The 123,446-nt window shown below is 40.4% G+C and overlaps 8 protein-coding genes and 2 long non-coding RNA genes across 17 annotated transcripts; 5 read left to right on the top strand and 5 right to left on the bottom strand.

Moving 5' to 3' along the window:
- Positions 1–13,365: 13,365 nt before the first annotated feature.
- On the bottom strand, positions 13,366–23,720 carry scn3b (sodium channel, voltage-gated, type III, beta). Of its 2 annotated transcripts, XM_068710879.1 has the most exons (6): positions 23,014–23,720; positions 20,797–20,975; positions 20,453–20,681; positions 16,947–17,085; positions 14,776–14,859; positions 13,366–14,273 (listed from the first exon to the last, which is right to left on the bottom strand). In XM_068710879.1, exons 1-5 carry the CDS (start codon positions 23,066–23,068, stop codon positions 14,796–14,798), a joined length of 666 nt encoding a protein of 221 aa, XP_068566980.1. In that variant the 5' UTR covers positions 23,069–23,720; the 3' UTR covers positions 13,366–14,273; positions 14,776–14,795. The 2 variants fall into 2 exon arrangements, with proteins under 2 accessions (XP_068566980.1, XP_068566988.1); XM_068710887.1 differs by lacking the exon at positions 14,776–14,859.
- Positions 23,721–27,051: 3,331 nt separating this feature from the next.
- On the bottom strand, positions 27,052–41,869 carry LOC137891330 (uncharacterized). The gene is made up of 34 exons (XM_068735930.1): positions 41,851–41,869; positions 41,637–41,801; positions 41,314–41,465; positions 40,971–41,139; positions 40,655–40,763; positions 40,173–40,309; positions 39,897–40,022; positions 39,167–39,346; positions 38,340–38,564; positions 38,070–38,196; positions 37,690–37,889; positions 37,379–37,591; positions 37,087–37,232; positions 36,367–36,494; positions 36,045–36,189; positions 35,323–35,455; positions 35,034–35,189; positions 34,793–34,919; positions 34,475–34,686; positions 34,198–34,360; positions 33,921–34,009; positions 32,140–32,300; positions 31,896–32,010; positions 31,302–31,498; positions 31,180–31,213; positions 30,953–31,099; positions 30,783–30,877; positions 30,554–30,638; positions 30,290–30,387; positions 30,106–30,212; positions 29,936–30,015; positions 29,229–29,257; positions 29,000–29,131; positions 27,052–28,583 (listed from the first exon to the last, which is right to left on the bottom strand). The coding sequence occupies exons 1-34, from the start codon at positions 41,867–41,869 to the stop codon at positions 28,203–28,205; spliced, it is 4,782 nt and encodes a 1,593-aa protein (XP_068592031.1). The 3' UTR covers positions 27,052–28,202.
- An 86-nt stretch (positions 41,870–41,955) lies between these two features.
- Positions 41,956–44,094, bottom strand: LOC137872577 (uncharacterized). The gene is made up of 3 exons (XR_011102882.1): positions 43,898–44,094; positions 42,208–42,428; positions 41,956–42,068 (listed from the first exon to the last, which is right to left on the bottom strand). It is a non-coding gene; the product is annotated as an uncharacterized lncRNA (long non-coding RNA).
- Positions 44,095–44,865: 771 nt separating this feature from the next.
- On the bottom strand, positions 44,866–47,842 carry LOC137891250 (scavenger receptor class F member 1-like). Its single transcript, XM_068735811.1, has 7 exons — positions 47,770–47,842; positions 47,015–47,194; positions 46,699–46,920; positions 46,137–46,316; positions 45,815–46,006; positions 45,157–45,300; positions 44,866–45,017 (listed from the first exon to the last, which is right to left on the bottom strand). Exons 2-7 carry the CDS (start codon positions 47,154–47,156, stop codon positions 44,866–44,868), a joined length of 1,032 nt encoding a protein of 343 aa, XP_068591912.1. The 5' UTR covers positions 47,157–47,194; positions 47,770–47,842.
- An 11,613-nt stretch (positions 47,843–59,455) lies between these two features.
- Positions 59,456–60,344, bottom strand: LOC137872581 (uncharacterized). The gene is made up of 3 exons (XR_011102883.1): positions 60,258–60,344; positions 59,809–60,027; positions 59,456–59,603 (listed from the first exon to the last, which is right to left on the bottom strand). It is a non-coding gene; the product is annotated as an uncharacterized lncRNA (long non-coding RNA).
- A 17,991-nt stretch (positions 60,345–78,335) lies between these two features.
- LOC137878687 (uncharacterized) lies at positions 78,336–82,133 on the top strand. The gene is made up of 10 exons (XM_068719107.1): positions 78,336–78,439; positions 78,600–78,911; positions 79,035–79,085; positions 79,219–79,254; positions 80,265–80,381; positions 80,480–80,504; positions 80,617–80,657; positions 80,742–80,786; positions 80,874–80,986; positions 81,809–82,133. Exons 1-10 carry the CDS (start codon positions 78,346–78,348, stop codon positions 81,938–81,940), a joined length of 966 nt encoding a protein of 321 aa, XP_068575208.1. The 5' UTR covers positions 78,336–78,345; the 3' UTR covers positions 81,941–82,133.
- Positions 82,134–82,206: 73 nt separating this feature from the next.
- LOC137872541 (protein starmaker-like) lies at positions 82,207–85,120 on the top strand. Of its 2 annotated transcripts, XM_068710799.1 has the most exons (5): positions 82,207–82,286; positions 82,505–82,680; positions 82,768–82,844; positions 82,956–82,999; positions 83,256–85,120. In XM_068710799.1, exons 2-5 carry the CDS (start codon positions 82,527–82,529, stop codon positions 85,015–85,017), a joined length of 2,037 nt encoding a protein of 678 aa, XP_068566900.1. In that variant the 5' UTR covers positions 82,207–82,286; positions 82,505–82,526; the 3' UTR covers positions 85,018–85,120. The 2 variants fall into 2 exon arrangements, with proteins under 2 accessions (XP_068566900.1, XP_068566909.1); XM_068710808.1 differs by lacking the exon at positions 82,207–82,286 and having other exon boundaries at positions 82,448–82,680.
- A 1,901-nt stretch (positions 85,121–87,021) lies between these two features.
- LOC137872553 (neurogranin-like) lies at positions 87,022–91,385 on the top strand. 4 transcript variants are annotated; one of them, XM_068710831.1, is made up of 4 exons: positions 87,256–87,590; positions 88,603–88,804; positions 90,290–90,388; positions 90,561–91,385. In XM_068710831.1, exons 1-3 carry the CDS (start codon positions 87,564–87,566, stop codon positions 90,343–90,345), a joined length of 285 nt encoding a protein of 94 aa, XP_068566932.1. In that variant the 5' UTR covers positions 87,256–87,563; the 3' UTR covers positions 90,346–90,388; positions 90,561–91,385. The 4 variants fall into 4 exon arrangements, with proteins under 4 accessions (XP_068566939.1, XP_068566948.1, XP_068566932.1 ...); XM_068710838.1 differs by lacking the exon at positions 87,256–87,590 and adding an exon at positions 87,022–87,230 and having other exon boundaries at positions 90,290–91,385; XM_068710847.1 differs by lacking the exon at positions 87,256–87,590 and adding an exon at positions 87,028–87,230 and having other exon boundaries at positions 88,603–88,758; positions 90,290–91,263.
- A 2,960-nt stretch (positions 91,386–94,345) lies between these two features.
- Positions 94,346–101,175, top strand: hepacama (hepatic and glial cell adhesion molecule a). Its single transcript, XM_068710786.1, has 7 exons — positions 94,346–94,577; positions 96,865–97,212; positions 97,439–97,720; positions 99,168–99,258; positions 99,521–99,588; positions 99,761–99,831; positions 100,264–101,175. The coding sequence occupies exons 1-7, from the start codon at positions 94,481–94,483 to the stop codon at positions 100,630–100,632; spliced, it is 1,326 nt and encodes a 441-aa protein (XP_068566887.1). The 5' UTR covers positions 94,346–94,480; the 3' UTR covers positions 100,633–101,175.
- A 3,814-nt stretch (positions 101,176–104,989) lies between these two features.
- On the top strand, positions 104,990–116,360 carry pde9ac (phosphodiesterase 9ac). Of its 3 annotated transcripts, none has more exons than XM_068710773.1 (20): positions 104,990–105,020; positions 105,470–105,603; positions 107,185–107,255; positions 107,843–107,920; positions 108,186–108,229; positions 108,391–108,445; positions 108,709–108,779; positions 108,908–108,995; positions 109,085–109,163; positions 109,273–109,347; positions 109,436–109,522; positions 109,755–109,859; positions 110,013–110,095; positions 110,376–110,532; positions 110,645–110,758; positions 111,012–111,116; positions 111,244–111,372; positions 111,459–111,554; positions 112,452–112,528; positions 114,490–116,360. In XM_068710773.1, exons 2-19 carry the CDS (start codon positions 105,535–105,537, stop codon positions 112,494–112,496), a joined length of 1,551 nt encoding a protein of 516 aa, XP_068566874.1. In that variant the 5' UTR covers positions 104,990–105,020; positions 105,470–105,534; the 3' UTR covers positions 112,497–112,528; positions 114,490–116,360. The 3 variants fall into 3 exon arrangements, with proteins under 3 accessions (XP_068566874.1, XP_068566859.1, XP_068566868.1); XM_068710758.1 differs by having other exon boundaries at positions 112,446–112,528; XM_068710767.1 differs by lacking the exon at positions 112,452–112,528.
- Positions 116,361–123,446: the final 7,086 nt, after the last annotated feature.

Raw genomic sequence — 123,446 nt, 5'->3', positions numbered from 1 at the left:
TCTCCATGCTAATGCCCAGATTGACTCATTATTTTCAAACTCTGCCTGAAAGACCCAGATTTTCTTTTAAGGCTGCAGCGGCTGAGGGAATTACGCCAGTAAGGCTTTTGCAACAGTCTACACAGTATGATGCATTTTAACATACAGTCTTGACAACAATGATTAAACCACAAAGCCTCAAACTAAAAAGCTTGTTACTTTTATTGTATTTGCTTGCATGGCTGTGGCCATGCTTATTGGTATTAGTTTTGCAAATTTTTTCAGCACATCATGTTAGTTAATCCTGTTCAATTTGACGAAGCTTAATTCATGCTAGTAAAAAAAATATATATATACTTTTTTTCTGCGATTCAACAAAAGTTAAGTGAGTCGGCTCCTGCACTTGGCATCACTTGATGAAGAGGGCAAAGTTTGGATTAAGAAGTTTCTAGTATTTAGGAAAAGTTGGTCCATTAAGGAAAGGAAGAAATAAACAAACAGCAAAGGAATGAAAGAAGATATGAAAGAAAAGACGAGTGGATGGACAAGAGGCTGATGGGGCAGAAAGACTGGAGGGCGAACAGACAAATAGAAAACCTTGGGTAATGAAGGCAGCAGGAGTTGAAGTGCCCTGAGTAGCATGAGGATGAGGATCTTTATTTTAAAGAAGCCAACTCTCGACTATAATTGGGAGCTAGTGAGTGCTGAGAAGTAAGTCTGTGATGTGATCATTAGCCGAAGTGTGGAGGTTTCCTCTGAGTAAGAGAGAGGAGAGAGGAGGAGAAAGGACAATGAGCAGAGATGGCGAGACAAGTACGGCCAAGAGGGAGACTTTTTTAGACCAACTTAAAGGTACCAAAAGTGCAACAATACTTGATGCAGAGGTGGAGGAAGAAGGAAGATAATGGTCAGACTTGACAGAGATGGGAACTACCCAAGAATAATCAGATTCATCTAGGATCTTACTGACACTCCATACAGTAAGCTGTGAGGAGTAAAGGTTGAGTACAACAATTTATCTGTGTCGGAAAGAGCTGTGGGGAGCATCTGGTGCTCCTTGCGCTGGATTGTACGGCAACATGAGAAATGAGGCATTCTGTGCTCTGCTGCTATACCTGGCCTCAGCTTGGTGAGGGCAGTGGCTGGATATAGTTTGAGAGATGGATGTCTGAGTGCAGATCAAAGGGATGTGCTTTCACAGTGCCAACTTAATTTGTTGGATGAGTGGTACTTGCTTTAACCGCACCACAAAAGACCAAAACCACTGCCAATTGCATTAAATGTCTCATTATACTGCTTGTTGCATTACTTCTGTGGAATTGACATGCAGCACGGCACATTCTGGCACATTCTATTACCGTCTGAAAACGTGCGTATAACAGGTTTGCCTCTGGTCCTGACAGCACAGTGATAAGCCTGGTAGTGGATACTGAGAAAGGCTATTGTACACTGAGACCACTTGATCTGCTGGGAGTTTCTACTGTTCTAACCACTAATACGTTCAGTATCAAGGTAGCTGTTGATGGATAGTTAATACAACCAAATGTGGACTGGCTGCTTGTAAAACCAATAATTTTATTTAATGCAATCTATCTCACATATGCAGATCTTTTGCCCTTTATTGCTTGGCAGAGTCGCAGACTGTCAGATCTTCCATCTGACCACATGGCCTTCTCTAATTAGCTAAGAGTGGATCCACCGCTTCTGCTAAATATTTTATTTGCAAGTAAAGGTCACAGCAGAGCTCCTTATAGTATGTTATTTGACAAAATGTTTTAATTTATGCCTGCAATTAACAAAGCCAGGCACTGTGACCAAAACAGGCCTCACTCACTTCAATCAAGGAAAAAGCAGAGAAAGGTCTAGGAGCACAGACCTCTATGAACTTGTCAGCAAACAACAAGCACATGAGAGATGGAGAAGTGAACCATGTCTAAAACACGATCCCCTTGACACATGTCACACCAACATCACAGGAAGTGTAACTTAAGCATGCAGTGGCCGTGTCAAAGGCCACGCATTGATTTTCATGACTATGAGTAATGGCTGCAAATGCTGGTTTAGACTGCTTAAGTTACAATGTGGCTCTCTTCAGCCTCGCTCCTTCCATGTCAGGATTGGGACTGTGCTTATTCACCACCTCCCAGCAGCAAGAATTCACTGTGCAAACATTCTCCTCATCTGCATTTTTCGGGTTATTCATCACCCCAAAACTTTGATAAGCTGTGATCTGTATTTACATAAGGAGTCTGGACCAGGCAAGAGGTCTCCTTGCCCAGGGTGTGTTGGTGTTCCCGAGTGCTGTCTCCTCTGACTCTCCACATGCATCCTCGGGCAACCTATGTACTGCTTGTATTTGTCCATGGAGCCTGTCATCTTCAAAACTGTCATGCCGTCTCTCCCTGTCTCACTCTCCATCTCTTTCTTTTCTTTCTTCTGATCTCTCTTTCTCCCCTCTCACTTCATCATGTGGGACCTCCACTGTCACTCTTATCTTTGAGCAGAAAGTTGTCTTTTTGTGTCTTGTCTTTATCTCTCTCCATCCTCCTTATCCTCTTCTTCCTTCCATCTCTATATCTCTGCGCTATATCTTTATATTAACTGTATTACAGTATGTCTTCTCACATATGAGGATATTCTGTCAAAAGTTTAACGTTGCACTGAAGTCAACGTTTGTACAATTGCATTTAACCACCACGGCTCTGCTGCTGCCATATGAATGATGCGAGGCAGGAGAGAATTGGGAAAGGATGCAGAAAGTGGAGTCAAAGAGACAGGAGGAGAAGAGAAGGGTGAGATAAGAAGATGGGATGGGCAAGGGGCCAAGGGAGGAATGGAAAAGAGACATGTATGGAGGCTGGAGGATGCCATGAATAATATGAAATGACACCACAAAGGAAAGATCTGAAGTACCCTGCTGTCTCAAGAGCTACAGGGAATATGTTGAGAAAAAAATGCTTTGCTTTGACTCAGGCATTTTTTCAGATGTAATTAAGTACCATGACTTTTTTTTTTACCACAAGCGTTGCATCTCTAAGGAATTACCATTGCTTATGTGTGTAAACAATTTTATGTTTTGAATTTTTGCAGGAAGTTCAATGATCATTTGCAGAAACCAGTGCCTTTAAAATATTTAGTAATGCAGTCTTTAAAGGGAGATGTACAGTACAGAGCACTAGCAGCCTCACAGGTCTGCAGGGCACAGCGGGATGTGGAGCGTTTGTGGCATCGCCTCCTCTCTCTGTCCCTCTTTGATAGTGCCATTTGATTGGCATGTGTGTGCATGTGTGTTTGTTGCTGTGTTCACATATTTACGAGTGTGTTCTGTATGTGTGTGTACACTGGTCTGCATCTGCTGGAATGACTGGCGACAGAAGTCCTCTGCATTTAATGTGTTATTGACTGTCACTCAGTGGGACCTTCACAACCATCACAATCAATTACTGTAATGTCTTATCATATATAACAAGTTGGCAGGAGAGTCTATGTGTGTTGATTTCAAGGGTAACATGGATACGAGCAGAGTAATCCACTCACACGAGAAATACGAGAAACCTCAAGGTGGAATAAATAAACACTGCTAAAGAAATAACCGCTGTACAATCATTTTATCAAGTACAGCAGCTAACCTGAGTAAGAGAAAGAATCAGTTTGGACATCTAGTATTTTATATACAAAACATGTGTTATCAGATGGGACAGACACAGAGACAAATAAAGAAGTGACAGTGGCTTTTTTCCCATACAGAATAAAAGCTTTAAGGACATTGAATCAGGAGAATATATAGGTATCTACCTTCCATAATGACTGCTCATTAGTATATCCTACTCTCCTTATGACAAAACTCTAATTACAGCACACCACAAGTTCTCCAGCTGTGTTGAGTTCATATGTTGCTGAGGTACTGGTTATGTCACGAATTCCCCTTCATATTAGTTTGTTTTCATCCTGTCTGCTTGTTTAATTAACTCTCCTGTCATTTCAGATCCTACCATTCACACCCAATCACCTCTCATTCCCCTCACCTGGTCCTCCACACCCCATCTCACCTGCAGCCCATTCCCTCACTATTTAGGTCCCCTCACTTGCACTTGTTCCCTGCCAGATTGTCTTGTGTGCTATTGCCAAGCTGTCCAGCGTACCTTAGATATAGTTCCTGATCAGTCTGTTCCGACCCTGTCTGCCTGTTATTCGACCTTGGATTTTGCCTGCCCCTTATTGGATTTGTTTGTCTGTTTTGACGGACCTCCCGGTTTTGACCCTGCCTGAACTAAGTAAAGAACTTTACTTGTATTTTGTCTCCGAGTTGTGCTTTTGGGTTCTAGTACCTGTCATCCTTACAGGTTAAGTTTAAAGTTATGCTCAATTAGATTGGATGTTATCATGCTAGTGATATGGCTTTCTCTCTTTCTATATCCCACTGCAAAGTTATTTAAAAAAATCTGTGTGAGTGGGAATGATTATAAATGACTTCGGGGAAGTTTCAATAATGAGCTGTAATGCTTGTTCTTTTCTTCAAAGTAAATTTTTTGACATGGGCTGCTTTCTTGAAAATAAGACCTAGATAATGGCCGGTTTAAAATTAAATGGTCAGCTACTGAATTGCTGTATTTTCTCAACAACATGAAGTTGATTAGACTACTTTGCTTTAAGTTGGATAGTAACTTTATATAAACAGAAAAGAAAATACTGTTATGCTGGGATCAGACATTGAGCATCAGGTCATAGTGGAAGAAAACTGTCTTTTGCTGCTGACATCCATGTGACAACCAGCTCTTGCAGATTCATTCTCCCCAACGTCAGGAGGATGCAGGATTCCCATTCCCCCCAACAACAAGCGGCCTAGACTACAGCAACTTCCTCCTGGCTAGTATGGAAGACAACTTCTGCCGCTTATCTAGAATGCAGCAGTCCTACTGGTATTAAACCTGACCAAGTCTGATTCAAATCCACACTGGTACTTGCCTACCGTACTGTGAATGACTCAAGCCCATCCTACATTCAGTACATGGTCAAACCATGCAACACACTACACTCTGCTACTGCCAATCGGCTCTCTCATGATAGCAACCCACAGTAGAACAAAGCACAGCTGTACCATATTTGGCTGCGTCAGAGAAAAGTTTATCAATCTAAGAAAGACGTGGTCTATCACGAACACAAATGATGGTCTACATCGGGCTGTGAGACAAGTCCGCTGATCGCAGATTTTAAGCTTCAGCAAGCAAAGAGGTTACGTCAAAAGACTGCCAGTAGTTTAGGACCAAATTCCCAGAATGTGACTGCTGCTACAATCATTTTTTTTTTTAATAAGATGTGAAATGACCCAAAATGGGTTGTCAGTGAAATTTTGCTGTTGTTTTTTGGCACGACTGCAGGCCAGTTGTTGAATTGCTCCACCTGTGCAGCTGAAGATACTGTAGATGGAAAATGCTTTGCTCATGGGCACCTTTGTTACTTGGCAACAGGAGAATGATTTGCATCACCTTATCACCTCCCCACTGATTCCCCTCAAGCATCAATGATTTTGAACCCATCCACAGCTCCTCGGCTGCTCAGTTTTGTTCTCCAGCATTAAGGCTACCAACAACCCCCACTGTCGGTTCTGCAAAGCTGTTAGCAATCAAGCAGGTCTATTAAGAAGACTGTCGACCAGCCTTGTGCTTTCTCACCACTCTTTACCTGCGTTGTCTCCAGCCTATGTCCTTGTAGAATTTCTGGCATTTGTTAATGTCAAGCTTTCCAAAATTTCCAAGTAAACCTCTTCTTTTTTTCAATTCAGGATTATTTGCCCAAACTGTGAGAAGATAAATATACCTGTAAACAGTTTGTTTTCCATGCTGATAGTTAAACACCATATAAAAAATAAATGGTTCAGCAAATGTGAAAACGTGTCATTGAAAAATAGATGTCAGCACTCACAGTGAGAGGTTCTGAGAGGGTGAAAGCTTTGTGTGTGGTTTGAAAAGAGCAGCCACACCAGTTCATTTAGAGTTTTTTTTCTTTTCTGAATCATGAATATAAAGAGGCCTAAAATGCAAAGAGACCAATTGATAATTTACTCTGAAATCGTGGCTGGTAATATATGAGCACACAGAAACAGACACAGTATTAGTGGAACGTAACCCTGTGTTGTCTAATACTGCTGATGAACAAGAAATCACTGGCATACCATTGTGTTGTTGCCATAGAGTTTGTTTTCTGAAAGGCATTCAGTTCAGTACAGTGACACACATATCTGCTTCTTAATTTTTGCTTTGACATTTTTGTTAATCCTCTGGCTTCCCCAGTGAGGAGATAAAGGTACACAGTGCAAGTCATTACAGCATGTGACTGAGGGAGACTAATATATTCAATATGCCATATACAACAAGATTGAAACAAGGAAAGCTCTCGCATAACTCTTTTTTTCCCCCCAGGAAATTAATTTACTACTGGAAAAATATGTGTGTGAGTGCATACATGTTTCTATCACCCTCAATTAAGGCAGCCTTTTACAAGGAAACCATTTTATTTGAAGAAAAATACCTCATACCATAAGGAGACCTTTAGGAAATGAATTGCTCTTTTAGAATAAAAACAAAACCTCTCATGAAAAATCTCTCATGTGTTCATTTTTATATTGATTGAACTCAGAGTCGAGGTTGAATTCCCTGAATCACCTAACCGTACATAATAATAGCCAATACAGGTAAAATTCTTTATTTGTCAAAATAGACCCAAAACTGTTGCTGCAATGTGTCTCATTAATCCTAATTATGTTTGCTTTCATGTCATCAATTAAAATTGTCAGTCTTAGTGTAAAATTCATACTTCCAACTTTCTGAGCAATTGCTGAGAAGCAATTTGTTTAATATTATCGAAAAGCCTTGCCTCATTCAAGGTCTATTCTAGTATTCAATCACACCTTTTCTTTGCTGTTTTCCACGGTTGCACAACACGTAACTCGATCCAATTCAACCTAGATCAAATTCACTTGGTTAAGTGATTTTTATGGTGCAGTGCAGGTCAAATTCACTAGGGGAAGTACATTTGATCCACACTGCTGGGAGGTGCAACAGGAAAGTGCTGTTAGGGAAAATGTAGTGTGTTAGGAGGAGAGACAATGTTATGATGCTGTCTGTTGACTTTTTCTCTCACTTCTTTTTGTCTTTTATATTGAATCCAACACCAAAATATCCTGTGCTGCACCATGCAGCCCCAGTTGCTGCCAAGTGATTTCTTTTGTATTGAATGTTTTCTCAATACAAAGAGATGGCGATGGACCTTTGGGTCAACATGTAACCTGCATCTCAGTAACAGTTTCTCCTGTTTCCAAGCCAAGAGTCGAGGCAGATAAGGTCAGCTGTTCTCACTGGTAGTCGACTGCTCCGAAGCTGTGAGAGGAAGTCTCCAGTAACGGGCTATGCTGTGTGGTTTTGCTATTGATCCCATGTTGCTGCTCCAAATTATTTGTTAATACTCAGACAATGCTTAAATTCATTTCTGCCAGATTGAAGGCTTAATCAGAGTACAAAGACAATTTTGTGAATTATGTAAATAGTAATTTACACAGGAAATAATCTGCCATTTTAAAGAGGTTATAACTGTGTATAAAACATATGTCCTGTGCACACTGTATTAATTGATCCCAGAGGATTTGAGGAAATTAGCTTTGACTTGAGTATCTTCACAGACTTGGGATTTATTGTTGAAATAAGGGTCTCCCACCTTGCATGAGGTAGCAGCAGAGAAGAGCAGCTGTTATATGTCACTGCCCATCTATAAATTTGTCCTCCACAGATTGAACCTGCTGGCGTGAGGGTTGATTGAGAAGTTTAATTAATTGAGTTTTGATCCCCATCAATAGCGAAATAAGACTCTGGCCGTGAGACACAAGTTATCACTCCTAATGATTGCCCTTAATTGAGGAATGCATTTGAGCATATTTGGGTGTGCATTTATAACCATGTTTCTGGAGGAAACATTGCATTTATCAGACATTGTGGGGCTCTCTAACTAGTGTCAAGAAGCACATCAGCCAACTGCTGCCTTTGCTGTTGCACAAAAGAAATAAAGCACCAAGCGTGTCACATGTGGCAGTGTTTTAAAAGCTTTCCTCCCCCCATTATCAACTTTTGACTACACAGCACAATTAGAAATCTTCAGCAATCAGCTGGGCTAATTTCCCTCTCCTACACATTAGTTCAGGGAGGTTTGGCAATGTTTCACTGTCAGTGCCTCTTCGCCCTGGAAACCATGTTGCAGTTAATATAGCAACAGGCAAAACAAATGTAATCAAATGGACCGACCAGTTATTAATTGATTACTGGAGAACACCCCCCCCCCATCTCAGGCACAGTTACTGTTAAATTCAGCAAGCCTGCGTTGTAATGTTCTGCTTTGTGTCATTTTGTGTGGAGCGCCTCAGGTGTGGCTGAACACACAGCCGTGATTTAGCACTTCTCTGGCAGCCAGGTGTTCATTTCACTAACAATAGAGCTGCAACGTCATTGTGCAATGGCCCAGCTCCATCCTCTCATCACAAATTGGAAAACAGGGCCCAGTCACTGCCTCGCTTCAGCGTCCGACTTGTAAATGGTCTTTTTATTTAAGGACTCCTCTTTGTCTTGCTAATCAAAGATGCCTCTTGTTTGAAATGCGGGTGAATGATGGGGGATGGGATGATGGATAGGAGAGATGGATGGGAGAGAGGATAGGTGAAGGTATACAGAGAAAGGGTTCCTGTTTAATTCATGGATTTGGTTTTGATAGGGGTTTTAAACAGCTGGGGTTTTGGATATTATCGCTCTTTTTTTTGCAGTATCAACGCAGAGACAACAACAAAGACACTGCAAAGGCTTGAGTTCAGTGATTTATTTGGGAATACACACAGGGATAAAGGAAACATCCCATATCAGCTGCCACATTTGACTAAAGCTATAGAGAAAATCAGCACGCACCTGCATTCTCATAATGCACACAGTAGGCGGACAGAAGTATGATCCACTGTGGCTGACAGCAACAGTCTTCCATATGGTTTGTTGTTGATTCTACTTTTACAGTTCTGCTACATCTGTTACTACATCTAAATTTGCATTGGATTTAAAGAAAAATCGTATTCATAAAACAAGCTTTGTGGCTATTAGAAAAAAGAAATACCAGATTAGAAAAGGCATGGCATGTTTGAGGAAATTTCTGTACAGCTATCACCCATCTCAGTGGAACGGCAAGAAGACTTAAGTGAGACATGTACACAATAAAAATGTGAGGAAACTTAGATACAGGAGGTGAGGAAACGGAAATACCCAACAGACCAATTCTGTTTGATGGATTACGTGACAGTGAATGAATAATCCTTATATATATACGCTTCTCATTGAGGAGTCAGGAGATGCGCTCTATTTGTCAAACACATCTACCTCTTTGCTCTCCTTTACACCAATGACACCACAGGGGGATCACAACAACTCTGTAACAGGAAGGTTGTTATCCTTATACAGACACTCAGGAATAATTCACTAGTCTGTAAATTGTCCCAGGCCAGATTATGCTAAATTTAAGTGGAAAGGTTCTCCAGGGATACTTCAAAGTTGTTCAGGTGCAATTTAACGGCTGACAAAGACACTATAAACACTTGAGTGATGTGTTGTGCCAGCGGGTTTCTGTTTCTATAATAAGCATTGACTTTGAAGAATGTATGAGTCAGAGGGTAAAGGTAAATCTCTAATCAAATATTGACCAAATAATAGAGGGATGTTGCCAATTAAAATCACAGTTGGGCATTCGTAGAACTGCGCTGACCTGCGCTGACAGTGCATCTTTTTTTCAAAAGCAATTGTGATCAGGTGATTTTGTTTTCATTCTGTAGTTCAACATTTGGTGTAAAATATAATACAATACCATCTGAATCTTTCCTGCACGTTAAATAAATAGTTTGATATTTTGGGAAATACACTTATAAGAATTATTTAAAGATTAATTCCAATTTTATGTTTGTTTAATAAGGCTACAGCCAGTGTCCAGTTAGCTTAGCTTAGCATAAAGACTGCAGGGGAAACAGCTTGCCTGGCTCTGGCTAACAAAATCTCTCTACCAGCACTACTGGTTCACTAATTAACACATTATATCTCGTTTTTTGGTAAGTGGATTTTGTCTTCTTCAGACTGCGCCAGGCCCCTGTTTCCTGCTGTTATGCTAAGCTAAGCTAACTGCCTCCTGGCTCTAGCTTGATAACTACCAGACAGAGAGCCAATGAGAGTGGTATCTGTTTTCATCTTACTGTAGGCAAGAATGCAGGAAGGTCTATTTCCCAAAATGTAAAACTATTTCTTTAAAATTGATGTTGAACATTAGGTTACATTTCATGTTTGTTTTTTTAGATGAAAAAATCTATTTACACTGTAAATGAATGCCAACTCAACTACTGATGTTAAATGTGGTGTATCTGTATTTATCCCTAATCAGCATATGACAACACTGTGCAATGATCTGTTACATTTCTAAATTGGCTTACCTTTTAAATAAGCTGTATTGTTTCACATCACATTTGTTTTCAAAGGGTGAGTCTAATTACTGATTCATTATCAACCCAGCCTGATCAGAAGAAAAGGGTCTGACATTAACTCTCTCTTTGGTCTGACTCTGTGTATTCCAGTTTAATTTATGTCTAATAAAATACAGATTGTTTGCAATCCAAAATATCTCTCCTCTCCCCTTGGCTGGAAGTTCATAATCAAGGTCATAAATTCATTCCAGAAATGAATTAGAACGGCCCTGCCCTGTAATTCTTAGAAAAAGGGTTCCAAATGGGTTCTTCCTAGAGGGCTGAGGTTCTACCCAAAATGATTTGCTTCTGACTTTGACTTCTGACTAGGTGTTAAAGGGGGGCACTAATTATCCAGTTTTTGATAGAACTTCTAAGGGTGCTAACAAGAACCCCCTGGGTGGGTTCTTTTTAGCACCCTTAGAAGATGGAAAAGTTCTGGATAGAACCTCCAGAGAAGGTTCTTGATGCCATAGAAGGATTCTCTGTAAAACCTCTCATATGGGGGTTTTGGGTGGAACCTTCCACATATGGTTCTAGATAGAACCCTCTGAATGGGTTCCAGGTGGAACTTTTACAAAGGGTTTCACCCAGAACCAAAAGGGGTTCTATGAAGACAAGCCAAAGAACTCTATGGTTCTGGTTACCACCTTTATTTCTAAGGGTGTAGAAATATGAAATGTGGAGATTTTGAATTACCAGTGGGCTGCCCATGCTTGTCTCAGACAAGCTTCCTTGGAAGGAATGATTCAATTTCTGTACCTATATTGTACACATATTTGAAATGTGCGTATTGGTCTTGGGCAAACCAAAAGAAATGTAAATCGTTAAACAGAAGAATTACTGTGGAAACACCTTCTAAGCTCCAACTTGGTCTGGTACAATGCTCTGAAAATCTCTTTAGAGACTGGAGCCACACAGAGGGTGAACCAATCAGGAGGAGAGTTGAGGAAGGCAGCGGAGAGGTGGAAAATGTGAGAAAAGCAAGTGTCTTGGTTAACAGGTCACATGCTATGATTAGACAATGGAAAACCAAAGCACATGCACTCACTTTGTATTTGTATCAATGTGTTTCCATAAATCATAACTCTTTCATGTTTAAACAGAACTCAGCTCTAGCAAAGTGACTATTGATCAACAACAATCGATGGCCTAAATTTCTGGATGACTGCAATCTCTGATGTCTGGCAGCATACAGCATGCTGAATAATCACCACCACAGTCAAGCATCTCTGATCAACCCATCCAAACAGATATATATCCGAATGTATTGTAAAATATCAGCATAATCAGCAACTTTCAAGGCAGAAATCCCTTTCCTCATCAAACAATTTAGTAACAACATGTTTTTTTTTGTGTGTGTGTGTGTGTGTGTGGGAGAGACTTGCTTGACAGACACCTTGACATTCTTGAATTGTCTTTGATTTCATGTCAACGTTTGATGACATAATGTGCTTTACACTAGGGGGAGACAAAGACCCTTCATAAATGGATAAGCATTGTGCACTGCAGATTACATGAATGATGCTTTCAGGTAATATTTTATGATGGCAGAATGAAAAATTGCTGCAACTCTTGTCAGGCACAAAGTGGTGGCTATGCTTTAAATACATCTACTACAGGCTTGCATATTTTTAAAAAAGTGTTGTGTGTGCAGACTGCTTTGTCAGTGGTGACATAGTATTGTGTGACTAGTTATTTCCATTCATGAGCAAAGCAAATTAGCTCCAAATTAAGAGTGTTTGTTGTCACAGTTGGTGTTGTGTGTTACCAGAGCACAAAGGACAGTTGGGGCCTTGTGGTTTAAATTTAACGTATATTCATAGAATGTAGGCCATATTATTGGGTTGTATCCTCCGGGAGGCACATTGTAACAATAGATAAGGAAGGAGGAGAGACACAGAGAGGCAGAGAGAGAGAAAGGAGGGTTACAGAATTGCACTTTCACAATGCATCTCAAAGCCATTAAACCATATTGTTGCAGAGTTTATGGGATGTGTTGTACAATCAATAACCAATCTATGTGAACTTGATGGATGGATAAAGGTTGGACTTGTTACATTACCTATTTCCCATTCAAACAAAATACATCTGACCTTGGTAGGTTTATGGGGGCATTTCTCCTATCAAGCCTCTATTAGCAAAGCATGCTGTTTGACTGGTGGCTTCTTTATGTATTTTATGCATAGTAAGTAATAAACCACTCTGCACTTTTGTATGGCTGTGCATAAATGAATGTGACTACCGCATGGTAATATCTTTGTCAGGCAATCTACCTCTCTATAGGCATGCCTGATGTTGCTATAACAACAGCTGCTGCTATATCTGTCTCTGCTGTGGGTCACGGCTAGTTAAAAGTGCAATGTACATCACATCTCTCTGACAGTGCCAGTCTCATCCCCTATCTCTCTCTTCTTGTCTTCCCCTTTTGCTGTCTTTCTCTGTCTTCCACAACCTTTTTGATCCTGCTTAGCTGGACCAGCTCTGCTTCCATTGAATAAAACTCTGTCCTACACAGTACTGTATCTCAGCTCTGTTAGACTGACATTGAAATTAACTTGAGTTAACTTCAAGTAGAAACAGATCAAAATACTTTTTTTGTTAGCTGTTTTTCTGCACTGTTAACGGGAGCTGGAAACACCAGAGGTCTTTATTGTGGTTGATTTCAAGCACACGTTATTCCTTTCAACAGCACCACAGTCACAGATAATAAGAAGAACATAAGACAGGTGGTGCTAAAAGTCAATACTGTATTTTCCTCTCAACATCCAAGTGGACTCTATCGCTGTGCAATTTCAATGGCATCTGCATAATTAAACAGAAGTAAGAACTTTTCAGTAAAAAAGCTTCAACACAGACTGTAGAATGCATTGCGTTTAATAGTTCAAAAGGAGCTCACTCACACATATATCCGTAATAGGCAAAAAACAGTGTGGTATGATTGGATCAAATAATATATCAATTTTTACATAGCTGCACACATTTAATCTCAATAACAATGCTGTTATAGAACACCAGCAACAGTTTAACAATACATTTCAGAGTTACTGGTCGAGTAAGGCTTAACCTACTGGATGTGCTTTGACGTCAGTTCTAAGCACAGATTAAAGATTTATACCTAATGACGTCTAGATGAATATAGATCAACTCATACAGAGTGACCTAATACAGTATAAATGTCTCTATATTTCCATTACATTGTGGTTTCACTGATGCACACAGCAAAACAGGGAGAAATACACATCCATACAGTATAAAAGCTGCAATCCATTTTCCTTAAAAAGACATTGGCCAGAACAAATAAAACTGTGACCCAAAATTCAAGCATCGTCTATAAAATTGTAATAAAACAAAATGAACTAAACAAGAACAACAGAGTCAGTATTCAAGTTGTATATAACAGCCAGGAGGACAGTTTCTTTTATTGGATCATTCCTCTCGTTTATAGTTTATGAATCACACAGGCACCACTAACTACTAAAAAAATATTCAGTCGCTCTATACTCTGGCAGGTCCGAGTGAAGCATGGCTGATAATAAGTACAGGACACTTACGTGTTTGTTCTTTAACCTGCTGTATTTAAGAATACACTTCATTTCAGATGCCTGAAGGTAAAGAAAAATGTGAGGAAAGGAGGAGAAAACTGAGCAATTTGTTTGTTGATACACAGGGAAGGTTGGTTGGCCGGATTCCCATGGCTGTCTGGGAGTAATGATACCTTCATAGTGGCATTTACTGTCATCGAAGTTCCATCGTGTTTGGTTAATATCTAAAAAGAGCAGAGAACATGTTCAATCTTACTCAACATGGAATAATTGATGTGCTAAATAACCAGTGGCATATTGCAAACTGCAAAATTAAACGATATACAAAGTCAACATAATCTAATACAAATTTGTCCTTAAGGATTATTATAACTCAGGAGCCCTACTTCATATACATGCAAATTAAATACAATTTAGATTGATATAATTTATTAACTTTATATGCAGTTCAGTGCCTGAGGGGACTGTTTGAATTACATGTACTCAAAATTGTCATGTTTTATATTGAACTACTGTACACTGAATGGAGAGAACGAATGGGGGACTAGTGATCAGGTGACATTTCCAAAAATGGCAAAGGGAATGAGCAAGAGGAGACACAAATGGTGCTGAAGCAACAGGCCTCCACAAGCTGCACATGAGTTATGAATCTACAAGAGTGAGTTGAAAGAGAGAGGGATGATTTCACTGATCTGGATCAGGTTGAGAGCATCACATGTAAAATACCGTGTCACTGTTAACAGCTTTTATTCGGTAACAGGAGCGGCTGGGTTGTCTTTCTGCTCAGAAGGAATGGCTAGGTAGTTTGTCCTGCAGGCAGATTGGTATAAAAACAGAGGAGTGTCTAAGACCTGATGGTAGGACAATTTCTATCACCATATACCACAAAATAGTGCTGGTTAAGGTTTCACGCTGTTCCCTTATGGAACTGTGGGGCCTTCTGTACATTCATATCTGTCCCTTATTCATGATGTCACGGCAATGTACACCCCCACAAGAAATCGTTTTCAAAAGATAAAACCTATCACTGCAATGTGGGCAGCAGGGAGCTATCATCAGAAAGAAACGATGGCCTCATACAGTATTTAACAGCAATTTTTCATATTGTTAAAAACCACAATACCTCGACCAAATATGCGCTCAATTTAATAGAACTGCACAGAAAGTGTGTAGATGAAGTAAAATTCATAATAGTGAAAAGACTTTTATGACTGTCAGCATATTTAAAACGGAGCCTCATTTTGTATATGTTGTTTTTTTACAGATTATCACTTTTGCTGCTGTGTTCCATCTTTCCCTTCAGTGACATGACTAATATGATCTGAGCCTCTAATGCATCACAAAATGTAACCTCAAAATGTTCTGGTAGACTACATATCCATTAAGCCCGAGTAGCTAAGAAGTCCACCACGAAACAGCCTCTTTGAGTGGGTGTAGTTTCTTACTGTCAGACATGTTGCCATACGGGTCAATAACCGCCACAACCCATTAACTCTTTCAGCTGCAGGAAATGATTAAGCAAAGTTACGCAAATTCCATCACTTGATGCTTTAAATTAATGCACTCATGATCTGAACATTGACCAATAAACTTTACTGAAATGCTGAGGGCTAATTTCTACTTAAAATATAACATAAGTCGACAGCCCCTTCACGGTTTAAATTTGCCACTAAATGTTGCATCTATCAGCACCTAACCTTTCATGTCCTTTATTTACCAATTTATAGCGTACCTAATGGATTTCATGTCACTTTACTTTAATTTCCAAATAAAACAAAATGCTTGCTGAGTTCTAGAGCTGGTTCACTTCATTGGGGCTGCAAAAACGATTAGTTTTGATTCATTGATTTGATCATTTTCTTGATTGATTGTTTTGTCTATAAAATGTCAGAAAATATTGAAAAATGCACATATCTTAGAGCCCAAGGTGACATATTTATCACATTTTATTTTGGCTGATCAACAACTTGAAAATATTTATGTAACTATCATAGTTGTACATTGCATTTTTGTCGATTTGTTTGGTGATGCTTTATTTTACAGGTCTGCAATTTACAGTTTCCTAATTATTTCCAAAAACTTCACTATATAGAGGTCTTTATTTTCTCTATTTTTAGTACCAGTGTTCGAATAAAGTGTTACTTTATAAAGTTTCTCTATTAAGTTGTGTTGTGTTGTGTCCAACCCCTGTGTATCTACTTGTCTGGGCTCTATGCATCAGATTTGAAATCAGGATTAATCGCTCGCAAAACCACAATAACTGGATAAGCACATGTTCTCTGATTGTTCTGTTCGGGTCATAAATTGCCTGTTCAGAAGTTGTCAACCTGGATTGAGTGGCCTCGTCAACACCATGACAACCCGGAGGGAGCTGAGTATACAGGCACATTTGAGTCTTTGTCAGTGCTGACAAGGTGCTGCAGAAAATGGGTTTCTGATGGAGCTGCAAATCCACCAGTGATGTAAAAAGGCTGTTTAGAAAAAAGAGCAGTCAGCAGCGCTTCGAATTATTCAGGCCTGTCAGGTACTCTAAGTGAAAAGACAAATTACTGTTGCAGGAGGTTATAAACTGATGCAGTGTAGACTCAATTAACTCTCGGTCTGTTTGTCTGTCTGACTCTTTCCCTTCGCCTCTTTCCGGCAATCTTTGCCCCCAAAATCTCTCTTTCAGACCTATTTTTACATTTCTACTTATTATTATGTAATAACCAGACACCCAGGAATACACAGGTAACATTTGTTTGGCACACACCATCTTGGTGACTCATAATATGAACCCACTGCATTGCTGTTGCACTTTGGAAATAGGTTTGTGTTCCAATTACCTGGTTTCCTTCGTACCCAGACTCACACTTATCTGTGTTTGCATCTAACTCATGTGTCTGTGTGAGACTCACGCTGTGTCCTGTGCCTGCTCATCTGACTTGGAAATCTTCCTGTAGCAGTAGACCATCTCTACTAGCAGCCAGAAGGTCAAGCACACCAGCAGCACATACATCATGATCTCAGAGTAGAGCGCTGCAGTCTCTCCAGTGGCTGTGGAGTAAAAACAATAGCAAGGAACATGTATTATTCAGTATGCATCCTTCCTATGAATGTCTCTGTGTTGAATATAGCAGGGGAGACTTTCTGTATTCACTATATTTAAGAAAGTGTTAAGCTTGTTCATGTATGTGCAACACTGCTGACCCACAATCAACTCTGTCATTATAGAGACGGCAATATTTTTTATGGTAAAAGTTGAGCCCGACTCAATAGGTGCAATAGTTATTACAATGCATCTGAACTTTAAGCAAATCCAGGTCAAGTGTTCCAGTGTGCGTCCTGTTCGAAGACTTTAAAAATGATGCACAAACTATGTTGCATACAGAACATTATGGCCATACCTGTAGTAAAATGAAAATAGAGCCTAGGGAGTTAAAGGTGGCTTGTGGAGTTTTCTTGTTAACAAACAAAAGTTGTGTTTGCATTCAGTGGTTCCTACCAGAATATGTATATATATGGATATATATATATATATAAATTGTGCATTGTTTACATCCAACCTTGTCTTATTTGCTTCTTTTGTTGCTGTATAGCTACATTGGTTTGTACGACTGTCTGTTAGTAGTGTGAAACAAATGGCAGTGTGCATGTGCGTCCTTATATGATTGCATGGTACAAACAAAACAGGGACCTAAAAACAATGCTCCATACGTCTGCTAGTAGTCAAGAACTCCACAGGGTACCTTTTAAATATGAAATATGATAACTATGCAAAGTCACAGTGGTACTCAGGGCATTACACACCTCATATTTTAGGTCATGTATACAAATGTAAGACCTATTAAATTATAACTCATTAAGTAATATCTTTACATTTAGATTGGTTTGCATTCTTTCAAATTTGTCTTGGAATGATACTCTGATGCTCTTATGAACATTGAAACAGGGCTTTCAGTGTAAGTGATGGTAGACAAAATTGGCAATCCCTGTTTTTACTGAAGTTAATATGAGGCTTCAGCAGTCTGAATTCATCATATTAAGCAGGTATCTGCCAAAGTTACATCGGTTTTAGTACAGAATTTCCTCTTTGTGTTTCCACAGAGCTGTTTCCACAAGGCTGAATAAGGCTAAATTTAGACTGTGGATTGTCTCCATCATTTACATTGGATCTGCATTAGAAAGGTTTTTTTGATGACTGGAATGAACAGGAGGAGTGATTCCAGCAAGCAAAAACTATTTCAAATGTGCACCTAACTTGGAAAAAAATCTTGGAATCTATCCTTTAATATAATTCATTTCAGGATCGTTATGAGCCATTGTGAACCACTGTGACTGTGAGTGTGTACCAAATTCCAGCCTGCTGACCAGACAGTTAACAGCTTTCACTGATTTGATTCTGCAGTCTCTGCACATAGAGGCTATTAGTGTAATATAATCCCTTAGATGGGAAAGCACAGATATGTTTGCCGTAAACTAATCCATTCTGCTACTATGGACATCATTACAGTAACATGATTCCCTAGCTGTAAAGTACAGTATACACTGGCTGGTGGCTTTTATGAAATTTGGTCCCACATGTATGAGATGTGAAGGAGAGGCTTGTGAATATGTATAAAAGATCTGTGGTATATTTTAGATAGTTGCACTTCGGAGGAAAATCACAACCAATTTTCACTCTTCTTTTTCCAGATAAAAACCAAACACTGGAATACAGCTTGCCTGGCCTATATTTAAATGCCTCTGATAGTGAACTATATACCACATGCAAGCAGTTTTATATAATGTAAAGTTAAAGACCTTTTAAAAAAGTAGTTCCAAATATACATGTTGTATTGTATATTTGATCAAAGTGGAAAATGAAACATTCAGCAAGCCAAGCATTCGGGAAGCAGAATACATTACCACTTATCATAGATAGCAAAGTAGTTGGTTTGAATTAACCCCTTCAATGACAACAGAAGAAAGCTTTGATGAACAATAAAGGCAGACAAAACAAGACACACAGTTAATCCTTCTCAGTACAGTGGCAACAAAGGGGAGAGAAGGAAAGTGGTGCTGTTAGTGCCCTCACACTGACGCATCACTTAGTGAAAACACTGAAAGTGAAAGTTGGAAATATATAATAAAATGCAAGACCCACTTAAAGCAGTCGGATAAACACTTTATGCAACATCGAAGGAGGGGCATGTGCAGCACAAAGAGAACACTCAGTACTCAGAAGTCAACATGGCACAGATTTGTATTTGTACCAGGAGGGATTGTTAATTAACACGCGTGAACTGAACCTCTCCAACATATTCTGTGTGCAGCTGTATCCTCCTCATCCTCCTATCATGGTAGCATTAGAATGTGCAATACTGCTGGGAAATGGTTATGTTGTCCTGCATCTGAAAAGCCAGCTCTTTTGATTAAATGTATCTCACTCCTGAGAACATTGGTTAGCATAAATCCATTCTTCTGACATTAAAAATTATGCAGAAAAAAATATTGTACACATATCAATTAGATATTAAAGATATTTAGCTGTACAGCCACTCCTGTGGAGTACACCAATACTGGCTTTTGGAGAGCTTTTAAAGGCTAAATATGAATAATACATTTATTCAGGGCTGTAAGTGTTTCCTGCATTTTTTATTTTAAAATGTTGAAATGAAACACATTTGTATTGCAATGGATAAAATAGATTGGGGTAAAAAGCTTAAAGCTTCTACAAGTAACTTTCATTTTGGGTTGATATCCGCGGTACCTGTGGACAGAAGCAGAAATGTTTCCCAGCACCAGATTCCCTTAGAAAACTCTTACTGTCTGCTCCGCTAAATCCTGGTCCTGGTTCTCCTGTGCTTCCCTTTCCTCTCACGGGCCCAGCAATACGGCCTAAACCTCCAGATCTGTCCACGGTGGTCTGTCTACTGCCGGAGGACCCACTGGAGTCTGAGCTTAAGGACTTTCTGGTGAGCCTGCATGATATCATCTGATTTTGTGCGTAATCCGACCCAATGTCACCGATAACAAGCATTACCAATAACTGTATAGAAATAGCCAATCTTCTCGGTGGTGCTCTCATTAACTTATGTAGGTCACACAGAGACAACAGATTGAGACTGTTTCATAACCATTTAAAAGTGCCTAACAGTAATGCTAAGTGTCAGATCTGAGTTGTAGATCTCTTGGGACCGATGTCTATTTTTGGTAACCTCACAGGGGCATGCCAATGACCGAAAAACATTTAAGGGCAAACACAAATCTGAATAACCTCATGTGTAGCTCTGGAATAGCCCTGCAAAACTGATTTGTCTCCACACAGAATCATAGCTGGACTTAACACTGAGCTGTAGCAACCAAGCATTTTGCTAAGCCTGAGCACAGAACAGGAACAGGGTAGAACAACATGGAAAAAGAGGGTAACTATTAGCCGCACCTTTTGCTTTCACCTTCAACTTGATTTCCTTGGTGAGGGAGACTGAGGGTTTGAAGTAGTCAAACGTAAACTGCCGATGGACGTTGCACACATAAATGCCACTGTCATTATAGGTGACGTTGATGATTCGAATGGAAACATCTTGCAAGTCCTGGCTCCCATTCCAGGCCAGACGGCCCTTAAATGGTCCGTCCAATTCAACTGGTCTGTCAACTTCATACTTGTATATCTAAGAGAGAGGAAAGACAAGCAGGCATGCATAAAATATATATCGGCTACCAAACATACTAGTATGAACACATACAACGTGTTATATTATACACAATAATATAGCAGGGACCTACAGGAGTTTCGTCAGATGGGATATCCTTTTCTTCGTATGGCATGTAGTACCATTTCACATGTGTCGTTGATTTGATCTCATCCCTCTTCATACAAGCAATGCAGGTCAACTTCATGGATTTCCCCAGGACTGCATCCGTCTCCGACGGGATATCGACACATACTGGCCGGCTCAGGTGGACTGGAGGAGCATGGAAATGTCAATAACGTAGCCTGATGAAAGCTCAAACATGTTAAAAGTCCTGCTCCACAGTTTTGCTTATTGTTACTTCGTGTTTGACTTTCACAGCGCAGAATGATCTATGTGCAGAGTTTGACACTAGTGTCAAACTCTGCACATAGATCATTCTAGTGACTAGAGGCTAATTTCACTTTCATCTGCTGAAAGTGTATCTGTGCTAATCTTAAATGTGAGTTTAAGATGTATAGGTACAAGGTGATTACTACTAGTTTAGAAGCCAATCCTGGTCCAGTATACAACTAGTATGCCAAAATATGCAAGTGTGATGTGGAAACTTGAAACCTTCAGTGCACAAAGACTGAGATTATTTTTTTATTAAACTAGTAGAAATCATGTAAAAACTTTTGAAGTCAGTAAAATTGCCACTAACCATCCATGTCTGTCACTTCATAATTTAGAAATTTGTGTGAAATTGTCATAATTAGAATATCAATTCTTGCGTTATGGCAATAAAAATGTGTTTTTGAGGTCACAGTGACGAATTCTAATCTTTGAGTCGAATCCAATGTTTGTGCCAAATTTGAAGAAATTCCCTCCGGGTGTTCCTGAGATATCGTGTTAACGAGAATGGACCAGACGGCCATACGTATGTTGCCGGTCTGTAGGCATAAAAACACTATTCTGCATATTCCAGATTTTGGATATTTGAGTGAGGGGTAACTAATACATTTAGTATTTATTTATTTAATTCATTTTTTTTGTGGAAAAACGATATAGAACACTAATTATTATTCAAAGAAGTGTATTTTTAGAGGTCTAAAAACATGTTTGGAGGGAAGCTTTAACTGTTAGATTTAGTTAATCAGTAATTGCATATAAACAATGTACTACAGTAGTCTTTTAGAGAGCTTTTCAATACTTACTGAACCAAACAGGTTGCCTCAAAATGGGCCCATTGTAAAAGCAAGAGCATTTCAAAATAAATGTGCTTAAAGGTGGAGCTATAAGTCATCTTCTACTAATTCTTTGGGAGGATACATTTTTTTTGGTGTAGGCCTGAAGACATTTTTAAACTTAAATTGATGACCGTGTGAATACAACTATATGCACACTACTGTGACAGCCATAGTTTTTAACTGTACATGTAGTAAAAAAAAATACGCATGGCCCAGTGTTTCTTATTGAGGTCATCGGCTCCTGCACTCTGCGCTTACATAGAGCCAGACACAAAACTCAGCAAGCGTTAAAACGACACAAATTCAATTATACAGCTCCGTGAGCACTATAGAAAGACTTGAGTCACAATACTGATAGTAAATCCAAGATCATTCAGGCCAGTAAACACTAATAACGGCCTCTGCCCATTAGTATTAGCTGGCAGAAGGAGGAATAAATGGAGGGAGGGAGTGTTGGATGCAGGGTTTGTGGGTAGTGTAGGAGGACAGCAAAGCATTGTGTAAATGCATTGCAAGAGATGGACTAATTAGAGGAAGGCAGGAAGTGGATGATAACGTGGAGGGAAAGAATTAAAGGGATTATGCACATTTCTTGTGAAGTGAAGTGAGGCAGTATTCTCAGTGAGCTCGCCACATGGATGTCTGTGTGTGTGCTGCTGTGTTGGGTCCAGTGCTCTTATATAACCCCAAGTCCCCCAGGGCAGACAGTGACAACATCAATTCCATCTCATCTTTTTTTTTTTGCTCAGGGCTCATACAAACACATGGAAATAGGACAGAGAAACAGGGAGACTGATAGGGAGTAAAAAAAATAAATAAAAAAAAAACGGGAAATAGTTTAAGCAGGGTGTCCTCTGTTGAATGGATCGATTTATTTCACTTAAATGCTAACAACACTGAGCGGTGTTGCACTCTGCAGGGGTCAGTGAGGCTGCTCTGAAAGTGAGTTTTGAGTTCACAGACAGTTTAGTTCACAAGTCATTAATAAAGCCAGTGATTACTTATCTATGTAACCAACAATCGGTTGCAATAAGACATGCAACATTCACAATCAAAAAAGATACATGTACAGTTATACTTACCAACAAAAATCAAAAGTACCAAAGTTTGCAGATGAACTCTGGTTTGAGTTACCATATTAAGACAATGTCCCCTCCAGCTGTTGCTTTTGGGAGAAACCCTTAAGTTGTCTTCACACAAGGCCAGGAGTAAGATAACAGGAGTTGAAATGACTTCAGGACCACGGACAGCGCCTCTCCTCGGCAGATGAGTGCGCAGGTAACTTCCTTCTTCACGACTGAAAATCCAGACCAAGCTGTCGACTTAAACGACAGATTTCAAACGACAAAAAGGGCATAAAAGAGTTGCAGAAACGAGGCTGTGGAATATCTACGTGCTCATTTAAATTCGAGTCTTCCAATAGCCCCTTGTTTAGCCATTCAACAACTTCATTATTCGCTCCAGTCGGTCAAAATAAACAAGCCCATGAAGAGCGATACAACAGTCCTTCTGCGGCTTTCATTCAGTCCAGATCCATCGAGAAAAATAGAAGAAGAAAAAAGAGAACTAGCGAAGAGGAAGAACCTGTGGATTCTCGAAAGCCGATTTAGTACTGTTGCGAGATCTAGAGTCTTGTTTACACAAACAGCAAAATAAATGAAAGCAGATATCTTATTTCACTCCTCAAAGAATAACTCCATTGATTGTTCGAAATATTTCCCCCCCATTAAGGATGACTGATGACATTTCCAAGCCGTGGATCACTGCCTTTGTTTTTTTTCCAGCAGTCACTTAGCGCTGGCAGAGCAGAGGCTTCGATACGCATGCGTGAGTCACTCCCTCTTACACTACAACGTGCACGTCCATATTATTGTAATTTGCGTCGACCTAACCAACTGATCATGCATGCCTGTTTGCATTTGCTTTTCTTTTGACTGAAGAAACAAAACCCAGCATATAATGTCTAGCATATATTTATGTATATTGTATATAATGTCATTATACATACATACATACATACATACATATATATATATATACATACATACATACATATATACATATATACATATATATATATATATATATATATATATATATATATATATATATATATATATATATATATAGATCAAAAGGTTCTCAGTGATACATAATAGTGTAGCCTCAGCTCTACAATGTGGCTTAAGGTTTACAAAGCTTGCATACTGTGCAAAATCTGATGCATCTTATGTATCCACACATAAAGGCATAACATCGCAAAATCCTTGCAATGATTCCTACCCTGATTTTGTGTTTTGAAATCATATGAATGCCAAGCACATACATACTGATCTATATCTGTGGCTCACTGCCGCCATGAAGCTGATAAAATACTGTGCAAGACACAATCCACTAATCAAATGGTATTCTATCCTCTGGAGTTTAGCCTTAAAGGGGCATGACCTTTTCTGTAGTATTCTGTCTATATTTGGATACAAACCCATGACTGCTATCCAGCAACAAATGCTTTTCATTTTCTTTAATAATTAAAGGGATAAACAAAGATGAATACAAAGGGTAAAGAATAAGTATTTTAATAAATTCTGTTACATTGAGTCACTGACTCAGGTAACAACACATTAAACCCGTATTGCTGTACATCACGCCAACACAACCTGCACCAGAAGAGGAGTGAAGTGTCTGCTGAACAGAATAATTATATCACATGTTTGTATCTCTCACTGAAAACTAAAGTGATTTGACTCCCTTGTAAAATTTGAATGATGTGATGAGGATGCAATAAAATTGCCATCAAACTGAATCCACAGGGTACATCTTGCTCCTTTTGTCTTTCTCTGTTACCTGCACTACATCCAATATAAATATCAATATTGATTTCCTGACTATTTCTTGTGGAAAATCTATATTGGTCTATTACCGACTCTAATATAAATGTGAAAAGAAGGGCCGTTTTTTGTTTTTTTACAAAGAAAACCTCTTTCTGTACATATTACTGATTATACGATAACATATTTCAGTTTAATGTGTGTTTTTTTCTCCCACAGGAACGAGGATACAGTATCCTCAGGCCTGAAGGAGAAACGGTAATCTCACTGTAGCATCACAGTATTTAATCTCGCTGCCATTGTATCTGGAGTAATGACAGGATTACTTAGAATAGCAATAAAGGATTTGAGAATATCAGCATTATCTGAAAAAAACAACATTTGTTTTGAACTTTTTTGTATCTATCTGTAAACATTAAGATGAGTTTGAGGAAAAGCTGTGTTAGAGCTGTAAGAGTGAATCAATAGGTTCTTGCAGTAATGCTTAGTTGTTGGAGCAGGTTTTAATGTAAAAAGAACGGCACAGAGGCAGCTGAGTGCACTCTTGTGTTGCTGTCAGCATCAGCAGTAGGCCAGCACTCTGAGAAGCAGACTAAATATGGCAGGCTTGGATGAACCACATCCTGCAGATAAGGAAACCATAGCAACAGTAATGCAGTACCATGGTGACTACAGGAGACCTGGTTAATGACAGACCACAGACTTAGGAAGACAACAGGAAGCCTCCAACGCAGCTCTCTCTTTTGTTTTTTCTTTTTTTTACAGGCATCCAGTAGGTTTTGATCAGATCGTGTGCTTTCACTGTTAAAGTGATTTTCTGTGTTCAGGTCTAAGGGCTTTCACAGCAGCTGATGAATACTGCACTTTTGAGTATTTTAGGATAAATGTATCCCAACTCCAAAACTGGAGAGCAACAGGACAGCATTAACAAGCAGTTTAAATAAGGGAGTGATTTGTTTAGGTGACTGGGTATAAATAAGTGTGTTAGAGAGAGTACGCGTTTGCTCATGTATGTTCTGTATACACATGTGTATCTACTTGTGTATCTACTGGAGAGAGCAGATTTCTAGGGATTTGGAAGGATTTCAAGATTATAACATGATTACAGCAGACAGCCATGGATGAAACATGTTGGAAACTAAGATGTAAATCTCATGCGCAGCTTGCTAGAAAATGAATGCTGGAATGTGGTTCAGTGTACTCATCTCTCTAAACATCCATCATATTCAGTTTAGATCCATCTGTATCTGGATGCACACATTCAAAACATATCACAAGAAGTCTGCTACTGTTCAGACATAATTCATTTAAAAACAAAATGCTTATCTTAAATGCGAAACAGAAGCATGCAAGCATAGTCTTTATTTTGATTCTTGATTCACTCTTTCTTAAGACTTTATCATTTTAGCCTTTTATTATTTCTGAACAATAGCAGACTCCATGTAATTTAAACATATTTATACACATATAGTCACACACAAAAGACAGTTTTCCTAAAAATAACCCTTGTGTTGATTCAAACAACGAGAGCAAAGATAATGCTGTACCACTGATGTACACACACAAGGCTCCAGAGCAGCATTATATGATGCCATGTCCCCCCATGAGGCCAGATCACTGCCACATAGCAGCTAATCTAATTGATAAGGCATATAATCTCAGGAAGTCACTGAACCACACCCCTCATACGCACACACACACACACACACACACACACACACACACACACACACACACACACACACACACATCTACAGGGCAATGCCAGATTCAACCCGGGGGACTTGGCACAGAGCTCTAAGCTAACACTGATAGTAAGTGAAGACTTGTTCCATCTGACCTTCTGATTTGGCTCACAGCCCCCTGTAGGAATACTCACTTTCTATTTAAAGAACCAGAACCCTGTGCGTCACGCAAACCATCGAACCCCAGGAAGGCAGCAGTCGTGCAGCATAGACCTCTCTAACAAGATTTCAAGTTTAGCAGGTACTTTTAATTTCACTTAGTGAACCTGTTGGTCCTAGAGAAAGCTCACCGCAATGAATAGGGCTTCGAGAAGACAATATTAAATACTCATGAAGACATACTGTAGGTTGTCACCTCTACAAGAGGAAGAAGTGGTTGTGAGAAGGAAGCAAGACAGAAGCACAAATGTCACTTTGTGTTCATTCAGCTGAAGATTATTGTCTTCATTAGAATATGGTGATGAACAGAGCCTGTCTCCAAGGCCAGTATTAACTCCTGCCTGAGAAACAATTTGGTAATTGTGTCACACCGCTGCTTGTGGCCAGAAATTATTTTTATTCAGGATCATAGATCATTAAAAAGGACAAACCGGCATAAACACAGAGGCTACTCAGATCGTTCCTCAACAAACAAGAAATAATATTATACTGTACATAGATAATAAAGCTATTTTAGGCTGTATATTAAAAAGCACAAAGACAATAAAACAATGACAACCACATTAAAAAAATACACATTTCTCAGCATTGATCTACATTCAGATCAAGTTTCTGATCAGTAAGCCCCCACTGGAGGGGCGGACTGGGGGAAAAAAGTGGCCCGGGAGTAACTGTCAGACCGGCCCACTCAATACATGGCACGTTGCCCACTCAATGCATCGCACGTATCGACCAGTCAGTGGCCTACTTGGAAAAATACCCATACACATTATTTTGGATGATTACAAAGAAATTACATCATATATGTCTTTTTTTTATAACATTTGAATCCACCAATTTGCCTGGATGGACACATGGAATAAAATTATACTGGCTATTGTAACACTCCAAGGTAGGTATAGTTTGCTAGATGAATATGCTTAACTCTGGGCTAATATCAGATGGTTATACGTATAACTACAGAGCCTTAAGGAATGAATGTCAGCAGAGAAAGACCACACAACAAAGAAACTGGAATCAGAGGGTAGAATTAGTATGAACTATATTGAAGAAATGAACAGAACAGAACATACGATGGGGTGTGAACATCAGTGGTATCAGTAGTGTTGCATGCTGGGTGTTCTTCTTCTTCTTGAGCTTTTCAGCTCCACCTTTAAAGGATTTACGTTTTGGGGCCGGTGCCATGCTGCCGGCTCGCACTCCAAAACGGCTTTGTCTGCGAGCAAGTGACACAAGTGTTGAGTAGGCTAGAGTGATTCACATTTAATAATACAGTGAATATCTCTTTAGGTATTAGAGTAAATTTAACGTGTTCTGTGAAGCATAGAATATAGATGGGCCGGCGATGTCAGAGGGAGGGCTGGTTGGTGATGGACGTAGGCCGGTATTGGACCAGTCCAACCCTGTCGGCCTACCCTGCCCACGTGTTATCGATATCTTTATGTCCAGTTGTATTGTCTTTTGTGATCTGAATGTTTAGCTCCTGCTTTCCTGAGGCATTAAGACACAGTGGATCTTGGCTCTCCAGCATCTGGTAGTCTAGTTGTTGCTCTGGACAGTGTCACTCATCTGCTGGTCAGAAATATGACTCTTCAGTTTAGAGTTACCAAGACCTCTGCTCTCTACTCTTTGGTGGCTGTGACTCTTGCCAGATGGAATGATGTCCTGCCGCTGGCTGCCAGCCGGACTCCAGTCATCTATGCCAGGATAATGCTCCCTCTGCTCCTGCTGAGTGGTGCTGCTGTCTGTTTGTGTACTGCTTCTTGTTCCATCTTTTGACTTGCTGTCATGCTGCTGGCACTTTCTGATCTGGCCTAATGTCATTTGGAGCTCATTGAGGCGCTGTGATACATAGCATCTCTTCAGTTCCAGCAGGATTGTTCCATTACGACTCAGACTTGGCATGCTTGGTGTTGCCCTCTACATAAGAATATTGGAAAGTATTGTAGATGATGTGTGGTAAAATATATGAATGAATTCATGCATGTCTTAAGCAATGACGCAAATATGCAAATGAAGGCACACATTATATTCATGCATACTGATTCACACATTTGTCTCTTCAGTCAGGACTGAAAAGGAGCAAATGAACATCCGCATAATGCTTGAATGACTGAATCAACTCAACGTATCAATGTAATATAATTTATACAGTATGTATGAAATGCTAATGAGTAATAAGAAAGGTTGAAATCAATATCTCAGTATGTTGACATTTTTAGGAAATATAATACTAAGAGAGCATTTCTAAGATCTTCAAAACACAATTAAATTACAAAGAAGATTCATTTTGGGGATTATGTAATAATATATGAAATAATATTCCAGATAATTACCTCAGAATGGTTGCCAGCACTGTTTTCTCTCTCCTTTAGCCATGTGCTCATTTGAGCTCTCTTTTGTAGCTGCACGCTCAGCTGCAAGAAAGACTCATTCATGTGGTCAATTTCTTCCTCTATGCAGGACATCTGTAATTAAGGATATGGTGAAGTAGCGTGTGCTGCATGGAGGGCAGTGACTATTCTCTTTAATTAAGATAATTTATGATTTATAACTGTTTGATACCTGCATTGGTGTCCCTTTTGGTGGAAAACCTGCAGAAATTAAACAAGACTTTTGATTCTTCAAAAGAAATCATTTTGGGTAAATGTCTCAATGAAAACTGAATTGATCGAAAAGACACAACGATTGAAACAACTATTAAAATAAGATTATTGTGTATCTAGCAGAAGCTCAACAACCTAAAGCTTTTAGTAGCTTCAGAACTTCAGTTCTCATTGGCATGCTGTCATTCAAGTCATGAAGTGTGTGTACGATAGAACATTGGATCATTCGTCAGGAACAAAAGCTCTTTCAGTTGAAAATTGACTTCACTGCTTTTGACTCCTGGACTGTATAGTTTAATGATATTTAGATCTTATGACTGGGAAGAATTGGAAAAGTGTCTGACTTCAATGTGAAATGACTATCCAATCTATATTTATTAGTTTATATGGGTGCATTATATGAAATATGGGAAATTCATGCATTGCGCTAAAATGCCTGCCATTATGGATCAATGGCTCCAGGGCAGAAAACTGTAGTTTGAAAGCACACACTGCTCCTTTAAAAATGGTTACGGTTCAGTCAAGGACTCTTTTATTATAATATGTGGTGTTTTACAATATTTTGTCCATCCCGATAATAGTTCTGGTCAAAGTAATTGTTGTCATTGATTTTGAATAGTGTATAACCTAACTTTCTATCTTACTAAAAATCAACAATTGTCTTACCTGCGTTTGTGTCCTCAGTTGTACTCTGTTTGAGGTTTGTGATGAGCTGCTCTAATTTGAAACATTTGTATTTCTGAAGTCTAAATTGGAAGATAGAAAAGTATTTAATTGCATGATTATGGTTAAAGGGCATACTATTCTCTGCTGCATGTTTTATCCGTTTCACCAACCTGCTAGCTAACAGGTGCTCGGTGAACTGCGCTTCAGTGGGAACTCTAATGTTGAAAAATTCCTCAACTAATGCACCATGCTGCCCCTCTGAAGCATTGAAATTTGACTGTAAAAAGAAAGCATAAATTGTTATCTGCCCTACCCGTGCAATAGGAGGATGATGAAGCTTAAATAGCCCCTCACCTCTGCTGTGTTCCATTTGAAAGAAAGGTTGAACAGCTGAAGGCTTAAAGCTGAAATGGCCTCATGAAGAGCTTGCACGAAGCTCTGAGGTTTGGATCCTGGATATAAACAAGAAAAACAAATATCATATTGTTTCCAAAGAGGATTACTATGTGCTTTTAAAGATGATTGTCAGAGCTATTGTACTGTACTACATGAATGTTGCCAAACAATGGCACAAGACTGTGTCTCAGGACTCTCTTCTATAACTGTCTGTCTGATTACCTGATGCTATGTAGGCCATGGACTGCAGAATAGTAGCGATGAAATGTCCCACGTGATGAAGCTTTGCCTCTGACAGATAAAGGATCTGATTGGTTGCATCAAAATAAAAGTCCCTTGAGCAATGTGCCAGCAGAGCCTCATTAGAGGAAGATGAAGAAACAGGTATTGACTTGGCCATTAGTAGAAGCACAGAGGGGAACAGGGGGCAGTTTGAAAGCAACTGCATCACCTGGCAACCAAATAGGAAAACGGCCGAATGTTGAGGTGAGAGGTTGTCAAGGGCAGTCGGGATAAGTTGTCCATTATGGACAGAATGCTCTGCAGCTGCAAGAACAGAAAGAAAGGCTTCATATTTACCATAATTAGTTTTTACATTCATTATGTGTCTAGTTTCTGTACCATTGTGGAGCGGCTGATCAGACTCAGCTGTGGTAAGGTTCTGTAAAGACTGTTGGATCTCCTGCAGGGTCTTGAACAGAGGAGATATACCGACCAGCCTGGACAAGTCATTGTCACTGAGATAGGGAGCTGTGCTCTGTAGATGGACTGGGGAAAACAGAATCAACTCACTGGGTTGACATAACATCCTGATACTCAACCAACATTTGTATAGATTTGTTCCCTACCTGGCTCTGCTTTGGTCATGTTCACTGATGAAAACTGTGGACATAATTTGAAAGACAGAATTATTCTCTTCTTAATTATCCCAAGATATGCATGCTACAGACAACAAATGATAGTACAGTACCTGTGTATAACACATGTTGTTGTCACCGGATTGTGTGTATCCAGCTTGTGGTTCACATTCCCTGGCATCATGAGGACCAGTATGACAGTATGGGGGACCAGTCAAATTCTGGTTCTTCCAAGCTTCTCCAGTCAGCCTGCATAAGAGAGCTTCCACAGACCGGATTACTGCTCCCAGTAATGTTATAGAGGTCTCAGCTGGGTTGATGAGGTTGTTCCAGTCCCACGCAGGAAAACATTTAGAGAGAAACATTTAACATAGGATGTGACATAGTTTCAGTCTATCAAATCACAATAATGGTTAATTTTAAGGTTGATATGAGTCTTTAGGGCCATTAAATACAAAGAAAGTACTTGCATACTTGTGAGTTTTCCTACATTATGTCACAAAATGTGACAATACTGTTAAAGGAATAGTCGGATATATTGGGAAATGCCTATTCACTTTATTTGCCAGTAGCAAATTAGCCTAGCTTAGCATAAAGGCTTTTTTTTTTTTCTTCAATAAAATAATTTTGTCTGCCCATTGACCATGACTTTGAAAGGATCATAATCTCTAATAAAATCCAATATCACCATAGTCATTCAGTTTTACCTTGTGTATCTCTCTCTTCTGCGCTGCTGTTAGATGGTTTATCGCTCGTTGCATTATGGACTAGCAGCTCCTTAAGAAGGCTCAGTTTTTTATGATCCATATTGTCAAAGACATTCTGAAAGAAACATTTAAATGTTAAAGTTTTCATGTGGCACTTAAGAAGACCTGAATATTACAAAACTTATGCTCAATTCTTTCTTGAAATAATAATTTTATGTCTTCATCTCACTATAATAAAACTCACCTTGAGTGTTTCAGTCTGTTGACAAATGTTTCTATAAAACTCCTGTGTGTCTTTGCGGTGTCGGGCCAGTTGTGAGGCTATGTGCAGGTTCTGATCCTCTAGTTTGTCAAACAGAGTCTTGACATTTAATTCCTCCAAATCACAGCGCCCTGGCCCACTTCCTAAATGGGTGCAGTAAATGTCAATAATATGTAAATTAGAAATGTGCTGGGGGAAATGTCTCATCATGCCATCCTAAAGAAATGAGAAGATACACGCCTGATGAATGGCTGCACCTTGAAATCAAAAGCTTGATTGACTAGGCTCCATAACAATTCAGTATCTTTAGTTTTTTAGACAGTCTGGATGGAGCATGCAATGGATAATAAGTACTTGAATTAAAATTGCAGAGGCTAACTAGAGAGCCAGAGATAACAGCAAATAACAAGTAATTAGAGTGTGGTATTGGCCATTATTTTCTTCATCATCAATCAAATGGGGAATAGGCCGTTAACTGCTACCTGGTCATGCGGGTTGGTTTCATAATGACTAGGCCAATGGACTTTAAAGGCCCTATCAAGCTGCATGAATAATGTAATGTGCACCAGGTGAGAAACATTGAAGCCATTTCTACCTTTAAGTGATTCGAAACATTATCAAAGAATGGAGAAAAAAAACTGTGGCAATAACACAAATAATATATTTATTGAGGTTATTGGTGGAAAAACGGATGGGTTAATTCCATATACTGTTTATTGTTTTTGTATGTATGGCTATGTCTAGTTGTCGGTCGTTCAGTGGGTACACCACTTTGGTCAAGACTGAAATATCTTGACATTTATTAGACGGGTTGCCATGACAATTGGTACGGACATTCATGGTTCTCACAAGATGAATCTGACTTGACTTTTCATGTCATTAACAGATCAAGATTTAAATGTGTCCAGTGTGAATAACCTGTGAAATGATGGACATTCCCATTAGCCTCAGCTTTACCTTGAGTTTAGTGCTATGGCAAATGACTACATGCTAACACACTGAACTGGTGAACATGATAAACATTGTACCTGCTTAACTTCAGCGTGTTAGTGTTGTCATTGTCAGCATGTTAAGCTCAAACACGGCTGCATCTAAGTACAGCCACACGACTGTAGACTCCTAAGTCGTGTGATATGTAATTGTAGACATTCCAGCTGACATTGGGCGAAGGCAGGTTACACCCTGGACAGGTCACCAGACCATCGCATAGCTGACGTATAGAGACAGACAAACATTAACGCTCACATCTACACCTACGGGTAACTTAGAGACATCAATTAACCTAAGCCGCATGTCTTTGGACTGTGGGAGGAAGCCAGAGAACCTGGAGAGAACCCACGCTGCCACTGGGAAGACATGCAAACTCCACACATAAGGCCCGTCTAGCTCGGGAATCAAATCCCTTCACTCGGTGAAAAGGGTTCCTTTAGGGCCTTCTCCCAAACATGAAAACTGTTCCACTTTATTTTGCACTACTCCTGCTTATCAACCTGGATTCTTTAACATCCCTTTTTAATGTTTTCCGGTGTCAGACCCCCTCATATGCCCTTTATATGGGGTGGTGGCACAACAATATCTACATTTGTGCAGTCTTTATGTTTGTAATGTTCACACTTTGTATTGCAACTGCTGCACAGCAATTTCCCTTATCTTATCACCTGACAAACTCATTGTGCATTCCACCAGAACATCGTTATTTTCAGACATTACTACTACAACTTTTTTTAAAGAGACTTGATCGACAGCACAAACAGTGAGCTTACCTCCTCTTGAAACAGCGTGCTCCTCAGCTTCCGCTCCCTCTCCGACACCCCTACTGCCTAGGAAGCCACCTAGGCTTGGGACAGCGATGCTGAAACACAAATATAAAGCCACACATTTATAAGTCTTATGTGATCTTACATAGTTTATACATAGTAGAGAGGTTGACTAGGACAATAAGAAGGAGGGTGCCTTCCAGCATGTTTCATCAAGGGTACATACATAGTATGTGCTGCTAGGATAAAGCAAACCATCAGTTCTGATGTCAAGCCAACTTACCTGTCTTCACTGCAAACACAACCCACTGGACAGAAGGGCTCCCCGAGGCTGCGCCACTTTGGCTTAGTCCTCCGCTGGGAGACAAGTTTTGTTTTGCCGGGTCGCAGAACTAACACTGTGGTGGTCAAAACCACAACTACAACCAGCAGCAGACTCAGGATCCCTGAACACAGTTAGCATTGTGTCATGATGAACTAGCAAGCAAACTCGTAACAGCCATGCATCTGCATGATATAATGTTGAGTAGACATTAATAGTGAACAGTGAGGATACACACCTGCTATCACTCCCCAGTCAGGAAGAAGATTGAGTCTGTGCTGCTTGACTATCCCGTACTTCACCAGCTGTGCCGGGGTCATGGGCTGGAAGACGGAGGCCCGAGGGTCACACTCTGTCCCCTCCTCACTGACCACCACCACCATACTCCACTCTGGGACAGCACTGTCAACAAACACATACTTCCCAGTTTCTGAAAACACATGGGCAAACCTGGGAAAAAGGAGAGGAACATTGAGAAGTTTGTGGTATAGCAGGGATGTAGTCAAAAAATTAATCAACACTTGAGGCTCTACCTGCAGTATAGACTCAACACTACCTTGTAGAGTTTAAGTTTGTCTGCTTCATGAGTATCTGCAGTTGTCTGAAGGCACCAAAGTCCCAGCTGGGGTTACTGTTAAACAGATGGTCTTTCTGATACACTGGGAAGTGGCTGAGATGGCGGGCTTACAGATATAAAGAAAGTTAGAGCAAGTTGAATGTGTTTAAAACACAAAGAAATCGCACTGTCAATCGTGACAAAAAAACAACAACATGAAAGTAAACCAAATCTGTGGTACCGGTGTGGTTGATGGTGAGATGGAAAATTAGCATGTCACCCGAGGACAGACAGACGATGGGGTTGGGGATACGAGGAAGGACAGTTATGTCAGAAGCATCAGCATCTTCCGTGTCTCTCCTCTTTCTGGGTCTTGTGTTTAGGAGTTCTATTGGTTCTGAGTAGAAGGAAATAGGTGCTCAGGGTTTAGACAGCATTCTCCTTTAAAATGATACAAGATACAGAAATGAAATGGCTTGATTAAAGATAGAAAATAAAATGTAGCAATAGGACTAGTTAAGTCTAGTCACCTGACAGAAACTGATTGATGAGCTCTTTCTGTGTGGGAATCCAACCAAACACCCCTTCAGTGTCAAACTGGATCAAATGGATTTTACCAATACTGATTGCGTGGATATCTGGTCCTAAAACATTCGTTACAGTCTGGAAGTAAACAGAAACAAGCTCAATAAGAACTGCTATTGTAGTATTATACAACAGCATAATACATACATTTAAGAAATAAAAAGACAAAATATTGATAACTAATTTTGAGAGGCCATCTTTCTCATTAAACTGACAACCCAACCATTTGCATATGGACAGCTATTTTATTAAACTGCTAAGAACATTTTTATACATTGTCCTTCATGGAGAGAGGAGCTCATTATGTATTATTAACCACTTCTCCTTCGCAGTACTGCAATGATATCGTCAAATGTGCAGCTGCAATATTTTTCCAGGTGTTCTGCCGAGACCCTGATAAATGTCACGCCAAGCGTCCCGCCAACTAACTGATCTCGCTAGACCCTACAATCTGAAAAGAGTCTTGGCTGCATCAGTACAATACTAATATGAGACTTGTGCTTTTTTCATTTTTATCTGGAGCTAGCAGCTTCCGAAAATCTTTCCTCACATCCGTCCACACATTTAATGTAATTCATAAATAAGTATTAGATAAATAAGAAATCCATTATCTTGTAAGGTATGGCCAATCATCAGTTTGTCAATGGCCCCATTATTGCTCCCTCACCCTGGCCCACACCATCTTGTCTCTTTCTTTGAGGCTGAGCAGCAGGTGCCCATCTGGTGAGAACTGTGCAGAGAGCTGAGGTAGTCTGGAAAGGCAGGAAGTGTTGCAAAGCTCTTCAGCAGACACATATCGCTCACACTGGCAGCTAGGGCATCAGCATCAGGCAGATAAGACAAGAGACATAAAGACAGACAGCATTACATTCTGAATGATTCATTTTCTCAAGCTTTAGTAGATTTTACATTGTAATTCTTAATAGTAATTGACCTTGCAAGGTATTTTAAAGGACCAAGTTGAATTGAAAAGTACAAATTAGATTCACATGCCCATCGCCACATCCAGGGTTCCTCCATGTTGTCCACAGGTGATATTACAGTAGTGGAGGGAAGGTGACACACACTCTCTGGATGCTGCCAGACGTACCTGACCTGAGGAACACCGTCTGTTCACCTGAAACACACACACACACACACACACACACACACACACACACACACACACACACACACACACACACACACACACACACACACACACACACACACACAGACAGACCTTTCTGGTCACAACATCATTCTTAATTGAAAAACAGTACAAGAGTGTTGTATTGATTTTCAAATCATCTGCAAAAACAAATTATAAAGTAAAATCATCGCAAAACATCGAGCCACTGTTTTCCACAGGTTGATCATCTTTTTTGTGTTGGTCAACACTTGAGGGTGTATCAGTTGTTCATATGTTTCTGGGACATTTCAACATCAGACGTTCAATCAATCTACATTTTCGATTGCATTTCTGTGAAACCTTTTTAAGAAGATTTTGGATGGAAGTGAATATATTTGGTTGAAAAGAAAGATGGGAAACATTGAGGTCATTTTATATAAGACACAAATGTCTGATGGATAAGGTGAAGCAATATTCAACATGTTTCTTGTTGTCAGCAGATCCCATGATAGGACCAAATCTATTCATTGTTACTTAACCCTGTATCCAAAGCCTTATATATCAATAAAGAAATTGATAGCAACTATATCCCACTGACCTCAGGCTGGCAATCCAATTCACTGTCAGAGGTAGAACTTTTGAAATCCAGTTCATTGTAGAAGATGAAACCAGTTCTGCACAAACATGAACCATCCGAGTGCTGAAATGCTCGATTCTTACCAATACAGGTACAAGAAGAAGAACCTGAGGAAACAGGTGTGACGTGAAATATTTTCCTGTACAAATGAACAACACTTTTGAAACTATAATTTAACTTAATACATATATTTATTCAGATAAAAGTATTTAATGTGATCTGAGTTATCTAGAAACATCTGATTGGATCGAACCAGCTGTTGAGGTGGTGGAGCTGCCACAGGGAAAGCAGGCCTTCTGAGCAATCAGGTGGTTGAAGGTGCCAGCTGGACATGGGTGACAGTCACTCATTGTCTCTGCATGAGTAAGGTTACCAAAGAAGCCAGGGGGGCAAGGTATTGGTTGGGTGGATCCCATTGGACAGAGATACCCACGAGGGCAAGGATTACTTTTGTAGTGGTCTGTACCTGTTGAATTAAGAACATGCACACATAATTTGGAGTAAGGCAAGAAATAAATATTGTACATTGCAATATGGAATGATTTGTGGTGGTGAGCAGAGAACCTGGGGAGCAAAAGTATCCTGGTGGACATGGAAGGCATTGTGGGAAGGAGGAGAGGTACGGACGATAGGTGCCCCCCTCACACACACGACAACAGCTGTTTTTGGGACCTCTCAGGTCGCTAGTGTTGACAGGCATAAAGCCCCCTTTGCAGGACTTCATGGCAGAGCTGTTGGCTGGGCAGTAGTAGGGAAAAGGACAGCTGTAGGGCATGGTAACAGGGTTATTTATAAAGCTTTAACCCACAACATGTAGAATCAGTCCAAATCTATTAGGCTTTCGTTATTTCAACTGTTAAAGCCTCTTGTTTCCATGTCAGTCTCACAAACTTGTGTTTTGAGCAAGGTTTCTATTCAGGATATTGGATCTTCCATGCACTCACATTTGCTTGGGGATATTGTAGGTATGAGATCCCTCAGGACAAAAATACCCTTCAGGACAGACTGGAGGCTCAGCAGTCTGTGGTCCACAGTACGAGCCAGCTCTGCACAGCTTCTCTGAGACTGCACCTGTATTATGAGCAAAAACTCATTACTGCAGAACCTCATTACTGTCTTTAGGGAGAAAGGCATTTATTAAAATAAAAGACTCAAAGTTATCACATGACTCTAATATACCATGCTAACATTATAAACTGTATTGATGAACCTACCCATGGGACATTGATAAGAGGCCCTGCAGGGGATCCCCTCCACATTGGGCTTCCCTGTAGCTCTAGGATCTGGGCAGAAGGTTCCCCCTGCACATGGTTCACACTGGCTGGGTGCAGCAGCTCCAGGATGGGGCCTCTTGGTGCCTGCGGGGCAGAGGATGGGGGGTCCAGACCCGCTGCACCAGAAACCAGGTGGGCAGGGACTGCTGGAGTAGTCTGTAAGCCCTGGAAAACAACAGGTTTCTGAAAAACCTATCAATCACTTCACACACGATAACCAAAATCAAAATACATTTGCTGCATCATTGTCCACACACATTGAGCGGGACGTTAGATGAAAAACACTTTGAAGAACCAGTCAAGTTATTTACTACTTAGAATGTAAGCAGCCTTTATTTAAGCATACAACGAACCAGAGTGAGAAGAGAGATGGAGGCCATCTGCTGGGAATCAACCACTACTGCAGATAAAGCAACGATGTGATTTCTATATTAAATAATCGCAAGCATTTTTTAGGGAAATTAAGAGTTTTTTTATTTGTGAATCCACCACTCAATCATCATTATAGCCTCAGGTATCCCAAGTTTCAAATTCACTGTTTTTAATCACATTATACCTCCTTCACTTTCATCTGAGGCACAGACTCAGGCACTTACACACTGAACTTAATGCAACCTAGAAACGTAATTTTCTTTGATCTGTCCTACAAATGTAAATTCAAACCCGCAAGAAAGAGAGGACTATTAAGGTGTATTTTACACTTCATTATACAGTAGGCACAGGATGTGGTGGAATGGTTGAGGTCACTTTAATGCAGTGTGTCACACCTGTTCTGTTACAGTGTGAACCAGCAGGGCAGGGCAGGCAGTCACCCTTGCTGCCTGCTCCAGGGAAAGCTCGGTAGGTGTACAGCGGACATGGCCTGGGTCCTGTCCCTCCATTAAAGTCACTGCCAGGCAGACCATCACAGTAATGAGCAGCAGGACACAGATGAAGGACCGGGTCTCCTGCACAAAATCAAATTCAAAAGTTTTAGGAAAGAATAGAAAAGGTTTCAGAAATGTTTTCATGGTGAGATTGTTTTGTGCCATATTTGTTATCCTCTTGCATATCATTTGAGGAATCGTTGTAAATACTTAATGATCACTCAAGCACTTGGCCCAGCTTGATTTCGACCCCGTTAACCCCCTTTTGCATTCTCAGCCTGTGTTTTTTATCCTGCTGGTATCTACTTATACTCAGTTTACACATGAGCTCCACAATGACTGCAATTAACTACCTGATGGGACAGCGAGCAAGTAGTATTCTGCTTCCCAAGCATCAGGGTTGAAATCTGCTTTTTCATACTGTCAAAGTTCCCAAACTATAGAATGTTCTCCCTGCTTTGATTTTCTGAATCAGTGTCCCAAACTCAGCCATTCATTTTCATCACTTTTCAAAACAAAAGTGTCTTACTAAATTAAACTAAATGATCCTGTATTTTTGACCTGAAAACCGGATAACAGTAGCTACAAAAATAATTCCAACTACTCAAACATGAAGAGCACCAGCTCATACCAGGTTTACACCAATGCTGAGGTGGGCAGAGTAAGCAGTCACGTAGGCTGGCACCTCCTGGGGAGCTTCTGACAGTGTTTGCAGGACATAACTCAGCTTCCTCAGTGCCCTCAGGACAGTAGAAACCTGGAATAAAAAATGCTTACATGCAATAACAATTTATCTAAGATTTAAGTATGGAAATCTGCATATACAAATATTAAAATCAATTATTGGTAGTGTAGTAGTGTTTAAGTTTAGTTTTAGTTTTTTTAATAACGAATTGATGTATTATACCTGGTGGACATGGTCCAGCACACTGCATGCCCCACTGGCACTGGGTCAGATTTGGCATTGGTCCCTGAGGGGTGAAATCTGCACTCCCAGAAACACAAAGATAGCCCGCCGCACACACACCCTGGATCCTACCAGCCCTGAAGAAAACATACACACAAGAACATACTTCAATAGATAAAATTGCATTGATTCTAAAACTTCACCTCCCATATCTACATTCATTATAGTAATGCATATTAGAGTGCTAATTTGGCTGTTCAGTGAACCGTGACTCATGAATATACTTCTGCATTCTTCTAATTATGAGCATAATCAGAGCACAGATGACATTTTGCCTTTGAGCATGTGTCCGTGTGTGTGTATCTACAGGATGTGAATGTGCATATTTGTGTGTCTGTCTGTGTACTTGTACCTGTATGTGAATGTGAGACATTTGGGAGCTTGTGCATGCATACACTGGGGATGTGATGCATCCAGAGTACCTGCAGAATTTCCCTGGAGGGCAGGGTAAACACTCTCTCTCTTCTTGTAGTCCTCCCTGGTTTGAATGAGTGTATGTCCCATTAGGGCAGGGCTGAGGCACCATTGTGCCTAAAAAAAAAAGATGAAGTAGAGCGGAGACTGTGATGTGTTACAAATTAACTACTACAAAGGAACATAAGATATTTTTTTACAGTAATAGTCTGAAAGTCTGAAATGCTTTTTTAAAAAAAAACATGTTCTTTGGGATGGTTCATTAGAATTTACCTAAATTAAATTACCGTTTGCCATCACCTGTATTCAAAACTTTTAGAGTACCTGCAGGGCAAAATGAGTGTGGTGGGCAAGGCCATGGCTCTCCCACTATGGCCTCCTCACAGTAGAACCCAGATCGGCATGGGATGCAGCTGTCTGAGCCAGGATTTGGCTGGTACTCTCCTGTGGGACAAGGCAAGGGCAGAGCAGAGCCTTCTGGACAGTAATGGCCCTAGAAGAGAAAGGAAATGACAAAGGGATTCAATACAACGGGACACTAATAATAATCCACATGGCACAAGCTTCTCTCGGAGAGATACTGTTAGGAAAATAATAGGAACAATGGAGAAGGGAATTCAATGAACGAGGGTGAAAAATAATGAAATGGTACATGAATAACCTTTACCTTGGGACACAGGAAGGCATATGGAGTGGTTGAAGAGTAGTCAAAAGGGCAGTAGAAACCAGCTGCACAGGGGCCACTGGGGTTGGCAAGACCCTCAGTGGAGCAGTAGTGACCAGCAGGACAGGCAGAGCAGCTCTCTATGGACACCCCTCCTACAGTATGAAAAAAGATAACAGTGTGGGTACACAGTGATGCAGATCAGACAAGCAGATAACAAGAGATCCCAGTAGGACCTATTTCAGAAAAGAGATGAAATGGATATCACATTATTCAATTCATCAGAAAAAATACCATTTCATGATGAGTTGAAACAGTAGGTGTACTTATGGTATTGCGAATACTGCCAAGAGGGCATGGAATTGGGGAGAGGCACCCTGCTCGACAGTAGTGGCCCACGGGACAAGGGCCATTCCCGGTGGAGTTGTCAGAGCTCTGCGGTGTTGGCTCTGTGGCTCCACTTTGACAGAAATAACCCTGAAAACAAGACCCTGGACAAAAATACAATTTATTTGTTTCTTTGTTACTAAACAGTTTAACCAGTATAGGGTGTGTGCATTTTACTATAAGGCTAAATTAATATGTCTCCAAATATCTTTGTGTCTGGTCACCTTGTGGTGTTGAGGCTCCGTACGAGTCGCAGTACACTCCAGAGGGACAAGGTGTGCAGACAGAGAGAGAAAAGGCTCCTGTCAGGTTGCTGAAAGTCCCCAAAGGACAGAGCTGAGGCAGGGCTGTCCCAGCAGGACAGAAATGACCTAGGAAGAGAACACTTATTAAATATTGGTGGATCATTATTGCAGAATTAGAAATCCGCCCACTGAACAGTATTGCTGCTGTATGTAAAAAGGATAAGTGATCTGATTTATACTGTAGATATATTTTCACCCTCCTCACCAGGTGGACAGACAGAGGGCTCTTGAGTGGCTAATGAGAAACACATGGACCCTTTGGGGCATATTGTGCAGTGAGCTGCTCCAGGGGCAGGACTGTAAGTGCCAGGCTCACAGGGCACCTCACTTGCTGAGCCAAGAGGACAGCTATGGCCAGCGGGGCAGAGGTAGCCATGGGAGCCGTCGGATGGTGTGGGACTAGAGCTGCCACCCAGGCACACATACCTGCAGGCATAAACAGGGAAAACAAACCTCATATCATAAATATTGCTCAAAGCTGCTATTAGTGAAGTTGATTTGTCCGTGAGGAAATGGAATTTAATCTTAAATGGGCAGCATTCCTGTTTGCAGAATAAGTGACATTTTTTAAATCACTTATATCTTTTCCAAAAAAGCCTTGAATTATTTCAGCACATGTTGATTTGCCTGATTTTATTTGCCTAAAGTCATGAAATGTGTAATCCTCATTCATTCACGTAAAAAATGTTTTAACTTTGTTTTTACAAGCGGTTTATAAATAGTTTAGTATTACTATATTATTATAATCGCATTTAGACAACCTGATTGTATACATTGACATTCATTCAGGAGAGTTCACTTCATTAAAAAATTGCCACTTAGACTAATCAGTTAGTAATGAATATTCACAAAAATGCAAGTACTGACAATTTAAACAGTTTGAAATACACCATACAGTATTTAATGCTAATGCAGTTACCATTACCACAATATAATATTATTAAGTTCATCATAATATCATCAGCTGCTGCTGTAAGTATTCCTTTTATATGTCAGTGATTAATGTCAGATACAGAAAAACAAATGTGCCAAAATGTCTTCGAATTGCACAGAATTTAAATTCTGCTTCTCCCAAGTCAAATCTTTTTGTGTACAGCTAATAAATGGAATAGAAATAAACAGCAACAAACACACTGAAGTGCTACAGGTGCCATAAAGTGTGTTTTATCTCTGAGTATTTATTTTGCTCAGAGATTCAGATTGCAAAGTGTTTCAAGTGTGGTTCTTATCCTGCTGAAGACACCTGCTCCCTTTCCTACTGTGACTCAAAAGACTCTCATGTGAAAGCCATCTGCTGTTCTGATTTTTTAGTTCATGTGTATACTGTGGCTGCGTGGGTTCTCTCCGGTTTCTCCGGCTTCGTCCCACAGTCCAAAGACATGCAGATTAGGTTAATTGATGACTCTAAATTGCCCGTAGGTGTGAATGTGAGCGTGAATATGCCAGCCCTGCAATAGTCTGGCAACTTATCCAGGGTGAACCCTGCCTTTGCCCAATGTTAGCTGGCATCTGCTTCAGCCCCCACCCCCCCATGACCCTGAACAACATAAACGGATAAAGATAATGGATGGATGGATGTGTATACTGGCTCAAAATTGATTGTTGAACAACGGATATTTTGCAGGCATATTGGAGTGATCCATTGAATCCATGTTTAAATTCTACACATAAATCCAATACATTAGGGAAAACTGAAAGCAGGTGAGAAAGACTGGGATATTTATATATCAAAACAATTTCTTGACCACTTTTTCTTCAGGTCAGATGAAACAGTCGGGTGAACAACATGAATGATACCCATTATGAAAAATGACACAAAACTGTGTGTGTGTATCCACAGTGTTTGAGAGTAGCGAGATTTGAGACAAAAAAAGCAGAAGAGTAGAAGTGTTTACCCAGCATGACATGGGAGAGCATCTGAGAGCTCTGCTATTGCAGGCCTGTCACAAAACAATCCAGGGGGGCAGGGTGGGCATCCATCAACTCCCCTCTGTCCATGTGAGATGGAAAAAGAGCCTGTGGGGCAGGGGAGTGGATAGCCAGTGCCAGAGGGGCAATAGTGACCAGGAGGACAAAGGTGGCCTCTGGTAGAATTCCCCTGAGAAAACATAGAAGTTTTATAACAACAATAACGTTTGTATTTTTCCTAATTTCCTAAGAGGAAATGATGCAACCAAAATGAGTGTAAAGAATGCATTGCTTGCAGGCATCTTAAAGTCTACTAATGCCCTGAGGACTGAATGTTTTTTACACCCAGCAATATAAAAATGCTTTAAGGAATGCAAAACACGATAGTCTCAGAGCCTTGCGGGGAGTTGGACCAAAAATGTGATGCGGATGGGTCGTGTTATCTATATATCAAAACAATTAATCCCATTAGAGTATGAATGTGCTCAGTAATATGGCAATATTCATTTGATTCATACATTTGATTATGCAATATGTCTTGTGTAACATTTTTGCCCTATGGGGGATATTTAAAAATGCTTATGGAGTGAATAAAATGGGGAGCAGAAATGTGTTCAGTAAAATTCCTGGTAAGCTCAAAGTTAAATTTGAATATTTTTTGTGTGCCAGTGGGAATTCAGGCTTGATGGTAGTGCTAAAGGAAAAGCGATTCATCATCGGCACCATCAATAACCATCGCCAATTAAATGTAAATGTGGTCATTTTTTGACATTTCTTGCTAATGGTGCCGTTAGAAAAGAAATAACGGGTATAAAATGAGTAAAACATGGAGAACAGGGATCATTAATGTGCACAGGCAATCTTCTAATCAGATCCTACTTTCTTTAAAGAATTATTAGATGAAAGGTTATGGGGTCACCGATATCATTAGGAATCTTTATTTGAGAACAAGGACCTAACCAACATCACCAGGTTGCAGAACAACAGAGAACAAGAACAACACCTGATACTCCGTAGAGTTAGGGCTGGTTGATCCAGCAGGACAGTAGTATCCTGCCTCACAGAGTCCTGTTACCTGTGACAGACCAGGTTGAGAGCAGAACATTCCTGCAGGAAACACCAAGCAGAATAAAGTAATTGCCATAAAGATTTCAAACAAAGTGACTTGACTGTGCAAAAGTCTTATTTTTTTAAATTAAGGTTTATGTTATGATGATGTAGAACAAAACACTAATCCTTTCCACACCGGCAGGACAGGGCAGGCAGGCATCAGGATTGGATGCTCCGAGTCGGTTCTGCACAGTGCCAGGAAGGCAAGGAAACTCCCGTCCTAGAGTCAGTCCTGGAGGACAGTAGTATCCAACGGGACACAGGGCAGGCTGCATAGTACCTTTAACAAAGCCGCAACAAGAATAATAAATAAACACAGATGATATCAAATGAGACCAATTAAATGAACAGGATTCCACATCTTAGGATTGTCTGTCGTCTTTGACTTTGAAAAGATCCAGCTACATAATTAAAGAAATGCACACTCTGACACTCTTCCTATTTTACCTCAAGATGTTTTGGATTTGATTTAATTAGTTATACCACATGCTTCCCAGAATGACTTTGGACAATCCCCACAGAATGGGTGTGAATTTGTTGCCTTTAATTAAAAAGTGAACATATGGGCTTGTAAATGTTCTGCACCTAACTAGCCAATGATTTCTGTCCTTTTGACAAGGTGTGATCATTGCCCTTATAAAAAATGTCCTGTGGCTGTACTGCATGCTAATCTATTGTGACTACTGCTGGAAAAATGAATTACAATCACTATCTCTAAGGTGTTGAATATTGAATGTAGAAAAGAGGCTCTTGCTTTTGCAGAAGATATCTCTACGACAATCCATGTTTCCTACCTTGACAGTAGTACCCAGGTGTACAGGTGGTGCAGTTGTCTTGATGTGTGCTGCCTGTTTCAGAGCTAAATGTTCCTGCAGGACAAGGCATGGGGACTAGTGCTCCTTTGGGACAGAAGAAACCAGCTGGGCACAGAGCCGTATCTGCTCTGCTAGAGCCCCAGTCGCAATAAAACCCTGCCCAGCATTCCCCTGGAGCATAAAAGGGGAAACAACACACTCAAATGGAGGATATTATCTTTAAAATGTATCAACTCAAAAGGAATTGCATGAAACATGGGAAACCTAAACATTCATTTTGGGTGTATTTCATTTGATCTACCTGCTCTTAGTCCCTGTTGGCAGAAATTCCCAGGTGGACAGGGAGATCCAGTTCTGTTGTCAGTCGGGTTCGGCACTGTGGCACCCATCAGACAAAGAAACCCAGCAGTACACGGCCCTGAAGGCTCAACCAAACCATCAGACCCACAAAACTGACCCGCTGGACATACTAGGCATTCACCTGTCAACACAGATTGACAGCTTTGACTTTAGTCCAAACAGAAAAAACAGCTACCAGCCAGGTGCATCAATCATATCTCTGACATGGTTGCACACTGTTAGAGTTGTCAATGTGTTGAAGTAAACTAGATCATAGAAAGATCATTTCAAGAAAAGAAAAAATGTTTTGCGAGTCTTGAAACAGTTTTATTTTTTTGTGGAATGTTCAAATTACCCTGTCTGAATTTTTTTTTTCTCTAGTCTAAAGGAAAGTCAGATTTAACTGAAGCCCTTGAGAGTTACACCACAAAACATCTGCCTTAACATGTTATCTACTCTCCAAATCAGTCAAATCAATATAATTGCACTTGTTCTCCTCTTTCACAAAGGTTCTGGGTTTTTACCTGTGGTGGTGAGACCGTGGCTGGGGCTGTAGGTGCCTCTGGGGCAGGGAAGAGGTTGCCTGTCTGGACTCTCCCTGGGACAGACGTAGCCAGCTGGGCAGGGCAGAGGGCTGGAGACTCCAGTGGAGCTCCCCCTGGTGGGGCTGGTACTTGGGTACTGGCAGTGGAACCCAGGAGGGCAGGGATTACACTCTGTTTGGCCCGATAAATCCTGGAACCAGCCTGGCAAAGACATTGAAACAGTGAGTCATTTATACAGTACAAATACAAGTCAGGTTTGCAGAGTTACATTCATACAGTATAACTTATTGTTTACCAAGAGGGCATGTCTTGCAGTAATCTTTGCTTTTCCCTCCGGTCTCATTTCGGTAAAAGCCAGCTGGACAGGGTGTGGGTACACTGCTGCCCTCGGCACAGTAGTGGCCTGGTGGACAAATACTTCCAGATTCACTTGACATTGGGGTAGCAGTCTGGGATCCCTCTAGACAGTAGAAACCTGGGAGGAAACACTTCAATAAAATGTTTGAAAAGCTATGCTTTTATATCAAGTAGGATTGTGTATCACACAAACACAAATTTTCAGTGTTATATGTGACCTGGCAGGCAGGGCCCAGAGACTGCAGAGAGGCCGGCCTCTGAACAGTAGAAGCCAGGACTGCAGCTAAGACACTGAGACTCATCCACAAGCCTGCTCTGCTTACTGTCAAAAGATGCATACCAACTATAAACCACAGAAGTAATCAAGTGATTTCATGTCATTTGGATAATAATTGCTCATTCTTACATCACAGAAGGCATTCCATGTTACTACCTTATTCTCCTGTTTCATCAGACTTTTATATTTTGTACTGGCAAAGCAATAGGTTAAACATGGATCGTCATCAATGTCTGTGTATTGTATTACATCTTAAATATCACCACTAGACACATAGAGAACAATGTTTAGTCAATATGTACTGTGTTACTGTAGTTTGGAATTAAAATTAAAATTCTGTCTTATAAATATTAAGGTTCATGTAATTAGAGATATAAAGGAGATTAGTAAGTATAGAGATATTGCAGGATATGCACCTGAATGTTCCTTTTGAGCATGGTTTTGGTACAGAAGTCCCCACAGAGCAGAAGAAGCCTGGAGGGCATGGGAATCCAGTCAGATTATCTATTGGTGAAGGTTCAGAGGCTCCGCCAACACAAACAAACCCTGCAGCACATGGCCCACTGGGGAAAGTCCTCCCTTTAAACAAATATCATTCAAGCATGGTTTTAATCGCCCCAATAACAGAGCAGCAATTTACCTCTAATTGTTTCTGGAATACTTCACTAAAGCAAGATATATGAGAAATACATAACCAATCAGAGAAGTGGATGCATTGTACCTGTTCCTTTGCAGTACATCCCAGGGTCACACAGTGAGCACTGCCATTCCTCCACCAGTCCTGACATGTTTCCATAAGTTCCTGCTGGACAGGGTTGTTGATTCGCTGATCCACTGGGACAATAAAATCCTCTCTCACATGGAAGTGGATGGGTCACTCCTGAGGTATAGATACGGTACAGAATGAAAAAATATTTTCTCTGATCTGTCAATTACGTATATGTTTCCAGTCATTAAACAATTTGTCCACTCAGCAGCTTTACCTTGATCTCTACAATAGAAACCAGTAGGGCATGTCTCACAGCTGCCCTGGCCTCGTCTTAGCTGGTAGCTGCCTGGAAGGCAGGCTGTCTGTCTGACACTTCCCTGGAGGAACCATTTAATTGATTTTATTAGACTTAATATCTGGATAATAACATACATCATCAGGCATAACCATGGTGCAACAATAACAGTGGATACGGAGACAGACTCAACACAGGAAGAAGACAGGAAAAACAGGAAGAAAACATCAATTGAGGAATGGAAGGAAGACTCGTATAGAGACATCCCATACAATATTCAGTAATGATGACAGAAAATAGCTTAAAGACTAATACTGGATGGCTGACCTTCTCACAATAATGTCCCACTGAGCAGACATGTTGCTGTGGTCTTTCAGAGCTCTGTCCCTCAGGACAGTGGTAGCCTTCTGCACACTGGCCACTTGGCTCAGCTATTCCTCTCTCGTGGCAGTAGTGACCTGGAGGACACTGTTGGCAAGCCTCCATTGTAAACCCACCAAGGGTACCTGATGGATAGCACACAATATCCATATCAACTGGAAATGAATTCATAAATTGATATACTTTTACAAGTCTTGAATTGGTTGGTGCTTTATCTAACACAGTGTACACAGTGTTTGTTGACTTGCAAACAAACTAACATAACCATTAAAATAGATGTTAATTTAATGCAAAGTACATACATATTCCCTCATCAGATTCTAATTCATAACCACACAAAGGAGCTACAGAACATTTTAATAGGATTCTTGTTGTTTGCCGCGAGACAGGAGTACAATTACACAATTAAACCACTTTGTGATTGAATTTATTCATAGGCACCCAAGGGAAAGAAAAAAAGGCTTCAATGGAAGTTTTCACATTCCTCTGCATCACTGAACTACAAAGATAGACATTGGTTCAAGTAAGGATATTAGCGGGAAAAACTGACATTGTGTATAACAAGGAGGATTAGGTATTATATTGTGTCTCATTACTCATTCATCACTAATTCATAACCACACCAGATTTACTGCCCCTCAGATGTACCAGTCAAGTTGCCAATTCATGTCTTTCCAAAATCTCTTCACTTCATCATTTTATCCTATTAGACACTTGTGTGAAAATGTCATAATTAGCAGATGGATTCTTGAGTTATGAACAATAATGGGTTTTCTAAAGTCATGGAGACCTTGACCTTTGAACCACCAAATTCTGAACAGTTCCAGGTAAGAAATTCCATCCAGGCGTTCCTGAGATGTCGCGTTCTCGAGAATGAGACGGAGAGACCGACTGACAACCCGAAAACATAAAGCCTTTAGCTACAGTTGTTGCCAGCGCAGAGGCATAAAAGAGCATTTAAATTTATGAGATTAATAGATCTCTATTAATCTAACACTTGCAGCTTTATTACAATAAAAGCAACATCTCACTTTTTATGGTTCCAACAGGACAGGACAGAGGAAGAGGAGTTCCAGCAGGGCAGTAGTGTCCTGTGGGGCAAGGGGTGGCATGGGGGTTTAATGAGCCTTTGGGGCAGTGATATCCTGCAGCACAATGCCCTGCAGGGGCATCTTGACCAGTCTGGTTACAGAAAGAGCCAGCTTCACAGGGCTGAGGGTAGGAAGAGCCCATAGGACAATAGAAACCTGTAAAATAGCCACAAAAAGTGTCAATGAAATAAATGAATTTCAGCAAGTCCAATCAGGAGGATTACTGCGATGAGATGGAGTATATTCTCAAACTTTGAACTTTTCATTTCCACACTCTTTTCTGCTTCTTCTACCATTAGCCCACAAACTCATAAGTAAGTATACTTTCCAGAAAGAATTTAAATCTGTTCCTTGCTGGTCTGACATCAGTTATTATTTCACAGCCACTGTTTTATGCACACCATCGCTCAACCATCTGCAGCTCCACAAGAGGGAAGTCCAGGTCTTCATTTAGGAAATGTGAACCATCAAGATTAGATCAGCATTTATCTTGTGCTGCCTTCAAGAGTTACTCTATCATGAAGATAATTTCATGATGGGGTGTGACTGATAAAGCCATTTCTGTAATTTTTGACTTATACATAATAAAACTAACCATGAAAGAAAATAGTAGACATTCATTCTTCAAACTACCTTGTCTGGATTTAACATTTCAGTCATCATTTGAATGTTGAAATAAAACCAAGATGAAGTGCTATCAAAGCTGGAATATGCCGCACAGATCAGATGAAATAAATCACGTGTCATGTTATGAGCAAGAAAAATAACATGTGTGCCTGAGGGAATGAAACAAGTATCAAATCAAGCTCACACGTTCACTGTCAGGATATACCCACCCTTAGGGCATATATCTCCTCTGTAGGTGGAGCAGCTATAATGTGGACTCTTGAGGCATGGCGGTGAGTGAGTCACAGAGTCTGCCTGTGGCGCCGTTACCACTTCGATCCAGCTAGCGTCTCTCCCTATAATAGAACGTTGCAGATAAAGCATGAAAGATGTTGAAATTAATATCTTTGTCTTGCAGAGAGGAAACCAAAGAGGAGCCACTTTTCGCTTTCTAAATGCTGATTTAACAGCTTAGACTGTCAAGGGAACAACATCTCTTTACAATGTAACACTGTAAGGCAATGATTAATTGTAGAATACTTGAGGGGAAGGTCAAGCTGAAAGGTGTTGCTTTATGGTACATTTATCACAGCCTTTGCTCTCTAGTTGAATAGTTTGAAGAAATTGATGTACTGCCCTTTCAAAGGAAGCATTTATTGTGTTATTGCAAACTGAAGAAACACATATTTTACCAGAATTACTGGAGTTATTAAAGCAGGGCAGATTGTGAATCCAGAGGGCAGCGTCTGTCTTTGTGGTATAAACCTCCAGTATTTCACAAAGACAGCTGAACAAAGAAGCTCGAGGTGTGGGGCTATCTGCACCTCCAGAACAGAAGAAACCTGCAGAGCAGAGACCTAACAAAAGGAGGCATTAGGAAACAAGCATGCAATGATTAGCTATTGTTGATGTGCGATTCAGGGGTCTAGAACCTGAACCAGTACTTAGTTGTGGTGTACAGCTGAATCATGAAATCTTATAGATTTTACACAATTGGCCCTTTATACTCATTGAGCTATGATAAGAAGGACTGTCCTTGACTTATCTACTTAACATGGTAAAATCCCCCCACCTGTAGGCTGTGAGCCTCCAGGACTGAGGCAGTATGTCCCCGGTGGGCAACGGTGGCAGTGAGAGCGTGCAGTAGCTCCAGGCTCTGGGAGGAAGCTCCCAACAGGACAGGGTTTGGGTGACCCACTACCCTGAGGACAAAAGTGTCCTATGGGACAAACATCTCCATAAGGTTTGGAGACAGGGGAGGGCTCAGTGGATCCCAGGGAACAAAAATGTCCTGTGGTAGACAATCCAGTTAGACATCTTACTGACAACACTGCAACATTCAAGGGAAACGGTGGCTTTATATATCGCAGATATGCAGGAGAGGAAAGACACTCTTATAGCTCTATTCTCTGACACCATTCCCCATGGTGATGCTGGACTGTCAGACCTGGGCTGCAGGGTCCAGACGGCTCTGTCAGAGCACTGCGGTTACAGAAGTAGCCAGCGGGGCAGGGGGAGCAGTCAGTCAGGGACGTCCTGCCAGCTGATGGACTGACACTGCCCATCGGACACGGCGACGGCATGGATGAACCCTCAGTACAGTAGAAACCTGGCCAAGGTGGTGCATGTCATTTTAAACTTCAGTTCACCCTTTGTTTCTTTGTGTACAGTTTATACATATGAGTGCACGTGTGAGTTCTTTAATCACCTGGTGGGCAGGTGTTACAAGTGGACTGTCCAGAAGAAGATTGAAAAGTCCCAAGGTTACAGATGGCCGGCTCAGCACTACCAAGTGGGCACGCATGGCCAGACGGGCACTGACATCCTACAACACAATCAGATAAAGAAAAGTTCAAACTGTCATCTGGACCCTCCTTGTTTACAATAAAAACAGGAGAATATAGAATATTGTACTAATGTGATACATCCTTTTAAATACACGTATGTGGCAAAAATCTACAGAAGAAAGCGTGGCTGCTGTATTTCACCAAGCTCAATGTGGTACCATGGAAACAAGGCAATGAAGAAGAGAGCCACTCTGAGCAGTGTTCATATTATATGAAACTCCTGTGGTAGGCAAAAAGAAGAGAAAGCAGGCCCAGCAGCAGGTGCCCTGACTCTGACATCAACAAGTTGGATACTCTTTGTAGGTTCTGGACCACTTCATGCTCAAATTAGCAAAACGTTTTCTCAATGAAAGGCAAAAAAAGGGGTCGAGGATGCGTTTCAGAGAATCTCCAGGTATGCATGTAATAAGAGAGGAGGAGGAGGAAAGCACTTTTGTGGTTTAAAATCACCTCCATGGCACATTTAGAGTAGGATTTGTAAGTAATTGTTGAGTTCTGCTACACATCCACAGAATCAGTTACTACATGGAATATACTTTAAAGTAATGTATTACAGCTATAATCACTGCTACAACGGTGGTTTTTATCGGCTTGCATTCCAGTAGTTAAACTGCTAAATTATCAAATATGTCAAAGAAAACTTTCTTGTAAGTTATATTTCAAATTTACTGCATCAACAAAAATGAAAAGTAGTGACAAGACAAATGCCATATGGAACTTGTTGATACTTTGATTCACTTTACTTCAAACAAATTGTGTGTATAGTACTTTGTGCATCCCCTTTAAGTGAGAATATACCATTGTAATGTTCAGAAATTTCTCAAACAGAGGGGAAGAAGGCCATAGAGGAGAAGAAGCAGATTTACACCTTCTGACATTCCTCAAACCCCCCTCACAGACACTCAATATACATTCAATGACCACACTCCACTTCCTAAGTAAACACACTGTGACATATAATATCCAGCACTAGAAATGCTGTAAAACTTAAAATTCCTCACACCATTCAAACGTAAAGTTGCACAAAGGCACTACCTTTTACAGTGTAAAGTAACCTGACCTGACCCCTGATGATGTGTACTGTACCTGGCTGATGTCCAGACACTGATCCTGGTGGACAGAACCACCCCGGGGGACAGAGGAGGTCGGCAGAGCTCTGAGCCCAGGAGGGGCAGTAAGAACCCGGGTAACAAGCTTCACAGTCAGCCTCAGACTCAGCCGCAGACCTCCCCAAGAAAGTGCCTATGTGGAGGAAATAAATTGTAATGTAACTAAAGTAAGTACTGTACTTAATTTTCCCTTTCTTTTTCTCTCTGTCAGACAAACGCACTCATACGCAGATATAAAATAAATAGCATGGTATAATAGTGCCATGTCTACACACCATGGCTCAATACTTTTGGTTGGTTAAGTAGCTAATCGACCATTATGACAGTTTTATTGGGCTCCCATTAGGTTTTACAACCACCTCTAAGGTTCTGTATACATTAAGGCATTATATTTTACGTTTGGGGGCTTTATGGAACTGTGCACTGCCTTTGGAGGCAGTGTAATAAAACCAAGAGGTCAGAGACATGGCTAATTGACAGGATATTTAAATATACCTCTTTTTAGTAACATTCACAATGCATGTTAAAATAAATAATTTCCACTTGTTTCAGAGCTCTATCTGGAAATGTTGGATTTCTACCTGGAGGACAGGGGCTTGGCTTTGCACTCCCTTTATGACAGTAGTGGCCTGCAGGACACACACCACCACTGAACCGACCTGGGGATGAATCGCCAGAAAGTGGGGATGGCGATGTGGTATCTCCTGTAACTGAGACAATAGACCTTTATTGGATGTCATTACTCATTAGGTTAATGAGTTAAATAAAAGGCCAAAGACATTTTCTGCAATCCCAGGGACGCAGTGGAGACTGGTAAATGTTCTGCGGAGACCTCTTCGGCCTTGTGGAGTCACAGGTCATGAAAATGTTAAATTAAAAAAATAGAAGTGCATTGAAAGAAAACTGCACAGCAGAGTATTTTTTCAAGGTTGTGTCAATGTTTTTATATTACAAATACCATTTCTAAAACTAGAAAGGTGAACTCAGTAGAGAGCATATCTCTGCCAGCTGTGTCTGTAACAATCACTGCTGTATTGTGTGAATGAATAAACAAAACCCACAATTAGCTAACCCCCACATCTAGACACCAAAGGGCTGTAAAACACACTTCGGCTTGAAGTCGTCGTTTAAGACACATCATACAATTGAACCAAAAACAGAATTGAACTCACCAAACTGTCTGGCCTGAGTGGCGGCGATGTACTAAGCAGTGTGTGTACTAGTTATTCCTTTAGCAGTTTGCCAAACACAGCATCCAAAAACATCAAAAGTAAGCGCCCTCAGCTGTGTTATGACGAGCAGCAGTGAGTCTTCAGGAAGTCAATGGCAGTATAAAAGAGCCAATAAAAGGCGTTTTGAGAAAGTGTGAATCAAAGCAATCCATGAGAGCATGCAGACATAACAGTAGCCACCCAAAATATTAAGCAGTTTGATGCAGCAGATTGGGAGATTAGCCGTGTACAGACACAGAGGCACATTCACGGACGCATGCACACATGTGAGCGATTGCACGATCCTTCTGACAGATATAACAACTAGTTGTCCATGTTGTCATGGATTTATTAACACTTTATAAAGGGCAAGAAGAATCAGCCTGTTACCTGTGGTGTTACCCCAAGGTGTGGCTGTTCTGGATCCCTCTATGCAGTAGAAGCCTGGGTTGCAGGGCCCAGATGGGGAGGACAGGCCAGCCTCAGAGCAATAATGGCCAGGCAAACAGGACTGGCATACCTCTATAGAAACTGCCCCTGGAACAACAAAAATAAACCTCATATGGTTGATCTGAATAATACAAAAATTACATGAATAAGGGTCAGATGAAATAATTCCACTTCACCTGTTTTCAGTAACTCTTTCTGATTAAGGAAGGAGGGAATTATTTCATTGATTACAAAGATTCACAACAACAGTGCCTATAATCTCCTTTAAGTCAGCCCATTATGTTCAAATGTCACCAAAGTGTTTCTGTGTAAATTATTCAGTGTTATTGGTCACCGTCTATGGAGCTGAAGGTGCCTGCAGGGCAAGGAACCATATAGCTGTTACCCTGGGGGCAATAGGACCCTGCAGAGCAACGGCCTCCTGTTGGGCCCTCCTCTGGCTGGGCAGAAACCGAACCATGGATACAGAGGTAACTAGGGGCAGCAAGATGATGAATACAGAGATGATGGGGAGGGGTATGTGGGACGTGGGAAGTGATAGAGGAGAAAGACAGAGGGAGACAGTGCTTAGGGGAGGTTTAATGGGCGCAAGGGCGACAGAATTAAACAGAAACAGGATGTTATATCTTTCATATCATATACTGTATTTATATATGTGAACATGGTGAGGTATAGGTTGAGTTTGCCTGTGTTTACCCAGGAGAGCAGACCCCAGTGGGAGCAATGAGTCCAGAGGAACTGCAATATCTCCCTGGAGGGCAGAGCTCACAGCCCGACTGATTGGACAACCCCATCTGCCTGCTGAAGGTACCAGCTGGGCATGGGAATGCTACACCAGACTGCGTTCCTGTAGATAAATAGTGTATAACATCTACAGATGGTCCAGGGCTAAACATCACAGAACAATTTGTGAAAGCCGTCCTTATCTTGATTATTCTCTATAACGGTCATTTGCATAATTAGAAAGCCATTTACTGATACAGCCACTTAATCAGGAGTACACACAAAACGAGCCATATTCAACAATCTATTGCATGCAAAAAAACTAATTTCTAGTTTATTCATCAATCTTACTGAGCCTGAAACCTCACTTGTACGTGTCCCATATATATTTATAACATTGTCTGATAGCGTTGTACATTTGTCACAGATGTGTTAGAACAGCTGCATTATTGTATCCTACCTTGTGGGCAATAGTGTCCTTTAGGACACAGCGTGGGAGTGAAAGTACCAGACACATGCCCAGTGTCAGCATCCACTGAGCCAGCACAGTAAAATCCGGCTGGACATTTAACACACTCTGCCTGTAGTGGGGTACATCATGCACATCATTTTCTAAATACAAAATTACAACTACAGATGTTCATAAATATCAACAGAGATGAGCACTTTCTACGCTTATGTTGGAGACAATAATAGCTAAACTATTAATTGTGTACAGTTCACACAGGTGTTGAAGATGCATTCAGGAGAGCCCCAGAACATTCCCCAGAATGTGCAAATAACAAAGCCTCACAATTCGTTAAAAATCCATTTTTTTATAGGCCATATACAATTAGTCAATAGCAACATTTTTTTATTCAATTTTAGAATAAAACATGTTTTTCGATCCAGTATAGCTATATAGTAAGTGCACCTTGCCTTTGGGACAGTAGATCTGAATATTAGCAGATTGTTCATCCGCATCTTCCTCACCTGACCGTGTAAATCCTGGAAGGTCCCTGGCAAGCAGGGTACCGGTCTATCAGATCCAGGTGGACACATGTTTCCAGCTGGGCAAGGAGTAGAGGCCTGCTGGCTGCTGTTTTCTCTGCCTGGACAGTAAGAGCCAGCTGGACAGACATGAGAAGGGAAAGAGAGCCCTCTGGTGACACACATGAAACCTGCAAAAAAACCCAAAGGAACACTGTTAAGCAGCCACACACATCGTGTAAATGGTTTATCCCTTCATCAATCAAGTTATGTAATGGAAGCTTTATCTTCTGGCATACAAAAGACACATAATTAAACACTAGAATATGCTAAATAAATTTGCTCCAACCTGGAGGACAAGGCAGACAGTCGGAGAGAAAACTGTTTCTGGTTTTGTTGCTGTAATGTCCTATGGGACAGGGCAATGGTGCTGAGGAGCCCTGGGGACAGTAATGACCTTCCGGACATCTGTCACCTGTCGTCCCTTCATCCTCTGGTGTGGGTGACCAGGCCCCAGAGAGACAGTAGTACCCTGCATCACACTGGCCTGATGCAACACTCTTCCCAGGGGACAAACAGAAGTAGCCTGGTTTGAACGGGGGAAAAAAGATATTAAATGGAATGGAAAATTAATCTGAATTACTACAAAATGTAGAACAGGCACTTCATACTGTAATAAGTTTCATTATTTTGATGCATTTGGTTACAGCTTTTTTCATAGCTGTTTTTTTAAGTATACTTTTTTTGTTAATAGAGTGTTTATTTACCATTTACCGACAAGATCGTCCTAAACTCTAAGTCAACTACTTAACCTCAAGGAAACTTATAATCATTAGCATTAAATGGTGTGTGACCTGGAGGGCAGGGCAAGCAGTCCTGGGGTTGTGCCATCCGAGTGTGGGGGTTGATGGATCCAGCTGGACACGGGTACTGGTGTTTGGACCAGGTTCTGGACGGGCAGTAATGACCTACTGGACACTCATAAGTCCTCGACAGAGAGCCATTACGGCTGCCAGGACAATAAAAACTATACAGACAAAACAAGAATGGAATAACTTTGTTCTTGGCTGCTGATTGTGGCGATGAGGCATCAATATACTTGTGCCTGTGCAAATATATATGTATGCAAAGCGAGGGGGGAAATAATTGATGCATGTGAAAATCAAAAAACATGTACTGTATGTGTGGATACAGTTCTTTCATAATCCAGCATGTTTATATGTGCAGTTGTCTATATGCAGAGTGACTGTGTGTGGCTGATAAGAAAGTTTACCCCTGGGGACAGGCACTGCAGCTGGCTCTACCGTCTTCTGTACTGATGGTTCCCAAGGGGCAGTGCTGAGGAGCCGCAGAGCCCACAGAACAGTAATAACCTGGTTGTGTGAAGGCAAGAGTCATGAAAGAGAAGCACATCCAGACACACACACACACAAAAACACTAAATTCACCGGGGACAGGGTTTGATTTCCAGTGTCAATAAAGCAGCTTCTTCATGTTTAAACCTATTAACTTGAAAGACGGTTTTGTTTACCTGTTCACTAAGCTGGCTCTGGGCTTATGCAAATGTTCAACATAATTGTGGGCTTCACGATTCAACATTTTCTTTTGTATTCCATACAATGCCATGCAAAGTATAGTTTTTGCTGCCATTTCCTGTCCAAACAACAGCAATCTGGTTACATTATCCTCATGTTTTTTTGTTGTTGTTTCTTTCTATTGATTCTCTTCATGCACATTTTTCTCAATTTCTTTTAATTTAAAATCTAGACAGATGTCTTCATTTAGAGGATTCTAAATACCTTTTGGGCATGGTCCTCCCTGCCTATCACTCAAAGGAGGGTCAGGGCGATCTGCCCCCTCCAGACAGAAGAAACCCTCCCAGCATTTTCCTGAAGGCACTGAGAGACCCGCAGCATTGCAATAGTAGCCGGGGAGACATGGCTGGCAATCCTCCTGACAAGGGAAAAGAGAGAGACAAAGAGAGAGGGAGGAAGAGGGAGAGAGAAAGAGAGAGAGAGAGGCTGTGAGAAAATTAAAAAGAGAGAGTGCCTCATTGCAATATTAATTTGATGTCACAATGAAAGACAAAGAAAACATTGTAAGTTACAGTATACACCGTATAGGTCTGGTGTTCTGAAGCAGGACTTTGGACAAAAAACTTGTTTTCAAAGTACAGTGTCATAAACATCCGACAGTAATAGTAAATAATAAAATACAGATAAGAAATGAAGCAAATAGGACAGGACAGTACATCAATTAATTATAAATAAATAAATACATTATTCTAATGTTTTTTATAAACTCAGCTCATTATGTTTTGTTGTTTTCATTTTGAAATAAGCCTGTATTTCCCAATACCATTTTCTGAATGAGCATTTTATTTCATAATGTTGCTTTTCATCAAGTCTTTGTCTGTCAATCAAGACAAACAGGGCAGAGCAAGTTATTCCACTGGCTATTGCTTCTATCTAAATTAACATTTGCCACGATTGTCTGTATTCATATTCATATGATTACAATGTGTAATGATTATGATTGTGATTATCATGTCTTATAAATTGTGAAACATCTTAAATTATGCAGAGAAAATATGTTTTTGTTGAATATTTGATTCATCCTTCTTCACAATTTACAAAACAAAAAAAATCATCAAAAGAATGTAACAATTTTAAGCAAAATGCTATCCTGTGAGGAGAAAGACTCTCAATCATTGTCAAGGAGACATGAGAGTGCAATATTGAGTCAAAGTGACCTGGGAGACTAATTTGGTGAGATTAGAGAATGTTCCACGTGGACAGGGCAGAGGATGGACGGTGGCCTGGGGGCAGTAATGACCAGCAGGACATGTTCCTCCCTTTTCTGGTGAGGGACACAGAGAACAAAGCTGCCATTTGTCAACGGTCTCAAAATAGGAACACTGATGGAGAACGACTGCCTCGAGTAATTACAAGGCTGACAATTATGGTTTCTTACAAAATAGTAAGAAAAATGTGGTATTATCAGACTACACTGTACTGTATTTGTGTGAACATGCATTACATGTCTGGTAAAGATGTTTGTTTACCTGCAGCCTGTGACCAAGGTTGCGGAGAGGTGTTTCCATGTGAGCAGTAATATCCTTCCTGACATGGTCCAGTGACAGCTGTGCCATTTCTGGAAGAGCAGTAATGGCCGGAGTCACACTGCCTGCACTGAGAGACAGACCAGTAGCCAGGGTCAGGACCGTAAGTTCCCTCTGGACAGCCTCTCAAGTCAAATCCAGTTCTTTCGGGGCAGTAAAATCCTGTAGGCCACAGAGCAAACAAAAGGAAATACATTAACATGATGGGTTAGGGGGCTACAATAAATTAAGTAAAATCATTAGCTAAATGCATCAGCCTTTTTACTGATCTTTTTTTACAGTTTTTTGACCAAATATTTTGCTTGATAATTGATAACTTAATTTAAATAGCATACAACTGAACAACTGAAAAAAAATGTTTTAAGGGTTTTAAAGGCATACAAACTACACACCTGTAGGACACAAGTAAAGAGAGCCAGACACACAGTACCAGCCGGGCACACAGGGCTCACACTGAGTAGCATGTGTGACAGCAACATATGTCCCTGGATCACAGGGCACAGGTTGAACAGTTCCCACTGGGCAGTAGTAACCCTCAGGACAAGGTCCCCCAGTAACTCCATCAGTAGGGGTGGATGTAATGGCTCCTTCTACACAGTAATATCTGCATACCGATTAAAAAAAACACTTTATCACAACCTTCACAAGTTATAAACAATAACAAGGGCACAAGAACGTTTACTTTACAAACTGGTGTACCCCCCACTGCAGGATCCACTAGGTTTGGTGAGGCCGGCAGAGTTGCAGTAAAATCCCCCCATACAGGGTTTGCAGTCCTCCTGTCTACGCAGACCTGAAGTGTTGGACCAGCTTCCTTCAGGGCAGGCCACGGGTGCTGTGGTGCCTGTTAAGATGATGCAACTCAACTCAAACTTCAACTCAAATAAACAGAGAAGTATGCAGAAAAAAAAGACTATTAAAAGATGACAAGAACAATGCAGGTATTGGGTTTGACAATACAATATTCCATAAACCACACTGTTTGAAGAATTTAAGTGCAACTAAATAAGTGAGGCACTCAAGCACCCATTGTTGCGTGCAGCATTGAGCAACTCAGGAAAAAGCTGAGTTTACCCTAAAGCACGGGTCAGTGCCCCCAAGTCAGAAAGAACAAGTGTGCAAAATAATTTGAAGAAAGCTGTTACAAAGTTACAAGATAAATGTTGTCAGTACTTCCTGTAGGCCACCCAATGGTAATTAGCATGAATAAAACATTGTAGCCCTTGGATATAATGGGTAGCTTCACACAGTATAAATTTGGTTGCATTAGCCTATAAAACAAGCTGCATCAGCGTTGGATTACAAGAACTATTATTTTGAAAATGGGGACCGCCTGCAACTTGATACATTTCAGGCATCAACAGTATGCCAGCAATGAAGCAGATGCTGGCTGATTGCTTATTAAGGGAGTCAGTCAGTAACCTGTGGGGCAGTATTGACCAGGCAGACACAGGGAACCTGAAAATCCATCCAGTGGGCTGGGAGAGGATGCTCCCTCTCTGCACCAATAACCAGCATTGCATGATCCTATAGGGAAAAGAATATCACAACACAACACATTATCGTATTGAAATGTAATAGATAGACATACCTCAAAACATAGGCAAATACAGTACATTCAAAGCTATCTGCACTTGAGTTAAATTAGGAAATGTATATTTTCAATTTGGGCAAACCGCCCATTCAATTATTTAAAACAGATACAGGGTAACCTCATTCTGAACATTACATAAACCCCTCAAATAGCTTATCCAACAACACATAATGTATAACATAAGAAGACTGCGGAAGCTTGATGGAAATACACTTAAATGTCTCAATTAAAGTTCAGCATAGGAATGTATGAATCCATATTTTGAATATCCATTTGCTGATCAGACATGGTCATTAAAAAAGTGTGTACCATTATCATATAAATAGTGGTACCTACTATTGCTGAAAATTGTAAAAACTAATTTTCTTAAAGTGGAAGAAGAAAGAAGAGAAGAGAACTCTCTCTCTCTCACCTGCCGACTCTGACAGTCCCACAGAAGGACAGTACTGTCCAGCAGGACATGGCATGCAGTCTGCGATCCTGTGTGTGCGCTGTCTCGGGTTGAAGGAGCCTATGGGGCAAGGGTTGGGCAGGGCTGTACCTGCAGGGCAGTAGTGTCCTTTAGGGCAAGGCCTCAGAAAAGAGACATTGGCTAGTCTCAAATCACAGTAGTACCCTTGAAAGAAGAGAAATGCGTATTTTTAAAATAGCAATGGCAGTATGGGAAAAACATGATAATGGAATATCAAACACTTTTTGCTATTTTTTTTTTTTAAATAGTCCTTTACAACAAACTATACAGCAAAGTGCTGTATAATAAATGGAACAGATGCATTGGAACAAGCCATCAACTTCAATAAATAAAACACTTGCTGGAGTGCTTGAGGGCGGTTTTCATAACAGCCTGTTCAGCAAAAAATGGCACAAGGTCAAACAGTTTTTTTAAAAGAAAGTAAATATATGCTTTTGTTAAGAAGAAAAGACAATAAAGGTTTCCTACCTGCCTCACAGACAGCACAGGCTGCCTGTTTCTCTCTGTCCTGGTAGGTTCCTGATGGGCAGGGCACGGGAGCTGCACTTCCCTGTGAGCAGAAGTGGCCTGGAGGACATGGTAGAGCTGTAGCCACAGTCTGACCTGGTGGGCACCAAAAGCCTATCAAGATGACAAGAGACTCAATACTGTTAAGTGTGCAAGGATGGAAAGAAGCTTGGAGCGATGCAAAGAATGTATCAAAACACACATATATTTATCCAACCGGCAACATAATACCAATGAATCAGTGCATGGACTGACCTTTGCTGCAGGGTCCAGTCGGAGCCCTGAGACCTGCTTCTTTGCAGTAGAAACCTCCAGTACAGGGTTGACAGCCAGCCTCACTGGTTAGAGCTGGCACTGAGGAAAAAGTACCAGCTGGACACAGTTCTGGCACTCCTGAGCCCTCAACTGAAGAGAGAAATAGTTTGAGTAGACTTTCATTAAGCCAATCATTCATGTCAATACCTATTCTGGGCTGAAAGTTTATACCACGATGCATTGGGTAGAAAGTGTGGAGATACCCCACACAGGTCAACAGTTTATCAGGAGGCTAACAAAAACAGACAGAAGATGACTCATACCCATGAGTAATTTAGGGTGTCTAGTCCACCTGAGTCATAGCTACAGCTACTTTAGAGTCTCTAGTCCTCCTAATTTGCATGTCTTTGGACTATGGGGTGCAATGTTAAAGGCTGGGGCTCTCTTGCTATAAAAACAACTCCAATCAATTCCAAAGAACTGCCTTTTGAATAAAGTATGTTCTCCCTACAGTATGTAGGAATATGGAGATTCTCACAAACAGACTTTTTGCTCTTTTAAATTCTGAGTGGCAGACACTAACAGTTAATGGATAGTGGTGATATTAGGGATGAACTATTTTTTTTCCCTATCAACTCAAATATTAATATTAAAGTTAAGCATTATGCCAGGTATCTGTAGACCCAATGTGCTGTCCATTTCACCAAGTACTTCACTTTAATTTTCTTTATTAATAGGCTAGAAAACTTTTTTGGCAAGTTAGTAATAAAACCGTTCCAATGCTGTAAAGCAGGGCTTACCACAGTATGCCCCAGGTGGACAGATGCTGCCTGTCTCTCCATCTGTTGGCCTAGCCTCAGTGGCTCCTCCTACACAGTAATACCCAGGGAAGCAGGGGCCCATCGGCAGAAACAAACCTTTTGAGTAACATAAGTACATTTGTTATGCCTTTTTTATAAACCAAAAAATTGTATGTATAATATGCCTCAACACTGACATTCCCTACTGCGGAACAATGTGCTCCCTAAAGGCCTAGAATCAAATTGCCCTCTATTTGGTCGAAAGAAAAACCAGTACACTCTTATCTACTCTTCATATACACTGTACCATTTGTTTTATTATAAATCTCTGTATGGTTTATAATGATAGATCAGTTAATGTCAAACACTGTCAAATGTGCTGACCATGAACAGCAATGTCTTTGATTTGTGTCTGGCTTTGGACCTCTGTCTCGCAAATGTACACTGTGTGTAAATTGCATATTTTTTCTTTTTACTTTTAGTACATACTGCAGCTGCCCTTACAAAGTGTGTACGTTAGCAGGCAGTATGGACATACTATCTCCTCATAACATGGCACCTTGACCATTGACCCTCTTGCTCATATATCTGCTGCGCAAAGGATTGTGGGTCAGAATAGCCAGAAAAGCACGCTGGCTTGCATACTGCAAAATGCAACTAGATGCAGAACATCCTGGTATTTTTGGCATACTGCTTTTGACATACTATGTATTGGGACATACTAAATCTATCTAACCCATTTGTGATATTAGATATTAGATCTATTTGGTCGGAATGAAAACCAGTACACTCTTGAGGCCCGACATGGAGAACCACTGCCATAGACCATGTATGTAATGAATGTGGACTTGTGGATAGTGTGCATGAGCAGGTTCAGTGTCCAGAAAAATACCTGAGATGTTACAGAAGGTTCCAGGTGGACAAGGAATGGGCTCTGAGCTACCTAAGGGGCAGTAAAAGCCCACTTGGCAGCGTCCCCCTGTGGATGTAGCTGGACAAAGACAGTTGGCATTTGTGTAATTGTCCAGATCGAAAGGCTGGGAGTTCCAAGCTGCTGACACACAGAACCAACCTGAGAGGATCAAATGCAGCAAATGACAGAGTGTGAGAAAGTGAAGACGATGGACTGATGTTTTGACTGCTGTCTGTCTCTGTGGTATACAAACACTCCTGTTACCAACACAAAACAGAATCAGTGTAGGCTTCACTTTCTCAGCACAAGGTGAAAAAGACACTCCACAGAGCAGAAAGACAGCAATACAGACCAAGGTGAAAGAGATGAGTCACTGATGAGAATAAACCAGGTAGCCACACTTCAAATATCTGCCTGAGACTTGAGTGCATTAGGTGGTTGTCATATAGAGCCAGACTGGATGGTTTGTACATGAATAATACAGGGAATCATCTAAAAGCTGCTGCTGTTGCTGAAATACTAGAATAAAACTGTAAAGAGAGGAGAAGTAAAATAATAACTGATGTCGCTGGTGTTAAGTTTCCATCTTAACATGCATTATTTGTTCCCTACCCGCAAGCCTTCCAGACTGCTTTAGACTGGCTTGCCGACAAAAAGGCTGTCACAGAGAAGTCCTGACACTGAGAAACCAGGCTGTGGGGATGTGATTGTGAAGAAATAAACAAAGACATTACTGACCAGCCTTGCATTTCCCAGACACTTTGGTCAGCCTTTCCTTCTCACAGTAGTGTCCCGGAGGACAAGGCAGGCAGCTGTCCAGACTCTGAGTCATGGGCTCTGGGTTGTAGTATCCACGAGGACAGGGGAACTGGGTGGCATGCCTTGAACCTATGCACATAATACAATTTGATTTGGCAAGTGCAACATGCCATGTCAGTGTTTGAATTACGGTACATTTTTTACTTGTATTGTGAAAGCTGAGTTAAATCAAAGCAGAACAAATCCAAAACAAGACGCTCCTAGATAGTGTTACTACTGTCGATAATTTCATGAAGAAATGCAACTGTGACTAATTTTTTATTTATTTATTTTGGGTGAGTCTACCATCTGGGCAGTAGAAGCCAGGGGGGCAGGGGAACTTGGTGAAGTTGCCAGTCTTTTCTGGACAGTAGTAGCCAGCAGGGCAGCGGGAACACACTGACTGGCCTGTGAGGTTGGTGTAGGCCCCAGCTGGGCAGGGCACTGAGCTTGCACTACCCTCAGGGCAGTAATGAGCTGGTGGGCAAATACCTCCTTCTGAGCCTGGAGAGGAAAAAAAAACAATTAGAAGTGGTGAATTACTGAGATTATGACTGCTAAGCTCTTAATGTGAGGAATCATGTGATAAACCCTGATTCATTTAGTAATCATTTGTTCAACAAAACACCCTCACATATTCAGATTTCCTGCATTTATCAGCATCTGTTTCTCTTCTATCTGATACTTATTCATAAGATGTGTCCCTCTCCACACATTATAGCTCTACTCGCCACAATTTCATGTCATGTATGAACTTAATTTATTATTAGTCATCACTAATTAACAGAGAAATCATTGTGTTGATATTTTAAGGTGGTTGAACTAGGTTTATCCTGCAGAAAAGATGAGTTACGGAGTAAGTCATTTTGCCATTATCCAACAAGCAAAAATGAAATTAACTTCTCATGAATAAAATAAAAACTAAATATTTTGCCTTCTACCTGTAGCTGTTGTGTCTCCCCCTGGACAGTAGAATCCTGCCTGACACAGTCCAGATGGACGAGTGAGACCTGCAGTGCCACAGAACTGACCCACAGGACATGGACTACAGCCAAAGGAGTCTGTCAAATGAAGACTGCAACCATACATGTGTTAACACATGTACACAAAACATATACAGTTACTTAGCAAAACAAAAGGATTAATTGTTTACAAGAGCGGTCCACCAACCTGTTAGAGTAGGTTCCTGGTGGACAGGGAAGTGGGAGACTGGTGCCCTCAGGACAGTACATCCCCTTTGGACAGGCTCCTCCCACTCCTGTGCTGAAGTTACCATCTGGGTTCTGAAAGTTCACACCTTGAGTAGTAACACATTTAAGTTAAGTTGTTAAACTCAGTTAATCAGCACATTGGCCCTTTTTGTACAGTAGCAGACCTTTAGGTTAGGTTGCAATGATAAATGATAATATTGCCATTGTCACAATTGTGCTAGTATCATATGTCAGTTTACCTGCTATGCAATAGTAACCAGCTTGGCAGGGTCCAGTAGGTTCAAACAGACCCCAGTCCTCACAGTAGAACCCTGTTTGCACAGCATGAAGAATTGAAAACGCCACTGCAGTAACAACTAAATAACATCTTTCGATGGGATCACACCATCTGCTACGCCACATCTACGTTGTACATGGTTGCATCGCTATCACAATGAAGAAATCTGTCCACCGACATATATAAACATCTGGCAAAGTACTCAAAACTGCCTCTGTGGTAGTTCCTGCTACAGTAGGTGTCACCTTGACCACATTTTGTCATGATGACTTACACACAAGGTGAAATCAATACCAGTGTTATTGTCACAGCTGGCAATAAGGCATGGAAATCTAAAGCATTAATCGCTAATACCATCACATCATAAAATAATGTTCCTTTTCTAGTTAATTCTATGTGATAAAACATTTTATTATTGCCTTTTATTTATATCAATTAGTTCCAACACATCGAGCAAATGAAGGACAACCCACCAAACATTCAATGAAAGACTTTCCAGTGTCTTGCAGAGCAGTGAAGACAACCATGTGGCAATACTCTCACCTGCTGGACAAATGAGGCACTGCTCCACTTGGCTGAGGCCAAACTGAGGGCTGTATGTGCCAGGAGGGCAGGGAAGGATACCCTCAACACCGCCACCAAGACAGTAGTGTCCTGCTGGACAGGGCTGAACACCTTCTCCTGACAGACAGTAAGTCCCTGAGAGGCAGTCATCACACTCGTCGGACCCTTCAACCATAAAAAGAAGAAGTAGTGAAGTAATACCTGCATTTTACATGTCAAATTGTGATACTTGATATGTGATGCAGTTCCATGAAATTCATTTTCCATACCTGTAGTGTTTGAGTATGTCCCATCAGGGCAGAGTACAGGAAAAGTTGAGCCCATGGGACAGAAGTGTCCAACTGGACAAATGTCCCCTGTCACACCGTCTGAGGGCACTGAAGACACGGCGCCTCCTGAACAGTAATGACCTATAAATCAAGAGATAAAAAATAATTTGTAGACATAAAGCAAGAAAAAATAAAAGTTTGGAATGGTCAGTGGAGAAATATATAAAAACATTTCCTCTCAAATGTTCAAATCTGAAATGTTATTCCGTTTAAAAGTTTGGAATCTGAAAATTAAATTGCTTTTTCTCCATTGTATTTTATCAGATAATGAATTCCCATACCGGCATTACAGATTCCTGAGGGCTGGCTGAGTCCAGTACTGTTGCAGTAGAATCCTGGAGGGCAGGGCCAGCAGGAGGACAGGTTTTGGGCTCCCACAGTGCTGCTCCAGGTTCCTACAGGGCAGGGGTGCTGCTGGGGGTACTTGGTCCCTCGTGGACAGACGTAACCTGCAGAACATACAGCTCCAGCGGCCACGGCAACCTGCGGGAATGTTGGAGTAATCACCAGAATATGACAAAGTTTGATCATTTTGGCTTTCAGTTATAGTTAAAACTTTCAAAGTTAAAGCTGTGGGCAGTTTGAGTTGGTAGCTGTCATTCATTTCCCACACACTATCAGTAGCTTATCCAAAAAACATTGCTGAAAAACATTTATTTTCCTGATGCAAACTTTAACCAAACACGCCTCTAGATTTATATTCATATCAAATGTCAGAAAACACTTAAGCAGTCAAAGTGTGTGGGAAATGAAAAGCTGCCATCAAATCAACTACACAGGTTCAACTTATTATATTTCACTGCGTTTTTCCCTGTCGGTGCTCCTTCCCTCTTGCTAATATACTGTACAACAAGAACATAGCAGACAAAATGTCAAACATTTCACTATCGTTGTATATAATTCAAAGATAAATATGGTAAATATATGAAAGGCATTCGAGCCTGGTTTCATGCTACACTACTGCATATGAAACATATCTATGGAGTGAACCAAAAAGAATGTTATTAAAACTGATATGACATCAAAACATATTAGTCAATTAAATTCCTCTAATTATCTCATTCTATTACTTATACTTATTGCTATAATGTCCCAAAAACAACTCACACTTTGAGAGTGTTTAAAACCGCTTCCTAAAAAGCATATGTAGTTATATTTCTTTTTCAATTTCACACTATTTACTAAAACATCCATTCTTTCTTGGATAAGCTACCCAAGTTGTTACTCATTATATATCTTACTGGAGAGGCAGTGGAGGCTCCAGAGGTGCAGTAGTGTCCTGGGTCACAGAGACCCTGAGGGTCAGAGAGACCGGCTCGGCTGCAGAACCAACCAGCCTCACATGGCCGACAGTACTGCACAGCGTCGCCACCAGGCTGGTCAGAATAAGAGCCCTGGATAATAAGATAGTATAATTTTACAATATCAATTATATGAATTTGAATGAGGGTAAATCCAATTCATGAAGCTGACAGCAAACGTGATGTTCTAAGAAGACAGAGATGAGAAGGAGACTGGATAAGCAGCTAAATAGACACAGCCACAGTCACACACGCCACACTGCAGACGTACTAACACAGAGATACTGACTGGAGGACAGGGTCGAGCAACAGAGGACCCCGGAGGACAGTAGTGCCCTGTGGGACACAGTGGTGGCTTGGACAAGCCTGTCTGGTTACACAGTCTGCCTCCCTGACACTCCACACATGACTGTGCACCTTGACGCTGTGGAGGATTTATTGACAAGGGCATAACCTTGATTATGGCTTTATCACATTATCTAATTTTAACAGTACATTTTCAGTAGGACAGCACTTAGAATTCTGTATGGATTATTTCCTACTGGCTGAAAAGTCCCAAGAGGACAGGGTTGTGGCCTGGCTGCCCCCTCCAGGGTATAAAAACCCTCCTCTGCTTCGTTCTGAATAGGCGAAGCTGAGCCACCGGTACAGTAGAAACCAGGAAAACAAGGACCCGAAGGTGAGGTGTTGTTGGAACCTAAACAATAGAAACTGACAGGAAGAGAAAAATATTGACACAAAGAATAGGGGTTTCTATTTAACATGGTCCTCCTAAATAAATGCACTGATATCTGAATAATCATATTATGAGGACGAACAGTAAGTGAGTATGAGTGGTATTACCCTGGTGGACAGCTCACACACTCCTCAGGTCTGCTGAGGCCAGTGCTGTTGCTGAAGGTGCCGGCTGGACAGGGTAAGGGAGAGGACGAAGCTAGAGGACAGTAACTTCCTGCTGGACACAAACCTCCTGTCGGTCCATCCGCAGGAGTCTGGACATGGTCACAATACATACATGTAAAGTAAAGCCAAAATGTACTGTCGTGAATTAATTTCATTCCTTAAAGACCCATTCCCAATAATTTAATGTTATTCATAACGGAATGTTTCATAACAATTTTATCACCACACTGAAAGTGTAAACTGGCTTTATGTGACATGAGTGACATTAGTTCAGACAAAGACAAGAATAAAACATTAAAGACTATTTAATAAAGGATTAAAATGTAATTTTCATACTGCAGACTTTGCTCCCTCTCTACAGTAGAAGCGTTCTTTGCAGCTTCCAGAAGACTCTGAGAGTCCCACTCTGTTGCAATACTGGCCTCCACCACAAGGGGAGCACTCAGACCCATCACTGAGAACCGAACGTGAGCTGTAGGTTCCCTCAGGACAAGGTTCAGGAGTAGAAGTGCCCTCCGGACAGTAAAAGCCCTATTAATATTGTGACAGACAGAGAGAAAGGGGTTTCACATACACACACATACAGGCAAGTTACACCGTCTCATAAATGCAACAAAGAACTTTCTCAAAATGGTGGGTATTCCTACCTGAGGGCAGACTAAGGGCATGTGAGTTCCCATTCTGTCGCAGTAATGCCTGGGTGGACATAAAACACATGTCTCTCCACTGTGACCAAGTGTGTTGTTCCTATATTGGCCAGCCTGACAGGGGTAGGTGTGGGGGTAGCCAGTCCCCTCCGGGCAATAGTGCCCATGAGGACACACAGCTGTCTGAAATATTGCAGTATACATAATAATTGTGTCAGTGCAATCTTCACCTAAAATAAAAAAGACCACATCTACACAGAATAACACTTTACTAAATTTGTTCATCTTTAATACTGTATATATTATTATTTTGGCATCTTACAGGCCTGATAATAGGCTGCTCCTGAGGCTGCTGGGAGTAACAGTACTTCCCCTCCGGACACTGGACACACTCGCTGGCATCACGCAGACCAGGAGAGTCACTGTAGGTACCATTGGGGCAAGGAATGGGGTTGGGATCCTATGAGGGAAAACACATTTGCCGGAAGTTTATTGAACCACAAGTGCTTCACACATTTAAAGAACAGACCATATCTATTTTAGATAGATATATTCGTATCCTGTAAGTATTGTTGTGACTCACAATGCCTCCTCCAGGGCAGTAGAAGCCTCGAGGACAGAGGGTGGCTGAGCGCTGAGGGTCTCGGGCCAAACCCTGAGAGCAGAGAAAGCCTGGGGGACACACCATGACGCTTAACATGGCTTCCTCACTAGTGGTCTCATTACTGCAGTAGTGGCCCGGCAGGCATGGAGAACACTCCACAGAGCCCTCGTCCTACACACAAGAATGTGAAGGAAGATTATGAGAGTCGAAGTTAAAGATATCAACCAGTATGGGGGAGGTACAGAGCAAAAAACAGACTGAAAACACAAGGGAAAGGAGGATCGAACTTGCAAGATGCTGGTATAACACACTGATATTTCCTCAATAATGAAAGCAAAAGATGAACTATGATAAAATTTGACTTAAACTACTCCTCTTGCTGACATATACAGATGTACATACATGGTGAGTAATGTAAGACGATCACTGTGGGTGGAAAATGCTAATCTAAAAATAAGACAATCAGACAGACTGGCTTATGGAAGGACAAGACTAATACATCGGCTCTGATTTCTACTGGTTCTCACAGTTGACCAGTCACAGTGGACACTGTGGTATAGATGGGGCCTTACAGAATAGCTGCCAGCTCCACACACTCTGGGGTTGACAGTGGCTGAGTGGGGACAAAAATAACCGGCAGGGCAAGCAGAGCAGTCCTCCAGCCTCCGACCTCCTTTCAGATGGCGAAATGTGGAGCTGGAGAAAGACAAAACAGAAAGGATACACTAAATCATACTTAATACACCAGCTTAATCATCCATTATATTACATATAGCAGATTGTTTCCATATCCTCTTCTTCTTTATCATCATTCTCACATCTATTCAGCACACATTGACTGCTTACGGTGGGCAGGCTGAAGGTTTAGAGGTGCCCTTTTGACAGAATGAGCCTTTGGGACAAATCAGGCAGTCTTCTCTGTATCTGTTGCCCATTTGAATGCTGTATGTACCCGCAGGGCAAGGATACTGGGTGCCATATGCAGTCCCTGGTGATGCAACATCAAAATAGTTATATCGACAAGAATGACTTTCTTAAAAAGAAATCATATTGTATCGAATCAATTTCACATAGAAAGCTGTGTTGAAAAGTTTGCAAAGCAAAACATTTTATCACTTTTCTATGTTGTGTGTTAAATTTTTTAACAATAGCAGTAAACACATTTAATAATTACTATGTAGATACTACCTATATTGTCACGTATGTCACACTCATGTGTACCTTCAGGACAGTAGTGTCCAGAATTGCATCGGCCTGACGGAGCTCCAGATCCAGCCAAACAGTACCAGCCCTGTGGGCATTGCTGGCACTCACTTTCAGCTTCCAATCCGCTCTGACCACTCCATGTCCCCACAGGACACTTGTACTGGGTGGGGAACATAGTTCCAGGGGGACAATAATGCCCTGCAAAGCAAGAGATTGGTGGTCTCTGGATACCACCAGTTCCTGTTGAAGCATAAATAATATAGGCATCAAGGTTGGAAAACTCGCAAGCTATAGATTTTATTGATATAAAGTAGGTTTAGGGGATACTGACACAATTGAATATTGCTAAATCTTCAACCAAATACCCCAAACATCAATAATAATAAGAATACTTTCGTAAGAAAGTAAATGATTATCAACATGGACATAGTGATCAAATTAGAGGCATTAATTTTATTTTATGTCTCTAGAGCAGTCAAGTAAGCTCAAAATGTGCACATTACGTCCTTAATGCACCCTTTAGGTCTAGGAAAGCACACATTGAAGCTAAATCAATATGTTGACTCATATAACATAAATAATATCACATTGCTATATCCAGCTCCATTTGGCATAGGAATCTAAATCAATTTATTCTGATACTACTAATAGTGAAATATCAAACAGTACTTTTAAAGGCCAACCGAACATGTACAGCATGTGTAAATGGCACCTCGAAAGCAGGCATATCTCGCTGGGCACTGCTGACACTGTGAGCGGTCAGTGAGGTCTGTGCGATCGCTCAGTGTCCCTGGTGGGCAGGCATTGGCCGGCGGGTTGGGTTTAGAGGAACCAGGGGGACATGCAAACCTATCAAGATTCAGGCAAAAATAGAGTAACAATTTAAAGATTACAAAAATCCCATTGTAAGAGAAATGTTTATTGTCCTTCATATCAGACATGCAGTATAAAAAACACAAGAAAACTTCAAAGAAAACCTTTTCTTACCCTTGCATGCAGTCCACATCGGGGGCTCTCAAAGCTACCTGTGTGCAGGCCTTTCCTGCATAACACTCTCTACAATCAGTCAACTCATCCTGACCCTCTAAGGGGTTAAAGGAGCCTGGTGGGCAGGGCACAGGGTCGCTTCTCCCCTCAGGACAGTAAAAACCAGCCGGGCATTTGAGACAGTCCTTCACACCTGGAGGGCATAGTTACAAGATGAATAGTTGCAAGATGAATGTGTCTCTCTTCATTTTAAGGTATTATTTGAAGTTTTTTCAATCTACCCGTTTTATCTATACTGGACCCACAGCTCCAGCTTGTCATCTACAGTTTTTTTATAGCTAATTTTTCTCTTCGCCCTCTCGACATCCATCTGTCGCAATTTCTCATCTATATATTCCGGTTCATCAAGGGAACAAAACAACACTTATATCTTTATATAATCACTGAGTTTTGCTATGATAGACTGCAATAGCACCATATTAGTTTAAGCGGAGCTGCTGAGGAACTGTAGGGAAGTTCCCAAATATTAATTTCACTTTTAAATAAACCGCAAGCCAGAGCCTTTGCCCAGTATGCAGGGGGGGGGGGGGGGGGGGGAATCAATGCATGTGTATATGAAATATTACTTGGTGAGTATAAAAGAGTAATAATCCAGCTTATAAATTCACTTATTGCTCCTTGGTGGGGGGTGAAGGTGCCTCGAGGACATATCACTTCTTCCAAGGTGCCAGCAGGACAGTATTTCCCACGAGCACAGGGCAGGCCAGGACCCGATGAGCCTGTGCCGCACAGACACATACATACACACACACACACATCTAGCAATCTTCATTTCATATACTTTCTTTAAATATGGTTGTAGTTACTTACTGTGCCACATTTGATCTGACACATCCATGGAAGTCAGTGTATTAGTGCTAAGACTTACCTGCAGGACAGAAGCGTCCTTCTCTACATCTCTTGCAGGCTGCCCTACTTGTCTGACCCAGTTGTTCCCCCGCTGTACCAGCGGGGCAAGGTGACCCATGCGGGGTGCCGGTGCCCTCTTCACAGTAATAGCCCTGTGGGCACAGGAACTGGGAGGTGGGTCTCCATGAGCTGCCTTCCAGACAGTAAAACCCTAGAGAAAAGCATTTATAGAAACAAATGTTTTTCTTTTTTTGTATTTTACAGTATATCATATCATATATGGTTAAGACATACAAAACAATTATCTAAGTACATTTTTTCCATTAGGCTTGAAAAACTGTGGCTGAGTTGGTACTGAGATTATGGGTATATACCGTATTTTTCGGACTATAAGGCGCACTTAAAATCCTTAAATTTTCTCAAAAATTGACAGTGCGCCTTATAATCCAGCGCGCCTTATGTATGGTCACTTGTTGTGCTTATTGATCGATTTTATGTGGTACAATGCGCTCAAAAATCTGCCGAAATGTGTAAGTACGACTTTGGTAAGCAACGAAGCCGCTCCGCTCAATGGATATTCGGAGCATTACGGTACGCTGTGTCACTACCTGATCGGCCCCGTAACAGGAATGTAATGTCTAAACTAAAAGTCAAAATCGATCAATAAGCACAACAAGTAACCATCGGTCGCAACTGTCGTCCGAGCTTTCACGAAAGCTGGAATCATCACTGAACAGCCAAGTACCGATAACAGCAACAAGACTGACTCGGAAAATGACGAGAGGGATTCGGGCATTCTTGATGCCGAAATCGCACAGCTGTTTCACTCAGACACTGACGATGAAGAATTCGATGGATTTGTGGAAGAGGAATGAATCGATAAGTGAGTGTATTTTTCTGTACCGGTATTTGTTGTTACAACTGAGTTGAATAAAGTTTGATTTACCGGACTGTGTTGTTTTGCTTAATGCGCCTTATAATCCGGTGCGGTTTATGTGTGAACATAGACACGTTAATTCACAGTGCGCCTTATAATCCGGTGCGCCTTATAGTCCGAAAAATACGGTATACTGTTGGAACGTGGAACTGTGAGTACATTTTAGAAGGTTTGCCACTATCAATCAATACTCTACCTGCAGGACAGATTGTGCATTCTCTCAACCTCTGTAGACCTTCTTTAGGGCCATAAGTCCCTGCAGGACAGGGTACAGCTACACCTCCCACACAGTAATGGCCTAGGGCGAAAACAAACATGAACAAATAGAGGTAGACAGTTAGAGACGGATGGAGGTGAGGAAACTGTAAATGTAAATATATGTAAGTGATAAACTCTAACCTATTGGACAGACCACACATGACAACTCTTCCCTTGCTTCTTTGTATGTTCCTGGTCGGCAGCTGATCGTTTGACTGGACCTGTGGACTGGCTGGCTCCAGCGGGGGGTCTCAGCTCCTACACACAGCAACGATGTATCATTACAGTTACAGTAAGTCTGTCCAGGTGTGGAAGACCAACTAGGAGGACAGGGGAGCGGCTGTGACATCCCACTGTCTGGACAGTAACTTCCTATGGCAGACAGAGGACACAAAGTTACAAATTTATTTTGAGTCTACTGATATATCTAATGCTGTATTGAGAGCAGATTAGATAACGTTGATTTATTTCTGCACTACCTGCTGGACACTGCAGGCACTGGATAGTGCACACAGTGGAATAGAAGCCTGAAGGACAGTCATTACACATAGTGTGATCTTGGTTGGGCTCTTTGCCAGGTTTACACTGTAAGGAACATATAAGAAATGAATAAGGGAGAAAGGAGCATATGACTTAGTTTTATTCAATTTTTTAGCCAAACCAACCATTTATAATAGCAAACCAGACATTGTCTCTCTCAGATACAACACATTTTAGGATGAAAGACATGAAATTAAAACAGTCTGCTGTAAGATTTACCTTTATAGGAAATCCAGAGGTGCAGACAGAATCTTCAGGGCATGTCAGACACTGTAGGACTCCCTCAGGAGAATGTTGTCCTGGGGGGCATAAAGAAAGCGTCCCATTGGCTGGATCACATGAGAAACCTGCAGGACATAGCCTACAGTCCACTCTATCCTCTGAACTGATGAGACCTGGAAAACAAGGCTGCAAACATATCAAAATGAGTAAAGACAGTACAATGACAACCATAACACCTGTTACACTGCACCAAGAACAATATGTGTGGTTTATAGACACATGAGGGGAAAAGTATGTGAAGTCAAGTTTATGTTGAATAGACCTTTTTCATTTGATCTGCATGTCAAACACAGGTGTCAGTAATCATTAATTGCTGCATTTCACTGCAGTAACTGCTGAAACAGGTTACTGCAGTTCCAGCTGTGCTTTTCCTGAGATGACAAGTCAAAATATTTGTTGTGAACAAGGTCTTTCAATCTGATTCATTGTTAGAAATATTATCAAATGAAATATACACTTTATTTGGCTTTCAAAAGAGGGCATGACAAAAAAATATCGATGAATAGAATGTATGATGATGGGCTTTTATTGACAACAGTCTCTCACCTTGCAGTCACTGAGGCTGCTTTTTCCCGTGTAAAGGTTGAATGTTCCTGCTGGACATCTATGAGGTGCAGATACATTGCCGGGGCAACTATACAACATAAATATATGAATTAATTGTCTAAATTACAGTTAAATGTATCATTATTAGTTTTAAAAGTGATTAAAAGAAGAAAATGTTTTTGTTTTTTTTCCTAAAGTTGCATGTATGTATATTATATGGAAGCCCATTTCCGCCACTGTGAGGAAAAAATGAAGAACCTGTAAGTCATTATAATGAGATACTATCCAAAATAATGACTTAGCATCTCATAATTATGACTTGCTATCTCATAATAATGAGATACTATGTCATTATTTCGACTTACTATCTCATAATAATGAGATACATATCTCATTATTATGACTTACAGGATCTTGTTTTTTTCCTCACAGTGGCGGAAATGGGCTTCCATAGCATTCTCATAGTGTACATGGTAAAAGTATACAGGTCAGTACTCAAAGATGGTTGATGACTTACAAATGACCAGAGGGACACTCCAAACAAAGCTGGTGGGAGAAGTATTTTCCCTCTGGACACTGACCAATGTCTGTCTCTTCACCGAGGGAGAGGTCTGCACTCCCTTCAGATGATTCTTGCACACATAAATTAATGTCAGGAAGGATGTAGAAGAGACATTAGAAAGACTGTCCAGTCAAGATGATTTTGTTTCTTCTTAAATTAGCTCAATTTGTTTGCTCAACCTTTAACTGTCATTGCTCTTACCTGAGGCATGTCCAGATTGTGGCAGAAGCAGAAAAATCCATGAAGCTGAAAAACCGAACAGGTGCATTACTTTCCATGAGCACATCACTGAATTTCTAATAAAGTCCACGCTGTTTCATTCAAGACTGTTTGGTCTTAGCCTACAGGACTGTTTAAGGACATGAAAGTGAGAGGCCCTCAGTCACTGAAAGTGAAACAAGAGCGTGAAATGTGAGTCCCAGGTGGCTGCTCTAGCTGATAATGGTGTGCAATGATGTTCTGAAACTGTACCTTCCACTTCCATAATTCATGAGTATGTGCTAAAGCTAACCTAGATATTGTCTCTGTTAGTGGATTACTTCAATTATTTATGTTACCTGTGTGTTTCATTTAAAGGTTATAAAGAGAATAAAATATGGAACAGATATGAAAAATCTGATACATTTTTGGAATTAACTAAATGAATCCACACGCTAACGCTGAATGTCACAAAAGACCCCCTTTATCTTCAAATTGTGAGGATTTGAAAATAAATTCATTCATGTCAGTGGAAAATGAATGCCAGGCACATCCTCTGAGCAGAGCGTGAGCTGCAATGGTGCATCTGCAGAAATGTGCAAACCACAATATCATGTGTATTTTTTTCAAGCCAGGTGCAAAATGTATGCTTTGCACTATTGAAACATAAGTAAAAATGTAGTTACATAAATATGTTAGTGTGTCATTTGTGTATCATCATGTTTGAGAATTTATTTATTTATTTATTTTTTTACTTTTAACTACTTTAATGGAAAGTTATGAATTTTACACAGCTCTGAATCCTGTTGTCTGCCACTTCCTGTTGCACATGTGTGGGTATTTCAGCATTTTCCTGCAGGTGCAAGCATCACTAAACTAGATGTGCACGAGATATTTTATTGCATGTTTGGAGGTGGCAGGAATCAGAACAACAATGACAATCTTCACTTTCCTCTTCTTTTGGGTGGCACAAGGTAATATATATATTCTTTGTCATTGGGCTGGATTCTAGCAATTAAGTGTGTTAAATACATGTATACATTTATTCAATGATGCACTCATCTATACAAATGTGCTCTTTATTTGATGTAATACAATGTTTTGTAAAGTAGATCAAATGTTCTCTTTTTGCAGATTTTGTGAGCTGTGTTAATATGACGATACCCATCGATTTCTTACCTGTAGCGTTAGGTGATTCTCTAACATTAAACTGCACATACAATTGCTCCACTGGATTTGTTCGTGGCTGTTGGAGCCACGCATCAGACAACTCTGGCTGCCACGGGACAAAAGAGCAGCTGAAAAGCAGCTTGTGCATATCGTCCCTTCGTCTATCAAATGTGTCTACTGGAGATCTTAAGAAGAACTACACTTGCTACACAGTAGCTACAGATCACCCTCAACTTCCACAAAAAACAGAGCGCATTGTTTTACTGCAACTCCAAGGTAATTATTATTAAAATCAATATAAGATGCATCTGGATGTTGGCAATTCTTCAAGATGCAACAAGTAAACAAATGCTGGAACTAGATTTGATTTCAGTTTATTGGTTGTTATTTCTATTTAAGCTGAACGTATCCCAAACTGGACAGCTACGCCAAAAACTGGAACAAAAAATGGTGAGGACCTTTTATGTTAAGAAAATCGTATTAAAATGGCTGATATGAACTAGTCCACAATTGTAGCGATACATGATTTTTACAAATGACTTGTATTTATTTATACTATGTACTATATTCTCTTATTTCTCAGCATCGCTTCCTGCTAAGCCAAAAGATCCAACTGAAGGTGAGATGGGACTTTGATACACATACAGTATATACACATACAAGCTTACTACACCCTCTGAAGCTTAGTACACCCTCAAAAGCATTATTTGTCAATATCGCACTGCACAATGTAATATATTGTAATCGTCATGCTGAGGAGCCAGACAGACCAATACAAACCTTAAAAGTGTAGGTCTTTCCTTAAGAAGAGTCGCAAAGAAAGATAAGGTGACAGTGAGTAGTTTTCTATCCACTTGGAAAATGAAGGAAACTCTGATAGGAAGTAGTCTGGCAGACCCAAAGTCATAACAGAATCAGAAGACATGTTTCTGAGAGTCAACAGCTTGCATGACAGGCGGCTCACAGCACAGCTTCAAGCACAGCTCAACACTGGTCGAAATAAGAAAGTCTCGGTTCCAACTGTGAGGAGAACATTTGCAACTGCAGGTTTGACAGGTTGAGCGCCAGTAAGGAAGCCATTGCTAAGATGGTGATATCTACAGTTTATCACGTACGGTTTTGGTACGCAGCTGAGATAGGCGAAAGGATCAGTGTGTGACACCAACTGTCAAACATGGAGGAGGAAGCGTGATGTTTTTTTTGCTAGCTTCATAGTCCAGCATTTACAGCGCCATGCAATGCCCTCTGGCCAACACCTACTTAGTCAGGAGTTCATCCTACAGCAAGATAATGACCCAAACACAAACCTCCGGGCTATGAGTGAACTAATATGGAAGAAAAGCACAAACTGATAGGCTTCAAATCATGGAATGGTCAGCACAGATTTGAACACCGAGCTGGTTAGGGATGAACTGGACAGGAGAGTGAATGCAAGGCAACCTACGTGTGCAACACATTTGCGGGAACTACTGCTACAGTGTTGAGCACAACTTTCCAAGCAATATTTTAATGCCGCACAAAGGCGGCTACTTTGCTGAAATTTTTGACTAGTGCTATATGTGGAACTGAAAAGTAATAGTTGCCCTTTTGATGCAATCCAAGTTAATACTATTGTTTCCATGTTAACAGGAGAATTTACTGGTATTAAGGTTTTAGCAACAGTTACCGTAGCTGTGGCTATGGTGCTTGCAGCATTAGCCGTTTACCTGTGTCTGAGCCGCAACAGACGGAGCTGGAATGATAAAGGTGATTACAAAATATTACAATATGAATTCACGCAATATGCTATAAAAAGTAACAATTTCTAAAAAAGAAAATTGTGTTAATATTGTCACAAATTCCAGGGGAGCCTGTTGTGTCCAGGTCAGGGTGAGTACAATTGACTGAATGACTATTTGGGAAAATCTTTGTTAAATCTTTAAAAATCTATAATTTAGCTAAATTCTTTATTTGTTAATTTCTTTATATTCTCTTGTTTAAGCTCGCCACTACCTCCTCACGCTGTCCCCTCACCAGTCAAGGGTAAATCATTTCAAATATAAAATATAAAACGCAAGAATTTCAATCTCCAAATCCCGCTACCATTCATTCCTATCATATCCCCAGGGTCACTGTCAACACAAAGCGAAAGAGTGAGGATTCCTACACCGGGTAAGATGATTTTCCAAGTGTCACAGCATCACCGTTTGCAATACAAAGGCTGACAATAACTTATAATGAATAATTTCTTGGTCCCAGAAATTGAGAGTGACACTGAGGTTCCATATGCTGACATCATGATCACTGTCCGAGGTGTCAGTACACCAGAGCTTACTCAGGTCGGCTACTTGACTCCTGGAGATCAAAACGAGGTGAGGAACATGAGAAACGTGGCTTCAGAATCGATATGTTTGTCACTTTTATCTTACCGAATCCCAAATTCATAGGACAGCTTATTCTCCTCTGATGTATGAGCAACCATAGATCAAGTAGGCTACATGAATCCAAAGAAGGTAAATGCGCTGTTATGGTGGTCACCTATATTGGTTGATTATAGTGGTATATTGGATTACAATGAGGCAGAATGAATACCCAAAATATATTAGCTTAAATGAATGAGCAGTTACTTGGCTATGTTTCACAGACATTTCGAGGCCGAGGGAAAGTAAAGAGCTATACTGCGCATAGTGAGCCAAACAAGGAATGTGGGGTCTGCTCAATTTTAACACTTCTTCAGTTTATATATTTATGCATGAAATTTTCCAGTTTATTAGGTATTGAAACATTTCTCAATAGATCGCAATATATTTTAACAGCACCACAAACTACAGCCTCCAAAATGACCATACAATTTAACACCTCTTTTAAAAAGGTGGTGTTGAATTAGCCAGATGTACCAAATAAACTAGAAAGTGCATTGACTGTTTACATGTTATCAAGTTAGTTAGTTAGTTAGTTAATTGGTCTTAATCTGCAGATTGCACGGTTAATACGTAAAGCTAATAACAAGTTGTTTTGGAGTAAAACACGTGGTTGCTTGGAACAAATGTTTTGCTGTAACCTTTAAATACACCACATGATAATGACAATATTATTAAAGAGAGTACTAGGGGAAGCCCCTCAAAAGTCTTGAGATAGTCTAGCTATTCTTAACATGCTAATGTCACATGAGTTTGTTTCTGCTTCTCCTTCAGTGGTGGGGAGAAGAATCAAGGTCTCACCTGCAGGCCTCACGTTCAGCTGACAGACTGCATGTCCCCCAGCCCAGAGAAGTCAGCCGCAAGATGAGCACCAACTCTGAATATGCAGTCATCACATACGCCTGACTGAGGTCCTTCCTTGCTGGTGGAACAGAGAGGGAGAAGGAAAACACGCTTCTTGTTTTTTATACACTTTTATACAGTTTTTCATGTTTATACACTTCATGTTTCTTCTTTTTAAGCAATGTTTTAGTATGTGCCTATCATATTGTTTTGTACGTGTTCTATGTGTATAATGGACCCGCATTTATATCCAATAAAGCCATTATTTCTTGTAAGTTTTGAGCCTTGTCAGTGTCCGTAGTTACAACCGTTGCCTAGAAACGGCTATCAACAAAACACAGTAGCAAACAGTTGTTAGCTAAACAAACATTCATACGTAAAGGTGGATACGAAGTGCAAGTCATTTAAGGTACCAGCTGTAACTAATTACTAATGTTCTGACATTTTCTAAAACTTGCTTAAGTATATATTAAAGTTATCTAAATGGTGAACTACCAACGTTAGCTTATATTGTGTGGAAAGTTCCCAGTGTTATTTGATAGCTAACGTTAGCTTCTCCCCTAAATTACCCACCAGGAAGAAAGTAAATAACTGATAAAAACGCCGACTTCTCCTGGTTATCCCTAGCTGTCCCAGCGTATGCTCAAACATGTCAGTACCTTTCTCCATCACTCACCTGCGGGTCCCGCGAGGATTTAGTACCATCCTGGAGGGGTTGGCCCGAGAAGTCCTGCGAGACCAGCCCGAAGACATCCCTACATATGCTGCACAGTATTTCGATGCTCTTCTCAAACAAAGAGAGGGTAACTGCAACGTTTCACTTGGTAAAATCAAGACGAATGCCATTAAACTGCTGTCAAGTAATTGATTGTTTTTTGCTTGTAACTCAGATAGTGGAATGGACCCTGCTGAGTGGGCAGCTAAGCAGGAAGACACATATAACAACAATGCATTTAAGGCTACAGGGGTACAAATTCAAAGTCACTACTCTCATCATACCTATATACAGTATCTATCCTCTGTTAGGTATCTCTGTTTATTCCCCGTTACACCTTTGTTGTTTGTTTTTACTCAACAGGCTATTCCTGAAAAAGACCCTGAAACAGAGGTGACCATTTCCAAGTGAGTCTCATCTTATGTGCTATCAACAGCCAGGAGGATCACCAGAGCAGGGAGAGGATATACACAAGGGAAAGAATAGTAACAAGTAGAAATAAAGAAGAAATGATTATTACGTTTTATATTTCTCTTGTTTATAATTTTAAGGTTTACACCTAGAGTTGTTGTGTGAAGTCATTTTTCTGCATATTTTTTAAGCAAATACTAAAAATAATATACAAATAATATGATAATTACTTTAATTTTTGATTTTTTTTAGAGAAAAATCATTTGAGTACCAAACTGAAGATGAATCAGAAACCTTAAATCTTTCCACTACACATCCCAATGTCTCTGAAGAAGTGGATTTGACTGCAAGCACAGAAGAATATGAGGAAAAACATGACATGACAGAGAAACACGTTATTTCACTGGAAAAGGAAATTTCAGAAGAGGAAACAGGCAACATGCTCCCAGCTGTAGATGTACAGCCAGATGATGTGAGTGGGGCCGAGGAAGAGAAAGAGCCAACAATAACTACATTTGATCATGTTGACAGGGCAGCTAATGGAAAAGATAGCAGCTCGGCTTCAGACCATGCTATGCCTCCGTCTGAGTTAAAGCCCACTGACTTGTCATCATTCACAGAGATTATAAAGGTAGATGTGTGTTCTCAGGAGTTAGGAACGGCAGAAGATGAGGGAGGTGATCAACAAGAGACTGCAGTAGTAGATGAGGAGATTGTAGATGAGGAAGGAGTAAAGAAAACTGACAATGAAGAACAAGTGGAGGCATTTCCATATTCTGGGCTAGCTGGTGTGGATGTGTGTGCTACAGAGCTTGGAGCAACAGAAAGAATAATTGATGGAGCCACTGCTGAAGATGAGGGTGACAGCTCAAAACCCCAACCTGAGGAAACTGTTGTACAATCATCATTGTCTCAATCTGAAACTCCCGAGTGCAATCAACATGAAGCAAAGGATCAGGTAGAAAAAGCAAAGGAGGAGGAAGCAACAGAGACTGAGGCTTCTCCAGGGGGAATAAATGAAAGTTTAGCTCATATTAAGGGTGGTTTACACATTAATGCTTTACCAAAGGAGGATTCCTTAGTTGAGATCAGCTTTGAAGATGTTCCAGAGGATCAGCAGATTAAAGAGGTTGAGGAGAAACAGCCAGAGGAAGAGGGCTCATTGGAGATCTTACAGAACAAGATGTTAGAAATGCAACAGGAGGAAGAGTCCAAAGAAGTTACTGTCGTGTCAACAGACCAAAATATATCTCGCACACTAGACCAAGATGAACTTGAAATGATGGGAGTTGAAAAAGCAGTTCATTCTGAAGGGGGGGAAATGGAAAGTCAGCACGAGGCATTTCATATAATGAAAGAGAAGGTGGACACAAACACAAATGATAATTTAAATGATAATGATGATGATGAGAAGCGCAAAGGTGTTAAAACCAGCTCATCACATCAACCCACCACTGAGGCAGACGAAGAGAACCGGGAGGATGAAACCAATCAGAATGAACATAATGAGAAGATAAGGGAAGGCGAATTTCACCAGAATTCTGAAGAAGAGGCAAAGTCAAACAACCCTGACGACAAAGAAGATGTGACAACAGACACGGTTGGAGGAGACAAAGGGGACATACATGCAGAAGGTTATAGTGAGGTGGAGGATCATTCTTCACAAGTCACCTGGTCAAATGTATTGACGGCTGCAACCGAGAGTGAAACTTTCGAGGCAAGTGCACAACTTCCACTAGAGGAGAACGAGGAGGGTCAGAGACGACCTGTTGAGTCACAGCCGGAGGATGCAGAGGTAGAAAAAGAGAGAAGTTCAGAAGCAAAGGACCTTGTAGGAGAAGGAAAGATTGATTCTGAAATACAAAAGAAGAGCGACGCAATGTGTGAAGAGGGCAGCATCATCCCCACGGAAAGCACAGATCAGCCAGCTGCAAGTCACCAAGGAGAGGAAAGGCCGCTTGAAAAGAATTCCATAGAGCCTGAAGGCAAGAGTGGTGACAAGGTAAAAATTTGATGCTTCTTCTCAATACGGAATATATGTACCAGTGAGGCATCATATTTCACACATTCTTATATGCCTTAACATTACAGATGAACATTTTTGTAACGAAAACATAGCCCTGATAGTTTACCATTTGAGTTTAATAGAGGCTGTTGTAACTCACCACATTTCCACCACTTGTATCAGCAGGCTGAGAATAAATGTTCATACAGTTTCAGACTGCTCCCATTTCTGTCTCAGGTAGCCTAACTAAACCCTTCAAGGACGAGTCTGATCAACAGTGGCCCTCAGTTTATTTCCCTTGGACTCTCTAGGGGTAGGTGATTGAAAATATCCCCAAAAATAGTAAATTTTTTGACAAGTGGTTGCTCTAATAAACTTTGAATGTCATAGAGAGGGTCACAATCCAAATCTTTTAAATCGAAATGCAGTGCAGAAAATGTAGTTTCAGTGTCTAAATTCACCATAAGCTGTTTGAGGCCTTTGCTGTGCCGCATGCTCATAAAACTGTATAGTGTTGCTTTGTTAGTGCCAGATCCGCTCTCCTCTTGGGAGCCATCACAGCCTCCACAGATTGAAACTTGATTCAGTAATCTATCATCATAAAAAACAGACTGGACGATTTGTCTGATGAATTAACGCCTTTCAACATTTTACTGCCGTCACAGTTAGCCCTATCGGGTTTGTCTGGACCAACAAGGCTCCAAACACACGGGGGGGGGGGTGGGAAGGGGTACTAAGGATGTTACCATGGTAACCCCTCACCATCCGGCTCGCTCTTTGTGTCGTCATGGAATTAATAGGAGATGGTGATGCTGATAGTTGCTAGGCACTATCTCAGTAATCTACCTTTATTGGCAGTTTTTTTTAATGAGTGATTAAACAGTAAAACAGCACTTTCTGTATTTTTGCACACGGTAGAGTGCTGTTTTATATACTCTTGCTTAGTGGCAGAAGTTATTTCTACTGAAACAAAGCTACCACAAAACTGTACAATATATAGGCCATCTATAAAGTATCTATCTATCTATCTATCTATCTATCTATCTATCTATCTAACTATCTATCTATCTATCTACCTATCCTTCCATCCTTCCATCCATCTATCCATCCAGTCACCAAGCTGTAGCATGTCAGATGCCTTGTCTTGTCTTTTCTATTGTTCCTGTTCTCTCAGCATAGGACAACAAATACCGTGTTAGATATATTAATTATTATATCCTGCCATGATTGATGACAGTAAATTTCATCACACAGTAGTTATTGTTCCCTCAAATTAACAGCGAATTGATCTATAAAGCACGTCAGCTTTGTGAAATTAGGTGTGAGGATAACTTAGCATATTGTATGACTGGTTAGTAAACCAGCAGGAGAGTGTTGTGTGTCAGATATATAATTCAGATAAATGGATGTTTTCTGTTTCTCTCTCTCTCTCCGTCTTGTCTCTGAGGCTGGCAGAAGAGTGTGGGCGGCCATACCAGCTGGGATCAGAGGGATGGAGAGGGTTGTTAGCGCACTCTGCCTCTAATAAATTTATAACACCTCCTAGTGTAAAACAGCCCAAGATGCTTACACTGTTTTATTTTCACTCTATTAGTAGAATTTGAAAGTCAGCAATCATTGTTTTATGACCATCTGGCTTTTACATAGTATTTCTATGTTGGTCATCTGTTTTTATTTGTGGAGTTTGTTGTTGTAACACTGAAACTTGTGAATTTTTGAGATGCTCAGTGCATGTGGTAGTCACTTTGTGGTTTCACAATTTATATCCGACAGACTATAACTCATCTGTTTCACTTGTGTCAAAACTGTCGAACTTTAAATCAAGTCTACGTATTTAGTTTCAGTTACTTTCGTGGATTCTTCCGGCTGTGCTCGGTGAATGTTATCGCGAACACAGTAGGTCAGCAGCCTTAATGGGACTGAAAAGATGGAACACATGCTGTCATGTTTGTAGGAGGTCTCTCTTTCCCTCCCTCCCTCTTTCTCTCTTTCCTCTCTCTCTGACTGTATGTCTCTCTCTCTCTCACTCTGTGCATGAGCGGGTGTTACTGAACATACAGTGATTGTTAGTAAGAGCCAGTGAGGCATCTGTATTATACCGGAGACTCATTTAAAGGGAGCTTTGCTTGGTCCACGTAGAATTCGTAGAATACAAGTCATACTAGGTCAGCTCACCTGAAGACTGAAATCATCTCTGAGAGTAAGACATGGACTGTCACAATGTAAGTAGAAGCTTCAGATTAACTTTATGATGATCCTTTTTTTTAAACCACTAATCAGTTTGGTTAATTGGGTACTGCAGTTTAGTTGCTGATTGTATTGACGAGCGTTTGTTTGCCCTTAAACGGCATACTGCCATGTGTGTTTATTTTCCTTATTTCAAATATATTATGTTCACCATTGGAATAATTATGTTTTTAAGTTGTTCACAGATTTGATCACATAAAGTCATATTTTACACAGTTTTCAAACTTTTTTCATCATAAGTGGATAATGACATTCGCCTCAGAATATTTCAAATCAATTTGTGTCAGGACCCTAAGGACCCTGAGGAAATGAAAAATGATAAGACCCCCGACAAGGTGTGTAGCCAGCAAAATCCATTTCAGCAAACCTGCATCAATGCTGCTGCACAAAAGCTGGATTGTGGCTGCTCAGTGAGCAGTCAGACAGAGAGGCTAATGAATGCTGGCTGAACAGGTGGGTGGTCAAACTCCTACACTGGAGGGGTTTCACTGGAGACATGATGCACTGCAGGCAGTGGGATGACGGTAGGCTCGTTCTGTGGGTTGCCTTTGTGTGAAATGACAATCTGTTTCTATAAGCAAAGCATGGTGTGTAACTGAAATGTGTTCACCATAGAATTTTAATTGGTGTTTACATAACTTGTCAACAGCCTTGGTGCTATTTCGCTGACACTTTATGACAAGCCAGAAATTCTCTTCCGCCCACTCTTATGTTTCCTTTAGGACATTAGATGATGTACTTTCAGTCGCTGAATGAGCCGCTGGTGTTAACTACAGTAGCATTTTCGCTGGCTCATCCTTTTTCGGCCCAGGTTGCAGTGAATGCAATTAAAGAAAAGAAGTATTAGCATTAAATAAATCATAAAATACTAATTGCATTATTTTGTGTAACATACAATGATCAATGATCTTATAATCATTGACTGTCGCTCAGTTTGGGAATCCATATGTCTGCTCTTTTTTTGGGCTTTTTAAAAAAACCTTTTCCATGGTGAAAAAAGAAAAAGACAGCAGATAATGATTCATTATGAAATAGGCTGACTCAAACATCAATTTATTATATGACAAGAGGAGAAGGGGAGAGAAATAAGGAGGCGATGTGGGCTAGTGACCTCCTGAGAGCCCTGTTGAAGTCATGTAATAGGGTGAGCCACTTGGCAACAAGCACACATCCCTTCACTGTCTAAAAGATCGTGCTGTAGTGAATACAGTTAACATTACACGGTATCGCAATCTGTTGAGGGATATATTCTTACACCAATTTTCCAGGACAAAAAAAACACTTCATATGGTCATGTAATATGCCACCCTTCTGTGACAGACTAACACTTTCTGGTCCTCTCTGCAGGACGAGTGCAGCCGGCCCCAGGAGGAGGAGGACATCATGGACATCCCCCTGGATGACCCCGAGGCCAACCGGGCTGCTGCAAAGATCCAGGCTGGGTTCCGTGGGCACATGACCCGTAAGAAGATGAAGCCGGAGGACAAAGCGGAAGGGGAGGAGGTGAGCAGCACTGGGGATGTGCTCAACAGCAGCAAGGGGGACACAGGTCAGTGGTGTAGAACCATGGGATAAGACTAGGTCACATAATGCCGTGAAAGAGGGCATTATGGCTAGTGACTGTAAGGACGATAACAGAGGCTCGCATCGGGAGCTGTAACTACAGTAGGTGACGAAAGGTAAGTAAGGGAGAGCATAAGTTGCTCGTTTGACTGTAAACAGACTTAGAGTAAAAACAATTTAAGATCATATATATAAGCAAAATAGGATAACATAGTATGTTCTGCATGTTGTTGGTTGACTAGCATTAGACCTCTTTAGGTGTCACATTTTAAGATGTTAGGAGAAAAATGTTGTGACTATAAGCTTTTCTCCGAGCCAAACGCATCATGCAAGAACATAACATAATTAACTATCATACACACTGGAGAAGAAACCATTTAAAAGCTATAAGTAATGAAACACACCCATTAGAGCCCCTTATGGGTTATCCTATGTGTGATTAATGCAATACATAAGTGTGTGACTCATTTACTTACCACATAGGGTCTCCAGCAACAGACGATTGAATCTTTCAATTAATTATCCGGTTAATAATGTATCTGCTCGTGCATGTGCTGTTAAAGCGCTAGAGAGGAAAGACGCTTGTCAGAGTTCAGTTGACCTGGAAAGTTACATTCTCTCGATGGTAAACATGTTTTCCTAGTTTGTATTTTATGCAACTGTGAACAAGAACATGGTTTCAGAATTCAGTTTTTAGTCCAAAAATGATTTGCTGTTTTCCCCTGAGGGCATCTACTGTTTCCACACAAGCAAAAGTTGCACTTTGATTAGATTTTATGTTTTATTTTTTTCTCTGAGAAGGAGAAAAGGAGACAAAGTTCTCATAGTATTAAACAGTATAACATTTTACTCAGAACTCCACATATTTACATCAGATATCCACTCAAATCAGATTCTGCTTCGCCAGATAGTTTCTTTTGAGAAGTAGACAGAGCTTTAGTTCCCCAGCCCTCAAAAGTTCACCTTTGTCTCTAAGACAAAGCAGCCTTTTCTTTGGGGATGTGGCTGACACAAGGGATGCTCGTCAGTGATTCTCCCTAACCCAGTTTTTGGCTGCCTTGCATCCTTTATAGGAGATGTATTTATAGCTCCAGGTGCATTAGGTACAGTATATGCTTCAGGGAGCCAAGCAAAATTAATGGACCTGTCGGACTGGTACCATGCATTCCCTCCCGTTGGGGGAGACCCCCTTTTCACAACAGAATTGGGTTTTTTTTAGCTTAGGTCATGTCAGCATTGCAAAATACTTTAAAATGTCAGTTTCATCTCCTTTGAGAATTAATTGTCCTTAAGTAGCAACTCAATATAAAGTTTTCTTCAAGTGTGTTTTTTATATTAGATCCACCCACAACCTTACAGTTTGTGGCTATGCACTGGAGTCTCTAAGCTTGACGATAAGAGCGTATATACAGAAACTGTTCTTTCCAGGCTACGCACTGTTTAACTACGCCTTGCCTGTTTCTGTTTTTAGAGACAGGAGGATCGGGGGCAGTAGAGAGAGACGACACATCTGTGCCAGAGCAGTGACGCCCCTGTTCTGACCTGGATGAAGAGAAAGAGGCGAAGCAAGGTAGCGAGGGATGGCTGGCGTAAGCTGGCTGGGCTGGCTTTCAGGCACACCTTTTTACCCCAGAAGTCATTTTCTTTTTCAACACACATTAGCAGTAGAAAATGAACCGACAGTTTTAAGGGTGTGTTATGTGAATTTTGTGAACTTTAACACTCCTTCTCTGCTTCTTCAGCAGCCTCATCAGTACGGATGTCATTGACCCAGAGTTTGCAACTCACTGCATGTACTTGTGAAACTTCTGGTAGTGTGCTAGTTTTTAGATGATGATCTGTGAATGTGAAAATGAATGTCCTCTAAATGCTAAACAGGGCTTTTTTTGGATGGATCAGTTCATACCATCTGTGTATAAACCTTGTATGCATCAGAATTAGACTTTGCGTATGTAGTGGCTTAAATTATTTGTTATTTTGCATTGTTTACAATATGCTTGTAACTTGACTATCATTTACCTATTTGACTTGCTTACATAAATAATTAAAACATCAAAAGAGAAGTAGCTATGAATGTTCTATTTATTCTAAGTTACGTTATTCAGATTGCAGTTGCCTCCATTATCTTTTTCAAAGGATAAGAAGGTTCTCCTTTCACCTTTTCAAGCATTTTCTATAAATCTGATCTTCCAGAACAGTAAGCATGCAGTAATTACACTTTTTTTCCAGACGCATTTGGTATAGCTTTACTTTATGAGACATTGCTTCATATGCTCTTTTGTTGTGTTGGTGGGTTTGACTTGTTTGACATATGTTAAATCAGGTGTGTGAAATTCCATTATCAAAGTCTGCCGAGCCGTCGTTCTTTAAAACTAATTTAATAGTACCTTGCTGAACTTTGCTGTGGAGTCATGTCATTACATAAATAAATCCACCTTAAATATACGGTGAAATGTCTGTTTTAAACTTCATTAATTCAGGTTCAGTATTTGTTTGAAACAGTACCTTTTATGTAATATGTCACCTCCATCTCTATTCTTCAACAGTAAAATTGAGATTTGTGTTCATTACAGCAGCCAAAGTGTCTCACTTTTCATTTGTCAACATAAGCAGGGCTGCTAATTGGAGAGAGCAGGTTCCATGAAGCAGAAGCAATTTTTTTGTCTCATGTTTTGCTCTCTAGCGCAAGGAATCTTGTGAATAATTTATAACATAAAACTGTGCATTTCTCATTCTACAACTGTCAATTAAACAAGACAAATTAATTGTTTTTTTTACTGATGATAATAATAGCTATTAGACAGAACCATTTGAATAATTACATTGTTCGTCGTTGCCGAGCTTTGATGCATTAAGATATAAAATGTTTCCATCCTATCAACAAGTGCATTGTTCTAAACAGCTACACCACTGAGTGATGTGTGCAACTGTTCGGTATTTTTGCAATATTTCTTCATGGTCTACCTATTGCAATAAGGCTGTTAAGTCACAAAAGAACAACACAATGTTTGCTTCATTTGGCCAGGCAGTCTTGCTCACTTGATGAGAAACAGACTAGAGCATCTTCAGTCTCCCAGTGCTCCCACTCAGCCCACCTACACACATCTGAGCCATACAGCACTCAGCAGAAACTCAAACTGCACATGCATTCTCACACAGGAAAAACACAACCCAATACTTTCGTATGCAGATCCCACTCAAGTCACTCATAAGCTCTCTCGTGCACAAACACACACAGACACAGGCGTTGTTGATTGTGTCACAAGTTGTAGGTACGACAACTAGCATGAGTCCCTCTCTCAGTGGTTTTGCAAAGCCACTTCCTTCTCAGCCTGACATTCCTCCTCCGCCATGCTCTCATAAACATCCTCTATGGGTTTTACGCAGACCGATTCTCTCTTTTCTCCTACTCAGTCCCAGAGGTGCCATGGCCACGTTCTCTTGTCTCTTTAATTACTGGGGATGAACAATCAATAATGTGCACACCTCAAAACATAGTGCAACACCCACTTTGTGCTTTGAATTGAATTCTGAGAGTGAAGGCGAAGACAGGTATCCAGAAAGAAATACATGAAAATCCTACTTGGTCAGGGTCTTAACAGATCCTCATGTGAGTCATGTGAGCACGTGTGAGTTTGTAAAGCGCATGGTAGCCTTAAACTTGCCACGGTGAAGCAGATGATAATAATAATAGTTCTGTCCCATTTACAGCATGTTACATGGTCTATTTTAGGAGTAGATCATGTGAAAGATCTGCTTGGTTGGTTTGTGCTCTTTCTCAGACAGCTTGCCAGAGAGAAAAGATCTTTCTGGTCTCCTGTGTGATAATTAGAGATGAATAAGCCACGGCAAACAGCAGGGGGCGCTGCTTTTCAGGGGTTATGAGACTGGCATCGCCATCTTAAGAGACACACTATCATTAATACCAAGTAGGTTACACAACTTAGCGCTAATGAGAGAGCGTTAATGCCACAGCTGCATAAACTGATGTATTACCACCAATTATAAGTCACAGTCAAAAGATGTGATATTATGGTGCTTCACATTGTAAAGATACATTTTGTCAAATCTGTATGTCTGAGTCACACAGGATGACATCAGTCTTGTTGGACTAAACATGATGGTGAATGGTTTCTGTCGTAACACGAGCGCCCAAACTGCCTGAGACTCACAGGCCCCTTCTGTGCTCGCGCTCTCTGTATTGAGTGGAGAGAGTCCTCCTTGATTTAAAGTGTGTTAGAAGATGAGAGGAAGAGGGAGGTGCTGCTTTTATCGAGGGCAGAGGTGGAGGGGAGAGGTTTGGCTTTGATGGCCCACTACACAGAAGTCTGAGGCTTGGGAGAGTGGTGGTGAACAGCATCTGTTCCCACATTCCTGGAGCTTTCTATCTACCATGCTTCCTCCTCTGCATAAAACCTCCCTTTGTTGTCAAACTAAATAGTCAAAAAAAAAAAAAAAAAAACTCAAGACAAAAGACTGTTTTCCTTAAGTGGGAGAGATGATTTATTATGCAATTGAGTCAACAATGCATGCAAGCCTTAATCTTCAAAAAACAGTGGAAAATGACTGATGTGGGATTTTCTACATGACATCATGTCTGAAGGCAACAGTCCAGTTTACAAGAAATTCGAACTATAAGTTAGATTGGTGGTCCAGAGTTAATTAAAACTATTGAATTTTGGCTTGTACTGAGACGCTGTTTTTTATTGTCATAAAGCACCTGATGTATTGCAAGCCATAATGTAAGCCTTTAATGTCAAATCCTGGCCGACACCGCTGATGGCAGTTTTTCTGAAAGCATTGCCTCCTTCAGTTCACTGGCTGAATGTAGCACTTGTACCACCTAGAGGACAAAGTAGGTACAAAGCCATCTTTGCATTGGTTTCCTTTATTTCTTCTTTTCATTATTATGTAGCTCTCACCTCCAGGTATAGCACCATGGATCATACACCTGACAGACACTGTGGCAGCTATCAGCAAAATGCTTCATGTGCTTGTGTGTGGGTCATTAACAGCAGGGTTGGTTGCCCACTGACAAATTGTGAGTTTATTGTGAGGCTCCAGTCCAGACAGGAGTTTGCACAATGTGACAAAAGTGGGCCAAAGAGGGGGGAAGTGAGTTGTTTTTCAAACTCAGACATTTCAGAGCTTTAAGTGGGCTCCTCTTAGAGCTGAAGTACAGTAGTTCTCCCCAGCAGGAATTCTTGCAAAGTAGCTGAACTCAATATTGAATTTAACCCCTTAATGGTTTACTTACTATGTAATAAAAAAGCACTTGTTTTGTTACACAAAGCTTTAGAAAAATAAAAGATAAATAACTGCATAAAAAAGCAAACACTATTTCTTTTGAGCTCCTTTCTGAAAGGGCAACTTGGAGTAGAAGAGAGGAGTTTATCTACACGATGTCTCTGTCTCACACAAACATACACACACACACACACACACACACACACATACACACACACACACACACACACACACACACAGTTGGCTGTTGTTGGCTGTGACTGGGGTGCTGTGAGGAGAGTGGGGCTCAGTGGGACCAGGCAGAGGCCAGCGTTGCAGGCAGGCAGGCAGTGGAGAGTGTTGAGCCGCAGAGACGTGCCCAGGGTGGATAAACCATGCTCACTAAGTGGGAGAAAGACTCTGCCCAGGACACAAGATGAAGGTGGAGAGGAAGACCTCCTCTACAGGCGACAGTTTTACTGACATTCCTCCGCTACTGACGCTCGTTGGCCTCCTCCTCCTTCTCTTCACAGGTAAGCTCAAACATTTGTTAGGCTGTCCAGAGATTAGAGGGTAAAAAATCTCCCTGACACTCTGCTATCTTTCAGATGATAACAAATCAAATGTATTTAAATCAACTTGTTATATTCTGAAAGAAAAACCTGACTGGGCTTAGTAATTATCATTTAAATTAAATTATTTTTGAATTGTCTTTTGGTTACTTTCATTGTGTCAAGATCAAAACTCAAATTCTTGCTTTATTTGAAGTGAAGTTAATCCAGGTTAAGTTAGTCACAATTATTTTTTTTTTGTCCTTGTGTTCCACGGATTGGCAACACAATGGATTCGTTCATGGGTGGTGCTCGCTATCGGGCCCTCATCCCAAGCTCAAAGGAGCCTGGAGTGTCCATTGTAGGTGTGTAAGAAGGGGACGTGTAGGTTAAGTGTGATGATATCAAGTTTTGTGCAGAGCTGGTGAGTGTGGGAAGCGTTAGATGAGTCCGTTTTAGGGGTAAAGCGATGGCAGAAGTTTAGCATGTGGTGATTTTGGTTTAAAAATGTGGTGATTTAATTTCATGACCGTACCATGTACACAGTTTACCCAACCAGGTCAGTTTTGGTAGAATCACTGGATCCAGTGTCTATCTCCAACTTCACCAGTGACAAAGACTCACTCTCTTTCTCTCCCTCTCTAGCGCTCTCTCACTCTTTTCAAGGGAGGAAACTAGTTCCAACAATCATGCCCTTTGTCTTATCGCCTTAGCAACCCCTGTCAGGCGGACCAAATGGTTACCACGGCAATGAGGCGATGCCCTGCTAACTGCCTCACTGCGAAGAATAGTGAACAGTGCAGACTCTCTGTCTCCTCCCTCTCTTCTAGGTTGATCTTTCCATCACTGAGGCCTAACAGTGGGATGCCCCTCGCAGGCCCGCAGCCAATGTTTAGACCTCCGTGTGTCCAGCCACAGCTGAGTTATAGGAACCTCCACTGTGAACATAATAGCTTTGCAGTGCTTGGTTTCCAAGACAGGGCTCTTTTATAAAAGATGAAATGTGGCTCACACTGTAATACCTTATCCCTGTACCCCGATGGGAGGTGGAGGATAATTGGGGAACACAAATCAAAATTAGAGTATTAGTTGTTCACTACGAGGGGTCATGAGGAATTCCTGGGGGGAGTTTCTGGGAAACAGATCAGTGATTAGTGAAAAGCAACGTGCGTGCACATGAGTACAAGTCTGCAACCAAGAAGAAAAGATTTTGGCCAAAGTTCTATAGAATGATGGCCTTTTGTTACAGTGTCAAGTTATACACAAAGTCTGAATTGTATTAAATGTTTTATTGCTTACATCCAACAAGTATTTTTTTTATGGATGTAATGAAATCAGTTGTTTCATTCAAATGTACACCTAATGACACTTATTAAACCATTCAAATCAGTAGCATGGAATGTAAAAATGGTTAAAAAGTGGATTCTACATAGAGAGTGATATTTAATATTAAGTTTTCAGCAGTGGTGGAAAAATTCCTGGAAAAGCAGTGTTTCAGTGGACTGTTACTCTCTTCTTTTTTTAATTTCAATGCAGGTTGAAAGCAAGTGTTCATTCAAAATTAGATTTAAAAATTGGATGCTTACATTGGACCTAGGTGTGCAGAGTTTTCCACATGTTTTAGATCCTCTTGCATCTTTGCATTGTGTCGTGAGTGTGATGATTTTTGTCAAAAAATGACCGGTAAAGTAAATTAGCAATTAACAATAAAATAAGATTTACTTGTAACATCATGGATGCATCAGTACGTAAGATGTATTTTGATGCTTTAAGTGGTTTGACTATTTAAAACAGTTAAAATAACACACTGACGGGGAGTTCAAAGTTTGGAACAACAAATATGTGACAAATTTTGGGCTTAGTTGTACAAAATGTTTTGCAGATAAAGTCAATACTGGAAATGAACAAGAGAAAACAAATAGATGGAGTAAAAAGTACAGACTTTATTACATTCTGTAATACAACAGTGGTGGAAGCTATTAAGTCAAAGAATTAGGAGTTAAGTTCCTTAATGTTGTACTTACACTGTGTAAATGCTCTTTGTTATTGTACAGGGTCATTGTATCCATGCTTCTTTGCTGCTCAGATTCATTTATGGCTGTTCTTATAGTAATGGTAGTAATTAGTGTTGCAGTAATTAATGTGTCCTCTGCTGTTTAACTCTGGTGATTTGTCTGATCCTTGCTCGCTGGTACTCTGTGTCCCCAAACAAGCCCTTTTTTCTTCTCTTTTCAAGACCTCACTACCATCTCTTTGTCTTTTTGTCCAGGTGAGGTGTCAGGGGTGAATGTGACCAGCCAAACCCAGGTGGTGAGGGGCACGGTGGGCAGAGAGGCCCTCTTGTCAGTCAGCTACTCCAGCAGCAGCTTGGACAAGCCTGTGATTAAGTGGCAGTTAAAAAGGGACAAAGAGAAACCTATCACTGTTGTGCAGTCCATAGGAACAGACATCATAGGGAACCTGAGGCCAGAGTACCGCAACCGTATCCTGGTGTTTGAGAACGGGTCACTGCTGCTTCACAACCTGCAGCTGTCAGACGAAGGGGCGTACGAAGTCGAGATCTCCATCACAGATGACACCTTCACTGGAGAGCGCTACATTGAGCTCACTGTGGATGGTATGCAGAATGAGCCTCGTTCACACATATCAATGCAAGTTGAAAATACGTTATCTTGCCCTAGAGAGTGTAATTGCAATGCAGGATTTTAGTTATTCCGAGCACGATACAGAGCAATTGCCGTATCGTGTCATGATGTTGTATAGCTAGAGGTCAACCACTCTCTCATATCTTTGAATATTCAATCCCAAGCCCTGCTGTGTCTTTGTCCTGTCACCCTCCTCAGTCCCCGTGTCCAAACCTTACATCCAGATGATGGCCTCGTCTGTCCTGGAGTACAGCGAGCACTTTAACCTCCACTGTTCCCACGATAACGGCACAAAGCCCATCTACGGTTGGCTGAAGGGAGGCAAGGTGCTGACCAATGACACACGTCTGCAGCTTTCACTTGACCAAAAGGTGCTGACCATCTCACGCGTTGTGATGTCAGACGATGACATTTACGCCTGCACAGTGGAGAACCTCATCAGCAGCATGAAGAGCATGCCTGTCAGGCTCACTGTCTACAGTAGGTGGCATGTTACACCGGTAGGATCTCAAGTTTTACAAGTTTACATCAGAGATGAAGAGATGATGGTAAAGTAAAAAAAAATGTCCAATCCTTTACTTTAGTAAAAATAACAAGTTGTGCTTTCAAAATTGTACTTAAAAGTAAAAGTACAGACTTATTATCAGCAAAATAATTTAAGTGTCAAATTAGATGCAGAGTGACCTTGTCAGTGTTATTATCATGATATTGTATTATTATGTTACTTATGCAACAATGTGTAAGCAGCCTTTTAATGTTGTAGCTGGTTGAGATGGATTTAATTTCAACGTTTTAACACAGTTGAATCTATAAGGATGAATCATTTTTAATGAGGTGATAATATGTTTGTGGAATAAAATTATTGTATGAAAAATCTGCAAACTAACTAAAGTAGTCAGATAAATGCAGTGGAGTAAAATGTGCAATATTTCCCTCTGAAATCTGGTGAAGTGAAAATAGAAATACTCATATTAAGCACAAGCATAAAAAGCACAGCACTAAAGTAAATGTACTTATATGTCTAGCTCTAATAAATTCCAAACTATATGAAAACACTGTACATATTTAGCTCATTGTTCAACAACCATCCATTTTTCAGTTGCTGACAGAAGCAATTATCATCTCATGCTGACCCGTACACATGCATGCCTGTCTCGCTAACAATGTTGTTTACAACAAAGTGCAAATCCAGGCTGAGTGCAGCAGAGTTGGCCCAGAGCGGCTGTTACTGGGCGCCAGCATAGGGCCACATGTCAGGCTGAGAGAGAGGGAGAGGCCGTGTAATCCAATGAATGGACAGTTATTTACGAAGAGAGAGCAGAAGAAGAAGGCAGGTGGGGAGAACGCTTTGCCTCAGTGGACCTCAGTAATCCTGACTTCATTATTGCTGTACTATGTGTTGCATGAAGAGACAGCGACAAGCCCTCACACTCTTTTCTATTCCCTCTGCGTGCATAGCAGCACTGCATAAACTCTCAAAGTGACTACCCTAATGTGTTACTTCACTGCCCCTTATTCATGCCAGCACACTCAAACGACTTGGCAAGCAATGTGAAGAAAAAAAAATGTTCTGCATGTTGCATATCCTGGCTATATTTCATTCTAAGTTTATCTGAAAGAAAACAGAATGTTCCAAATTAAAAATTGTGTTTCCGTGGAGACATAACTTCATCTGATCCTGCAAACTTTACGTTTCCACTGTCAAAGAGAAAATGGCAATGGACTGACTGAGGTTTTGCATACAACACATTTGTAAAGCAGATAAAGCTTTGAAGTTAGATGTGAAGTAAAGGTACAGGTGGTAGTGGTTCAGTGAAAGCAAAACTGCATTGTCCTGCTTTTATTGACACAAACCTCTCCATCTTTATTTCTTTCCTTCTTTCTTTCTTTGTGTCCTTGTCTACCTCTGTATATCACCCTGGTTTAGGACGGAGCTCACTATACATCATCCTGTCCACCGGGGGAATATTCCTCCTAATCACCCTGGTGACAGTGTGCGCTTGTTGGAAACCATCCAAGTGAGAGCTACTTTTTCTTCTTGGCCCTCTTTCCCCTCTTCTCTCTCTCTCTCTCTCTCTCTCTCTCTCTCTCTCTCTCTCTCCCTCCTTCCCTCTCTCATTGGCTTTGATATTGAACTTGAGGATGTGCCTAGAATCCCAAGTATAGCTCAACAGTCTCATTACACTCTGAACATTTTGTGAGAGAGTAATAAACACAGCGACCTAGCTTGTAACTACCATTTAGCAGCAAGGATTGTATGTGTTTTGTTTCCTGCTGTAGAAAGAAGCATCGACCTGTCCCCCAAAGAGCTCCCATCTATTTGGAGCAGAGTGAAAATGGCCATGATGGTGAGCAACAATTACATTTAATCATCTCCTTTAAATGTGTAAAACACCTTTAGATTTCTTATTACATGGTAACTCACCTTTAAAACTCATGATGACCCAATGATTTTACACACTACAAAGTTAGCTTGTTGCCAGAATGTCAATACTAAAATACATATACAATGTTTTGCAGTTGATGTTGTTCCCAAACCAACTACACTTGGTCGAAGGAGTCCTATGCCTCTTTATGTTCTCAACGAAGATGTAAGTCACTCTTTTATTTAAAAAAGAAATCCACACAGAATCTGTTATGTCATTGACAGCCTTACAATGAAACAAGAGTGTAAAGCCATGCTAGCGACTCTGTAAGGCTGTACTTACGCTCAGTGGTTCTTTGAGCTAAATGCCAGAAATGTCAACCTGCTGGCTGCTGGTGGTGCTAGAGGTGAAGTCAAGAGATTACCAAAGTCATTATGATTTATTCTCCTTGGGCCAACATCTGTCTACAAAGGTGCATGGCAATTGAACAATTTGTTGATATTTCAGGATTTTTATGGACCTGTTTAATCGACTGACAGACCAACATTGCCACCCATAGGGCGTCAGTTGATTTACAAATTCTGGCTTCATTAAAATGAGAATCATAGATTACACCACAGCTGATGGGCATTGTAACTCTTCTTCATCTTCTTTCAGGAGACTCTGGAGCGTTTGGAAGAATGTACGGGCAATGTGGCCGTCCAATCACAAATGAGTATCCCTGCTATGTATGCTCCAGTCCTTCCTAGTCCTTCCTCCTCCAACAGAACTGAGCGGCCCGTCTGGTCTGCCCCACGCAGATACCCCCGCAGCCCCTCTCCACTGGCACAGCCTCTCCCACAACCCCTTCCAGGTCCTCCACTACGCCCTGTCCACTCACCTGCTCACTCCCCTGGTTCATCTCCACGAAGTTTCAGCCCGATAAGAAAAGTCCGTCCACCAGTAGGCATCCCAAGCAGCCATCTGCCTGTAGAGGCCGAGTGTCCAGACCCTTGTGATCAGACTCACTGTCAATCACAGCAGTGACAGCTGCTTTGGTGTATGTTTGCACACTGTGATATGTAAAGTATATGTGTAGTTTGTTGATCCTCTGTTGCACCATGCCACCAGGATAATGGATTTGATGCAGTAGAATAAGAGATGAGTTCACTTTCAGCTAACTCTTTGACTTCATATGCCATTATTGATCATCTATTTCTCTATGGCTATGCACAATATTTCTGTAGTCTTTTGATAATATCCCGTCACAAGAAAAAAGTATATTCTGTCCACCAGCATATGTAGTATGCTCTATCATGTATAGAATGCTCAGACAGTAAAAAGAAATACAGCTCTGGTATATATTTTGTTTCTTGATGAATATGAATTTTCCTGGGAACTTTTGATAAGTACCTGTACATATGTAAGTTAATAGTTTTGAGTAGGGTATGGTTGTTGTTTTTTTGAACAATTAAACTGCAAAGTGTATTCTTATTAAAGATTAGGCCATTGTATAACCTAAGGTAATAAAAACAGTTTAAAACAGTTTAAATATGTTGTAGTTTGTTGTGAATTTTGTAAAACTCTCCACCATAACTCTGCTAAAAGACACACATGTTAGGCTATTATTGATTGATTTTCTACAGTATTATTTTATTGTGTTTTATCAGTGTCCCAGTGTTATAAAAATGCTTTACCTTCCTTTGTCTTTGTGAGGGAGCTGAATATGATCTGAAATTCTTGAGTATGAACGTCATTCCTTTCTAGTCCATTAGGTGTCGCCCACACATTGCTTTAAATGTGGACGTGTAAGGGGGAGAATTATTGGTAAATATATTTTACTTTACCACTTTTATTCTACAAAACGTAACAGTTGACATATGGCATTTTGGAGTATATTGTGCATAGTTTAGTTTAATGCGTTTGATGTGTTACCACTGTTTGTCCTTTACTTAAAGACATCATCCATGAGCAACTGGTTGACTATGATACAGTGCCTCTTAATCTTCCAATACTTAACATGACAAGGTCAATGAGGATCAAGCTGTGCTTGAACCCAAAGCTCTACCTAAATCATAAACAAAAACATAAATAATAATAGTTAACTTCAAGAGGAGGCTGTAAGTGAATCATGTGTAGTCAGTTCATATTAACAGTAAATCTCAATGCAGGTAACGCAATCATGCAGCCTGCAATTGATTCCTATAAACAGACTCAAATGGCTTTACAGTATATGGCAACTGTATTCATACACAAGATCGATTCATGATTTAATATGGGTTTATTTTTTATCCTCAGTATAGTGCATGTTTTTGTATTTTTCCATTCCACAAAAACACACAGGGAGCATGAAATAAAAAGACCAGAAAGATAAAAAGATGTGCTGAACGGTTGTGAAAGGGTGTACAAACATGCACAAACACACACACACACACACACACACACACACACCATGGCCTGGTCCATCACTATTATCAGGATAATGTGTTCCTTTCAGAGGTCCAGCTGGACATCTTTTGTCATGAAGATCTGCATGATTTTATGAATTGCTTTTATCCTGAAATGTATCTTCTGTTACTGAAGGTGTGATGAGTCTTGTGATTACATAAGCAAATCAGATCCGCCTGTTTTGATCTGTGCTTTGCCGTCTTTGTTCTATTTCAAACACAATTTATTCCCTGGCACACAGACTCATGAATACACATACAGCATCACAGGCACACGCGAGCACAGATGAGCAAGCAAACAAACGTGAATAATCATTCATGGCTTACAGTAAGTGGAAAGTGAAATGTGTTTGGAAATTGCTTTTCATCTATTTTGATGTCACCTGTTTATTACTTATACAGTCTTTTCCATCTTGTCCCATCTCTCTTCCAGCATGGCAGAGGAGCTTATAAGCCCAGGCAGTAATTAGACTCTGGGGAGAAGGATCACACCTGTGTGCATGCAGTCGGTTGTGCATGTCTCTGAGCATCTGCAAGTGTGTGCGGAGTAGATGTCCTATGAGTTGAACAGAGATTATGTTGATGCTCTCCATCTCTAATTAATTACCTCCTCCTACTGCCTGGTCGAGCCTTGTCACTAATGTCCTTGTTCACACCAGCCTGTTGATGTGAAATTCCCAGGGGGACTATTGCTGGAAAGATATACCCTTTTTTTGTGTCTAGGTGAGGACTTGCAGTAGGTAACAAGAGGTAGTCCCCTTGAGTACAGGCATTGATCTTCATTTGGGTCAATGGATAAAAAAGAAAAAGAGAAGAGAGTCCTACCAGTGTCTTCTCACAGTTTTTACTCACTGTCACATTTCATATAACACTTAATGTTTACTTGATATTGTCATTCTGTTTTTAAACATTACAAATAATTACAACGTATGACTACTCTGAACATATGCTGCCTGTCATGTGGTGAAAACTAACACAGTACGTACATTAACTGCAGTACTGTGCTCAAGTACATGTTTGAGTTACTTGTTCTTAACTTGAGTATTTCCATGTTAAGCTCTGCTACATTTCAGAGGCAGCTATTGCACTTTTTACTTTTTACTTTTTAAGTCAAATTTTCCAATATTTTACAAATCATCCAGATAATAAATACAAATTACTGTTGGACAAAGTTTATTCTTCTTTTCTACCCGATTAATTATCTCACAATGCCTTCAATTTATCTTGAAGGGGGGTGGACCCCTAGGATGAGAACCACAGGATTAAAATGCCTTGTCTTTCTGTTCACAGTGTGTTTGAAACTACTGTAAAATCTGACAAGTTGACCTTACTTAAAAAAATCTAGGATTACCGATTGCCTTGAAAAAGGTAAGTAAATACAGCAATAAGTATTAAGTTATGTTTATTTTATATGTACTTGTTAAGTTTACTTACATTTAGTTGTATTTACTTCATTTTGTGAAGTTATTCCCACCTAACAATATCAAGTGAAATATACTTACAATACAATTGAGTCTGACTCAAGTGAACAGTTGTGTTTACTCAGTAGAATAAGAAAACATAATTTCTTAGATAAATTAACTGAGCAGTAAACAGTAAAACTAAGGGAAAGTACTTTTTGAAAAAAACTGTATTGCATATTTCTAAATGAATTAATTAATTGTAATAGGTACATTTAGCTCATGGCACTTCTGCTTTGTAGGATTTTGAATGCAGGCATTTTACATGAATGTACCAAAACGTTACTTATCTAAATACTTCTTCCATAATTGCTGTTAAGGGATCCCTCCTCTGTTGCTCCTCCTGAGGTGTCTCATTTTGTTCCTCATAGACATTTTCCATATCCAAATTGATAGTCTAAAGACAGAGTCATGACATCAAATTAAATGAAATGCAATAAGACAAGTTCCTCAACATGACCATTTAGAAATTGTTGCTAAAAATAAAATCTTCTCAAGTGTTCTGCTGAACTCATCTGACAAAACCATCTGCTGGACCTGAAGTGGTCAACAATGGAGGAGATGAGTGGTCTGGGGTGTGTAACACACACACACACACACACACGCACACACACACACACACACACACACACACACACACACACACACACACACACACACACACAGAGAAAATAAACAGAAATAAATATCAAACGAGAAGGGCACTCAGAGAGCATAGACCTCCACCAAGGCTGATCCGCACCAACATTTAATGGGTTCTTCCTTGGCTCATGCTACACCCTTAACCCTAGTTTCATGAAAATCGGGGCAGTTGTTTTTTCATAATCTTGCTGACAACAAACCAACAAACCAAAAGACTGAACCAAAAACAACCTTCTTGGCAGGGGTACTGAAGATAAAACACATTCACACATATGTACATATACAATTCCACATGCATGCAGCTCAGCGGCTGAGAGAAAGAGCAAAGCCTCACTTGAAATTAGGACCCTTCGGTTAGAAGTGAGTCCCCCTGATGAGATATAATTTTGCATGTATCGCTGAATACACTAATCTGTGTTTTGTGCATTCACTGTGTGCTGTTTAGGCCAGTAAAAATTGCTGTTTTCAAAAGATCAAATATATAATTTAATTATCTTGCTCTGTTTCAATCGGATAGCTGTTCAGTATTTGATAAAGCCACAATACTTATGTGTTTCTTTGTGATACAGTGAATCATGTGGATAAGAAGTGTGTGACCAGCGCAGGTAAAAGCCCTGCATCACTTGAGACATTAGGGTTGTCTTTTTTTCTCTATAGTAACTGTACCCTGGCAACCAGTTAGAGTGCCAGTTATACTCATAGTACTCCATACCTCTCTGGCTCCTTCACACACACCCTTCCTCGCCTTCTCCATCACTCACCTCCTCTCTCTCCTCCCCATAGCTCTCCCTTTCATGTGTGTATCTGTGTGTCTGTATGTGGATCAGCTGCATCCTCAGCACTTAGGACCTTCGGTCTCCACAAGGGAAGCTGCATCGCTGACACTGTGAGTGCTGTTGCTTTTGTCAATTAATCTGACTGTGATATTCTCAAACTGTAAACTGTTTTATTGTTTTTAATTTAAATATTTGCTATCAAATATTTTCAATATTTGATAGCAATGTGAAAACTGGCTGTGAATTATGGAAAAAAAGAAATGCAAATGGACAGTTTATTGATCATGTTTTATACATTTTCCATGGTAATGTTTTGTCTTTGCATTCCTCTATATTTTGTATTTAGTATTTATATTAAACTGGAGATTGGCAACAGCAAAATCTTGATTATTATGTTATTTAAAATGTGTTGACAGAAAGCATGCTCCCCTGTTGCTGATGTTTTCTTATCATGACTTAGTGTTTTTATCAGGCATTATTGTACACTTAGCTGTATCTATGAAAGTACTTTAAAAAAATATGCGTTCTCCATTTATTTGTTTTTCTATTGGTTCATCAGGTTTGTTGATCAGGGCTTCGAGCCAGAATCTTTGCAGGTGTATAAGAGAGGAGAGGGAGGTCAACATGGGCTCCAGCTCCTCCTCCTATGCCCCTAAAACCATTTACCTGGATGTGGATGGGAAAGTGCAAAAGGTGGGTCCAATTCAGATGGAAATGCTGTATTTTCATTCATATTTCTAATATTGTTTTCCCCTGTTTATTATAGATATAATGTGACTAAACCCATTTTGGAAATTTATTTTTCTGCTGTGTGAAATGGGCTAGTTTTGGACTGTATGTTTAGACTTCTTTTTTTAGAGATTAACCTTTTTTTGCCAGCAAATAGTGTCACATACTATATGGGATTGGAAATGAATGGAAACACATACAGATTTAATAATCTTTATGTGTAAATAGATTTACAAATGTCATTGTAGACTGTAAAGGTTGTTGCAAAACTATTTCTACAGTATACACATACAAAAATGGTTAATCAGGTATCTAACTAATGTCAATTAAATCAATCAATTAAAGATTATTTTGGCAATCCAATCCAAAATATGTTTAAATTCATGCAGCTGGGACTCATCCACTAAATTTACATTTGTATCAATTTAGTTATTACATTTTAAGACATCACAAATGTAATAATGAGTTTCATTACGAAGTCAACCTCAAACAACATTAATTATGGCAATTCAAAATGTATTTCTTAATTTGCCATCTTGACTCACGTAGCAAGTATTCCCAGCGGCTAGCTTCTCCTGAAGAGGAGATTACGATGATGCAGAGCATGCGGCCTTACCGGTGTTACTGACAGAAGCAAACACCTGTTGTTAATGGCTTACACACCAGCATTCATTTCTGCAAGCTTTCAGCTCTGTTGTATATGATTGAAAATATGGATCTTTATCAATTTCTTCCCTTATTGTTATTTAAGCAGCAATTATGCTAAGGGCTAGCATAAAAGAAAATAAATATCTCATGCAATTTCTTCTTTTTGTCATAACGACAGCAGAGCAACAGCTTAGTGACTATTTAAACAGTCGTGAGAAATGGTTTGATGCTTGAGATGCAGCGTTCCAAACATTGCTCAGATCTGGCAATGTAGAGTGCTTCAAGCAGAGAGCTGCCGATGACACATGTCTGTTCAAGAGCCCCGAGCCGACGGCCTGAGGCTGAATGTCTGTCTGCTGCACCTGCTCCCTTCAAGATGTAGGATCACAGTTTTTGCACAGGGTTTATGCGCCCATGCTATCAACTTTAGACTTTTTTTCATTTTATAATCTTTATACATGTACTGTGCAATGTCCTGTAAACTGGGCAGGTTCAGGTCATGAATGTGGCTAACTTCTACAGCTCCATGAACACTCACCCTCCAGCTGTCCTTATGGGTCTCCCTGGTGACTTGACCTTATTCAACCATAAAACGAGCAGACCCTTTCTTTACGTTCCCGTGTGATTTGGTTGTCTGAAAAACACATGAAATGTGATAACCTTCCCGCCCTGTAGGAACACTGAGGCCTCATATGAAAACCACAGCAGCAGTGTGTCCGCAGGTGTGCCTTAAACCATAGACACACTGAGCTGGGTTTGTGCGCGGCAGAAAAGGTTTTATAATATGATGTGACATGATAATAAGTAACACATACTACAAAGTTCATCCAATGTAACAGCCTTCTTCCATCATTTCCATTATGTGTTGAATTTATTCAAAATGTGTTTACCTCACAGGTGGTGTTCAGTGGGCACTGCAGCCCATGTGACATCAAGGAGCTTCTGTGTTCCTCATCTAACATTCCCAGGTTTGTTGTTTTGATTGTTTATTTATTTATTCACATCACATCCCTCCCTATCTGTGTCTCTGGGCATACTTGAAAACCTTAGAAATTTCCCATGAAACTGCACAAAAATATCAAACAACACAGTAAGATTATTATGCAGCAAAACAGCCACTAACATACAACGAGCACTTGCATGTAACAGACAAACAGACATACCACGTTAGCCATGCACATCAAAGCAGACACTAATGAATTATTAAAGTGAGATCATCAACATCACCTATACTTCAGTTGTATGCCTTTAATGAGGAAAATAAACTTTTAATACGTAGTTATTCTCTTTCATTCTCTACTCTACTTTGTAAAAGAGAAGAGTATATATTCTTGACACAATGAACTAATTTAGTTTTGTGTATTTTCTAATCATTTTTATATCATGCATGTGGATCATTTCTGTTTATCTCTAATCTGATAATTAGCACTGCCCTAAAAAAATCGAAATGTTCAAAAGATTATAGTTTATGAAATATTGTGAAATATTAAGGGGAGTGAATAAAACACAGCGCACTTCTGTTTTTCTCACTTTTCCTCTAATCCTCTCACCGCAGGAATACTGCCATCATGTTGATGGACCCAGATGGAGCCTTGGTCTCCATAGATCCCACCATGCCCACCAACTCTTCAAAGTAACATACCAGCATTATCATGTTGTATTTGTATAGAAATCTCAGATTTACATTTCACTTATGTCATCTTTTTCTGAATCTCCACCCCAATTCAGGGGCTTTTTTTAAAATTCCAACCATATTTATGCAACAGCTAACTTAATTAACCCTGTGCTGAAATTGCTCCATCAACTGTAAATTTTTGCAAAAGAAAAATAATATAAAGAAATTGTTAAACTGATGTCAAGATTTAGGAATAATAATTGATCCTCTTATTTCCTCACAGCTCTCTGTACAAAGTTGTCCCTCTGTCTACTGGTCAAATTGGAGGTACAGCTACAACAGCTCTATTTTCCTTTCACTCTAGCTAACACATACATTCATGCATCAACAACACATCCACTGTGAAAGTAATAATAAGCTTGAAAATACCAATCTTGACAACGTGGTAGCTTTCATGATGATTTATCAGGGTGTGTTTATGTCTGCAGACAAGGAGGACATGTTTCAAAACGTGTTGTCCCAGGTGGCTGATCAGTTCAGCAGGTAACACCTCAGTTGTTCATGTTATGTTGTGGCTGAAGCCTTCCCTTCCCCACCTTCACACATACCTCCCACACATTCCTGACACCAGTAACTTTCAATGATAAGCACAAGCTTCAACCTATGGAGCCTTTAATCAGCCAAGTTCTTTCACCTCTGTCATTTATTTTGTAGGGCCCATTCCAGTTTAATTTTGTCGCCATGATCAATGAACCATGTGAAATGTGTTTCAGCCTCTCATCATTTTCTATTCTTTTCCCTCACAGAGCCTTTCGCATTAACGAGTTGAAGACTGAGGTCACCAACAGGCTAGCAATGCTGGAGAAGAGAGTGGAACGTAAGTGGTACATTTTAGAGTAGACAGTTTAATGAAATGATCCCCCAGAAAATCCCCCTCTAATACAATACTGAGATGTGAGTAAAACACGAGATACAACTGCGATATTTCCTGTCATCTTGTTTCAGTGGAGGGCTTGAAGGTGGTGGAGATTGAGAAGTGTAAAAATGATCTGAAAAAGCTACGAGATGAAATGACTTCAAGAGGTGGTGGCAGGTGAAATGAATATGAATTTAGACATCACATTTTACAGGTGTCAACAGAAATCAAATTACGTCAAATTACCTTTTTGGGATTTCTTTCAGAGTAAACTGTCCATGTAAATACAACTTTGACGATGGGAAGAAGGTCACTCCTAGACGAGATGTCCCCAATTACCCCAAAGTATGTCCACTGGAACTATTACTTTAAATACTATTAGAACAAGCTAACTTCATGAATAGTTACAGCCTCTTTTGAAGTTCTGATCAACTTGTTTATTTGGCATATACAGTACACACTGTCTCAGGAGACTATTGAGGCGCTCAAGAAGCCAACATTCGATGTCTGGCACTGGGAACATAATGAGGTTTGTTGACAGAAGTCAATCAGACATTTCCATTCCATGTTGTCCAAGTGACTGTCTGAATGTCTCTTCTCTTCCTTTGTGGCTGCAGATGCTAAGTTGTTTGGAGTATATGTACCATGACTTGGGACTGGTGAAGGAATTCAACATGAACCCCATCACACTCAAACGCTGGCTGGTACAGTTAGAGCAGTAAAGGATAACCAAGCACATGGATGTACTGTATACCGCCATGCACATGGTGCAGATTCCAAACCAGCTATTACTTACAAGGCAGATGTGTTGCTAAGAGTAATATCAACGTTGATACACAGATAACAAAATCATTTTAAAGTCGTACAGGGCTGGAAATACTTCTGATTTGAGATTCTGCAGTCAGTGGCTGAATAATATATTCTCTTTTCTTCCAGTTGGCAATTCAGGAGAACTACCGTAATAATCCTTTCCACAACTTTCGCCACTGCTTTTGCGTTAGTCAGATGATGTATGGCATGATTAACCTCTGCAACCTACAGGTATGGTGCATGTTTGTGTGTATTCGTGATAAGAACAATTGAGCATCCTGTTTTACATGTTGTATTTAGTTTGAAGTACCATCCAATGAATTTCCAGATTGGCCTTTTTTTTGGGATCATTTCAAAATAACTTTCATTTACACTGTTGTCCAGGAGAAGCTGACTCTCACAGATATGGGCATTCTAATGACAGCTGCAGTGTGTCATGACCTGGACCACCCTGGCTACAACAACACGTAATACTAACTATTCTGTCTATAGGTGTGTTAACAGATATAGCACTGCAGATGCCCATTGACCCCGGTATGTTTTGACATCCGCTTCACAGCACTGTTGTCAATGTACTGTGAAACTAGTTCAGCATGAAGAGAGTTCAGGTATGAAAACAGGCTGATTCAGATTAGAGTGTTGTTTTTTGGTCTGAATTCAGGGCAGGCGAGGACCTCTCTTTAACAGGGAAGCTTTGTTGAAATATACTATCAATCTATCCATTCACCCGTGTCATCCATCCACCAGGTACCAAATCAATGCCCGCACGGAGCTGGCAGTGCGCTACAATGACATATCTCCGCTGGAGAACCATCACTGTGCTGTGGCCTTCCAGATCCTCTCTCTTCCTGAGTGCAATATTTTTGCAAATGTGGATCCTGAGGCATTCAAACAGATTCGACAGGTGAGACGTAAATTCAAGACAAGCATGCTGAGCTTTATCTTAATCATACATAGTCTTGTCACATATTAACATGTTAATCCTTAAAAACTGACTTTTGGTTTTATATTTCCAGGCAATTATCACCCTCATTCTGGCCACCGACATGGCCAGACACGGGGAGATACTAGACTCCTTCAAGCAAAAAGTGGACAACTTTGACTTCGCCAATGAAGAGCATGTGACATGTGTATGTACAATATACAAGATCACTTTGCATCGCCACTTGACATCAGCTGTTATTGTACTGAACATACAAGACCTCAACATAAGCAGGCCTTAATCTGTTGAGTGTGCTGTGATTAGCAGAGGCTAAATGGATTGTATTAGTGTACTTTGGAAAGTAGAAATACAGTAGATGCTGTCTGTGTCATGATGATGTATAGGCTTCTTTGTTCTGTGTTTTGTGTTGTATGTGTTTGTACACGTGCGTGTGTTTTCAGCTGAAGATGGTTTTGATCAAGTGCTGTGACATTTCCAACGAAGTGAGGCCAACTGAGGTAGCTGAGCCATGGGTGGACTGCTTGCTGGAGGAGTACTTCATGCAGGTAACCTCAACCGAAGCATTCACATAACTCTGAAATCCATTATCTAAATCTATCAAGATGACGGAACATTGTGGTTGATTGTGAGAAATAGCTAAATGACTATATTTCTACTTATGTGCCTTCCTAGAGTGACAGGGAGAAGTGTGAGGGTCTCCCTGTGGCTCCCTTCATGGACAGAGATAAAGTCACCAAACCCACCGCTCAGATCGGATTCATCAAGTTTGTCCTCATCCCAATGTTTGAGACTGTCATGAAGGTAGGACAATGTGTGTGTACAGATGTGTTCCTTTACCAAGACACACACTGATTATTAATGAATGCTCTTACTGTGGCGTCTTACAGCTTTTTCCTCAGATTGAAGAAATCATGGTTCAACCTTTGAGAGACTCGCGTGACCACTATGAGGAGCTGAAACAGATTGATGATGCCATGACAGAGGTAGAACCTATTCTATTGTATTCTATCTGTTTGTCTATAAGCACAATCAAACTTTGTTCAAACCCCCAAATCTTTATGTTATGCTATACTATTTTCAAAACATGTCAAACTACATCACTTGTTGATAGTCACCTGACACTCTGTAACATAGTGAGTAAGCTGCAGGGGGAGTTGAAATATTAGTGTTTCTGTTAGGAAGAGAAGCTTCACAATGTGAAAACTTTCATAGAAAAATTATAATTTAAAGGAATAATTTATTTTGGTTTATTTCTTCTTTTAAGATTCAATGGGAATAATTACACCTCTCTGACAACTGTTAGATATAAGGCTACTGCCAGCAGCTGGTTAGCTTAGCTTAGCAGAAAAAAGAGCCCTGTGAAGTGTTAACAAAATCCACCTACCAGCACCTCTAAAGCTCACCTATTAACATATTATAGATGTACAAAAACCACTGGTTAAAAACAACGCCTCACCATTTTATGGTGGGCTATGTGCCAGACTATTTCTTGGCTCTGACCAGTTGCAGGCAAGTCAAATCAAGTCAATTTTCAGGTGAAAGTGACTTTCTGCATGGTCATTGTGTAGCATACCAAATAACATTGACGAGGCTGAAAGTGTACATACCAAAGTACACTGCTAGTCTTGCCTTGAAGGTACTTACAGTAAGCAGAGTGAAAGGGGTTAAAGCAATGAAATACTCCTACTGTGAGAGGAAGGGATGTAGAGAAAAAAAACAAATAAATCTACACAGTGTCATCGAAGCTTTTCACCTGAAGCTACCAATTATCAGTTATGAAATGTTTCATGGGTGGGGTTATACAGACGCATACATACACGCACGCACACATCAAACCACTTGCTAACATAAAGGTGTGTCTTTTGTTCAATGAGGCACAGAAGAAAAAAACTGAAAATATGTCATTAGGCGGGAAGAAGAAGTAAGCTCTGCAGTGAGTGAGTGCTGTGGTATCTGTGTAAGTAAAAGCAACTGACTCCTTGGTTGTGCTTTAGTGTTTAGTGTTAGTTTCATGAGTGGACTCTGTCTCTGCCTCTCTCTGGCATCTCTGCACAGCAACTCTCCTCTCTAGTGATCTCTACAAAAGCCACACCTTTAGGAATGTGCAGCACTTTCATCACTTTGGATTTCCCTTTTTAATTTAGCACCAAAGTTCATATCAATTTACCCACAAAAGGGAAACCAAGGGGGTTGTCTAATTTAGTCGGCTCAAGCAAAATTGGCTCAGCTTGAGAAATTCTTAGGCAGTGCTAGGGTCTTGGCTGTATGGAAGTGAATCGGCCTTCAAAAAAAAGAGAAAGAACGACTAAATCAACAGCTAACAAGAAATAAATTGATTCTCTTTGATTTCTGTAACATCACGCCAGAATAGGACTTCATTCATTTTGCTGTCGTCACAGCTGGAAACATAGTGATGAAATTGTTGATCATTTGTTTTTGTTTGCTTTAACACCATGTTAACTTTTTTTATACAATGACAAGAAACAACATTTTCTGCTTATTAAATTAAACTACAACCCTCTTTTCTGTAAAATGTTCCAGTTGTTGAGTCTCTGTGAGTAAGTAATAATGTCAATTCTCACAGCTCCTAAGGCAAGTTCAGTCCAATAGACTTTATCTTTGGTCAGGCATGGTTTGCACTGATCTTCTAAACCTAGATTCAATAGTGTCCCATAGTGTCTCCAGGCATGGGCACCTCCGTTGGTGGGACCCATCTCCATCACCAGGACCCTTGTTAGAAAATCAATAAATTACGTTTACAGTCCACTGTATTATATTGGGCAGTGTATTGTTTATAGCGCTTATTGTTTAGAAATAAAGTAGCCTACTGAGCATATATTCAACACATTATCACGTCCATACAGTAATGGAATGTAACATGTAACTACATTTACTTAAGTACAATTTTGACATACTTACTTTGAGTATTTCGATTTTATGCAACTTTATATTTCTACTCCACTACATTTCAGGGGTAAATATCAATAATGTTATCTAGCTGTGCTAATGTCATTAGCAAACTAACGTTAACATTAGGACAACAACAGGGGAACAAAAAGCTTGATGTAGCCTAATCATTTAAGCGTTTATAGAGCTTAATAACCTTACATAACCTAACTTTAGTTACAGTTATTTCAACAAATTTAATCTGGGGTTGGTAATCTTGAGAAACTAGCAAGAGTACGCTAGATTTTCAAAATTATCCAACTGAAAAACCCAGCCCAGTGTTACCAACTCTGCTCCAATGAAAGTAGCTAGCAGCACCAGCTTAAAAATTGCTTAATCTAGCGAGAAAGTCGCCAAATCAGCAAAACTGCCCGGCCCTTAAGGCCTCCCTCCAAAGCCACTCCCCAAAAATGATCATAACGATCGTAACCATATCATAATAATTGTAACATCACTATTGTTAGTACTCACAGCTGTCAAGCTAGCAGCTTGTGGAAGACTCGTGCACAGGCAGAGTGCACGCAGGCGGACAGGCAGGTAGCCCGTCCAATCATTTCATTCAGCCCAAATTAAATGACTGACGTGATTTTATTTCCCTTTTTTATCAGAGCATTTGATTTATTGATATCTGTCGGGATGTAGGGAGAATTTCAACATATATAACAAAAATGTTTTTGAAGAAGATTACCAACCCTTGCTTTAAAGTAGTATTGTTTACCTTGTTGTTATCACTCAAGGTTGTGATTTGGATAACCCATTCCAAACTAATGAACGCATGATATCGTATCATGAAGATCGTCACTGGCTGCACAATTTCAGCCGTCCTTTAAGCTCGGAACTGGAAATGGTCTGACGGACAGGTGGGCCCGAGCCTGGAGCTCTGCAGCTAGACCCTTCTCCCTAGTTTTAGTTTTATCTTAACATCCAGCTGTGTCTCTTTGCCTCCTAATCTAAGCTCTTATTTTATTGCAGGGGTCTTCTTTTGTGATCAAACTCAGGACAGACTTTAAAACATGTGATTGAGGCCTCGGTGAAGACATTCTGTGCTGCGTTGTGAAGATGGCAGATGGATCAGGATCAGAATGGAGAGAAAAGAGATTGCTTGGCTACATACTGAACTAAATTTACGCGTCAAGGTTGCATATCTTGAACTTTGACTTAGACTTTAGCACTGGATGTAACAGAGAGCGACCTCTCCATATATGTATGGTTTTTATGTTCTCTCTACTCTTTTTTATTTCATAGTGTCTCAAGAGTTTGAAGGAACAATTTATCCAAAAACTAATTTATTCAAATGTTTGTTTCCATGCAGAATAGGACTCATGGAAAATATTTTCCCCAAACAGTAATTGATCATTTATTTTTTCCCAGTATAAGAATAAAATGCACCAAAGTAGGATGTTTTCACCTCAATGTAGCAATATGTTTTTGATTGATATGGTGCACTGAGTGTTTTCCAAAGAAAGATGCAGCTTTGCCCCTTTATTGTTATGTTCACTCACAATGAGCAGTTAATTAAACCATCAAGTCTGTGTGTTCTCTTACCTTAATCAACACTGTTATCAATACTGTTCAATAAAATAAAGCCACACAAGGTCCAAGGTTTTATACGTATGTCCTGTAAAAAAGTTTTTGATATCTCGCAATAGTTGTAAAACTGTGTTTTGTATGTCTGTTCATCTGTCACACACTCTGAGTCTTCATAGATAAAGGTTAGACAACACACATTTCAGAGTGTTTCCATACACTCACTTCATTTAGTAGAAGAGATAAAACAAAACAAATGGTGACCCAGGTTTGTTCGAGAAAAGTAAAGAAAATACACAATACGCCTGATATGAAACTTATAATGATCACATAGAATGAAGCGAGGCATTGGTAAAAGTGACCTGCTGACTGCGTCCTTGTAGCCACATGACTTGACTATTACTGTAGCTAAATATGAAAGTTCCTTCCTGCCCCAAGAAAGAGTTTGACAAAACTATCTCAACTAACTATCTCTGGCAGCTGTATTACACAATCTTCATCAAGTTTGCTTAGTTGTCATGGAGATGTTGCCATGCAAGCTCATTAGCTGTTATGATTCCATTCATTGCACTTTTCATCCGTTTTAAAATGCTCAATGCTTGCTTGTCAACAGATCCATCTTCATTACAATTAAGCAAATTCTTGTCGCTGATAAGGACCATATGATACACAGATCCAATCAATCTTTAGTTGGTATTGCTTTTCATATCACTGCAGATTATTGACACATGCTGTTGATTCCATAACAAACCACAGCAAGTGCCTATTTCACATTCATACATTTCACTTGCGATTATTGGATTCAGTTATTTATTGACATCTTCACCTAAAAACAAATCTTATTTCTGTTGTGTCACATTACAATCAGACTATTTCTCCCTTTCGACCCCACATGTAAGACTGCATGATCTTAACATCATTAATTGTCGTGCAGAGATTCCATTTTCAGGCAGCTCCTCTGTTCTATCATCCTGACTGAAATACATTTTATTGCTGCATGTTAAACTTGAGGGCTAGAAATGTGTTGAAATATGAGCAGTTATCCAATGTGTACCACCCAAAGGTGCCACTTATCTCAGCCCGGACCACGCCCCTTCCTCTCTCCACAGCTTCCCTTCGAGCCATATCAGATCTGGGTGGTTGTCCTCCAGCTACTCCACAGTGTTTTTATTACCGTGTGTTTTTAGCAATATGTTGCCAATAACTCCAGAGTGATTATTTCCTCACCTGTTGGCTTCACCTCACACACACTGAATACCACCTACATAGCTCTGATGAAATCATTAATAATACAGAGTAATAAATGAAACACCAAAGACTTCATTTGTGCTGCATATTTTTATTTAGGTTTCTTTGTGCATTCCAAATTCAAGTAGGAGAATTCGTATACTTCAATTTCACTCATGTAGTCTGTGGTTGAGATTGAGATTGATTAAAATCACTATTTATTCACATGTTGATGGTCTGATGGTTCTTTTGAATGAATATGACCTTTCGTGTGCATACTGCTGCAATCCCACTTGTAAGTTGATGATCTCAAAGCAATAAAAAAGAAGAAAACAGTGTTTGTGTTCCTGTTGAAAGGAGAGAAAGTAAGTAAACATATTTGAGTGTGAGTGTTGTTTGAATGAGTGTAATTACGCATCACCTTCTCCACATAGCATGGAAATAATGTATTGACATTTCCCTGCAGGAACGCTCTGATTAAACATACTGTCTTATCATAAAATGGTGCTGCACAGCACTCTGCTGCATAACCAATGACTAGAGAAATAAACAAGGTGAAACAATGTGCACTACTTTCATTACATTTTAGTGCAGAAAGGTTTTTTTAATGCTTTATTTGATCTTCTTTCTAAGAGTGTGACAACATGGTTCTCAGCATGCAGATTTTTTTGTTAGTGCCCCCAACGCTTATGATTTCTTCACATTTCAGTTCATCAAAAGATGAATCATTCAACTTGAGCAACCACCCAGCCTGCTAACTTGTCATTCAGTAGACTGTTAGATGTTTTCATCATTGAAACGCTAATTAAATCGACTGATATCCAAAACCCTTTTGTCATTCTCTTTGAAAAAAAATTTGACTTTTTAACAGCCACCAAAGTTCATTTTTATACTATCAAAACAAAAATGTTTGACTTTGAGGATATAAAACATAATGTATCATAATTCATATTTTAATGTTGTTACTATAGTCACAGGTGTAGTAAATCCTGAATTTTCTCAAACTTTGACCCAGGTCATGTATTTGATGGATGGTGAAAATTGGTACAGTCTGGATGCTACTTTCCTCCCATTCATCTCTGCTTCGTAGGGTCTTTTTTTGACCCTACCACTTGGGGGCTAGACAGTTAGAAATGTTCAAATCCTGCACATTGCATCTTTAATTGCCATTATTTGTTAAATGTCCTTTATTTTCTTCTGGTGTCCCCAAGAGCTCTTATTTATTTAGTTTTTCAGCTCTTTATTTTCTACAATTTGCCTCAGATTTAATTCAAAATGTCATTAGTATGTCTTTAACTGACTTAAATCCAGGATCACATGTCTGCACCAGTACAAATTCTGATTTTCAGGCAGGAGAAAGTTTAACATACTTTAAGAAGCCAACAGGTAATTTAATCCAATTTAAGTCCTTCCATCTAGTTTTATTGCAGTTGATCAGGTGAGAAAGGGCAGGTGAGAAAGAGGTATACAGAATTATTAATCAAAATTGATAAAACATTCAGCTGGCAAAGCAACACAGAGAGACGAGAGAAACACATGTCTGTTGTGTCTGCAGTGTTATTGCCTTGTCAATATGTTTTGGCTTGGCCACAGTAGTAGTCATTTGTTACAGTAATAGGAATGGTAATGGTTAGTGCTGACAAACTGCAATCTCTTTCTCTTATTTGTTCAACCATTCAAAAGGAACCTTGGAAACAGTTCTGAAAAGCAATTTTACCTTTATGTGTGTTCTGCAATTTCTCATCAAAATAAATAGACTTTCAAGTAAAGACTTTGGACCAAATCTAGGAAAATTAGATTCTCTATTTATTTGTTTCTTCTTTTCTTTCTCAATACTTTCCCACGTCAGAACACACTGTGGATAATTCCTCCCAGCATGCTGTCTTCTAGGGGTTAAGGTAAAATGACGCGCGCGTGTGTTTGTGTGTGGCTTTCCAAAATTGCAGCAGGAAGCCGTAGATGATCTATGGCCCAGTTTCATGTGAAACTGGTTAAAATACGGCACACATGGCGATGACTCAAGTCCGACTGTACTACCACATAGCTGTTTTACTACCTTAATGTTCATGAATCTGTTCTTCATTATGTAGCTCCAGTTTGTTACAGGACTCTGAATGAACTGAATGTGTAAGCTGTAGGATTCTCGACCAAGTCTATGTAAACACATGCGACTCTCCGTTTATCTTTTGTCGGACCACAGATTAGACAGTGGCACTGGTCAGGGGAATGAGTCAGCCACACAGGCTTTTCTTTGCTGACCAGACAACAGCGAAGCTCAGGCCTGTTTCATGTGAGCAAACACGCATGCAGACAAAGCCATGCTTGTGGGAGAAAGGTAGTTAAAATCATCAGGGATGTCCCATTCGCCTGACTCCCACATTCACAAGAATGCCCAGCTACTTGTTTGGACTGCGAGGACTCAAGCTGGATTTACTGAAGACAGTTACATCCCTAACTAGAATGGCGAGAAGTCAAAGGTCAGAAGTGACCCTAAGTAACCCTAAATTCTGGTTCTGCATTTTTGTGTCAGAGACTGCTTAGTGGAGGAGAAAACAAAGAGCAGTGTGAGATGGTGAAAATCACAGCATCAAAACAAAATAGTTTTTCTATTCATTCTCTCGTAGAAAACACATCCACTGTTGCAGTGACTGTCCCTTTAATCCTAAAATAATTTTGGTGTTTGTTTACGATCAGCATTTCTTACCTGAACACACTTTGTGCATCCAGGTGCTAAAAAAATATGTTGAATGCATTTCCTACTTTTAGTTGATGGTAGGGTTTTACTATTAAACGCTAAAGTAAATAGTGAAGGATTTAATTTCCAAAGAGCTGTACGCATGGAGGCTATCTCAGCTCAAGTATTCATTTCCTGCATTTTACTATTGTTTAGTTAGTATCCTCGACTTTCTCAGGCTTGACCCCGACAAGTTACTTCTGCCCTGGTGATGAATGTCAGAGAATCGCTATACCTGAGCCTGGATGCTTTGTCCGGGAATTTCCTGTAATGTGTTGTTTTTAGTCAGTATTATGCAAGAAGCTGAACTTTATACCAATTCTGTACTTTATGGTTGCACAGATCATTCATGCTCTGTCAACAAAATAGACATAAAATGTCTGCTTTTAATTTTATATTTTTTTCTGGTTTAAGGCATATATTAACAGCATGTAAACAACCCAGACATTGGGACATGGAAAGGTATTTGTTTTCCTCAAGCTGCCATGGCTGTTGGGAAACTTGTGGGACATATTTTCTTCCACTTTAACTTTGTACAACAAAATATTGCACACACAGTCCCTGTGGTTATTTCTTCACAATTTAGCATTTTGTATGTGTTGAAACAGGAGCAATTATCTTATATTTACCATCTACAGTGTTAGGTTTTATAGTTTAATTACACTCTGCACATCAAAGACACAGTCTTAATTTTTCCACTCATTTTCAATTTACAGCCTTCCAAAAACAGACATTTTACTGGTTTGCTGTTTTTCACAGGAGAGGCAGTTAAATTAACAGTTCCCCCAGTCAGACAACCACAAATGAATTATGTGGATTCAACAATATCAGATCAAGGAGGTTATAGTATGATACATAATTACAACTTTGTTCAACAAATAATATGGAGCTCTGTTTGGCTATGTTTTGCATTTGTGTTTATCTGATTTTTTTGTTCCAGAAACATTTACTCAGTATGTAAAGTTACTTATGGAGCCCAGTCTGGCAGCTGACAGTTGAAACTGCTAATCCCAGCAGATGAAGGAGGTCTGCAGTGTGCTGAAGGAGAGGCCCGCACCAGTTTGTTTACAGCGTGATAATCAGGAGCAGGCATCTTGATTGTGTGCTGGCAGAACATCAGCGGCTGTGTCGTGACTTCCGGGCTGCATGGCAATTACACTGGCCTCTTATCTGTATGAATAGCAGGCCCCAACGACAGATGGACATGTGGAATACGAGTACAAAAAAAAAAGGCCACAAGCAGAAAGTACCTTAAACTCTTCCCTTGGTGAGCTCAGTCTGGGTAATAGCATGCTGGAGTGGGACTGGGTTAGGCTTTGCTTTAAGTGATGCCACTTGACAAATTTAAGTCCAATGTTTATTTTCAATTTAGCCCTGTTTTGGTCTCCATCCATTAGGCTACTGCAGGGATTATCTGACTCTTAAACTGCTAAAAGCTTCACTCACAGTCCACAGTGTAGTTCAGTTCAGTCCTGCTGGTTAGTAGTGTTGGCTCAAACTGGCTGCCTCACTCTTTTCCTTCTTCCCTGATTGGGAAGAACCAATGATGATATTATCTTTGTGGGGAAGATCTTGAACATGTAAGTGATACTGCCTCAGTATTTGTGTGATATTGTTGTGATAATTGTGTTAGATGTCGCCATTCACTTCTGGACTATAGCGGGATCACTCAAGGCTGAAAAGCAGCACTTCTGTTAAGATGTATGTCACCATTTTGGCAACGTTTCAGATTACAGCCCGCAACATACAGCATAACTCTTCCCAATTTACAGTGACATTTTTTTGTACCAGTACAGTACATAATAGGTACAAGGCAAAAAGATGTGAAGTCAGGGAATAAGGGGGTAACTTCATACTGCAACAAATACGCAAGTAAAAGCATAAAATTCCAGGTAACATTACGGTACTCTTCCACTCCAATAGCACACAATGCTGAACCTGTGTATTGTAACTACTATTATATGATCAGAGCAAAGTTTCCCACAAGAAATTTGAACACATACTGTGGTTATAAAAGGAGGTTTTATTGCTAATAAAACTATGTTTAGTGATTCACCTCTGAATGACTCCCAGCAAACCTTGTTAAATGCCCCCCCACAGAGAATTAACAGTAATTTATACAACTCCAGTAGGCCAAGAGTTTGATTAATTAAATACCGAGGAGATCTCCTCTGTATTCTGAACAGATGTTTTGAAGTGATGTGCTTCATCAGAACAAAGAAATGAATCAACACCATCCGATGAGGGAGAGATATTCTTGGCCATGCATCATCTACATTGAAACTCCACATTTTATCAATATGATGTAATCTTATTTCCATTAAGGGCTCCTGAAAATGGATGTATTCATGTTTGTAGAGGACAAAAATGGTAGCCAGATGTGTACACATGCACACACTTCTTGTATTCTATAATCCCTACAAGTGCGCAGACGAGAGATGCTCCAAATGTTTTATATGAATTCTCTAGAATAAAGCGTGAGATAGCTCCACCTCAGCCATTAGATCACAGCTTTGACCTCCCATAATGTGGAAAGATAAATGGTATGTTCTTACGCCTGTGTTTAAAGTGGGATTGTCTTTCATCTCGTGCTGGGACTCTGCCAGGAAAGATTATCACTGTGGGGTTTAATGCTCCGAGCTATAAACCCAAACATGTTTATTTATTTTTGCAATTCAAAAGAACCTTTTTTTCCCCCTTCTGTTTCTCCCACTTATTCTTTCCCCCTCTCTCTGTCATTAACTTTACAGGAATTCCCATGGAATTCTTTCATAGTATAAATGATTGTGTGGGATGTGATGTTTTTTCTTGGAGAGGCAAGGGTTAAATGATCCCTCCTCTGTTGCTTCACCCTGTTTTTCCTTTGAAGTGTCGACACAGGAACATCTGGATGCCAGGTAGTGAGTAATTAACGAAGAATCAATAGACCGCATTCATATCTTTGTGTACTTGAGATTATGCAACATAAAAAAACAAATTCACAGATTCAGATCCTTTACTTGAATAAAAAGTAGCAATGTGTTTACTGTAGAAGCCTGTAAGTATTATTAGCAAATTGTAATGTAACTGTAATGCAGAAAAATGTGTGTGTTGTAATAATATATATTAGATTGGCCAATTTTGGGATTATTGATACTGATGCATTCATTTGTAAGTAGAATTTAGTGAGCCGACGTGGAGCTAACTTTGACTATCTTATACTGTTGAGGAGATTGATCTTCAACAGTGGATTATGTTTTAGAAACTGATCACAAGTTGCATGCCAGTATCAATGTGGGGGAGTAAATGTGTTGTTGTGAAAGACTCATTATTATTGTTACTGTGAGTATTATCTCTCTCTCTATTTTTGCTTAAGCTTAATGTAACACACATTAAGTGGGTATGAACTGTGCTATATAAATCTCTCCTTGCCTCTAGTATCCCCACCATCCAAGTCTTCTCTCCCCTCTCTTTTCCTCCATGCGAGCCTGCGCTCCAAAAGGGTTACTGTGGCCCCAGAGCCCCAAATGTGTAAGGGGATATCTCCTCCGTCAGCCTACAGCAGGGAGCTCAGAGAGCAACTGGCTGCTGCCCCAGCACACTGCAGGCAAAGCAGTGAGAGGGAGGAAAAGAAGGGGGGGGCTTAGATGTGAAAATATCATCAGAGAACTGGAGAGCAGCTTGATTTCAGCTCCCGCAGTCCTTATGTAAATACTGTACACATTCTCAAAGAGCGCGCGCACACACACACACACACACACACACACACACACACACACACACACACGTATGCACACACAAACATTTCTGGCATCTGTCTGGAGGTGAGATCAGCTAGATCAACCACAGAGCTTGGCTCTCCCCCACTGGCTGCCCTCATTCTGCACTGTGCAGAAGTGAAACATCATCAGCTTGTTGGTTTTGGAAGCTTTCTGATTACCTCTGAATACTTTCTTCAAGCAAACCATTATGGAGAAAAATATTACCCCTTTTCAGCGAGTATTAGGGGTATTACTGCTCGGCTGCATGTGATGGCCATCAACCCACAATGCAAATATTGTCTTTCTCTATCTGGAGTTTTCAATCCCTACCATGAAAGCAAATTGGTCCAGTTTGGGAATATGCTGTTAATCCATGCTACTTAATATATCCAAAATACGACAAACCTGATGAGATGCAGAGCAGTAACGGCTTTTTGTTCAGTTCACTGCCAAAAATTGTTGTTTTGGAGAATAGCTCTATCTAGGTGGCACAAATCTCCTCTCAAACACAACCATTTTAAGCTAACTTTGTGCACACATGCACACACACACACACACACACACACACACACACACACACACACACACACACACACACACACACACACGTGACTGGAATGCAGTATTAACACCCTGGTTGGAATCAAAGTCGAATACTTCACAAATAAGCACAATTTTCCCTCATCATGGGGTGGAAATAC

Source organism: Cebidichthys violaceus, unplaced genomic scaffold (assembly GCF_023349555.1).
Source record: "Cebidichthys violaceus isolate CVI_PGR_0920_01 unplaced genomic scaffold, fCebVio1.0.p SCAF_1, whole genome shotgun sequence".
Taxonomy (NCBI): Eukaryota; Metazoa; Chordata; class Actinopteri; order Perciformes; family Stichaeidae; genus Cebidichthys; species Cebidichthys violaceus.
This window is presented reverse-complemented; position numbering and strand designations above follow the sequence as displayed.

Excerpts from the sequence above, each read along its gene's own strand:
- LOC137878687 (XM_068719107.1), top strand. The coding sequence starts at position 78,346 with ATGTGCACGAGATATTTTATTGCATGTTTGGAGGTGGCAGGAATCAGA. Across the intron at positions 78,440-78,599 it reads CTTCTTTTGGGTGGCACAAG|ATTTTGTGAGCTGTGTTAAT; the intron begins GTAATATATATA and ends CTCTTTTTGCAG. Across the intron at positions 79,255-80,264 it reads GCCAAAAGATCCAACTGAAG|GAGAATTTACTGGTATTAAG; the intron begins GTGAGATGGGAC and ends CCATGTTAACAG.
- LOC137891250 (XM_068735811.1), bottom strand. The coding sequence starts at position 47,156 with ATGTCAAGTGAATCTGGAAGTATTTGTCCACCAGGCCACTACTGTGCC. Across the intron at positions 45,301-45,814 it reads ACCTGGGTACTACTGTCAAG|GTACTATGCAGCCTGCCCTG; the intron begins GTAGGAAACATG and ends GCTTTGTTAAAG. Across the intron at positions 45,018-45,156 it reads CTGCCTGCCCTGTCCTGCCG|GAATGTTCTGCTCTCAACCT; the intron begins GTGTGGAAAGGA and ends TGTTTCCTGCAG.
- LOC137872541 (XM_068710799.1), top strand. The coding sequence starts at position 82,527 with ATGTCAGTACCTTTCTCCATCACTCACCTGCGGGTCCCGCGAGGATTT. Across the intron at positions 82,681-82,767 it reads TCTTCTCAAACAAAGAGAGG|ATAGTGGAATGGACCCTGCT; the intron begins GTAACTGCAACG and ends CTTGTAACTCAG. Across the intron at positions 83,000-83,255 it reads ACAGAGGTGACCATTTCCAA|AGAAAAATCATTTGAGTACC; the intron begins GTGAGTCTCATC and ends GATTTTTTTTAG.
- LOC137891330 (XM_068735930.1), bottom strand. Across the intron at positions 37,592-37,689 it reads AGGATACTTTTGCTCCCCAG|GTACAGACCACTACAAAAGT; the intron begins GTTCTCTGCTCA and ends TTAATTCAACAG. Across the intron at positions 34,920-35,033 it reads TCTCACCATCAACCACACCG|CCCGCCATCTCAGCCACTTC; the intron begins GTACCACAGATT and ends TATATCTGTAAG.
- hepacama (XM_068710786.1), top strand. The coding sequence starts at position 94,481 with ATGAAGGTGGAGAGGAAGACCTCCTCTACAGGCGACAGTTTTACTGAC. Across the intron at positions 97,721-99,167 it reads TGTCAGGCTCACTGTCTACA|GACGGAGCTCACTATACATC; the intron begins GTAGGTGGCATG and ends ACCCTGGTTTAG. Across the intron at positions 99,589-99,760 it reads GAGTGAAAATGGCCATGATG|TTGATGTTGTTCCCAAACCA; the intron begins GTGAGCAACAAT and ends AATGTTTTGCAG.
- LOC137872553 (XM_068710831.1), top strand. The coding sequence starts at position 87,564 with ATGAAAAATGATAAGACCCCCGACAAG. Across the intron at positions 87,591-88,602 it reads ATGATAAGACCCCCGACAAG|GACGAGTGCAGCCGGCCCCA; the intron begins GTGTGTAGCCAG and ends TCCTCTCTGCAG. Across the intron at positions 88,805-90,289 it reads CAGCAGCAAGGGGGACACAG|AGACAGGAGGATCGGGGGCA; the intron begins GTCAGTGGTGTA and ends TTCTGTTTTTAG.
- pde9ac (XM_068710767.1), top strand. The coding sequence starts at position 105,535 with ATGGGCTCCAGCTCCTCCTCCTATGCCCCTAAAACCATTTACCTGGAT. Across the intron at positions 108,230-108,390 it reads GTCTACTGGTCAAATTGGAG|ACAAGGAGGACATGTTTCAA; the intron begins GTACAGCTACAA and ends TTATGTCTGCAG. Across the intron at positions 109,860-110,012 it reads TTAACCTCTGCAACCTACAG|GAGAAGCTGACTCTCACAGA; the intron begins GTATGGTGCATG and ends ACTGTTGTCCAG.
- scn3b (XM_068710879.1), bottom strand. The coding sequence starts at position 23,068 with ATGGTAACTCAAACCAGAGTTCATCTGCAAACTTTGGTACTTTTGATT. Across the intron at positions 20,682-20,796 it reads TCCCATCTGACGAAACTCCT|ATATACAAGTATGAAGTTGA; the intron begins GTAGGTCCCTGC and ends CCTCTCTCTTAG. Across the intron at positions 14,860-16,946 it reads GAGCAGGCACAGGACACAGC|GACAAACTACCTAGCCATTC; the intron begins GTGAGTCTCACA and ends ATCTGCCTGCAG.